The 103,075-nt window shown below is 40.2% G+C and overlaps 1 protein-coding gene across 1 annotated transcript; it reads left to right on the top strand.

Moving 5' to 3' along the window:
- The first annotated feature begins 12,782 nt into the window (after nucleotides 1–12,782).
- galnt12 (UDP-N-acetyl-alpha-D-galactosamine:polypeptide N-acetylgalactosaminyltransferase 12) lies at nucleotides 12,783–94,919 on the top strand. The gene is made up of 10 exons (XM_043689958.2): nucleotides 12,783–13,307; nucleotides 45,263–45,432; nucleotides 60,127–60,316; nucleotides 68,221–68,406; nucleotides 78,945–79,062; nucleotides 81,579–81,755; nucleotides 82,470–82,601; nucleotides 85,304–85,417; nucleotides 91,220–91,375; nucleotides 91,744–94,919. Exons 1-10 carry the CDS (start codon nucleotides 12,907–12,909, stop codon nucleotides 91,882–91,884), a joined length of 1,785 nt encoding a protein of 594 aa, XP_043545893.2. The 5' UTR covers nucleotides 12,783–12,906; the 3' UTR covers nucleotides 91,885–94,919.
- Nucleotides 94,920–103,075: the final 8,156 nt, after the last annotated feature.

The following is a 103,075-nucleotide window of genomic DNA, read 5'->3' as shown; positions in this document are numbered from 1 at the left end:
AAGGAATAATAGAAAGTACCTCATGTTGTACATGTTCAAGAGCTGAGGTTCCTGCAATGCTAAATTCAGCATCCGGCTACCTGCCTCACTTGTCACATTCTCCTGCCCCTCACCAGCAGTCAAATTTGCTACCTGTGTGTTTGAGGAAAAGGATGTGAGGGAGGATTGGCAAACTGACCATCACACTGTGATAAAGGAGGCCATTCTTGTGGGGGAAGAAGGAGAAAAACTGACTGTGGTAGAAGATTCCATGATGATGGATACAGAAAGTATCCTTTTGTAAGCATGATTAGAGAGTCCAGAATGATCTGTTGCCTGAGTGGTGTCAAGGTAAGGGACATCTCTAACTGGCATGAAAGGATATTGTTGAGGGGAGGATCAACAATATTGGACCCACAAATCTAGGAAAGAGGTCCTGTTTTAGGAATATCAAAAATTAAGAACAAAATTAAGAAATAGGACTTCAAAGGTTGTAATCTCTGGAATATTACCTGAACCATGTGCAAATAGGCGTAGAGGTAAGAAAATTAGGTAAGTGACTGCATGGCTAAAAGAAGGGTTCCAACTCGTGGGGCTGTGGTGTCGATATTAGAACAGGAAGAAACTGTACCATTGGGATGGGCTCGACCTGAACCAATCTGGGACCAATGTCCAAGTGGAAAAGCTAAATTGGGTGGTCACAGGGACTTTAAATTAGTAAATGGTGAGGAGGGCTTTGGCGAAATCAGTGTAGTTTCAAATTTAAGTAACATGACAGGGTAAAGCAGTCAGGAATCCTACTTCAAACACAGTAGGGAATGACAAAACAATAAAAAGTGTATTGATTCAACTGAAAGAAATAGTAAATCTATGAATAAAGCATCAGTGCTGAGGGCCGGGTTACAGAGTTTGGCCTGAATGTATGAATGCGTGGAATGTAAGGAGTAAATTGAGTAAGGTGCAGGCATAAATTTAAATCGGAGGCTATGATATAATAACCATAACTGAGACACAGCTGCAAAACACTTGGGAATGGGAACTAAATAAGTCAGTTCATAGATTTTACAGGATGAACCAGGAAATTGGCAAAGTGGTTTGACTAGCCTTACTGATTAGAAACAAAATTACTTCAATGGTGAGGAAGGACATAATGAGGGCAAAACATTCAGTGAAGACTGTATGGGTGGAACTGAGGAACATTAAAGATCTAAACCTGTAATCAGTGTTGTATACAGAACCCCCAATAGCAGCTCTGAAGTGCTAGATTGTATAAATACAGAAATTAAACAAGTGTATAGCAAAGCCAAAGGGGTATTAATGAGGGATTTTAACTTTAAATGATTGGGAGAGGCAGAAAAGCACCCTTTCTGAAAGATAGTAAATTTCTGGAGTGTGTCCGGGATCGTTTCCTGCAGCAGTAAATCCTGGATGTAACAAGGGACAAGCAATATTGGATTTTGTAATGAGCCAGATTCAATTAGTCACCTAATTGTGTATGAACATTTATCAAATAGTGATCATAACATGACCGAGTTCAATGTCTCGTTTGAAAGTGAAAAGTATGGATCAGTTATTAGAGATTTAGATTTGCGTAAGGTCAACTTTAATGAGATGACTGTTCACAATAAATTGGGAAAATTTGCTTATGGACAAATCAACTGAAGAGCAGTGGAGGATGTTTCAAGAAACATTTGTCACAACACAAGACCAGTTTACACCACTGAGAGAAAAAGGCACCACCTTCCAGAAAAAAAAACAAAGTGAGAGAAGTGATAGCATAAAACCAAATGAAAAGGCTTGCAAAAAACAGATCCTGCTGAATGGAAAGGGGACCAGGACCAGCAAATGGGCACAAAGCAGCTTATAAGAGTTTATGAAAGGAAAATTGCTGGAGACATCAAAATCAATAAGAAGAAACTTTTTATAGTTGCATAAAGAGAAAGCAGGTGTTCAGGAGCAATATTGACCCACTAGAGATCGAAAGTGGGGATATTGTCAATGACTCGGAGGATATAATAGATATGTTGAATAATTACTTTGCTTAAGTACTTACAGTAGAAAAGCAGAATAGCTTGCCAGAAGTTCTAAGGATATTAACAGTGGAACAGGGACTGAATAAAATTAACATAAGTAAAACACCAGTGATATGAAAATTAATCGAAATAAAAAGTGGCAAATTTCCAGAACTCGACAATTCACAACAGAGGGTGTTAAATGATGTAAAGGAGCAAATTTGTAGACTTCTTAACTATAACCTTCCAAAATTCCTCAGATACAGGAATCGTCCCTCTTGACTGTAAAATTGTACATGTCACTTAGTTTTTTTTTTAAGGGTGAAAGAGGAAAACCAGGCAATTACAGACCAGTTAGCCTAACATCTGTGGGAAATTGTCGGAGTCTATAATCAAAAATGGGATAACTGAACACCTTGAAAATTTTCAGTTAATCAGGGAGAACCAACATGTCAGGTAGGTCATGCCTGAAATTCTTTGAGGAAGTGACTAAGTAAGTGGACAGGGGAGTGTCTTATGAATGCTTACATGGACTTCCAAATGAGAAAGTCTCACATCGAAGACTGTTAACTAAGCTAGACGTCCATGCAAATGAGGGCAAACTGCTGACATGGCTGGGAAATTGGTTGAATGGCAGGTGGCAGAACATACAGATAATGGATAGGTACTCAAATTGGCAGGGTGTGATCATAATGTCCCAAAAGGATCTGTGTTCTGCCTCAATTATTCACACTCATTATTAATGAATTGGATAATGGCATAGAAAGTACAAAGTTGTTGATAACACAAAGCTAGGTACACTATAGACAATGGAGATAGTCGATCAATATCCCTTTATAATTTTATGCTAAGTGAATGCTGAAAAACTGTGGCAGGTGGAGTTTATTGTAAGCAGGTGGCTGCAAGGATGGTGTAGGAGGGAGGGCTTCAGGTATTTGGACAAATAGACTGCATTCTGGGGAAGGTGGGGTCTGTACAAGCAGGACGGGTTGCACCTGAAACAGAAGGGCACCAATATCCTGGGAGGTAGGTTTGCTAGCACTCTTCGGGTGGGTTTAAACTAATTTGGCAGGGGGATGGGATCCAGACTTGTAGTCCAGCAAGTAGGCTAGCTGTTTGTCAGGATGTCCAAGAATGTAGGGAGGCTGTGAAGAAGGTAGCACTGACAGGGAATACTTGCGGACACAGAGATGGGTTCAAGTGTGTATACTTCAACATAAGGAGTATCAGAAATAAGGTGGGTGAACTTAAGGCGTGGATCGGTACCTGGGACTGCGATGTTGTGGCCATCATGGAAACGTGGATAGAAGAGGGACAGGAATGGTTGTTGGAGGTTCCTGGTTACAGATGTTTCAGTAAGATTAGGGAGGATGGTAAAAAAGGAGGGGGGGGGGGGTGGCGTTGCTAATTAGAAATGGTATAACGGCTGCAGAAAGGCAGTTCGAGGGGATCTGCCTTTGGAGGTAGTATGAGCTGAAGTCAGAAATAGGAAAGGAGTGTTTACTCCTTAGGAAATAGGAAATTGGGTGTTTACTATAGGCCCCCCAATAGCAGCAGAGATGTGGGGAAACAGATTTTGCAAAGGTGCAGAAGCCACAGGGTAGTTGTCATGGGCGATTTCAACTTCCCAAATATGGATTGGAAGCTCTTTAGATCAAGTAGATTGGACGGGGCGGTGTTTGTGCAGTGTGTCCAGGAAGCTTTTCTAACTCAGTATGTAGATTGTCCGACCAGAGGGGAGGCCATATTGGATTTGGTACTTGGTAACGAACCGGGACAAGTGATGGGCTTGTTAGTGGGTGAACATTTTGGTGATGGTGACCACAATTCTGTGACTTTCACCTTGGTTATGGAGAGAGATAGGTGCGTGCAACTGGGCAGGTTTTACAATTGGGGGAAGGGTAAATAAGATGCTGCAAGACAGGATCTGAGGAGCATAAGTTGGGAGCACAGGCTGTCAGGGAAGGATGGCGTTGAAATGTGGAACTTTTTCAAGGAACAGATACGACGTGTCCTTGATATGTATGTACCTGTCAGGCAGGAAAGAGATGGTCATGTGAGGGAACCTTGGTTGATGAGGGAGGTTGAATGTCTTGTAAAGAGGAAGAAGGAGGCTTACATAAGGTTGAGGAAACCAGGTTCAGACAGAGCGTTGGAGGGATACAGGATATCCAGAAGGGAGCTGAAGAAAGGGATTAGGAGAGCTAAGAGAGGGCATGAAAAATCTTTGGCGGATAGGATCAAGGATAACCCCAAGGCATTTTATGCGTGTGTGAGAAACATGAGAATGACTAGAACGAGGGTAGGTCCGATCAAGGACAGTAATGGGAGTCTGTGTATTGAGTCGGAAGAGATAGGAGAGGTCTTGAATGAGTACTTTTCTTCAGTATTTACAAACGGGAGGGACCGCATTGTTGAAGAGGAGAGTGTGAAACGGACTGGTAAGCTCGAAGAGATACTTGTTAGGAAGGAAGATGTGTTGGGCATTTTGAACAACTTGAAGATAGACAAGTCCCTCGGGTCTGACGGGATATATCCTAGGATTATGTGGGAAGCAAGAGAGGAAATTGCAGAGCCGTTGGCAATGATCTTTTCGTCTTTACTGTCAACGGGGGTGGTACCAGGGGACTGGAGAGTGGCGAATGTTGTGCCCCTGTTCAAAAAAGGGAATAGGGATAACCCTGGGAATTACAGGCCAGTTAGTCTTTCTTCGGTGGTAGGCAAAGTAATGGAAAGGGTACTGAGGGATAGGATTTATGAGTATCTGGAAAGACACTGCTTGATTAGGGACAGCCAGCACGGATTTGTGAAGGGTAGGTCTTGCCTTACAAGTCTTATTGAATTCTTTGAGGAGGTGACCAAGCATGTGGATGAGGGTAGAGCAGTGGATGTAGTGTACATGGATTTTAGTAAGGCATTTGATAAGGTTCCCCATGGTAGGCTTATGCGGAAAGTCAGGAGGCATGGGATAGAGGGAAATTTGGCCAGTTGGATAGAAAACTGGCTAACCGGTCGAAGTCAGAGAGTGGTGGTCGATGACAAATATTCAGCCTGGAGCCCAGTTATAAGTGGAGTTCCGCAGGGATCAGTTCTGGGTCCTCTGCTGTTTGTAATTTTTACTGATGACTTGGAAGAGGGAATCGAAGGGTGGGTCAGTAAATTTGCAGATGATACGAAGATTGGTGGAGCTGTGGATAGTGAGGAGGGCCGTTGTCGGCTACAAAGAAACTTAGATATGATGCAGAGCTAGGCTGAGGAATGGCAGATGGAGTTCAACCCTGTCAAGTGTGAGGTTGTCCATTTTGGAAGGACAAATAAGAATGCGGAATACAGGGTTAACGGTAGGGTTCTTAGTAAGGTGGAGGAGCAGAGGAATCTTGAGGTCTATGTTCATAGCTCTTTGAAAGTTGCCACTCAGGTGGATACAGCTTGTAAGAAGGCCTATGGTGTATTAGCGTTCATTAGCAGAGGGATTGAATTCAAGTCGTGAAGTGATGTTGTAGCTGTACAAGACCTTGGTTAGGCCACATTTGGAGTACTGTGTGCAGTTCTGGTCGCCTCACTTTAGGAAAGATGTGGAAGCTTTGGAGCGGGTGTAGAGAAGATTTACCAGGATGTTGCCTGGAATGGAGAATAGGTCGTACGAGGATCGGTTGAGAGTGCTAGGCCTTTTCTCATTGGAACGGCGAAGGATGAGGGGTGACTTGATAGAGGTTTATAAGATGATCAGAGGAATGGATAGAGTAAACAGAACTTTTTCCCTGGATAAAACAGTGTGTTACAAGGGGACATAAATTTAAGGTGAAGGGTGGAAGGTATAGGGGGGATGTCAGGGGTAGGTTCTGAGAATGGTGGGGGCATGGAATACGCTGCCTGTGGGAGTGGCAGAGCCAGAATCATTGGTGACCTTTAAGCAGCAATTGGATAGGTACATGGATGGGTGCTTAAGCTAGGACAAATGTTCGGCACAACATTGTGGGCCGAAGGGCCTGTTCTGTGCTGTATTGTTCTATATTCTATGTTCAAGTGAAGTTATTAATTTTGGATCAAGAAAGGATAGATTGGAGTACTTTCTAAATGATATGAAGTTAAATACAGTGGATGTCCAAAGAGAATTGTGGGTTCAGGTGACTAGATCTTTAAAATATCACAAACAGATGCAGAAAATAATCAAGAAAGCTCATGGGATGCTGGCCTTTATATCTAGAGGACTGGAGTACAAGGATACAGAAGTTATGCTGAAGTTATACAAAACCCTGGTTAGACCCTACTTGGAGTACTGTGAGCAGATCTGGCCACTTCACCTTAGGAAGGATGTACTGGCTTTGGAGGGAGTACAGCGTAGGTTTACAAGAATGATACCTAGACCTAGTTAATTTATGAAGAGAGATTATATAAATTTGACCTGTTTTTTTCTAGAGTTCAGAAAGTTAAGGGCTAATCTGATCAACATCTTCAAGATATTAACAGGAAAAGAAGTTCATCTTTATCTACACTATTTCCACTGGTTGAGAATTAGGGCCAGACCATTTATCAGAGATGTTAGGAAGTATGTCTACACATAAAGGCTGGTAGATGTTTGGAACTCTCTTCCATTAATGGCAGTGAATGCTCAAACAGATGTTAATTTTAAATCTGCAATATATTTTTGTTCAGCAAACATATTAAGGGATAGAGTCATAGATAAGTAGGCATGGAAACAGCTTCTTTGGTCCAACTCATCCATGCTGACCAGATATCCCAGCACTTGGCCCATATCCCTTTAAACCTTTCCTATTCATGTACCCATCCAGATGCCTTTTGAATGTTGTAATTGCATGTACATCATGTCTTTAGACATAGTAGCATGCCCTAAATCACTTTCCAGGAGTGTTAGCAAACATCTCCCATAATGCAACAACGGTTCTTTGAAGAATTCACTGCTGGGTAGTTACACAACTTCAGAATGACGACTGGAGCAAGTGCCAAAGTGAGCCAAGGTGGATTCTCCACAGAGAGAGTGAAAATTTATTTTAAAAATGGAATTTAACCCTGATAAGTGTGGGGTGATGCACTTTAGACTAAGTAACGAAGGAATCGTATGGCAGAACACGAGGAAGCTCAGAGGGACCTTGTGTTGCATTTCCACAGATCCATGAAGGTGACGGAACAGGTTAATAGGGTGACTAAGAAGGCAAATCTGTTACCACTGTGGCATAGATTAGAACAGCAGGAGGTGAGACATGTACAGGACTTTGGTTAGGCCACAGCTGGAGTAGTGTGTGAAGTTCTGGTCACTGCACTACAGGAAGCAAATTATTGTACTGAAGAGAAAGCAGGGAAGATTCATCAGGATGTTGCCCGAGATGGAGCATTTTAGCTAAGGAGAGAAACAGGAAAGGCCCAAGCTGATTTCTTTAGAGCAGAAAAGGCTGAGGCAGGACCTCATTGAAGTGTAAGATCTTTAGGGACATGGACATGTAGAAAACAACTACATCTCTTAACTGCAAGGTTAATAACGGGCAAAATTTTAAAACAAGAGGCAAGAAATTTCGCGGAGATTTGAGGAAAAACATTTTCACCCAGAGGGTGTTGTGAATGTGGAGTGAACTGAGGGTAGCAAAGGCAGGAAAACTCAATAAGTTTGAAGAATATTTGGATGAATACTTGAAATTAAAAAAAAAAATTCAAGGCTTTGCCTCGTGCTGGAAAACGGGACGAGTGTAGATTTAGAGTAATTCTTGTCAGTGCAGACTTAATGCCTCTTCTGTACCATATGATTCTAAAAAAAAAATACCTTTCAGTTCCGGAAAAAGCACTTATTTTACAGATCTATGGGCCAAACGTAGGTTATATGGAATTAGGACACAAATCGGCCATGAACACATTGAATGGTGGAATAGGCTTGAGGGGCTGAATGGCTTATTCCAGTTCCTATGTCATTATACAATTTTGCTAATGTGGTCATGTTCTATTTTCACATTTTTAATATTGATGAGAACTGTGATATTTTTGGATTATAACACTCCATGATTCAGGTGAGAAGCTAGAAAATATTTGATCGTTCATTCTTACCTGCTGATTAACTGAAAAGACGATATTTAATGATAAAGGACCTGATCAGGTTACCCGAGAACTCTGTGGGAAGCTAGAGAAGTGATTGCTGGGCCTCTTGCTGACATATTTGTATAATCGATAGTCACAGGTGAGGTGCCGGAAGACTGGAGGTTGGCAAACGTGGTGCCACTGTTTAAGAAGGGCGGTAAAGACAAGCCAGTGAACTATAGACCGGTGAGCTTGACCTTGTTGGTGGGCAAGTTGTTGGAGGGAATCCTGAGGGACAGGAATGTACTTATATTTGGAAAGGCAAGGACTGATTAGGGATAGTCAACATGGCTTTGTGCGTGGGAAATCGTGTCTCACAAACTTGATTGAGTTTTTTGAAGAAGTAACAAAGAAGATTGATGAGGGCAGAGCAGTAGATGTGATCTATATGGACGTCAGTAAGGCGTTCGACAAGGTTCCCCATGGGAGACTGTTTAGCAAGGTTAGATCTCATGTAATACAGGGAGAACTAGCCATTTGGATACAGAACTGGCTCAAAGGGTGGTGGTGGAGTGTTGTTTTTCAGACTGGAGGCCTGTGACCAGTGGAGTGCCACAAGGATCGGTGCTGGGTCCTCAACTTTTTGTCATTTACATAAATGATTTGGATGCGAGCATAAGAGGTACAGTTAGTAAATTTGCATATGACACCAAAATTGGAGGTGTAGTGAACAGCGAAGTGGGTTACCTCAGATTACAACAGGATCTGGACGAGATGGGCCAATGGGCTAAGGAGTGGCAGATGGAGTTTAATTCAGATTAATGTGAAGTGCTGCATTTTGGGAAAGCAAATCTTAGCAGGACTTATACACTTAATGGTAAGGTCCTAGGGAGTGCTGCTGAACAAAGAGACCTTGGAGTGTAGGTTCATAGCTCCTTGACAGTGGAGTCGCATGTTGATAGGATAGTGAAGAAGGCGTTTGGTATGCTTTCCTTTATTGGTCAGAGTATTGAGTACAGGAGTTGGGAGGTCATGTTGCGGCTGTACAGGACATAGGTTAGGCCACTGTTGGAATATTGCGTGCAATTCTGGTCTCCTTCCTATCAGAAAGATGTTGTGAAACTTGAAAGGGTTCAGAAAAGATTTACAAGGATGTTGCCAGGGTTGGAGGATTTGAGCTATAGGGAGAGGCTGAACAGGCTGGGGCTGTTTTCCCTGGAGTGTCGGAGGCTGAGGGGTGACCTTATAGAGGTTTACAAAATTATGAGGGGCATGGATAGGATAAATAGGCAAAGTCTTTTCCCTGGGGTGGGGGAGTCCAGAACTAGAGGGCATAGGTTTAGGGTGAGAGGGGAAAGATATAAAAGAGACCTAAGGGGCAACTATTTCACGCAGAGGGTGGCACGTGTATGGAATGAGCTACCAGAGGATGTGGTGGAGGCTGGTACAATTGCAACATTTAAGAAGCGTTTGGATGGGTATATGAATTGGAAGGGTTTGGAGGGATATGGGCCGGCAGGTGGGAATGGATTGGGTTGGGATATCTGGTCGGCATGGACAGGTTGGACCGAAAGGTCTTGTTTCCATGCTGTATATCTCTATGACTCATGATGCCAAATTATTCATTTTCTGTTTATCAATGTGTTAAAATGATCCTTGCATACAATCACCTCAACTAGACAGTAAGGATCCCACCCCTCTAGTCTTGTCTGCAATGACTTACTGCCTTCAGCAAGATTGTCCCAGTTCTGATATCTTTTGTGCGGATACTTTAATTGGTTGCAGGACTGAAACAGCTGACCTTCAAGATCTCTGACATGATAAAGGGATTTTATTTGCAGTGGTTCAGTGGTAGAATTCTTGCCTGTCAGGTGGGGGGTGCTGGGTTCGATTCCTTGCCAACGTATGGCATTCCTTTTCTTCTCTGAGTCCCACCTGCTCCAGAGGTGTGTAATAACATCTCTGAACAGGTTGACTAGAAGAAAACAAAAGGGAAAAATTGTTACTTTGTTTCTGTTCAGTAATTCATTCATGGAAGGCAGGTGGACGTTGGGAGTGGACAGGATTGACCTTGGCATTTTGATGACAGTAATGGCAGTAATGTCATGGATATATTCACAAACAAGTAAACCAGAGACCTAAATAATCTGGAGATCAGAGTTCAAATCCCACCATGGTAGTTCCATGAATTTGCATCCACTTTGTGAATTTGAAAAACAAGCTAATAAAAAGCAGGTATTTTAATGGTGTTAGTGTTGTAAATGCTAATCTGATTCGCAAAATGATCTTTTTAGGATGGGAACTTGCTGAGTAGGGTTTCTGTTTGGGATATAATTAACAGTGTAAGCAAATTTTGAGCATGTTTTATCTTGAGTTCCCCTCAAATGCATATCAGAGTGAACATCTGACTACACCACAATCTGGATCTTTTTGAAACATATTTACAAATATATACAAAGTTTTTTTTTAATGAAAAGATATTCCTCTAGTTTTATGGTGTCCTATTGTTGTGGAGTCAATTACAATAGCTGAAAATTGGTTTATCATGTACAATAAGCACTTTACTCATGTGCTGCATGACACAGATTAATCAGACTTCAAATCATTTAAAGTAATTTACAGAAAACTATATAGAGAATTATTTGGTTTGTTCAAGTGTATAGAATGCTGTTTCTTTGGCTTGTTTTAACAGCTTTTGAGAATTTAAAGAAGTTTATTATCAATGATGCAATAGTGGCATATGGTCAAGAGGAGTGGTTATCTGTATTCGATGGAGTCTTATTGCATTAAGTCAAACATGGAACTCTCAGTTGATTACCACCTACCACCCTCCTATAGCTGATGAATCAGTATGATACGAAGCAGAAGTTCCAGAATTACCAAGCTAATCACACTTCTACTCAACAAATAAGAAACTGGAGATTGGGTGAGGGGGAGAGGGTTCAGTTGTGCAGTCCTATGTCGCCACCAAAAACATAGGCAAAAGTCCTGTTTGCGGAATATCAGGAATTAGGAACAAAATTAAAACAACAGGACCTCAAGAATTGTAATGTCTGGATTATTATCTGCTACACGTACAAATTGGCAAAGAGATAAGAGTAGGGAAGTCAACATGTGGGAATCTTGTGGGACCATGGCAATAGGAGTAAACTATACAATTGGGATGGGCACAATATGAACTGACCTAGGACTAAGATCCTAGCAAAAAGGCTAAATAGGTCTATTTGCAATCTGTTACCCGATTTGGCCTTGGTTGTGCTACCAAATGCAAGTGCACATTATCACTGAGACTTCCATAAACTATCTCAGACACTCTCATTTGTTATTTCTGGACACAGCCAGATCAAACCATTCTTGCCTTGTTCCCTCGCATTGTGCCTTGCATAAACTTGAAGTCTCCAAACCTCTGCTGAATGACACTGTCTCTGTCCAACTCCATGACATCTGGGATCTCTGGCATATGTCTCTGCCATCTCCACCCCAGTTCTCTGCCACCTCTACATCCCTCTCTTGGATGTCTGAACTTAAATCTAGTGGTGTAGGCACATATTTCCTTGAAAGTAGTGTCACAGGTCGTCAGGGTGGTGAAAGCGGCATTTGGCTTGCTTGACTTCATTGATGAGGCCAATTTTGGAGGACTGCATACAATTCTAATCACCCCACAATAGAAAGGATGTTACAAAACTGGAAAAGATGCAAAGAAGATTTAAAAGGATGTTACTGAGATTGCAGGGTTTGATTATAAGGAGAAGGTGGATAGGCTAGGACATTGTTCCTAGGAGCTTAGGAGGCTGAGGGGTTATAAACCTTATAGAGGTTTATAAAGCCATGAGAGGCATAGATAAGGTAAATAACCAAGATCTTTTCTCTGGGATGAGGGAGTCCAAATTAGAGGGCACAGGTTTAAGGTGAGAGGGGAAAGATTTAAAATGGACCTCAGTGGCAACTTTTTCACACAGAGGTGGTGCATATACAGAACAAGCTGCCAGAGGAAGTGATAGAGGCTGATACAATTATAACATTTAAAATATATTTGGTGTCCAGGTGGCGAGTCGTGGAGACTGCCTGTTCCTCTGCAGCGGTTATGTTTGAGTTCGCGTCTGACGGGAGAGCGAGCATACTGCCTCTGCCAGTGCTCTCGATGTCTTTAGGGAGATGTGTGCACTGGGGTTTTGGATCAAGTGCTATTTCTCTATCCAACTCTTTTGATTTAGTCCCCTCCTCCACTTTTTATTTGATGTAACCATTGCTTTTGTCAGTCTGTGCCTGTCAGTGTTTCACGAACCACATGATTGTTTTTCTGCTGGAAAATATAATATGGGAAAGGATTTGCGCAAAAGTGTCTTTTTCCTGTGCCACTAAACAAGGGGAAAAAATAAAATACATTTGGATCGCTATGTGAATAGGAAAGGTATATGGGCCAAATGGCATGAGTTTAATTTGAAAAAAAAATAGTCGGCATGGATTAGTTGGGCTGAAGGGTGTGTTTCCCCGCTGTACGAGTCTAACCCCTCGCTGTCACTTGTGTCGCCCTCCTCGGGGAACAGGGTCATCTTGGTGAACCACACCCTCTTTATGTCACCTGCAGGACCTGCGCATGCGCACTTGCTGACAGCGTGTCACGCTCTAGCGCCCGCCCCGGCTGGGTCTCCAGGGAAACGCCTCAACATTCGGCGGCTTTCCGCTCTAGGCCCCGCCTGCCGTGCGACCGACCGCGAGCCACTTCCTGGACGAGTTGTGGAAAGTTTGTGTGGGACGGCGGGGGCGGCAGCTTCGGTGTGTGAGCGCCGCACGGTCCGGAGCGGGAGGGGCCGGTAGCCCGGTGTGTGTCCGTCCCTGGGCCGCGGGAGGGGCACCCCCACCTTCTCCTGTCCTTGGAGGGTGGGGGGCGATGTTGCTGGCACGGAGGCGGCGGTGCTGTAAGCAGTTACTGCTGCTGTGCTGCGGGATGATCGCCCTGGGCTTCGTGGTGCTGAGCCGGAGCGGGCAGCAGGGCAAGCGGCAGCCGCGGGCTGAGCGCTGGGAGCCCGCGGCTGACACGGGCTCGGTGGCGGCCGCCGCCGCCGCCGCCGCCGCCGGCCACTCCGAGTACGACCGCCTCCGGAGAACCGTGTATGAGAAGCCGCGGCTGGATGAGGGTGCGCTGGGGGAACTGGGCAGAGCGGTTCACCTGAACCTGGAGGGCGAGGAGAAGCGGAAGGAGGAAGAGAGTGTGAGCAAACATCAGATCAACATCTATGTCAGCGACAGGATCTCCCTGCGGCGCCGGCTGCCCGAGAGGTGGAACCCGCTGTAAGTGAGACGGAGGGACTGAGTGCTGTTACAACTGCAATTCACTGTGTACACACACACACACACACAGCAACAACAACCTAACACTTCTATAGCAACTTTTAGCAAAGGGGTGGGGGTGGGAGGGGAATTGTCCCAAGGCTCTTCACTGGAGGGGTGACTGAGCCACTGAAGGACATCAGATGGGAAAGGATTTGCACGATAATGTATGTGTGTGCGAAGTTGTTGTGAAGGAAGTCATTCTGTGAGGACGCGCAAGGAAGGATGAATGGGACGGGAGGTTTGGGGAGAAAATTCCCGGGACGATGAGCTTCAGTGTAAGGCATAGCCAGACCGGCCAGAGTTAGTGGGTTGCGGATAAGTTGATTTGGAGGAGACGATGGCAAAAGGCAGAGTTGCAGCCATGGAAATATTTCCCAAGAATGCAAAGAATTTTAAAATCGAGCTGTTACTCAACTGGGAAGTCAACGGGTACAATGGTGACAGGTGAATGAAAGTTGGTGCACCTTTAGAATGAGAGCATGGGAGTGCTGGCTGGATGACTGTACCTTTTATGGAGTCTGAAATTGACTGCATTGGAATAATCGTGCCTGGAGATAATGAAGGCACCAACTAAGATTTCAACAACACCTAAGTTAGAGATTTGTTTAGTAAGTGTTTAGGTGTGTAGTGAGTCAAGTATAACATTTAAGTTGTGAACAATTTGGTTTACACTGGAATGCTACCAGAGAGGAATAGAGTTAGGAAGGAATTGCAATTGGTCATCAGGATGGAAGATTTTGATATTTTCAGTATATACTTCAAATAAATTACAACTTATCCTGTATTGTCAAGCAGTTTAGTGCAAATAACATGGGCAGATAGCAATGTTCGTATTGTAGAGTTCAGTTGAAAGCTTATAATGCCCTGTCTATTTCTGGTGCTGCCACTGTTTTCTGTACCAGCATGGAATGTGTGGAAATGCAGCAGTTCATAGATAAGAGAAATTAATTCATTAGGACAATACAGTAATCTACAGGTTTGTCATTTAAGACAGCTATATTGTTAAGGAAATCGTTTATGACTGGAAGCTGTCCCAATGTATTAGTCAGGGAGAAAGTGAGGACTGCAGATGCTGGAGATCAGAGCTGAAAATGTGTTTCTGGAAAAGCGTAGCAGGTCAGGCAGCATCCAAGGAACAGGAGAATCGACGTTTCGGGCATAAGCCCTTCTTCAGGAATGAGGAAAGTGTGCCCAGCAGGCTAAGATAAAAGGTAGGGAGGAGGGACTTGGGGGAGGGGCCCCTCCCCCAAAACCCTCCTCCCTACCTTTTATCTTGGCCTGCTGGGCACACTTTCCTCATTCCTGAAGAAAGGCTTATGCCCGAAACGTCGATTCTCCTGTTCCTTGGATGCTGCCTGACCTGCTGCGCTTTTCCAGCAACACATTTTCACCAATGTATTAGTCAGTTAATATCAACTGAGCTATAAAGAAAGATGTAGAGATTGATATTTTTTAAAGCTTAAGAAAACAGGTGAAAAATATTTTCCCATAATTATTTTGCATTATTTCTATTGGTAAGTGAATTTAAAAAAAAAAGTCCTTGGAAGCATGAGAGTTTTGGTAGTAAAACCAACATTTATTGCCCCGTCTCCAAATGTCATTAGAAAGGTGGTGGTAAGTGGTGTTCTTCAGCTGCTTGCAGTCCGTCTGTTTTAGATAAGCACTCAGTATTCCTGTAGGCAGTTGCCAGAATTTTGATTCACAGTGAAAAATTATAATGTTGTGATGGTGGTGAATAGCTTAGTGGGGTACTTGAAGCAGTCACGTTCCTGTGTATTTCCTGCTTTTAATCATTTTCAGTGATACAGGCTGTGGGCTGAGAAGGTACTGTCTGTGGAGAGCTTGGGAATTGCTGCCGTTTATCCTCCGTATGAGGCATTGTGCATCAATGATAGTGAATACTTGAATTCAGAAGCTATCAAGAGGGTTGTATTGTCCCGGATGTCAAATTTCCTGAATGTTCATGAATGTGACTTAGACCTTTAGAATTCATTAAACAATTTTCTACTACTTTTGCTGAAATAAAAGCCGATTCACAAGATTGATTGCTCTTTTAATTATGGATATGCAGCTGCCCCTTTTGAATCTCCCTTTAGAAAAAAGTTGTTCCATTGTGGAAAGTTAAATGGAAAGTTATTTTGTATTAATAGCAAACGATAGTAAATTTTAGATTAATTTTTATTTTTGTCTAATGTTGATAGATTTGTTAATCAAAGGCAAGTATGAGTTAATTCCTAGATTCAGCAGTGATCTTCTTGAATGACAGAAGATGCTGGAAGGGCTGTATACTTTGATCCTTTTTTGACGTTGCTATGCCCTGTGTCACATCTGACTTTGGAATTCTCAACAGTGCATTGTGAAATAGTTGTTTGATTTGTTACATTTAGGGGCCTAAAGTTTGCTTTTGGGACTGAAATTGTTTCTTTGTATCTGGCGATTTGTAAATTGGAATGTACAGCTTGACTAAGTGGAAGCAGCTTTAAAAGTAAATTTCAAAAAGGAATTGGCTGTATGCTTAAAAAGGAGAAATTTGATTTACAAGGATGTTGCCAGGGTTGGAAGGTTTGAGCTATAGGGAGAGGATGAATAGGCTGGGGCTGTTTTCCCTGGAGCGTCAGAGGCTGAGGGGTATAAAAGAATGAGGGACATGGATAGGGTAGATAGGCAAGATCTTTTATTTAGGGTAGGGGAGCCCAGAACTAGAGGACATAGGGTGAGAGGGGAAAAATTTATAAGTTACCTCAGGGGCAACATTTTCATGCAAAGGGTGGTGCGTGTATGGAATGAGCTGCTTGAGGAAGTGATGGAGACTGGTACAAATATAACATTAAAAGGCATCTGGATAGGGTATGTGAGTAGGAAGCATTTAGTGGGATATGGGCCAAGTGCTGGCAAATGAAACTGGATTACTTTAGGATATTTGGTCTGTATGGGTGAGTTGGACCAAAGAGTCTGTTTCTGTGCTGTACATCTGTGTGATTCTGACGGACAGTGCGGGATAATCCAGCATTGGGACTATTTGGATAGCTTTTACAAGGCTGGTATGACATTATATGACTGAATAACTCCTTCTGTAGTGTATGATTCTTGCCATTTTCCCATTACTTGCCATCCTACGCACATAGCAATTATTATATACTGTATCTCTGAGAATAGCAGTGAATATTGATAATGGGAACAAATGACTAACGACATTAAAGCTAATGATTGGAAGTGTAGATGTTCCTTGAAAGATTGCTCATACACCAATGAGAATCAGATTCCCTGCAATTGTCTGTCACTATGGCAGGTGAAGTGAATGGTGGTCACTTCTACATGTGCATTCCTGTATATGGGGAATGGCAATCCAGGTGAAGATATTACATGCTTGCAAGTAGGCTGTGAAGCTTTCCTAATAATTCTGTTTCACTTTAAATCAACCTTTTGGACATTTTGAGACCTGTCCTTGGCAGGAGACTTGCATCCAGACTTCAGACCCAGAGGTAAGGGCATTGCCACTTTGCCCTGGTAAGTTGTTTTTTTAGTGAGTCTGTGCAAACTTCTTTTGTTCTGACCAGGTGAGAGCTAGTGAACCAGTTCCTCTCTTTTAAAACTATTTGATTAATTGCAATAAATGTTTCAGTTTTTTTAAGCACCAAGTTAACTGGAGAGGGGTATAGCTTTTTTTTTGCAGTCATAAAGAGCCAATCGCATGGTTGTATTGAGTGAAAAAGCAATTTTATTAGTTGCTGATCCTGAGAAAAATAATAGACATATGTCAAGCATATGGCCTCTCTGCAGTTGCATCTGTGAACATGCACAGATTATGCAGGTACAAAACTAAAAGGGGATAGTGTCCATTAGAAAGGAAGAGAAAAGAATATTCAGTTTAATGAAGCCTTTTGAAGCGTAGGTTTGAACCTGAGGTCTGGGTTCAGTAGTTGAATACAGCAGGAGGGAAGGTTGCATTTACTTTCAAATTTTTATTTCCCTGACACTCATTCTCTTGCTTTTTTTGTGTTAAACAGAGCAAGTTTATTTTTGTGCGTGAATGAGAGAGAGAGAAATAGAGAAAGCAACTTTTTTGTAGTGATCTCTGGAAGCCTTCAGAATCTTGTTTCGATAAACAGGATCTCTTGTATTTCCAAAAGATTTCTTTTTGGTGGGTCTTTTGTGATTGCAATTATGATCTAGTAATTTGGCCTGAGACCGAATGGAATTATGGAACATGTGCTGGTTATATATTCATTGAGGTGTAATTGGATGAACACTAGGTGTATATATGGGGAACAAGCAGTTGATGTGTTTAGAACTTTGCCAAGTCTAAGTTGAAATAAAACTTTGGAGCATATTGCTGGACCTTTTTGAAGTTTATCAACAGCCATATTATCCATGTCCTGTACTTTACATTTGCCAATTTCTTCCTGAAACCACCATAATCTTTAATCAGTCTAAATTGTGGGTTTTCTCTCTTTCTGCACTCTTCCTGAGAGTGATTTTTTTAAAAAAAAACATTCTGCTTTGAGGTGGCTTTGCATTTTTAAGCTGTTAGCCGTGTCTCAATTCAATTTGCAACAGTTCCTCTCCAATAGAAGTTTTAAAAGATGTTGTGCACTGACATAGTGTTGTGCCTTGTTTTGATGTCCTTATCACTATTGAGATGATGTAGCAGACATTAGGATTTTATGACAACAAGTGTGCAAGTTATTCTTTTAGAGAACAGTGTAAGTGTATTGTGCAGCCTGAATAGTTGAGGAGGATTTGTTTTATCTCAAGTTTTTTTAAACTTCATTCACAGCATAAGTGTGTAACTGGCTAGTCCAGCATTTAGTACCCAAAGGACACTCAGGAACCAGATGGGTTTTTTCAACAATTGGCAATGGTTTCATGGTCATTGCTGGATTTGAAACCCAATCTCCAGAATGTTATGTGCAATGATAATACCATTAGGCTATCCCTTCCCCATGTGTGAAAGCAGCAAGTGCTACCTATCATTGTTGCCTATAGGTAGTCTTTTCATTTTTAATAAATATTTTCTGCCTATTTTAGAATATTTGTAATGTTCGTATCATACAATCATGAGCTAGGAGTTGAAGAAAGCCATTTTGGCTCCTCTGACCTGTTCTGCCATTTTAAGATCATATGGATGTGGCCTCAGGTCCACTCTCCTGCCAATCTCCATATTCTTTGATGTACCTTCTAGCTCGTAAACTATTTAATGCAGCTTTTAATAATATTCAAGGACTTGCTTCCATTACTCCTTTGGGAAAAGAGGACTGCAAATTCAAGTCTTAGACATGGAGAATTTCATCCTCCCAATCACTTAAATGGGAGATCCTTTGTTTTTAAACTGTGTCCCTTTGCTCGAGTTTCTCCCACAAGGAGAAATATCTTGTGACCATCGCACTCTCAATTCTGTCTTTCTCTCCCCACTCATCACATCTGCTCCACCCCACCACCACCACAACCTAAGATACAAAAGATTCCAATAAAATCATTAATCTTCTAAACGCGAATGGATACAACTTCCACATGTTCAACTGTTTCTCAGAAGATTACTCCTTCATCAGTTGAGTGGACCTTCTTTGAAGTGTTTCCAGTGCAGCGTGTCCTTACTTACATGAGACTAGATCTGTACCCAGCACCCAGAAGTGGTCTCACCAATGCTCTGTATAATATTTGCAAAACTTATACTTTTTATTTTCTATTCTTCATGCATTGGATGATGACATTCAGTTTTCCAGTAACACTCAGCGAGATGGCCAGCGTGCCTGGAGTGGAGCGGGGAAGGTTGTTGGACTTGGGGCAGGTGTGGGCAGTCAGCAGCTTGTGCGTCCGGTCAGACCACATGTGGAAGCCTCTTGTGTTGATCTACTGCAGGCTCTTTATAGGAAGACTGTAATGTTTGTCTTTTTAATTTTATTCCTTATTTTTCTAACGTATACTATGAATAAGGTAACATAATTCTTTTCTTTATTACGTATCTTGTACCTAAGATGGTGCTGTAAACTTTTCACTGTATTCCTGTACTGCTGTCCTTGAGTACATGTGACAATAATCCTAACTATTGCCTTTTGATACCATCTGTTCATATTTGTATTATCAGAGCACCCAAATCTTTCTGCACCACAGCATTCTAGAATCTCTTGCCATTTGACCAATGCACTGCCTTTCTAATCTTTGTGCCAAATTAGGAAAAGTCATATTTGCTTACATAACCACATCTTTTTCCCCTGCCTCCAACTCCTCACTGACCTAACAATATCCCATTGTAAACTCCATATATTGTCACAAACTACCGTTCTATCTAATTTTGTGCTTTTAGCAAATTTAGCAGCCGTGCATCTGGCCCCCTTCTCCAACTCATTGGCATATGCCAGTGTTTATTTGAGATCTGTGACATGATAATACTTTCATCATTCAAGCTTGAAAATAAAATGCCTCTTCTCTCTCCTTCCTGTTAGACAACAATTGAACATAGAACATAACAGCACAGTACAGGCCCTTTGATCCTCGATGTTGTGCTGACCTGCCCATATGCCTATCCAGTAACCACTTAAATGCCCTTTTAGTTGATGAGTCTACTACTGTTGCAGGCAGTGTGTTTCACGTCCCTACTACTGAGTAAAGAAACTACCTCTGACATCTGACCTATATATATCACCTCTCAATTTGAAGCTATGTCCCCATGTGCTAACCATTTGCCACCCGAGGAAAAAAGCTCTCACTGTTCACCCGATCAAGCCCTCTGATTATCTTGTATGTCTTAATTAAGTCTCCTCTCAACCTTCTCTCTAATGAAAACAGCCTCAAGTCCCTCAGCCTTTCCTTGTAAGATCTTCCCTTCATACCAGGCAACATCCTAGTAAATCTCCTCCGAACTCTTTCCAAAACTTCCACTTCCTTCCCATAATGTGGTGACCAGAACTGTATGCAATGTTCCAAGTGCCGCCACAGCTGAGTTTTGTGCAGCTGCAGCATGACCTCATGGTTCCGAAACTCGATTCCTCTACCAATTAAAAGCTAACGCATCGGATGCCGCCTTAACAACCCTGTCAATCTGGGTGGCGACTTCTCCTTGTATTGCTCGCAAGGCAAAGCTTTTTCACTGTGCCTCGGTACACATGACAATAACTTCAATTTAATTCAATTCAACTTTCAAGGATCAATGTTCATGGTCACCAAGATCCCTCTGCTCATCTACGCTACCAAGAATCTTACCATTTGCCCAGTACTCTGCATTCCTGTTACCCTTATTAAACTCCATTTGTCACCTCACAGCCCAGCTCTGCAGCTTATCTATGTCTCTCTGTAACTTACAATATTCTTCATCACTATCCACAACTCTACTGAGCTTAGTGTCATCCACAAATTTACTAACCGATCCTTCTACACCCTCATCCAGGTCATTTATAAAAATGGCAAACAGCAGTGGACCCAAAAACAGATCCTTGTGGTATGCCACTAGTAACTGAATTCCAGGATGAATATTTCCCATCAACCACCATCCTCTGTCGTCTTTCAGCCAGCCAATTTCTGATCTAAACCACTAAATCATCCTTAATCCCATGCCTCCATATTTTGTGCAATAGCCTACCTTATCAAACGCCTTACTGAAATCCATATACACCACATCAACTCTTTTGCCCGCATCCACCTGTTTGAGCATCTTCTCAAAAAACTCAATAAGGTTTGTGAGGCACAACCTACCCTTCAAAACAGTGTTGACTATCCCAAATCAACTTCATCCTTTCTAGATGATGATAATTCCTATCTCTTATAACTCTTTCCAACACTTTACCCACAACCGAAGTAAGGTTCACTTACCAGGGTTGTCTCTTGAACAAGGGAACAATGTTTGCTATCCTCCAGTGTTCTGACATAAAGATCAAAGCCAAAGGCTCTGCAATCTTCTGACTGGCTTTGATCCAGCCCAGGGTACTTATTTTTACACTTTTCAGAATTGCTAACACCACCTTGTGAACCTCAATCCCATCTAGTCTAGTATCCTGTATCACAGTTTTTTCCTCGACTCCATTGTCTTTTTCTAGTATGAATACTGACGGACGAAAAGTATTCATTTAATGCTTCCCCAATCTCCTCTGACTCCACACACAACTTCTCACTACTGTCTTTGGCCCTAATCTTACTGTAGTCATTCTTTTAATCCTGATAAACCAATAGAAGGCCTGACGGTTTTCTTTTGATCTTATCCGCCAACGACTTCTCATGCCCCCTTCTGGCTCTTCATAGCGCTCTCTCTTTAGGTCTTTCCTGCCTAACTCGTAACTCTCAAGCGCCCTAACTGAGCCATCACATCTAATCCTAACATAAGCCACCTTCTTCCTCTTGACAAGAGATTCAACTTACTTTGTAAACCACGGCTCCCTTGCTTGACCACTTTCTCCCTGCCTGACAGGTGTACACTTATCGAGGACCCGCAGTAGCTGTTCCCTGAATAAGCTCCACGTTTCAATTGTGCCCATCTCTGGAGTTTCCTTTTCCATCCTATGCATCCTAAATCTTGCCTAATTGCATTGTAATTGGCTTTCTCCCAGCTATAACTCTTACCTTGAGGTACACACCCTTTCCATAACTAAAGTAAACATAACTGAATTGTGGTCACTATCACCAGAGTGCTCACCTACCTCCAAACCTAACACCTGGCCATTACCCAGTACCAAATCTAATGTGGCTTCGCCCCTTTTTGGCCTGTCTGCATTCTGTGTCAGGAAACCCTCCTGCACATATTGGACAAAAACTAACCCATAACGTACTTGAGCTATAGTATTCCCAGTTGATATTTGGCAAGTTAAAGTCCCCCATAACAACTGTCACACTCACTCCTATCGAGGGTCATCTTTTGGTATCCTATCCTCTACACCTCTGGAACTATTTGGAGGCCTACAGAAAACTCCCACCAGGGTGGCCTCTCCTTTCCTGTTTCTAACCTCAGCCCATACTATCTCAGTAGACGAGTCCTCAAACATCCTTTTTGCAGCCATAATATTGTCTTTGCCTAAGACTGCCACTCCCCCTTTCCTTTTTCTCTGGTCTTACTGAAACATTAAATCCCAGAACCTGCAACAACCATTTCTGTCCCTGATCTACCCATGTTTCCGAAATGGCCACAACTTCGAAATCCTAGACACCAACCCATGTTGCAAGTTCACCCACCTTATTCCGGATGCTCCTGGCGTTGAAGAAGCCACACTTCAAACCAACTTCTTGCTTGCTTGTGCCTGCTTGTGACCTTGAAACCTTAGTTCTGATCTCACTACTCTCAACCTCCTGTGTACTCAAACTACAATTAAGCTTCCCACCCCCTTGTTGAATTAGTTTAAACCCACCCGAACAGCATTAGCAAATTCCACCCACCCCACTCCAAGATATTGCAATCTTGTTTTCATGGTAATATGTGAATGCCTGTACCAGGAGCTCTAACTCCCATGCAATAAACTTGGAATCTTGTCAAATGCTTATCTCAGCTGTCACTTCTTTGTGACCTTAGAATGAAATCTCAAGGCGATTGTAGTTGTTTTTACTTTTTTCCTCCCTTTCATCTCGTGATGTACAATTATTTTGAGATTTGGTTTGTATCTTCCACGGTGAAAGCAAACTTTTAACATCTGTTTAATTCATTCACTATTTCCTTAGTTTCCATCATTAATTCTCTAACCATCCTGAAGGATCAGTGCTCACTTCAGTTATGTTTTCTTATTCACATGCCTTCTAGAAAATCTTTCTTGTACATTTTTATTTTTCTTACTAACTTTTTATCAAACTCTAATGTTTTAGTTTACTTTGCTTTTTTTCTTTAACCACCTCTCTAGTTTTTGACATGACACTAATGTTTGCAGAATTATATTCCCTTTCCTTCAATTGGATACTGTCCTTAACTTCCTCAGTTATTCCAAGACGGTGTTTCCTTCTCTGAGAGCCTTTTAATGGACATTGCCAAGTGCTGGAAAATGAAGTCAGAATAATTAGGTGATTGTTTATGTCCTGTACAAACGTGATAGGCTGATGACCTTTTTGTGCTGTAGATCTCTGACTGTAATGATCTTTGAATGTGATGAAATATCACCTTCAATATCTTCCAGTACATCTCTACTGATGCATCCCTTAACTCAATTTCCCACCTCATTTTAGCCAGCTCTGCCTTCACATGGATGGGTTGGACCGAAAGGTCTGTTTCCATGCTGTACATCTCTATGATTCTATAGCATTATATCTGCCCATTTTTAAAGTTAAAACACTACTTAGACCCACTCGCCTTTCCTTCACGTTGAATGCAAAATTAAATTATGTTGCACTCATTCATTCCTCAAGATCCTTTGTCTCATTACATACTGACAGAAAGGGTCTTTTGGTGCAGTGATAGTATCCCTTTCTCTGGACCAGAAGGTTTGAGATCAAGTCCCACCTGCTCCAGAGATGTCATAACAAGCTGGTTGTAAAAACATTTACACATTACCAGATCTAGAACAGTTTACACTAGGTTGGCTGTAAAACTTATTGCTCGAAGAAATTGTTACAGAAGCACTCCGAAGTTATCTTCCAAAATACTTTTGCCATTCTAATTTTTCCAGTCTGTGTATAGACTAAAATTATGTATGGTTATTGATGAATATAGGTTTGGATTCCACCATGGGAAAATGTGAAATTTGAATTTAATTATTCTGCAATTAAAATAGAGCCAGCCTAAAAGTATTACCATGGTCAATTTTCATAAAACACGTGTGGTTCACAATGATCTGTACAGCGTAACATAACCACCCAACCCTTATGCTCAATGCACTGAGGAATGAAGGCAAGCATACTAAATGCCACCTTCCCCACCCTGTCTACATGCAACTTCACATTCAAGGAACTCTACACTTGTGACCCTAGATCTCTTTGTTTGACAACACTCCCCAGGACTTTACCATTAAGTATATAAGTCCTGCCCTGATTTGCCTTAATAAAATGTAACACCTCACATTTATTTAAATTAAACTCCATTTGCCACTCCTTGGCCCATTGGCCTATCTGATCAAGGTCTCTGACATAACCTTCTTCAGTGTCCATTACACATGTTCCTTAATAGCCCACTTAATTTTTGTATGTGTTAGCTGTATCATCATTTTGTCAGGCGTACAAAGTTTTAGTCAAAGCAGTAATTTAATTTTAGAACCATTCCCAGAAAACAGTTGATAATGATGAGCCTTTGGCCTAGCACTCATGAAATTGAATTAGCCCAATTAAACTGAGTTTGTACCAAAGCTGCTGAGAGTTATACAATACACTGTAAATATTCCACTCAGGTCAGTGTCATAAATGAAATTTCTTTCTCTCTTGTAAGAAGTTCTTTGTTCATAATGTACATGGCAATGATTGGGCAGCCTTAACTTTCCTAATGTTTTACAACACAGAGAAAGGTTTTGGCATATTTTCACATCAAGATGGGTGGGTATAATTTGAACTATGGTCTGCTCCCAACAACCAAGTTAGTTGAGTAATTGTGAAGGCGTTTACTGTAGTGCAACATTGTGTAACCTTGTTATTTTGTCTCCTGTAGTTTTTCTGTGTATGTGTACGATAGGCTTATGATTGTAACTGTTCTGAGAAAGAAATAATTTGATGCCATTGGAAATTATTAAAACTTTTGTAGCCATTAATGCAGCATCTTCAGTTTGCAATAGTATCCCACAATACTGCAGGCAGTTAATTAGTTTCAAACTGCAGTATGTGACTTGCATATAGAATGGTTTAAAATCTTGAGTAACTTGTGTGGCGCAAGTGTTACCTACGTTTCAGCTAAAGCCTGGAAGCGATCCAAGATGTGCTGCATTTAGACATGAGCAGCTTCAGCATCTGGGTTATCATAAGTGGTGCTGAACATTGTGTAGTCGTCAGCAAAATGACAATTTTTGACATGGTAGAGGGAAAGTCATTGAAGCAACTGAAGATAGTTGGGCCCAGGATACACTACCATGAGGAACTCCTGCAGAGTATCCTAGAGTTGAAATGAAATGACTGACCCCCAACAACCATAACCACCTTCCTATGTTTGTCTCTAACCAATGGAGACTTTTTGCTCAATATCCATTTCAGTTTGCTGGAGCTCCTTGATGCCACACTCAGTTAAATGTGGCCTTGATGTCAAAGGCAGTCACTCTGGCATTGCCTCTGGAATTCAGCTCTTTTGTCCATGTTTGAACTAAGACTGTAATGAAGTCAGAAACTGAGTGGCCCTGGCAGATCTCATATTGAGTGTCACTCAGAAGATTATTGCTAAACAAATACTACCAGATAACATTGTTGAGGACACCTTCCATCATGATTAATGGTTTGTAATTGGCCACGTTGGACTCATCATGCTTTTTGAGTGTGTGACATACCTGGGTAATTTTCCACATGGTCGCAGTGTCACTTGATAGCACTGGCAATGATATCTTCCATCACCTTCATATTAATTGAGAGTAGACTAATGAATGCTAATTTGGCATTTGCAATCTGAAGCTACCTGCAGCATGACCTGAACAGTATCAAATCTTGGTATAATGTGGGTCAAGAAACACTTGTGCCAGGCATTGACAATCTCCAACAAAAAGAATCTGACTGTGTACCTATGACATTTACCTAATTCCCCACCATCACTATCCCCAGAGCCAATATTAACCAGAAATGTACATGAACCAGCCACACACATACTGTGGTTTTATGTTCTGCCAGGAGCTCGCTATTTCGGGGTAAATCTTGCCTGCTGACAACTCAAATCTTTCCACTAGTTGTGTGATTATATTGCACTCACTTGCCTGAACTAATGCATGTCCAACAATCTGACAATCTGACAATTGACCCAATCCCCGGACCATTAACCCCCTTGATTGTTTCATTGTGAATTCCCAAGTTCCACTCAAAAGAATAATATTATGTAAAGTTATACAATGGTTCAAATTGCGATCTGGGGACAGGATGAATATATAGCCATCGTTCAAGGAAGCTTCAAATTTTTGCAAAATACTTAGTCATAAGGAACGAGGAGCAGGCCATCTGGCCCTTCGAACCTGCTCTACCATTCAATAAGATCATGGCTGACCTTTTTGTTGCCTCAGCTCCACTTATCCACTGTCTCACCAAAACCCACAATTCCTTTATTGTTAAAAAAAATCCATCTTAGCTTTAAAAATATTTACTGAAGTAGCGTCTGCTACTTCACTGGGCAGGGAATTCCATAGATTCACAACCCTCTGGGTGAAGAGGTTCTTTCTCATTTGAGTCCTAAATCTGCTCCCTCAAATCTTGAAGCTATGCCCTCTTGTCCTGGTTTCAGCTGCCAATGGTTATATCCTCTCTACATCTATCTTATCTATTCCCTTCATAATTTTCTGTTTCTATAAAATTCTGCCCCCCCACACACACACACACACACACACACACCTCAATTCTTCTAAATTCCAATGAATGTAGTCCCAGTCTATTCAGTTCGGCTTCATAAGCCAACCCCCTCAACTCTGGAATCAACCTAGTGAATCTCCTCTGTGCACCCTCTAGTGCCGGTGCATCCTTTCCCAAGTAAGGAGGCCAAAACTGTACAGAGTACTCCAGGTATGGCCTTACCAGCATCCTGTACAGCTGGATCATAACCACCTCGTTTTTAAACACAATCCCTTTAGCAGTGAAGGACAAAATTCCGTTTGCTTTCTTAATTACCTGTTGTACCTACAGACCAGCTTTCTGTGATTCATACACAAGGACACCCGGGTCCCTCTGAATAGCACACTGCCACTTCTTACCATCCAAATAATCATCCTTTTTACTGTTATTCCTACCAAAATGGATGACTTCATATTCCCCAAAATACTCCAAATAATCTATGTACACTGTGAAGTTAAAGTGTGGAAGGAAATCAGCATTGCCAAATGCTGCTTAAAAAGCTGTCATGTTGCATTTGCATTGTGAATACTGACTTTTATCATTGTTTACACAAATGGCCACGTTAATTATCTTGTTGTGTAATGTAATGTTATCTGCAATTTTTAAAGCTTGACTTGTCTTAACTGTCACAATTGAGAGATAAAATCTTAAGCTCTTCGAGATTCAACTTTAAAAGAAGCAACTAAAATTATGTCTGTGTCCTCTGGATGCTCCAAGGTGCATTTAATTGGACTCAGACAATATCTCAGCTAAGCAACAGAAGAGTTGTTTCCAAAATTAGGGTGGCACAGTGGCTAGCACTTCTGCCTCACAACACTAGGGTCCCAGGTTCGATTCCAGCTTTGGGCAATTGTCTGTGTGGAGTTTGCACATTCTCCCTGTGTCTGCGTGGGTTTCCTCCGGGTGCTCTGGTTTCCTCCCACAGTCCAAAGATGTGCAGGTCAGGTGAATTGCCCATGCTAAATTGCCCGTAGTGTTAGGTGCATTCGTCAGAGGGAAATGGGTTTGGGTGGGTTACTCTTTGGAGGGTCGGTGTGGGCTGGTTGGGCCGAAGGGCCTGTTTCCACACTGTAGGGGATCTAATCTAATCTAAAACTAGCTATGCCCTGAGCCAAGATATTTTACTGCAGCTGCAATGCTGACATCTGCACATTAAAATGTAAAATTCTCAAGTATATCCTGGCCATACAATGCAGGACAAATCTAATCGGGACAATTTCACCCCATTGGTTTAATCTTGATCATCAGCGAAGTGCTGGAAGATTTAATCAAAAGCAGTAATAGATATTAGAACATAGAACAGTACAGCACAGAACAGGCCCTTCAGTCCACGATGTTGTGCCAACCATTGATCCTCATGTATGCACCATCAAATTTCTGTGACTATATGCATGTCCAGCAGTCTCTTAAAAGTCCCTTGATCTTGTTTCCACAACTGCTGCTGGCAACGCATTCCATGCTCTCTCAACTCTCTGTGTAAAGAACCCGCCTCTGACATCCCCTCTATACTTTCCTCCAACCAGCTTAAAACCATGACCCCTCATGTTAGCCATTTCTGCTTTGGGAAATAGTCTCCGGCTATCGACACTATCTATGCCTCTCATTATCTTGTATACCTCAATTAGGTCCCCTCTCCTCCTCCTTTTCTCCAATGAAAAAAGTCCGAGCTCAGTCAACCTCTCTCCATAAGATAAGCCCTCCAGTCCAGGCAGCATCCTGGTAAACCTCCTCTGAACCCTCTCCAAAGCATCCTATAATAGGGCGACCAGAACTCGACGCAGTATTCCAAGTGCGGTCTAACCAAAGTTTTATAGAGCTGCAACAAAATTTCACGACTCTTAAACTCAATCCCCCTGTTAATGAAAGCCAAAACACTGTATGCTTTCTTAACAACCCTGGCCACTTGGGTGGCCATTTTAAGGGATCTATGCACCTGCACACCAAGATCCCTTTGTACCTCCACACTGCCAAGAATCCTATCCTTAATCCTGTACTCAGCTTTCAAATTTGACCTTCCAAAATGCATCACCTTGCATTTATCCAGGTTGAACTCCATCTGCCACCTCTCAGCCCATCTCTGCATCATGTCAATGTCTCGCTGTAGTCTGCAACAGTCCTCTATACTGTCAATGACACCTTCAACCTTCAAACTTGCTGACCCATCCTTCAATCCCCTCATCCAAGTCATTAATAAAAATTACAAACAGTAGAGGCCCAAGGACAGAACCCCGTGGAACACCACTCACCACTGATTTCCAGGCAGAATATTTTCCTTCTACTACCACTCGCTGTCTTCTGTTGGCCAGCCAATTCTGTATCCAGACAGCTAAGTTCCCCTGTATCCCATTCCTCCTGACCTTCTGAATGAGCCTACCATGGGGAACCTTATCAAATGCCTTGCTGAAGTCCATATACACCACATCCACAGTTCGACCCTCATCAACATTTCTAGTCACCTCCTCAAAGAACTCGATAAGGTTTGTGAAGCATGACCAGCCCCTCACAAAGCCGTGTTTGACTGCATTTAATCAAGCCATGCTCTTCCAGATTATCATAAATTCTATCCCTCAGAATCCTTTCTAACACCTTGCAGACGACAGACGTGAGACTGACTGGCCTCTAATTGCCGGGGATTTCCCTATTTCCTTTCTTGGAGAGGAATTACATTTGTCTCTCTCCAGTCCTCAGGTACGACTCCAGTGGAGAGCGAGGATGCAAAGATCTTCGCAAGTGGCAAAGCAATTGCATTTCTCATTTCCCAAAGCAGCCGAGGACGAATCTGGTCCGGGCCTGACGACTTGTCAATTTTAATGCTTGACAAAATTTTCAGCATATCAGCTTCCTCTATCTCTATCTATTCCAGTATGCACACCTGTTCTTCAAAGGTTTCATTCACTACAAAGTTCGTTTCTTTCGTAAAAACAGAAGCAAAAAACTCATTTAGGGCTTCCCCTACCTCCTCAGACTCCACACACAAGTTCCCTATGCTGTCCCTGATCGGCCCTACTCTTTCTTTGACCATTCTCTTATTCCTCACATAAGTGTAAAATGCCTTTGTGTTCTCCCTAATCCGTTCTGCCAAGCCTTTCTCGTGCCCCCTCCTGGCTCTCCTCAGACCATTTTTGAGCTCCTTCCTCGCCTGCCTGTAATCCTCTAGAGCTGAGCTTGACCTAGCTTCGTCCACCTTATGTAAGCTACCTTCTTCCTTTTGATGAGAAGCTCCACCGCTCTCGTCATCCAAGGTTCCTTTATCTTACCCCTTCTTGCCTGTCTCAGAGGAACATATTTATTCATCACTCATAACAACTGTTCCTTAAACAGTCTCCACATATCTATAGTGCCTTTACCATGGAACAATTGCTCCCAGTCCGTGCTTCCTAACTCGTGTCTAATCGCATCATAGTTTCCTCTTCCCCAATTAAATATCCTCTTCTTCTCCATAGCTATTAGATTGTTTACAGTGTGGAATCATACGGTATTTATCAATATCCATCATAAAAAGCATAATAACTTTGGCAAATGTTAAGCAACAGCTCTGATGAGACATTTAGACTCAAAACATTAGCTTGTTTTCTCTCCATGGATGCTGTCTGACCTGCTGCGATCTCCAGCATTTGTTGTTTTGAGTTGGAGACTGTTAGATCTTCCCCATGGCATAGTAACATCAGAACAGATAGGAATAAGAAAAGAAAATGCCTTGCTCAATCTCTTCTGATTACAAAGCTCTGTTGTCCAAGGCACAAATTGAGTGAACCTTAGTTGCAATCCCTCAAAACAAATATATACTGTAGTGTAAAGATGTCAAAGGGTTGAAAAGGTTAATACAAAAGAATGTCTTAAGCTTTAATTTCAGATGGAGACATGGGCAGAACAGATTAGAATCTCGAAGAACGAAGATCAAGCATCCTAGTCTGTGTAACATTTTTGATCAGATTAATGTAATATACAACAACCTGCTAACATGCAAGGCAATGCACTTCTTGCTTTATGCAAGAGCTTTTTCTAGTTTGACCAAGAAGTGGCTTTTCTCTATCACATTAGGCTGAGCAAGCCCTGTTTATTGCTACATGTAGGTTTACTGTTGTCATCCTCTATCATATAGTGAGTTGCAGTTTATTTGACTGTTTGTAGAATATAGTGAACAATAGTGTGGGGTCTTCAGACTCGGCTAAAGTTGATTGCTAATGCAAAGGTTAAATAATCTTAGATAAGAAACCCTCTCATTCATATAAAATGAAGAAATCTAGTCAGTAGTAAATATATTTTAGACCTTTCAAGAGACCTCCTGCAGTAGGGCAAAAGAATTCTCTGGAGAGAGAGCATTAGTTACTGCAAAGTAGGTACAGATTGCACCACGTGGCAGTGGCAGTGGTTGTGGGAGCAGTTCTTAGTTGGTTTGCAGATCATAAACAAGTATCACAGGTTGCTTGTGGAAAGTTTAAAAATCTCTCATGGACAAGGAAAAACTTTTAATGGATGGGTGCAGGCTGAGAAAATGAAAAAGAGAGAAAATATTTGTAGCTCGGATAGAACATTATCACCACAGCACGCAGCACCATGGTGCAAGGCTATTGCAAGGGAAATCAAAGCCGCAGAACCAATTTAAGCTGTTGTCTCAGATCTGGGACTTTGTAGATCCAGAATTTAAGACACAGATTAGAATCCTATACAGCTACAAATGGAAGAATAAATAAGATTTTAAGGTCACAGGAAATCCTTCGTTCAAACTTGAAAGGCAGGAAGCATTTATTTAAACCACAGGGACCAAGAACAGTCCAGGAATTTCAGAGACGCAATCTCTGAATTGTTACGTTGCAGAAGGAGTTCTTTCAGCCCATTGTGTCTACACTAGCCTTTTAACTCAGTGCTAATATCCATCTTTTCCCCCAAAACCCTGCACATTGTTTTTAATTAAATAATTATCCAATGCCATCTTGAATGCCTGATTTGAGGTAATATCAACCCCACTTCCAGGTAGTGCATTCCATACCCCAACTGCTTGTTATTCATGAAAATGTTTCCTCTCATCAAAATTACTTCTGTTGTGAACCACTTTAAAATTGTGCCCCCACCCCAGTTCTCAATCCATTATGAGCAGGAACAGTTTCACCCAATCCAATCTGTCCAGACCTCTTGTGACTTTGAAAACTTCGTTTCAAATCTCCTTTTGAAATTCTCACCAAGAAACGCAATCCCAACATCCCTCATAATGGAAGTGTTTCATTGCTGGAACAATGCTCCATGAACCCCTTCTGCACTTGGGATCTAAAGAATACACTTCACGTAATCTCATGCTCAAAATGAGGCCGTTTAGCCCATTGTGTCTGCACTGCCTGAACATTTTAGCTTGCTGCTAACTTCCTGCCTTTTTCTCAAACCCTGAACATCATGCAATACACCCCAACCTGTTTGTGCCTGGATACTCTTTTATTTTGTTTTATTTTGTTTTCTAATGTGGTTGTGTTCTTTTTACAAGCATGCATCCTCTCATGTTGGATTTCATCTGTCATCAATCTGCAAATCCAATAACTTGAATTGTCCATTTGAAATTCAACACTGTTGTCCTCCCGTTGGTGGTGCTTCAAGTTTGTATTGTTTATAAACTTTGAAATAATTATCCAATGCCGCCTTGAACACCTCAATTGAGGCAATCTCAACCCTACTTAGAGGTTGTGCTTTTGATATCTCAACTGCTTGTTGTCCCTGTGCACGCCATGATCTTTATCATTTGCATATATCAGAAAAATAAGGATTACAATTCTGTCAATTGGCAACTCCACAGCAAACGTTCCACTAGCCCCCAAAAAAATCCATCATTGTTACTCTATCTCCTATCACTTAACAAACTGTGTTGCTACTATTTCTTTTATTCCATGACCTACAACTTTCCTCAAGCCTCTTGTGTTCTATTGGATCAAACCCTTTTTGGAATTCCATATACCACAGAAACCACAGCCCTTTACGTATTTACGTTGGCTTTTCTGAATTAACCTACATTTTTCCATGTGACTATTTAATCCTATCCAGATTTTTTTCCCCAACACCAATGTTAAACTAATTGGTCTGTGCCTGGGCTTGTCTTTGCAACCTTTTCTGAACAAAGTTCAGTTCTCCACCACTCCTGAGTCTGCAGAAAATTGAAAGCCCTTGCCAGTGCTTGTACAGTTTACATACTGAATTTCTTTACTGTTCTTAGATGCATCTCATCCAGTCCTGGTGTCTTTAGGATCTCCAGGTATTGACAGCTTATACAATGCCACCATGTCATCAATTTTAAAACCTACTAGTGATTGAGTTTCTTCCTTTGTCACCATTGGCCTGGGCAACGCCTGTTGCATAGGTGAGAAAAGATTCAAATTACTCACTTAACACCTCAGCCATGGCTCCAGCCTCCATATGTAAATCATCTATTTTGTTCCTAATCAGCCTTCCTTCTCCTCAAGTCATGCTTTTACTACTGATGTGCTTACAGAAAATGTGGAGTTCCTTTTTGAAATAAGAGTCATTTCTCAAAGCTACAAAGAGTGGGGGTCATTTAATAAAACCAGTGTTAAAATAAGTTTCTTTTTTTAAAGGCACAGACAGCATGATACATTCAGTAAGGCCACTAACAAAAAAAAGAATCATTTATTAGAATGCAAGGAGAGAGTTCATGAAACTGAAAAAGGTGGGCATCTCAATTTTAGATGTGGGAAAGTTGAAATTCTACATTTGGCCACACAACGCAAAACTCTCCTCCTACGTCGCACAACAATAACCATGCATTTAATGATAAAACGGAGCCTTTTAGATAATAAAAAGGAATCAATCTCATTAAGAAGGAATAGCATCAGAAATAATATTGAGAGCTAGGCCAAATGGAGAACTGTATTGAGTGCCTTGGAGAAAACAATTCTTGGGATTTTGATTAGCTTTAAACTTTTATTGGAAAATCAGAAGCGATACAAATAAATGTGTTCCAATGTACAATTGGGAGCACTAAAAACATTTGACAATTACTTTAAGCTCAGAACAAAAATAAATTCTTGAAAGCAAGGTTTTGAAGAAAAGGTTAGCAACAGACAATAGGTAACTTCATTACTGATCTCTATATATTAGTAGAGAAAAGTGACCATGGTGATTTAAAGACAGAATTAAGGAGAGGGAGAATTGTTGAATTACTGATGAGTCTTTGTCAGACTTATTACTGTATATGAAGATCTGACTGGAGAAATCCTTTCAGAAGGTGAGGGATATGGTAGGCTGAAAGCACCGATCAATACTGAGAGGAGAGCGTAAACTTTGAGCAGGAGATCCGCTTCAGTTTAGTCTTAAGGTACCAAACTACAAATAACATATATGAGAAGCTAAAGCAGTGAGTAGTACAGGTGCTTGAGACAAAACATGCTTGTCAGCACTGTGGAGCAAAGAAACCTCAAGCCCAGGTAATGCTCAATTATTAAAAGTAACATCTTTACCTGTCTCATAATAGATGATTTTCAGGAAATGTACCAAAATTGTACTTAGTCACAGAAAAGGAAGAAGTCAAACGTGAATTTTGATGGAGTAGAAGAGGCTTCAATAGAACAAAAATCTAAATTATTTTTAGAAATTTTTGGTGATCAAGACTTAGCATTTTGACGATAGTCAGCGATGCAAATAGTCTATGTCGCACATTTCGTATTCAATACAGGGGCAAATGTCAACATATATAAAATAGTAAAAGCAATGGTTGACAATCATTGTCTACACCTGACAACAGTGCAACGAGGAAGTAAAGCACTTAAGAGTACAAGAATGCTATAAGCTATTCCATTTGAGGATGACAAGTAGCAGAAAACCTAGATGTATTTTACAATCAAGAATTCCTAATATAAATTTATGTCTCACCTCCATCTTACAATGATAGAAGGACAAGACGTAAACTAGTTAACGACAAGAAACAATTGGACTAGGAGCAGGATCATTTGTCAAGGGGCAACTTGCAGATTCATGGTAGAACCTAGACACAGGAAACTGTTGAGAAAGAAATGTTGGCTGAAGAAATTTATTTAATACTGTCATTAAGATAGACACCTGCAACTAAATTGAATCGTGGGAATGTTTTCCACTGCTATCACACTAAAATGAGTTCATCGATGTTTGTGAGCAACACTAGCAGTCCGATAACGCATTAAGTACACTACACGTGCTTTGAGAGATCTTCACTTGATGTTACTCAGTGCAGTACAGCTTGGTGAATACATTGTACTAGTGGTGACACAACAGACCAGTTCAGACAGAATTTTAGTTTCTTTATCTTCCCTGGAAGAATCCTCTGTACGAGTGATAGAAATAACACTAAGCAAGAATCACTCATCAAAAAGCAGAAATGAGGAGGTGTTCATGTTGGTTTTACCAATAATGCAGTAATTGAGAATAAATTAAAGCATCCAAACCAGTCAACAAGCTGAAGTAAAAAGATTTACATACATCAGTGCAGATTTATTGGCAACTTGCGGATATATGTCTGCCAACATAAATGGGATGCATACAGCTTATGAAAACCATCATGAGGAAGGGGTGACCACAGGTTTAGGATACTGCAATGAAAAAAATTCTCTTTTTCAACAAGTGAGATGTTCTCTACAAAGAAAATCCGAGAGATCAATGATGCTCCAGATAAAGGGACTTGCAGGCAGAGTGCTATTAGGAGAGAAAGTCAACAGTCTTCAACTTGGAAAGCTATCAATCTTCCAGGTTCAAAGAGAATATATTCAGATTAGATTTCTTACAGTATGGAAACAGACCCTTCGGCCCAACGTCCACACTGACCCTCCGAAGAATAACCCATCCAGACCCATTACCCTACCTAAATTTACCCCGACTAATGCCCCTAACACTATATGGGCAATTTAGCATGGCCAATTCACCTAACCTGCGCATCTTTGGATTGTGGGAGGAAAGCGGAGCACCCAGAGGAAACCCACGCAGGCACGGGCAACCAAACAGGCAATCGCCTGAGACAGGAATTGAACCCAGGTCCTTGGCACTGTGAGGCAGCAGTGCTAACCACTGAACCACCGTGCCGATAATAGTGAAACTTCCTAACTAGCTGAGTCCGTGCATTAGGAGACGGCAAGTGAGATGTGGAGGTAATGAATATAATATAGACAAATATTTGATATTAATAATGGAAACCAAGCATGGGGACAATGCTGCATTGTTGCCCATGTAAGAGTATAAAAGTCTGAAGAGTTACTGGCTGAAGTACCACCCATTGTGGTGATGTCATAACTTGTGGACAGTATAGTTTAAGATCTCAATGGAATAAGATCCTGCATCCAGGACTTCCTCCAAATATCTCTTAAACTGTCTATCATATTAATGTAATTTGTATCCCGATGCTGACATGCAAATAGTCACTACTACGTGATCAGAACTAGAGGTGTTTCTTGTGAAACCAGGAGCGATATTTTTCATCTACCATGTTATCTACCAGCAGGTTCTGTAGATGGAATATTTAAAAGGGAGGCTGCAGCAAACCTCACACATGGTGAAATGTAATCTCAATCTAGCTGCACAAACGATATATACCTCTTCACAGTAAGGAGAACCTAGTTGTACACAATAAGTCTAGTATGACTCCCATCAAAGCACTAAAATTTCCAGCAAGACTTATTTACTGTCACATTCAATACCCTTGCAATAAAATCTAAAGTGCTATTTGCCTTCCTAATCCCCTGTTTGTTTATTAGGTCTTAATGTCAAAAGTTAACTAGCACCTTTTTTTATTTTAAAATAGTTTTGATTTTTCCTACTAAAATGATCACTTTCCCACTTTAGCAGTTTTCTTGCCCAATCATTTCACTCATCTGTATCTTCTTGCAACGTCTGACATTGTTATGGTATATTAATCTGTCTAATTTTGCGTTGTCAGTAAACATGGACACAATACACAGAATTATTACAATACAAAGAGACTATTCACCCCATTGTATCTGTGTTGGCTCTCTTTTCAGACCAAATCAGCTAGTATCTCTTCTCCGTTATTTCTCTGTAGCCCTTTTGTTTTGCTCTTTCAGTTTCCCCCTTGAAAACCATGATTGAATTTGCTTCTGCATATACAAGGAATGAATTCCAGATTCCTCCTGTTGCCTTTTGGTTTTTTTTTGTCTTTCACCTTATACTGGCATCCTTGGATTCTTCAAACTTTTACCAATGGACATAGTTGCTCTGTCAACGCTGTCTAGACTTCTCATGATTTTGAAGACCTTGATGAAATCTCTTAGAGCTCCAGCTTCTCTATTTTCTCTGCATAAGTGAAGCCCCTTTATCTTGGAAGCAATTCTTGTAAATTCTTAATGCATCCCGTCTAATATTTCACAAGAGTGTAATGTCCAGTTAGTGTAAAATCTATTTATAATGGTGAATCACAACTTCCTCGCCACTACAAGCCTCAATTTAGAAAATTCAGGATCCCAAATGCCTTTCTGACTCTTTCCTCAAAACCTACCCTACTACCTTTAATTATTTAAAGGGGTGGCATGATAGCACAGTGGTTTGCCCTGCTGCCTCGACACGAGGGGCCAAGGTTCGATTCCAACCTTGGGTGACTACTTGTGTGGACATGATTTGGAGAAGCTGGTGTTGGACTGGGGTGTACAAAGTTAAACATCACACAACACCAGGTTATAGTCCAACAGGTTTAATTGGAAGCACTAGCTTTCGGAGCACTGCTCCTTCATCAGGTGGTTGTGGAGTACACAATTGTAGGACACAGAATTTATAACAAAAGGTTACAGTGTGATGTAACTGAAATTATACATTGAAAAATATCTTGATTATTTGTTAAATCTCTCTGTTAGAATGACCATGATTGTTTCACTTCTTTCATATGTAAATCAAAACGTTTTTAAAAGTTACATTCTCACGTTAACTGTAACAATTGGTGTCAGCCAGATAAGATGTTGAAGGTGTTAACCCCTGTGTTCTGTTGTCTGTGCCATAATATTTAGACTGATTATAATCTAATAAATGAGTTAAGAGTCTTAAATGGATTCATGCAGTTTTTAAGTAAAGTACAATGTAACTCTGCAAGTACAAATTCATCCCACAAATGTGTGTGTGTGTGTGTGTGTGTGTGGCGGGGGGGGGCGGGGGGGGGGGGGTGGGTGGGTGGTTGAGAGTTCTGTGAGAGAGAGTGTATGTGTGTGTGTGTGGCGGGGGGGGGGGGTGGGTGGGTGGGTGGTTGAGAGTTCTGTGAGAGAGAGTGTATGTATGTGTGTGTGTCAGAGTAAAGGGGTTTAAGTCTGAGAAGGTGCATGTGGGAGTGTGTATGTCTGTAGGAATGTGTGTGAATGTCTCTGCGCATGTCTGTGTATACATGTGTGTGTCTGTCTGCCTGTCTGCGTGTGTGTGTATAGTGCAATGGTGGTCACCTGTAGGGTGACATGAACCCAAGGTCCGGGTTGAGGCCCTCCCTATGAAAGCTAAGTTTGGTATCCATATCCGAATCATGACCATTGCACTATACGCACACGCACGCATATACGTTTGTGAGATGAATTTGTACTTGCAGAGTTATAGAATTATATTCACATAATAAGATTCATAACCTTCTCAAGGACAAATAGGAACAGGCAATAAATGCTGGCCAGCCAGTGGTGCCCACATTTCACAAGTGAATAAAAATAATTCTGAAGTTCAACCATGTCTCTGTGAATAGTTGGAGAAGCCTTGAAAGGCTGCAGTTGGCTATTTTTGCACCCATTTCTTAAGCTTGTTTCAGGCAGGCTAAAAGAGCCAATGTGTTTTTTGTTAACCTATCAATTTGTATTTTCTATTATTTTTGAGGTGCTTTTGCTGTTGTAAAGGCAATACAATAAATGAATTACTTAAAGCAAGGTCCTGCATTTAGTAAACCTTTTAACCAAGTCTTTTTGCTCTTCTGGCCACTTAATTTTGATGCTATTAAAGAAAAGTCACATTAACTATTTAAATTGAGTGTTTTCTTTGCCTTTTGCATTTCTTCTGTTTACATTCTTAAGTAGATTGTGTATTGATGTATTTGTTATGAGATATTTTTGAAACCTGGTCTTAGTAATTTAATTTTCAGTTGGTTCTCCTAATAAACATACAAGTTTGTCTCTGTCGTTCTTTTTACTTCGCTGTTGCGGAACGCTTGAAATTTACTCATCTTTCAAAATAACACTGGAGGGCAGCAGTGCACTTTTAACTTGCCAGCCCAGTCACTTTTAATTATTGAAAAATAACAGAGTGTAAACAAAAAAAACTCTTCACAGCAATTTACTCTAAAAGAGGGCATTTTACTCTTGCGTGAACCTGGTTTATCTGACTGTACTTGGAGTGGGTTTGATTTTTAAAAAGTAATGTTTGTGCGGACCAACCTCCCCTGGCCCTTTGCGTGGTTTCTGCTGATACCATCTCTGAATGCAGAGTTAAGCTTTTGTTCAGAGTTGGAGCAAAGCAAGTCTTCATAAAAAATGTTCAGTTTACTGAATGGAGTAATACAAGTCTGCAAGTTCAAGAAAATGAACTTTGGCAAAGGGAGATAACAACTGAAAACATGTTCATTGTAAATTTGATGTACATACTAAGTATGTCTTAAGTGTTGAACTTGCAATGCATAACTTGCTTTTGCCTTTAGTAATGGTGGTAAGCTGATTAGTTCAACCACTTCACAAAATAAGGAATCTGCTGTACAAGTTCATTGTGCGCCGTGTAGCTGTTTAAGGCGAATACTTCTATCCCTTAAAACAGAGCTTCCCAAATGTTTTCCCATTCTGATCCTATTTTGAAGTGTGAGGATTGCCATGAGCCCTCTGAGAATAGGAAGGTGGGAATGGAAGATTTGGGCGTTTGAGGTGGATGGCAGTGGTGGTGTTTTTTTTAAAAAAAAAAGGGAACACCTGTTATGGTGTCAGTCACTGCCACTTGGGGTCTGGACTAGTTCAGAATATATTACCAACTTCTAATTAACTAGAGGGCAATTACAGGTCAACCGTATTGCTGTGAGTCTCTTGTAATGATGGTAGATTTCCTTTGCTTCAGACGTTGCTTAAGTTATTTCCCACAAGAAGAAACATTGTCATTGTTTGGAATTTTATCAAAACCTTTCATGATTGTAAACACCTCTATTAAGTTATTCTTTGGTCTTTTTCTAAGTGAATAAAATCCTATCCTGTTAGTCTTTTCCTGATATGTTTACCCATGCATTTCTGCTATTGTCCTTGTAAATCTTGTCTGTACCCTTTCTGGTGTTTTTACTGATATGGGAACCAGCAACTGTACATACTCGTAAGTGCGGCTTAACCAGGGATGGAAACAGCATAATTTCCCTAATTTGCAATGCTTTCCTTTTGGAAATGAACTTTCATGTGTGGCATGCTTTATTCCAATCATCTTGGTAGTCTGTGGTGTGACCTTCCGTGATTGTTGTATTTGTACTTTGAGATCCCCTTCTTTCTTTACCCAACTACAGTTATACATTTCGAATAATAATCTCCCTACTAACATAGTAAGCTATTTTTTCCTTGTTTCACCAGTAAATTAGATCGTGCAAATTTCAGGCTTAGAATTATCAACAGCTCTAACATTAATTACTATTTGTGGAGGAAAGTTCAAAACTTTTGTCACCCTGTGTGTGTCTGGTGCTGTCTCCTAATTTTACTGTTGGAGGTTAGGCTCTTAAGGTTAAGACTGTGTCCCCTTTCCTGAAATGCTTCAAACTGGCCGAAGTAGTTAATGTATCTGTTCTGGCCCCCTTAGCATTATTAAATGCAAAAACCTACAAGAACTCTCTTAGAAGCTTAAAGCTCTTCGAAAGAACGGACTCCAATATGATGTGCTAATGGCCTCCCTTTAAATTGTGGAAGTGGAACAGTGTGGTCTCAAAATTAAACTCATGGTTTTATTTCAGTTACTTGACAACACGCTCCTCCATTTTTAAAAGTATTATTCCGGGGATGTAGGATTTGCTGCCTGGGTTGGAATGTAAATTTTTCTAAATGCCCTTGAGAAGCTGATAGTGAGGTATGTTCTTGGGCTATGCAGTCCATCTGATGTAGGTACATTCACAATGCTCTGAAGAGAGTTGCAGGATTTTGACTCCGCAACAGTGAAGGAACGGTGATAACTTTCCAAACCAGGATGATACATGACTTGGATAGGAAGTTGAAGGTAATAGTGTCCCACATATGTTGCCCTTGATTTTTTGAGATGGTGGTGGTCATGGATTTTAAAATGCTGTCTCAGGAGACTTGGTGAATTTCTGCAGTGTATCCTGTACAGAATGCACTCTGCTACTGTGTACTGGTCGTTGAGGGTGAATGTTTATAAATGTGGTGTCAAACAAGCTAGCTGCATTGCCCTGGATGGTAATAAGTCTAGTTAGTATTGGTGGAACTGCACTCCTCTAGGCGAGTGGTGGGGTATTTCATCAAACTCCTGAACTTGTGCTTTATAGATGCACAGGTAATGGGAAGTTAAAAAGTGAGTTACTTGTTGCAGGATCCCTAGCCTCTGATCTGTTTCTGTAGCCACTGTACTTACATGGTTAACTTAGTTCAGTTTTTGGCTAATGGTAGCCCGCGGGATGTGGGTAGTAGGGATTGAGTGATGGTTAGTTGAATGATACTGAATTTGCAGTTTGCAATAGAATATTGGTAGTTTAGTTCTGCTTTGACAACCAACTATGAATGAAAACAACTAAAAACTGTAAAAAGAATCAAACTTTAACTGCGAGATGCCAAGGAGAAATGACCAATAAGTTACACTTCACCTTGCAGGTTTGTTGGTGATAGAACCTGATTTTTGTTTGCAGAACAGAGAAAACCAGAAGCTCTTCAAACTTTTTCATAAGTAAATAGCTGACTGCTGCATTCAATTGCCAAAGAGGAAACCGTGACCACTGTTGGTTTGTTTAGAAGTTGAGGTTGTGCCATTGGTTTGGTTTGTGCGATATTTACCATGTAATCCTGCTCCAATTTTCATTAGTACCACTGAGTCGTCTTTCATATTAATCATTTGTAGACTAGGTATTTCATGTAACCTTATGACGATTTCATTTTTGGTAATGTTAGGACTTACAATTTTCTGCCATTAAATTTTATAAATGCAATTAAACCAAGCTTGGACTTAGTTAAAAGGCTTGGCACCATGTTGATTTGAGGTTAACGACTTGAAAGGTGAGATCTTAAAACAGCAAATTAGGTTTAGCGAAAGAACTGGTGATATTGCTGTCTGCAATCTTTATAGTAATGGCGGTGCAGAGAGATGTTTTTACTTTGAGTTGGAGCTAAATTATTAACTCTGAAGGATTGTAAAAAACCATCAACTTCTTCAGATCAAGAAGAAATCAATTATGAATAGTTAATCTTAGGTAGGTTTGAGGACAGTATTGTTGGGAGTACTGATTTAAAATGTTAGTGTCATTTTGTTTTTGGTAAATTACTGTGTGTTAAGCTTTTACAATTCAGTTTAAAAGTGCTTATTTTTGTGTACATTGATTAACCTGTTTGTGTAGAATATATTTATTTTAAAGCCCAGAATCTATATCAAGATGGTGAAAATTGTTTCAAGTGGAAGGCAGTTGAAGTATTATTTATGGAGAGATGTGAATATGGAGGGTTGTTGGGAAGAGTACTGTTAGGATATGGAAGTTTGCCATCATTTTGGGTTTGAAATTGTGAGAGAGTTTTAGTTTTGTAGCGCTGGGAGATTGGGATACATGACTGTTTTAGAGAGTTCTGACAGCACTGCCAATGACCTGGATGGACTACGTTCTCATTGAGAACGCAATTTTCTCATGTGAGAGCGCTCTGGGAATGTTCTTTTGTTCAACAGTGCATTAGTGCTAGACAATGGTAGAATTGGGAAATAGTGGTATTTCTACATTTTAATTTTCACCTGAAACTGAAATGGATTTAAGTTGATTTCTGCTTTTTAGTAAAAAAAGCCAATGTTCTTTATTTTTGAGCTTTAACTGTTATGACCCTCTTGAAGAGCCCTGAGTCAACTACAATGGATAAACCTGTGCAGTACGAGTCAGTCTGTGACTGTATTCATTGCATACCTAGTAATAGTGAGGTCCCATGTAACAAAGATCAGGTATTTCAGTCTCAAGATATTAAGGCTGAATTCTGAGAAACTGAATGGATTGGGGAGAGGAACATTGAACTTCATGAGACTGATGAGGGTGTCAGATCTAGATTTCTTCTTATTCACTTGTGGGACATGGGTGTTGTTGGCTTGCCCGTTCCTAATCTCCCTTGAAGGTGGGGGTGAGCTGCCTTCTTGAACTGCTGCAATCTACATGCTGTAGTTTGATCCACATTGCAATTAGGGAGGGAATTCCAGAATTTTCGCCAGCAACTGTGAAGGAATGGTGATATATTTCCAAATCAGGATGGTGAGTGGCTTGGAGGGGAATTTCTGGGTGGTGGTGTACCCAAGTATCTGCTGCCCTTGTCCTTCTAGCTGGAAGTAGTTATAGGTTTAGAAGGGGCTGTCTACGAGGATCAGGCACTCTGAAGGTCAGGGAAATTTTATAGGAGCACTCATGGAAATATTTTAATTAAACAAGTTTCTCAAACCAGAGATGGTAGGTACAAAATGCAGTCATGAAATCAGCGAGAAATGAATAGAAATCTGTGTCGAGTGTGTGTTGTTGGAAACGCACAGCGGGTCAGGCAACATCCGAGGAGCAGTAAAATCAAAGTTTCAGGCATAAGCCCTAGCTTTTCCAGCACAACACTCCTTGATGCTAATCTCCAGCACCTGCAGTCCTCACTTGCCCCCTGAATATAAATCTGTGTCGAACCCTCTCCATAACCACAGTAATTCCCAAGTAGGTAACGTTTTCATGTTTTAAATCCACTGTACTGTAGAGATTACTATTCTGTTAGGACCTTGTAAATGTAATTTGTGGTATGCAGTCATTTAAAATCAAATTAAAGGCTTCAGTCACTTCGAAGATAAGGGTGAAGGTTTTACCATGCAGGATTTTTTCTCATTGATAAATTTTCTCGTTACCTGGATGTTGTTGGGATAAGTAATTGGTTGAGATAATAAACTGGATTTTAATTTTGTTGCAAAACTGGATGCAATCTTCATTAATACTGTGAAACTTCAGGCTTTTGCACATATCCAGTTCAATGAAGAAAATCAAAGTCACTGTCAGTGACTTCTCACTCTCCAAGAATTTGCTGTTGAAGATAAAAATCAATTAGATATCACTGAACATAACCTTCCACTTTTTACATTATCACCCTTAGAATTCTTGGAGTTGGAGGATCTTACTAATGGTGTACTAATTCATAATCACTGTTGATTAGTTTTCTGGGCCAGAAAGGTTAATATATAGAATGCCACATTTCTGCATCCCACACTTTGTTTAAAAAAAACAAAGACCATAATTGTAAAAGCAATTTTTTTAAGATTTGATATTTCAGTTTTTACTCTATTGCCAGTTATTTTGCAATCTTTATTTAGCATTTTGTAAAATTACAAAAGTGAATGATGAGGCTTATGTGCTGCTTTATTGTACATTACCTCAAGTTTTGATCTTTGTGTGGATTATTTTAGTGTGTGACTGGCTGCTTAACCTCGTCAAAAGGTGTGGCACTGGAAAAGCATAGCAGGTCAGGCAGCATCCGTGAAGCAAGACAGTTGACGTTTGGGGCATAAACCCCCCTTCATTCCTGAAGGGCTTATGCCTGAAAAGTCGACTTTCCTGCTCCTCAGATGCTGCCTGACCTGCTGTGCTTTTCCAGCACCACACTTTTCAACTTTGATCTCCAGCATCTGCAGTCCTCACTTTCTCCCTGGCTGCTTAACCTATTCAATGACTTCAAAGTGGTATGATTGCAGAGATCCTTTTAAGCTGGCTCCAGAACTAAGGTAGACATTGGGAAATATAAGTAGCATCATATATTTCACAGATCTCTTCAGTACCAGCAGTGTGCACAAAATCCAGAGCACTAAATTAAGGCAGAACAAAATTAAATTTTTGTTCGGCTCAATTACATTTGGGATAAAATAGCTTAAGATTTAAAAAAAATTGTGCTTGAATGTATGATAGCTGAGTGGTTATATATTCTGATGCCTGGACTAATACTTGAGACAATAGGAGTTCACATCACGTCATTGCAATTTTAAGAATCATCTGAGTTCAGTTTGCACGCGATAAATTGGTACAGAAATAAGTAGAAATGACTGAATGAATGAAAACGATAATGCGCTCACAATTGTGAATTCCTTTAAATTGTCTTCAGGGTTATTAAGGTATTATTGTTTAGCGATTACACTTGAACAGATTTCTTTCAGCCAAAGATATTCAAAGAATATTGAAGTATTTCACACTCCTTTTTGGAAAAGGGTGCATGGTAACAACTTGTTTTTACTGGGAGAATGCTTGCCTTCAAAATGTTCACATTGTGTAAAGTAAATGCAATGAATGTGCCAAATGTATGCAATATGTTGTAATTCAACTGCAAATGTACATGATACTATTTTTAATGTTTACATTATAGGTGTAGAGAGAAAAAGTACGATTATCGAAACCTTCCTACCACTTCAGTGGTAATAGCGTTTTATAATGAGGCCTGGTCAACACTCCTGAGGACGGTCCACAGTGTTCTTGATACTTCACCTGATATTCTGTTAAAGGAGCTCATCCTTGTGGATGATTACAGTGACCGAGGTAGATACAATCTTGTCAATTGCATTCATTTCCTGATACAGTATTTCTTTTCCAGATACAGTAAAGTTGCACAACATTTGTATGTTGCCCATCACCAATTTGCTCATATGTGCAATTCATACTGGGAATCTTTTAATCCACTAGGACTCGTTTGCCCTTGCACAGTTTTCTGAGGGTAAATCTGCACTGTGCAAATGTAGTTGGGTAATTTTGCTCTTTGAAAATCATCAATTTTGACATTCTATGCGAATGCATCCCTTACGAAGAGATTTTAGTGTGCAAAGGTTTGAATCCTATTTGTGAAGGAATCCATTCAAGAAACTATTAGAGTTATGTGCTCAGTACTACTTGAAAGGTGGAATGAGTTCTTTTTTCTTGCCGTGTCATTTTGTCTTGTATGTAATCCAAAAATCAAGAAAGTATTTGTCCAAATGGTGATATTAGAAATAATTTGCTTCTACGTACATTTTGTTTATTCAGTTGTAAGTATTGATAAATTATATTCCGTAGTTTTTCTGGTTTTTTTGCTTCTGAAATGAATGTTATTTTTATGCATGTTTGTGCAACTCCTTCAAGCATAAGTATAAACAGAAAGCACTGGAGAAACTCAAGGTCTGGCAGCATAAGACCCTAGGGGCAGAATTAGGCCATACAGCCTGTTGAATCTGCTCCTGCGTTCAATCATGGCTGGTATATTTTTCAACTAGGAGAAAGTGAGAACTGCAGATGCTGGAGATCAGAGTCGAGAGAGTGGTGCTGGAAAAGCACAGCAGATCAGGTAGCATCCAAGGAGCAGGAGAATTGATGTTTCGGGCATGCCCGAAACGTCGATTCTTCTGCTCCTCAGATGCTGTCTGACCTGCTGTGCTTTGCTAGCACCACTCTCTTGACTCTGATGTATTTTTCAATCCCATTTTCCTGCGTTCTTTCCATAACGCTTGATTCTGTTAGAAATCAAGAACCTATCTAGCTGTCTTAAATGCCTTCAATGACTTGGCCTCCACAGCCCTCTGCGGCAGTGAGTTCAACAGATTAACCACCCTCTGGCTGAAGAAATTCCTCTTCATCGCTGTTCTAAAGGATTGTCCCTTCACTCCGAGGCTGTGCTCTTGGGTCACAATCTCCCCTACTAGTGGAAACATCTATCTAGTGTTCTGTAAGTTTCAATCAGATCCCTACTTATCCTTATAAACTTCGAGTACAGACCCAGATTCTCCAATCACTCCTCTCATGACAAGCCCTTCATTTCCGGGATCATTGTTATAAACCTCCTCTGGACGCTCTCAAACATTGGCATACTGTTCCTTAAATGCTCAAAAATGCTCTTAATATTTTATATACAATCTGACCAGAGCATTTTAGAACCTCAGCATTCTAACCCTCTTGAAATGAATGTTAATGTTGCATTTGCCTTCGTACCTGCTATCTGAACCTAAGGGAATCTGAACTAGGACTGCCTTTGTGCATCAGATTACCCAAACTTTTACCTGTTTAGTTTATGTCTCTCTTCTTCTTACCAAAACTCATACCACCATACTTCATCTGTATTCCGTTTGCCACTACTTTCCCAATCTTTTAGTTTGTCCAAGTCCTTCTGTAGTCTTCCTACGACTTCAACACTGCATGTTCCTCCACCTGTTTTTTGCCATCTGCAAACCCATCAACGATGCTGTCAGTTCCTTCATCTAGATTGTTAATGCACAACGTGAAAAGTTGTGACCCCAACACTGACCCTTACGGAACTCTACCAGTCACCTGCTATCATCTCGATAAAGACCCCTTTAACTCCACTCTCTGCCTTTTGCCAGTCAGCCAATCTTCTATCCAGTACCTTGTCCTGAACATCATGGGCTCTTATTTAGCAGCCCGTGTTACACATTATCAAACGTCTTCCGGAAATCCCAATAAATCACGTCCACTGGCTATTCTTTGACTAATTTGCTTGTTATCACCTAAAAGAATCCTAACAGATTTGTTAGGCATGACCTCCCCTTGACAAAGGCAAGGACTTAAAAGTACTCTATAATCTCATCCTTTATAATGGACTGTAAAATCTAAGCAGCAACTGAGGCCATGCTAGTTGGCCTATCATTTCATGTCTTCTGCATCTTTCCAATCTAATGCATTTTGTAGTTGCTTTTTTATCTCCTGATTTATTTTCTGCCAACATCCTGACTACTGTTATGAGGCATGGAAACAACTCCCATCAGGGTCTTTTTTTCTTATGTGGTTCTTCAACTCTACCCATACAGACTCTATATCTTCTGACTTAATATCACTTCTTGCAATTGATTTAATTTCATTTCTTACTAAGAAGGCAGTCACACCCTCTCTATCCACCTGTTTGTCCTTTTGATAGGGTGTGTACCCTTGGATATTTCGTTCCAAGCAGTGATCCTCTGGTTGTAACATAGCTGTGATATCCACATATCTGCCAATTTCAATTTGTGCTACAAGCTCACTTTATTTCACATATTGCATGCATTCAAGTAGAACACCTTCAGTCCTGCATTGACTAACCACCCCTTCTCATAGTTGATCCCTTACCTTCTGTGCCTGAAGTTAGATTCATGATATTTTCCATGCTCTCTGCCCTATTGGTTGTTTTAGAAACTTTAAAAACATTTCCTGAGCACTCCATCCCTTACCTTTTTCCTTAATTTTCCATGTAACTGAACCCACTCCCTCACTATTTGTTTTAAAGCCTTATCCACAGCTCTAGTTCTGTGATTCGCCAGGTCTCTGGTCCCAGCATGATTCCGGTGGAGCCCATCCCATTAGAAGAACTCCCTCCTTCCCCCATACTGGTGTCAATGTCCCATGAATTTGAACCCGTTTCTCCCACCTCCATATTTGAGTCGTGTATTTACCTCTATAATCTTGTTGACTCTGTGCCAGTTTGCTTGTTGCTCAGGTAGTAATCCAGAGCTTTTCATCATTTTGGTTCTGCTTTTTCACTTAGCTACTGACTGCTTTTATATTCGCTCAACAGAACTTCTTTCCTCTTTGTACTGTATCATTGGTACCTTCATGGACCATAACAACTGGATCTTTCCACTCTTACTCCATGTTCATCTGCAACACAGATGAGATGAGGTCTTACAGCATGGAAACAGACCCTTTGTTTCAACCAGTCCACGCCAACCATGTTCTCAAACTAAACTAATCCCACCTGCCTGTGTTTGGCCCAAACCTTTGCTGCTCAGGAACCTTTCAATGTTGTAACTGTACCTACAGCCACCATTTCTCTCTGGCAGTTCATTCCACATGTGAATCACTCACTCTGCAAAGAAAAAAGTTGCCCCTCACGTCCTTTTTAAATCTTTCTCCTCTCACTTTTTAAAAAAAATGCCCCGTAGTTTTAACTTCCCCCACCCTAGGGAAAAGACCCATGTCATTCACATTCTGTGCCTTTCATGGTTTTATAAACCTCGATAAGGTAACCCCTCAACCTTCTGTGTTTCAGTGAAATAAGTCCAAGCCTTTCCAGTTTATTTTTATATCTGAAATCCTCTATTCTCGGCAACATCACATCCTGAACCCGGACACCTGGCAGACAACGCAACCTTCGGGACTCTAGGTCCTGACCACAGAGAACCATGTCTATTCCCTTGACTGTACTATCCCTGATGGTAACTACATTTCTCTTTTATTGCCCCCTTTTGAATGGCTGTCTTTCCCATGATGCTATGGTTAGTTTGCTCATCTTCCCTACAGCCCCCACTCTCATTCACACGGAGCAAGAATCTCAAACGCTGAGGGCAGCACGGTGGCTCAGTGTTTAACACTGATGCATCACAACACCAGGGACCGGGGTTCGATACCTGCCTTGGGTGACTGTCTGTGTGGAGTTTGCACATTCTCCCCGTGTCTGTGTGGGTTTCCTCCAGGTGCTCTAGTTTCCTCCCACAATCCAAAAATTTGCAGGCCATGATAAATAGCCCATAGTATTAGGTGCATTAGTCAGGGGTAAATCAGGTAAGGTAGGGGAATGGGTCTGGGTGGGTTACTTTACAGAGGGTTGGTGTGGACTTGTTGGGCCGAAGGGCCTTTTCCCATAATGTAGGGAATCTAATCAAACCTGTAAGATAAGCTCAAGGACTGAGGGTCCTTCTGCACTACCTCCCAGTTCTCTCTACCTGTCCCTGACCACTGAATTTGAGGTAGTTAATCTAAGGGGTGTGATTGTCTCCTAAATCAATGTCTAGGAAACTCTTTCCCCTCCCTGATGTATGGCAGTACTCAAAACTCAGACTCTGTCACATCAATTCTAAGCTGGAATTCCTCAAGCAGCCAATAGTTGCTACAGATGTGGTCAATATGAACCACAGTGGAGTCCACCAACCCCCACATCATGCAGATACAACACACCTCCCTGGCCTGAGTTTCTTATTTTAATTACTTCTCAATTTTATTTTAAAAAATAAATCATAGTGGTGTTTTACTTGGTAGCTTGTAAATATTTACCATTTCCTGTTTTTAACATCAATGGAGAGAGAAACAGAATTAACTTTTGAGTCCAATCTGACTTGTCAGAACTGAAAACTCATGTTTAACTTTGCAATTTAGTGTCATTTTAAACGTTCCACAGGCATGGCTTCTGTATAAAAAGCAACAATGTTGCATCTTTCAAATCCTGGTAAAGGAAGTATTGTTTGTCATGAATATTATTTTTTAGTTGTTACAATATTGGTATGGTATATATTGTCAATTTTTGATTCCATCATCTGATGATAACACCTGAGACTAAAATGGTTTAAAACTGAAGAAATACAGGAATATGGCTACGGAGATCACCTGACTTGCCATTTATCCACCGAAGCCTGAATTTTACTCAGCTCTTGCTGAATATGGACTTTTCAGTATCTGAGCAGTCAGTAATGGTGCTGAACGTTGGACAATCATCAGCAAACAATCCCACTTCTGACATTTTTGATGGGGGGGGCAAGGCAATTGATGAAGCAGCTGAAGATGGTCAGACCTGATCGATTTAAAGGTGGTCATTGCTTGGCATTTGTATGACATGAATACTATAAGTCACATATTAGCCCAAGAATGGATGTTATACAGATCTTGCTGTATGTGGGCCTGGACAGCTTTCGTATCTGAAGAGTTGCAGCTGGTATTTAATATTTTGCAATCACAGCAAATCTCCCCTCTTATGAAGAAAGGAAGGTCATTTATCTAACAAACTAATGCTAATTGGGACTAGGACACTATCTCTTGAACTGCTGCAGTGATGTCCCAAGTTGAGATGACTGACCTCCAACAGTCACAACTACAGGGGAACCTCGATTTTTCCGAATGTGATGGGCGGGCATGTTTTCGTTTGGATAATCGATTAAATGCCTTTCCTCTAGGGCTCCGTGTTTTTAAAGTCTGCTCCTCGTTCAGGAGACTGCAGCAGCACACAGCGCATGAGGCCCTGCCCCAAATCCCCCACCCCCAACGCCGTCAGACACTGCCCCACCACCTCTAACACCATACAACACCTCCCCTGCCCCTAACCCCACCCCCCCACACAATGCAACACCACCCCCTGCCCCGACCCGCCCACCAACCCCATGCAACACTGCCCCTGTCCCCCAAAACCGCATCCCCAGCCCTGTGCAACACCTCCCCCCGCTCCCAACCCCGTCTAACACTGCCACCATCCCCAACACTGCACCCTGCCTCAACCCCATCTAATGTTGCCTCCTGCCCCCAACACTGCACCCCATCCTCAACCCCATCTAACACTGCCTCCCTCCGCCCCCAACCCAGTGCAACACCTCCCCCCACCCCAAACCTCATCTAACACCGCCCCCCAACCCCGTACACACCCGCCCCCTCTCCGGGGCAGCTGGACTGGACACCAACAACAGAATGCTGCAGCTCCTACCTTTGTGGGGGTAAGTCTTCAAATAGCACACGCACAAGCAGCCACAGCCCCACAACTTTGTACTGCAATGTTTTGACAGGTTCCACCTTCACTTGTACAGGGCAATATTGGAGAGACTACTTGGGGAAGGGAGGTTTAGGGTATGCCCCTGTATAGAATTCCAGGGAAAGTGTGGAGGGAGAGAGAGGGCGGGAGGTCAGTAATTTGGAGACGATGCCTGTTTAATCACTGTAAACAAAAGACGCGATCATTGTTGGAAACATGCCTTTTATGTAATGTTTCCATCGGGACCGCGAGATCTCCTTCGGATAATCCAATTTTTGGATAATTGGTATTTGGATAATCGCGATTCCTCTGTATTTACCTTTGTACTAGGCATAACTCCAGCTAGTGGGAAGTCCTGTCCCTGATTCCTATTGACTTCATTTTTGTTAAGGCTTCTTGGTGTCACACTTGATCAAATATTACCTTGATGTCAAAGATTGTTACCTCATCGCTGGATTTCATCTTTTCTGCCCATGTTTCAGCCAAGGTGGTAATGAGGCCAGGAACTGAGTAGCTGTGATAGAATGCGAATCAATGTCAGTAAGCCAGCCATTATTCAAGAAAAGCTTCCTGATGGTACTGTCAATTATTTCTTCTTGTTTATGATCTGGAGTAGACTGTTCGAGTGATAATTAGCTGGATTAATTTGGCCTGCCTTTTGTGGTCAGGACATAACTGGAAAATTTTCCATGTTTCTAGATAGATGCCATGTTGAAGCTGTTTGGCTAGGGTCATAAACTTTTAGTACTTTTGTGGGAATGTCCTGGCAACTTTCAATTGGTGGTGCACTGGAAATGTTACTGAACGAGTAATCTAATATTCTGGGGATATGCTTTGGAATCCCACGATGAAATTCAAATTCAACTGAAAAACATCAAATTTAAAAGCGAGTCTGATAATGATGTAGCGGCCATTGTCAATTATTGTAAAAATCTGTCTGGTTCACCCATGTCCTTCAGGGAAGGTTGTCAGCCAAACCTACTGGTATGGCCTGCATGTGAATCTGGACTTACAGCAACATGATTGACTTTTAACTTCCATATGAAATGGCCTAGCAAGGCTCTCATTTGAAGGCTATTTGAGTATGGCTAATAAATGCAGGTCCAGGAAGTGGTTTCCACATCCCAAGGATGAATAACAAAAAGAACGATTCACTGAAGATTGGAATCTGCCATGCTGGGGACCTCAAGAGGAGGTCTAAATTGATTGTTTTCTTGGAGATTCTGGTTACAAATGCTTTAATATGAACTTGTTTGGATGGATTTTGTAGGGCAAGTATATATTCCATTTTCTGTGATCTTCACGGTCTGTATTGTTTGAAGTTTTAGGTCGTTGCACTGAATCACCGTGAATTATATTGCATAGGAGGAATATACAAAAAATTTGGACAGGAAAACATTTTTTTAATCATGCACAAGCTACTGACACACTAATTTACAATATTGGCAGGGATTTACTTTTAGTGTCGCTGCATATTATTCCTTGATTGACCCATTTTTAAAACAAGATTATTTCTTAAGTAAATGTTATAAAGTGTTTCTGTATAAAATAAAAAGCTTAACTTTTATTGCTGGAAGTCACAGGCTGACAACTTTACAAATCATCAGATATAACTTCATATTTAGATGACTTTGTTTTGTGAAGTATGCATAGCAAAAGATAATCATGTCATTGAGCATCCAAATTTTCATTTTATTCTTATTGTTCCTCCTTGGGGTTTTTTTTAGAAGAGAAGCTTCAGTAATAATACCTTTACAAATCAATATTTAATTTATGACCATTTCCCAGTCTATATGCAACAAGCTATTTGTTATTATTGCTACTTTAGGTTCTGACTTGTTGTGAAAAGTGCTCTGATATTCAGATGTGTTTTCTTTTGGAGCTAATTGATCAGAGCACAAGGTTCAGAAATCTCAAACCACAATTCCTTAATAGATAAGCAAATGTTACTTGTGCTTTACAACAATGACAAATGCTTTTATGTTTGAGCTTTAAATGGTTGTCATTGTTATCTAAATACTTTAACATAATCCTGAAAAGCTGCTTTATTCTGTGTTTTCCATCAATTGAGTAGTAATTCTAGTGTTTGTGGTACAGTTTTCTTCTCAACATGCACCTTGAGAGAGCTGTTTGGCGAAGAAGCAGATCAATTGTTCTACGAATTGGTTGCTTAGATTGTTCATTTGGGGTATCCTCTGATGGCCGTAAAACATTTGATGGTATTGCTCAAAAAGCTTGGTTGGCATCCATACTTCAGTTTTACAGTCTGACGAAATAGGAAAGATTCTATTTTCTTTCGTGTGATGTGGACTTTCCTAGCTTGGCCAGCATTTGTTGCCCATTAGAAGGTGATAGTGAACTGTCATCTTGAAATACTGTAGTACTTGTGGTTTGCAGGTGGACACTTCAGAAAGGGAATTCTAGGATTTTGAATCCGTCTAGCACCAAATCAGGATGTGAACTTGGAGGAGTGGAGGATGGGGGTGAAGAGGAGGGAAGAGATAGGTACTGCAGAAGTGATGTTTGGGTGCATCTTTTGCCCTTCTGGGTGGTCGAGGTTGTCGGTGTGAGGGTGCTGTCCGTCGAACCTTGGAGAGTTTTGCAGTCCATCTTGTATATGTTGCTGCCAGTGTATATCAGTGGTGGAAGGAGTGCGTGTTGAAAATATAGGATAGGGTGACAGTCAAGCAAGCTACTTTACCTGATGAGCTTCTTAACTGTTGATGGAGCTGTCACCATTCAAGCAAGTGGAGTCTTGCTCCTGACTGTACCTTGCAGGAACATAGGCTTTCAGAATCAGGAAGTGAATTAATATAGTTACTGCGTTAGGTTCTTTTCCCGAGGTGTCTCACACACGAGGTGCAATTTACACACACCAACTTCTGCAAACAGTTAAAGTTTACTAAAGCCTGTACAAGCTGTGTGGCCCCCCTTTGACCCTCCTCACAGGTGGGTAAAATAGAGTCAAAAGAGTCCTTGAGGAAAGAAAACACATCCCCTTTATACAGGTCAGTTGGTAATGCTTCCAGGTACTTTGGCCGCTCCCCCATAATCACATGGTACCCCAGGTACAATGGTAGGATGAGTCGTTCTCTGAGATAATGTAAATGTAAATTCCCTCATCGTAGGGACTATGTAGGTGTGATATGCCCTAGATAGGGGGATGGCTAGGAAAACATTTCTGAATGGAAGGGATTGAATGAGAGTTTTAATTTGATATTAGCAGGGCAGTAGTAGTAAATGGCTGGCCAAATGAAGTGGGAGTCATCCACATTCCTGCGTGAATGTCACCCCCACTCAAAAACAGTACAGTTTAACCCTTTAATATTGCATTAATGTCTAGAGAAAGAGTGCAATCTAATCTTTTAACGTTACAACTGCAGAGGTCCTACTCTTTGACTTACTGTTAATGCCACAGTATTCGTTGTCCAGATCAATTTTAGGTCAGTGCTATTCAGCGATTTTGATGCTATTGAATCTCAAGGGTTGATGGTTGGAGTCTCTATTGCTATTGTTGTTGTATGTTGTAATAGTCATGATAAAGTTAAAATATGGCTATGCTGAAGCTCTGACTGTTTGGACGTGGATATCTTTAAATTAACCTTTCCAGGAATGTGATGAGATGGGACGTAAACCAATGTCTCTGGCTCCAAAAAGGGGCACTAACATGGCATCACAATCTGATATATAATTACTGCCATATGGAATCTGAGGGCAGTTCGGAGTTATTGGACACTGACACGTCTCCTGATGAAGGCACGTGTTTTCTATTTTTATTTGCGATAGTTAATTTATTTGAGTTCATGTAATCTGTCTTGTTACCTATTGTATAATATACCAAGGAGAAGAGGCAACCTCTTCTGCTGTGTCTTATTCATGGTCATTCCTCCACCAAAGATGACTGAGCAGCATAGAAAGGAAGATTGGTGTTAGCATTTAACCCAACCATGAGTCACCAGTGGCAGTTGCCCAGACTTAACACTATGATTATAGCAACTGCCAATGTTGCTTTGACAAGGCTCAGTGAGCTCCAAATTGTGTGTGCTTTTCCACTTCTCTCAAATGTTATTATATTAATGTTTAAACTCATCATGTGCAAATAAAAGTTTATGGTTGTTCAGTGTGTTGTAATTAAATCATTTAGTGTTTTCTATCTGGCATATGCAGCTTGCTGAAACCTTACTCAGAACCTTGCCAAGTCTGTGGTTGTTTAGTTAGTTTGCCATCAGTTTCAGAGCTGACAAAACCATATTCTTGTGCCATATGTGAGAATATAAGTTTGTTCAACCATAAAACACAGGAACGGGAATAGGAATAGGTTGTTTGGCTCCTTGAGCCTGCTCTGCCATTCAATAGGATGATGGCTGATCTAACATTCCTAGCGTCCACTTTCCTGCCCTTTCCCCATAACCCTTGATTCCCACACTGATAAGAATCTATTTATCTCAGCCTTAAATATACACAAGAGCTGTGCCCTCAAAGCTGTCTGTGGCAAGGAGTTCCAAGACATTCAACCTTCTGAAAGAAGAAATTCCTCATAAACTGAGTCTTAAATTGTCTCAGCATGAAGGGGCATCAATGCCCTCTGATCCTAGACTCTCCCATGAAGGAAAACATCCTCTCAGCATTTACCCTGTCAAGCCCATTAAGAATCCTATATGTTTCAATGAAAACTTTGTAAAACACCGAGTTAATCTCATTCTTCTAAACTCCAGTAAGTTGAGTTCCAAGCTTTGTTCATCACCATGAACCTTCTCTGAATTCCTGCCAATTAAATGAGGGGACCAAAACTGCTTTCAATACTCCAGAAGTGGTCTCACCAGCATAATGTATGGTTGCTGAAAGACTTCCTTACTCTTATGCTTGAACTCCCATGAAACATTCTTGAGTGCCTGCTGCAGCTGTGTGCTAGCTTTGTGTTTTGTGCAGGAGTACCCTCAAGACCCTTAGTGTTGCACGTTCCTGCAGTTTTTGTTCACAATTTAAATCATATTTTGTTCTTTTGTTCTCCCTTTCAAAGTGAACAACTTTGCATTTCCCCATGTTTTATTCTTTTTGTCCACTTACTTAACCTTTCAGTATCTCTCTGTAATATGTTTGTATCCCCCTCTTATCCTGTGTTTCCACCGAGTTTTGTGTTGTCTGCAATTTGGCCTCTAGTACATTCACCTCCTTACTCCAAGTCCTAATTATATATTGTAAACAGTTGTGGCACCAGCACTGATTCCTGTGGAACCCACTGGTCACATTGCCAACCTGAAAAAGAACCACTTCTCCCCACTTGCTGTTTGCTGCACATTAGCCAATTCTCTATCCATGCCGATGTACTATCTTCAACAGTCTGGGCTCTCATCTAATCACACTCTTTTCTGAGGTATCTTGACTGGAAGTATAAGTACAACACATCTACTGGTTCCTGTCTATCCATTCGGGTTCAGACATTCTTGGGGGGAAAAAAAATTAGTTAGACATGATTTCCCTTTCCTAAAGTCATGCTGACTCTACCTGATTAGATTATGATTTTCAAAATGCTCTGCTATTACTTGGTTTTTAGAAAATTGCAACCAATGCCTCAACTGTGTAGCAACCTCTTTTAGGATCCTAGGATATAAATCATAAAGGCAAGGGGACTCCCCTGCCTTTAGCTCCATTAGTCTGTTTAATGCTACAACTTTATTGATTGTGATGGCACTTAATTCCTCCTCTTTATTCTTTGGTGTTAATGGAATGTCTTCCACCATAAAGACTGATGTTAAGTATCAGTTCAACCTCTTATTCCACAGATTAATTTGCTAAGTGGCTTATATTCAGTCTGACCTCTCCCCTTTTCATATATTTCAAGAAGCTCGTATTATCAGTTTTAATACTCCCCATTAGTTTGCCCTCATTTATTTTCTGTCTTTACTATCTTTTTAGTCCTCATTTGTTGGATTCTGAATTTATTCTAGTGTTTGGGGCTATTACTGGGTTTGACATCCTATTTTTATTATGCTTTTCTTTTCAACTTTATACTCTCCTTAACATCCTTGATTAGCCATCGTTTGCTACCCTTCTCTCAGAATCTTTCCTCCTTATTGGGATATATTTTTGCTGAGGGTCATGAATTAACTCCTTAAATGTCTGCCACTCACTGCTTGCTTACTGTCAATGCTGCTAATCTATCCAACCAGTCATTTTCGCTATCCTCGTTTCATTGTAATTTCTTTACGTTGAACACAGTTGTTTCTGAACCAAGTTTCTCACTCTCGAACTGAGTATTAAATTCCGTCATGTTGTGGTTACTACTTCCTAGGGGATCTTTTACTCGGAGGTCCTTTTATTAAACCTGCGTCATTACCCATTAGCAGATCCTGGGTGGCCTGCTCCCTGGCTGACTCCATGATGTAATGCTTTAGAAAACTATTTCAAATGCACTCTTTGAATTCATTGTTATGGCTACCTTTTCCAATTTGATTAACCCATTAAGCATTAAGATTAAAATCACCCATCGTTTTTGCTCTATTCTTTTTACGTGCTCCGACAATCTGATTTATAGCGTGTCCTTCAGTGTTCAAGGGTTTAGACAATGCTCCTAACATAGTTGTCTGTCCCTTGCTGATTTTTACCTCTACTCCAATGGACTCCACATCATCTGGGCCTACATCACCTCTCGCAACTGTCCTCGTTTCATTTCTTAACAGCGCTATCCCAGCACCTTTTCCATCCCCAAGCCTTTCTGAAAGGTCAAATATTCCTGAATATTATGTTCCCAGTTTTGATCTCCTAGTAACTATGTTTCTGTAATAGCTATGAGATCATATTCATTTAATGTGATTTCATCTGTCAGTTATCTATCTTTTTCCAAATGCTTTGTGCACTAAATATAAAGGCTTTAAGTCTATTCTATCATCTAATCTCCCTGCACTTGCATGGTTCCTTGGTACAATCTGACATTCATACATTCTGTCACTTCCTTTTTTCGGATAGACAGACAGTAAGATATAGAAGCAGTATTAGGCCATTCAGCTTATTGAGGCTACTGTGCTATTTGTTCGTGGCTGATATGTTTCTCAAACCCATTTTTCTGCCTTCTCCCTGTAACCCTTGATCCCCTTACTCACCATGAGCCTATCTACCTCTCTCTCAAATACGCTCGATGACTTGGCCTCCACAGCCTTCTGCAGCAATGAGTTCTATAGATCAACCATCCTCTGGCAGAAGAAGTAGCTCCTCATTTCACCTCTAAAGGGTCATCTTCACTTTGAGGCTGTGCTTTTGGAAACATCTCCACATTCAGTCTATCCAGGCCACTCCGTATTCTTTAAGCTGCAATCAAAAAATCAACTTGTCACCAACCTGCAATCCTACGTTCTCCTTTACCTATGTCAGTTCTTGTTATGTGATTTGCAAAGATTCTGGTCCCAGCATGATTCAGGTGGAACATGTCCTATCAGAACAACTCCCTCCTTCTGCAATACTGGTGCCAAAGTCCCAGGAGTTTTGAACCAATTTCTATTGCACCAATCCTTGAGCCATATATTTACCTCTTTAATTTTGTTGACCCCATGCTAACTAACTTGAGTCTCTGATAGTAATCTGGAGATAATTACGTTTTTTGGTTCTGCTTTTTGATTTAGTCTCTAGCTGCTCATACTTCTTCAGCAGAACCTCCTTCCCTCTTTCTACCTATGTCATTGGTACCTACATGGACCACAACAACTGGATATTCCCTTCCCATTTAGAGTTCCTCTGCAACCCCGTGGACAAATCCTGAACCAGGGCACCAGACCGGGAAATCCAGCTTGAGGACTCTCGATCCTGACCACAGAACAGTGTCTATTCCCCTGACTGTACTATCCTGATTGCAACTACATTTCTCTTTTTGCCCTCTCTTGCATGCCTCCCTTTACCATGGTGCTGTGGTCGTTTTGCTCATCCCCTCCCTCCAGCTCTCAGCCATACAAGGTGCAAGAATCTCAAATCTTTTAGATGATCTCAAAGACTGAGGTGCTTTCAGCACCATCTCCTGGATCCCACAACCTATCTCATTGAGTCACCCCTGACTGACTTCAAGGTAGTTAATCTAAGTGGTGTGAGTGCCTCCTGCAGTGCAGCATACAGGTAACTCTTGCCTCTCCCTGATGTGTTGCAATGTTCAAAGCTCAGACTCCAGCTCATCAACTTTGAGCTGAATTTCACAAGCAGTAGACACTTGTTACAGATGTGGTCACTGTGAACCACAGTGTGGTCCACTAGACCCCGCGTGCAGGCACAATACATCATGTGGCCCTGCATCTCTATTTAATCTGTTCTTAATTTGTTTTCTAATAAAAATCCTACTGGTCTTTTAGCTTGTAATCTGTAAGTATTTCTGCCTTTATCTGCAATTGGAAAGTAATTTCTAATCTATTATCAACCCATGAACTGACACATCTCCTGTGATGTCACTCTTTGCTTTGTGCTGGGCCCCTCATCCTGAGTTTCTGTTTATTCTCAGAGTTTACAAGCTATCAACTAAAAAAACAAGCAAAAAGTACCTCTTTCCTCTCTGCACTGAATTTACATGCTGCTCTGAAATCTGACCTATTGCATCCCATACATAAATGGCCTTGTATCCGATTTAAAACTGCAATTGAAGAGTAACTTAAAAAAAAAAGTTGAGAATGATCGTGTTACTGTAGTGAGTTTGTAGTGCGATACATTTGAAAAATTTTCTGGAAAAGTTGCACCAAAACAGAAACCTTTATTGTAATATCTGGCTTTTAATTTCTTGTTATTTGCTTTCCCAGAACACCTGAAAAAGCCTTTAGAAGACTACGTGGCTACTCTTCGCAAAGTGCGGTTGATACGAGCACGAAAGAGAGAAGGTTTAGTTCGTGCACGATTGTTGGGCGCATCTATAGCGACAGGTGATGTCTTGACGTTCTTGGACTGCCATTGTGAATGCCATATAGGTTGGCTGGAACCGCTACTGGAAAGGTAGGTTGGTATCTCAATTCTGATTTATCCCATATAAAAGTGTTCACAATGTTGTCAAATGTCAGTTGGTTCATGCTGGCGTTTATACTCCTATCCAATCTCTGTTTTGTCATCTAATTTTCTTTAAGCATAACTGTGTACTTCTTTCATTATCTTTGTAATTGCATCCATAGAACATAGAAAAATACAGCGCAATACATGATATTTGAATCATCCAGTCTCACTGGAGATGAGTTCAGCATTCTTACTACACTTGGGTTGTGAAGTTACTTCTGAATCTGAATTTTTTTTTATTGCTATATTTACATTGGGTTTAGCTGGTGGACCAATTTGCAAGGATGTTGCCGGGACTGGAGGGTTTGAGTTATAGAGAGAGGTTGAATAAGCTGAGATGTTTTTCCTCTGCAGCATCGGAGGATGAGGGGTGACCTTAGAGATTTATAAAATCATGAGGGGCATGCATAGGTATAGACTTTTTCCTGGGGCGGTGGGGTGGGGTGGGGGGGGGGGGTCCAAAACTAGAGGGCATAGGTTTCAGGTGAGAGGAGAAAGATTTAAAAGGGACTTGAGAGGTAACCTTTTCACACAGAGGGTGGTGCATGTATGAAACGAGCTGCCAGAGGAAGCAGTAGAGGCAAGTATAATTTCAGTATTTAAAAGGCATCTGGATGGGTGGATGGATATATGAATAGGACAGGTTTAGAAGGATATGGGAGTAGGTTGGATTGCGATGTCTGGTTGGCATAAAAGAGTTGGACCGAAGGGTCTGTTTCTATGCTGGATGACTCTATGAAACCAGATTGGATAAGCAGGCACTTTCAGATTTCCAAGTGGCATGTCTGCTTCCCAATGCAGTTCAGCCTCCCAAAGAATTTGATGGAGTTACTGTGATCTGTTCAGCAGCAACCCACCTAAAACTGTCAGGCCATAAATTTATCATAGAAAAGAGCCAATTGAAGCACAACAACAAACTGAGAACCTGTGGTTTCAAAATTGCAGCAGCTACTTGGGAACCTCCAGGTTCCTCTGCCTTCCTGGCTTGGAAATAATCATCTTTCATTCAGTTTCACTGGGTCAGAATCCTGGACAAAGGTTTTCAGGAGTATAGCGTGGTGAAGAGGTGGACAGATGCAAGGAGGGCATTACAGAAATTGGAAAACAGGCAAGCGCTCAGCCACAAAGAGTGGAGCAAATACAATTGGGGATGTGCATGAGGTCAGAATTAGCTGAGTGCAGAGATTTTGAAGGGCTGTAGAGATGGAGGAGATTGCACTGATGAGAAAGGGCAAAGCTGAAGAGATATTTGAAATCAGGGATGATTATTTTAAAGTAAAGATGTTGCTTGAATCTGAACTTATGTAGGTGAGTGAGCACAGAGAGGTGATGGAGAGCAGGCCTTGGTGTAAGTTAAGATTTGGCAATGGAAGTTTGGCAATCCAGTACGTGAGATGGTGGCAGCTCTGTGGTGAGACATGGAAGTAGGAGTATTTGAGTTGTGTGTAATTGGGGAAGGGATCAGAGTTCTTCCTGCAATGCCACACAATGGCCATTGAGGGTATTAGGGTGAAAGTTTGATCTGTAGCTACTTGATTAGTTAGGGGAAAGTGAATCTCCAGGGGTTGGTTAGGTTGAGCACGCAGTCCAGTCAGCCATAGTGCATTTGCTGCGATAGAATGGCATTTCTGGACAAGAGACCTGAGCTTCTTCTAGTGGAGATTTGTGTCACTGTGCAGCAATACAAGTACAGCCTGTTGTTATGTGGGAGACATGTTCGCGATACCCTTTCTAAGGGGTGTATCAACAAAATAACGCTCCATAGTTGTGACAGAATACCAGTGGCTGTGCTCAGTTTGGCAACTCATAGCAGAATTATGCAACTTTCCAGAGAGACACCTCACTCCTCAATTGTTTATGGGTGTGCACTGTCTGTTCCTACTGAAGTGATGATGGTGTTGAACGTCTGTGCTTCCAGATCTTTAAAAGCATAGGCTGACTTGATTGGTATGTTGCAAGCGGGTGAGCATCATAGCATAAAACAGGTAAAACGTGCCTCCTTTGATTATTTATTGGATTAAATTGAGTTCACTGCTGATAGGTGTCAGCAACAGTGTGATTGACCTCCTTCATCGGACTCTTTCCAATGCAACGAGTTAATGACTGCATTTATGAAGCCTCCTCTGTACTGGCTGAGCGACTTTGCATTTATGAACATGAAGGGATTCCACTTCCTCCACGTTTAACTGGAGTTTTTTGCAAGTGTGTCATGGTACCCTGGCAGCTATCATGGCACCTTCACCCCTTGTCATTTCCAAGAGTGCAGGTACCTCATGATAGTTGATGGAGTATATAGATGGTTGACAGGTAGAGGGTAATCAAATGAAGGGATGGCTGATGACGCATCAATGCAGTCTGTGTGTCGTCAATGCTATAGAATTTGGGATATATTCTTGCATGACCATACACTATTGCTGCATCCAGATGCACCATACAGCTCTCCAAGGGGTCAGCTACTCTCAGATTATCTTATTCACTCAAGTACCAAAATATGGTACAATACTTCATGGATTGTGATGAAGTGTGGCAGATATTTTTAAGATTTACAGAATTTGGGCTTTTTAAAAATGGGCAGATTTTGATTTAATTTATGTGAAGCTGATTGTATTTATAAAAGGCCAAAATTATTTTGAACAAAAACCCATAGACATAATTTCCAAGAAAATTTCAATTGTATAGAAGGCTTCCATTGGATTAACTGATCAAATGTTTATGGTAAATTGAGAAAACAGTCCAGTGGCTACTTGTTTTTGTCATGCCACCTGTCACTACACTGTACTCTGATATGGCTTCCAGACTGATGTTCGGAGCTACCTAACCTTAATATCATTCAATATCAGTTCATTGTTGATTTTTACTTAACGGTCAGTAGAATATATTGAAAGTGGGCTTTGGCTAAGGATAAAGTTCCATATGCATCACTTGTATATCATAACATGTCTGAACAATCAGGTTAGAAATATGTATTTACATGGATAACAAGACACTCAGCAGCTGAAAAGATCAAGGACGGCAATAATAACAAGGTCTACATGTCCTTGATTAACAGGAGCTACTTGTCAACAAAATATTAAACAATTGAACGGAGTCCAAACCCAGCTTGTTCATCCTGCATTGAGGTTACCTCTGACTCAATGATGCATCACTGTGGCATGCTGTTTTGGCAGCACTCCTGGTCAATGTTCTGATTCTCCTCTTCGGATGATTACTGTTGATTTCCAATTCTGTCTACATCTAGGAAAGCTTCTCCCTTTGCTGGCTCCAATTATGAAGAGCTTAGCATACTGCAATGATGCAGGACATCCTTTCTGGGCTATACTGCAACACTTTTGGAGCGATCCAGCCCTCTCAACTTTACCTTGGGGAAGCATGAGCAACATGGTATCTTCACTCTGTCAGTCTGAGGGTTTTGTAAAGATGTCTTGAGCCATGCCTGTTTCCCAACAACCATCCTTATATGGCCTTAGAACCTTGCAAGTGCTCCAATATTTACAGATCATGGCAGTTCCGAAGAAAGCAGGCACTGATCTCCAAACTTTGGCATCAGTAGTCACATTTAGTTTATGCATTGAAAGAGTGGAAGACTTTGCTGTTGGTGATACAGCAACATGTGTGCAGTCAATAATATCCTGCAACTGGGGGAATGTGCATGATGGTGGAAGGTCCTACTGTCTGACTGCTTTCACTCTCCTTGTCGTGGGAAGAAAGATATAAATGCTATGATCTGGAGAAAATGGCCTCAGTTATATGTTGGGTTCATTTATAGGTAAAAAATTGAAAGATTCCACACAGAGGCTTCAGTTGCAGTGGAATTGAGGGCAGCTGTGAATTGACAGTCACCAGGTTAGGGTCAGTCCTTCTAAGGTAAAGAGCTGCTCCAGCAGATGGCATTGTTTGATGATTACCCAGGACATTGTTGTTTCACAAAGTATATGCTGTATAATAGAGTTGAAGGATATAATAACAGTCATGAAATCTTTGGTCTGTAGGCCTCATTCTCCTTCATCTCCTTTGTGGATATTTACCTGTTGCTGCTTCCTGTGGAGATTGTGCAGCAGCTACTGCTGTTCTTACTGGTGACCGAGTTGTAATTACTGTTATATTCTGCATTGTTTTTGGAGTTGAAGCAAGACCACAAGGACCACATCCATGGCATTGTCCTTGTCAAATGTGTCAGCAGGTGATCTATGAGCAACATCTGAAGGATGACGTAATTGTATTAAAGTAAGTCCTGGGTCCCCTCATCCATCACAATTAACCTTGTTATGCCTTCACAAAGTGTCATGCCTCCATAAGGTGTTCTGAGGTATGTCACCTTATCCAAATGTATGTTTCACAATCATTATTGTCATGGTACTTTGCAGGAGTATAATTCTGTAGTAAATCAGTCTGCAAGTTAATTATCACCCACACAAAAAAAAATCAAAGACCATCCCCACGCGTCATATATGGACGTAGCAACTGAAATATTGCCCAGTGCATCAATATTTGTTAAATGGAAACTTCAGATTCTATTTTTAAGTGCTTTAGTCTTAGTCATTGCAAGTCATTCACTTCTAAAAATGTGTATTACAAGTTATAGACTGAAATCTGGATCGGTGCAGGCTTGAAGGGTCTGTTCTTGTCCTGTAATTTTCTTTGGTCTTTTGATTTTTTGTTCTTTGTTGTGAGAATACCCATCCCCAGACTTCAGTTGTTTACTTTCTGCGAACTACCCACTTAAAAGCCCAGGACTATTGTTGATCAAACTGCCAGGATTGACCATGGTGCACCCCCCAACCCCACCCTTTACAGGACCACCCTGATTGACCACAGTTCAGCCCTTGGACCAATGTCCTACACAGCACCCTGACCAATATACATCTTATCCCCAGATTGGTTGCACTTGACCTGCAGGGCTGACCATGGGAAACTCCCTCGACTTGACAGGATAACCCCAACTAATTATGGATTCGGACAAGCCCCTTAGCAGACTATGATGGTACCCCCTGAAAGATTGGTCCCTCTTCACCCCACTGAGGATCACTCCTCTTTGACTTTTATATGTTGCCATTTTGAATTAAATGAAAGCCTCAGGCACAGTCATTTCACAGTGTGTTCTCCTCAGCAATACTTCCACCATTCTGAATCTGCTTGCCAACCAATCAGCATCTTCCTTCCATGCTGTAAAAATTGTTGTTCCTTTCGAAGTTTGGCGTTATGCATTTGTCCTAATGAGTGCAAGACAAAGAGTTTTGGCAGCATGGATGTTTTTTTTTTGCAAGACTCAAGTGCTGCATTACCAACCTCTCATTTTTTAAACATTGTCTAAAATTTTATACAGTTCTCCTTAATCTTGATTATTCCTATCAAGTTGCTGTTCTCTGCAAATTTAGAAATTGTGATTTTGATTATAAAATCTAAATCATTAAAATAAATATTAAACACCAGTAGTCCCTGTTCTGATCCTTGTGGGGTTCCAAATCCAATCTGCCATTCTGTATAACTACTATTTGCCATCCTAATTTCTGTTTTGTGTTCATGTATGTTCTGTTCCTATTTAATTTAATGTTTATTTGATAATTGGATTGTTCATCTTTGCCTTCCTGGTTTTTTGACGTTTATCCTTTCCTGTTGTGCTTCTTGTTCTGTCTTAGTTCACACCTCCTTTCTAATGCTTAAATTTCCTATATTGTGTCCATGTGTTTGATTAATTGTTAGTTTGTTCCCATTTTTTAATTCAATAAATTTTTGTGGGATTTGGTGAACATAATTTAAAATTCTTCCTATTGCTGTCCTTTGTTATTGTTACTTAATATTATCATACTATTTCTCCAAGTTCTATTCTCAGGCCTCTTCCAGCTTTCCTTCACTCTAAACTGTTATGTTCTTCTCTATCCTTAACTGTATAATATTATGGTTTTCATTGCCTGGATGGTCCCCTATTTTTAATCCTGTCATCTTAGTTCATTGCCCATTGCTAAATCCAGTAGCTAATCCTTTCATTTTGGGCTTCTTCCAAATTGGGTTATAGCAGTCTTGTACACTTGTAGGAATTTTATTTTCTTAACCACATATCTCCTCTGACTGTTTAGTGATTGTGGAAATTCCCAGTGATGATAATTCAATGTTTTTGCTGTCTGAATTTGTTCACACATCTCTTCCATTTGTCCCACTTCCAAAATTAGGTGGCTTGTCAACTAATCCCATGAGTATCATAATTAATTTTCACCATTTAACATTATTTACATGGATCCTTTTCCTGTTTTTCTGATAGCTTTGTCACTTTTATTTTTACTGCCATTAAGTCATTGCATATAATTATACTTCTCGACATCCTCATCCTCCCTTTCTATTTGTTATAAAAGTGTTAAACCCTTTGATATACAATTCCCATTTTGGTTTTTCCACAGCTGTACCTCTTGTTACGAAATTGAAAGAGTGTAGGCTTACTTTTAAGATAGAAAGTGTTTTCGGAATTTTAAAGAAAATTTAAAGTACAGCCACAGCTGCCAGAGTACAGAACAGCTAAGAGATGGGCTGTTCCAAAATAGATACATGTAGCAAATGGCTGTTAAATGGATACCTGAGTTTTGGTTACTATTTTGATAACAATTCAAATTTAACCAACTAATTTAAATTATGCCCAGGATACTAAAACCCAATTGAGTTTGAATTTATTGTATTAACAACATTGGACCAATGAGAGGGAACGACGTGGGGGGGTATAAAACATGCGGACATGTTGGAAACCGGTCAGAGCAACTGCAATAGAGCCGAAGAGCAAATGCCATCTGTAGAAATAAACATCGTGCTCTCATAGATCGTGGCTGCTGAAATTTCTAACTAAAGGTACCTTTTCCTCTAAAAGCAGTAAGAAGTAGAAAGGCAACCCAGGAAGAAGACAGCAGAATCGGAAGACCAGAGGAAGACAGCGTAAGAGGCTGTATGGACTTTGAGAAATTAAGTAAATGTGATGTTTAATAATTGTTATGGGAACACCATATTAATAGAATTGTGTTCAGCTAAGGATTAGTGGTTAGTTAGGAGAGAGTGTTCAGTTTGTTAATAGTTTTGGTTAGTGTTTCCTGTTAGAATTACATAAATAAATTGTCACTTTTTATTCATACAGTGGAAGTCGGTGATCTTCTTCCTTTTACACATTTATAACACATTACTAGACAATGCAAGCTTTTCTAGGTGTTTGGTTTTAATCAGCAGCGGGGTTTGTCGTCCGCGTTGTAACACACACTAATCTCTAATGTGATTGATTTGTTGCAATGCATTCATATTTGGATCCTCATTTTGTTATACATGGTATTGCTGGTTGTGGTTACATTCTAACTTTTCCTCCTCATCCATAAATCTACAATGAATAGCCACTTGCACGAAAAACTATTATACAAACTTTCATTAATTAAAGGTATACTACAAGATTGCTGCAGTAGTTGAGTACTGAGAATTCTGTGTCATTCAGTATACTGTTGCTTATTTTATGACTTTGTAGAAAACATTTTACTTCGGTGTAACAACTTCGTGAATCCTGAGTGGTTATATAATGAAAGCTTTGAGTATTCAATCCATGAAATTATGCTTGAAGCATTTTGCTGCATCTTGAATTGCTGAGTTTATTTCCAATTCACAAATGGACACTATTCACCCAATGTTGGCTATAAGATGGTGTTTGAAGGTATTGCAGTAATTTTTTTTCATAATAACGCACAACTGCTTTTAAATGAGAAATGTAGGAATAGATAATACATTATTTGGAAACATTTTAGCTCAAGACAAGAACCTTTTACAATTATTGGAATTATGCAGAACATTTCAGTGACTTGTGTTAATGCTTCATTTGTGTTTTCTTTTGACAGAATCAATGAAGAAGAAACAGCTGTGGTATGTCCTGTAATTGATGTCATTGACTGGAATACCTTTGAGTTCCTCGGACACTCTGGAGAGCCACAGATTGGTGGGTTTGACTGGAGGCTGGTCTTTACTTGGCATGTAATTCCCGAGCATGAACGGAAACGAAGGCGATCCCCAATTGATGTTATTAAGTGAGTTGCAGATCCTGATTAATGGGATTAGATATTGGATGATTCCAATAACTCCAAAAGCAGAACACTTGTTTTGAATAAAACCAAAGCATAAGAGATGATAGTGATGGATGATTCAGGGTTGACCTGCCAACCATTCAGCACCCTTTTCCCATGCAGTGTAAATTATGCTTCCTCATAGAAATTTAGCATTCTTGCATCTGCCCTGATAAATATGAGCTTCACCAGCAATTTACTTTTCATCAATACTGAAGCATTGTATGACCAAGCGACTCATCTAATACTATAACAACTGTTACAGCAGTTTACTGAACTTAAGTGTATGTCATAACTTCTCAGCTAATGTTTAGGGTCGTGATACTGGGTATATTGATAGTGACATGCTAGAAAGCTGGCAGATTTCTGGAGACTGTAAATAAGACATAAATGCAATGTGAGCTATTAGGTAGCATGACATTACCCAACTACTTAAAACTGTAATGAGAACAGATATATTTCTAGACTTATCTTCATAGATGCAGAGATGTTCCCTCAAATTTGCTTTGAATATTTACAGGATAAGGCTATAGCCTGCTGTTGTCTGTTCCATCCTTCAATAGCACCTATTTTTTAGATCTTCAATTTTATTTGAATTGCTATGCATAAGAGAACAAAGCTGTAGACTATCCAGGAATGTTTTACATCCAAGTAATAGAGTAGTTAAAGCCACGATGTTGATGATCTTATGATGCATCTGTTTTCCTGTAGAGCTGAGGTTTAGGGTGCTGGTAGGTGCAACTTTAAAGATTTGTGTTCCTGATGTAAATTGGTAAACTTCTCTCAATCATTGCTTGCAATGCTGTTCAACCCTGATTGTGGAGAGGATTGAAAACTCCATAGATCACCAACGTTGCAGAAATTGACTAACTTGCTGAATATCTTATCAAGACCAATGTGTCTTAATACATTTGGTTTGTGCTGGAGGTTCCTTTCCTTTTGTTTGAGCTGGAATCGTTTGTTTAATATATTAATGCGATGTTTAAACTCCGATTAAAATTGGTTGAAGTGTCAGTGTTCTTTAATGTTAAGTAAATTGGAGTATGTTGAGAGCCTTGCAGTGTTAACTGGAACACCATATATTTTCAATATGCTGTAAATTTATTTCAAGGCTTAACACAAGTACATCTTTAAAATAGCATTTCACTGTTTACAAAGATGAAAGTAACTATAATCTGGTCTATTTTAATGTCTGGATCCAATTTTCAAATCTGCATTTCTTTGAAGCTATCCCATGGTGAATTACATTGACAGTGTAAGTACCTCTTGTTACTGAATTTGATAGTTTTTGGTTGGGGGTGCCTACAAATTTGTATTTTTTTGGGAGACAGTTGGTGGTCACTGGTGACATTTCCATTTTGAAACATATTCTAATACTTCCATTCTTTTAATTTACTTTGTTTTTCTACTGTAGAGACTACTGAGATATAACAACTCATGCTCAATTCAATGTTTGATAAAAGGTCAAGAATTGATATGTGGATTAATTGTGCATCTTTGTATATGTTTCAAGATCAGCTCAATATTATCTTTGTTTAGAATTTTGACATGGTGTTTTCACATTATAAATCAAGTTAAAAATTCCAGTGAATATTTGAATTTTATGCTACAATGTGTCAAAATAATTGTGCCAATTCATGGAGACAATCATAGACAGCTGATTGGGAAAAAGTTGTATATTCTGTAGGATATTGCATAAGTTTTTAAAAATTTGCCCCTTCTGTCACCCTTGTAGTTCTGTCCTTTTTGTATCTGTATTAGTCAGTATTGACTTTCTAGGGATTGCAATACAAAGGCCAAAAATAGTAAGATGGTTGTTTACTTTTTAATTTCAAACAGCAAAGCGCTCATTGTTGGTGTACTTGGTTCCTACATTGTGTAATTTATTAGGTAGTGACTTTTCTTCAGAATGCCTTTAGAAAGGAAATATGGTGAAAAACTGTCTATTATAAGTAAAATTAATACCCCTCTAGCCCTAATAGATAAAGCTATTTCTGCATTGTGTTCACAAAGCAATTGCAAATGTTATAACTTAGTAAAATAGTTGAAGGGTTCAGAGATTTTATATTGCAGGAGTAAACCTTAAATGGTTATGTTTTCAGAAACAAGTTGTGGTACTGCAATTCCTTTGTTTTTTTTCTCTTAAAACTGGTACTTTGAAATCATATTACTTCACTTTAATATATGCAGTTTCTTTATGCAGCCAAAAGATAGCTCACTTCAACTTTGCTTTTGTCTTCAGTCCTTTCCCAATCTGAATATTTGATATTTGATCACGCTACCATCTGTGATCCTATGTAGAACTCCCAGAACCACCCGAACAGCCTTCAGGAAACTTGAACTTCTCTTTCACAGCAAATACCTTCCTCCTGTCTGGGACTGTTGGTTCTGTGTAAAAACCCACATTTATCTAAAATTTGAATAATGCTCTTTCAACTGTGCAGTCTTCTGCAGCATGTATGTCACATATCTCAACAGAATGAGTTTGTGTGATGAATTCTCTGCTTGCTTGCTTTCTATTCTTTTGATGTGAATATCCTTTAGGGAAAGAAATTACTATCCACATGTGACTCCAGAACAATGGCAGTGTGGTTAACTCTTAATTTCCGTCTGAAATGACATGACATAAGGCACTCAGGTATACAGAATCCTACCGAAAAACCAAAAAGGATAAAACTGGGTGGAATAGGCTTGCAGTGGTTTGGGTACCAGAAATTACAGTCTCAAATCCAGTGCTGTCAACACCGCAAAGTCTGTTTTTTGACATCTGGGGCCTGTATCAAAATAATAAGAGCAGTCCTATAGACTAATTAAGAAACAGCCTAAACTTCTCTGAATTTTTTTTGGAATATCATGTTCAAGGCCCCATCCCTTGGTATGTCCTGTTCCATCAGTAGGACAGATGCAGCAAGATGGGCAGTGCCTGGTTCAGATCAAGAGGAAGTTCTTCTGCAAGTCATCAACGTTGACTTCTGATGCAGCAAAATCTCATGATATCAAGTTAAACAACGGCAAGGAAGATTCCTTGTGATTCCCACCCACCAGCACTCAGCCGATGAGCCTGTACTGCTTCATGTTGAACACAGCTTAGACGAGGTGCTTTGGGTAGTGAGGGCACAGAATATTTTCTGGGTTGTGAAATTCCATTGTTGACCGAACTTGCTACATTCTGGAGAATGTAATTGCCAGTCTGGGCCTGTGTGTGATGGAACCAAGGAGGACCATAAACCCAGGTCCTTACCAGTCTACCTGTTGCATATACATCTGTCCATGACTGTATAAATAAAAGTGACCACTAAACAGTCCATGTGAAGACAATCCCATCTTCATTCTGTTTGTTCCCTCCACCATGTTGTGTGGGATTGAGTGAGAATAGATGAAGCCACTCAAAACTGGGCATCTGTGAGGCACTGTGCACCATGTGCAGCAGAATAATTCTATTTGACCAAAATCTTTCACCTTATGACTCAGAATATCCCTCACTCTACCTTAATGATCAAACCAGGAAATCAACTTTAGTTCAATGCACCCAGAATGCAGAATGAATTCCCAAGAGCTGCACCAGGCATTTCTCCAAATGAGATGTCATTCGGGTGAAGCTAAACCTTGGACTATTTTCATGCTAAACCATGAAAGCAGCACATAACCGATCCCACAACTAACTGATGAGATTGAATCTCTGCAGTCCTGACGCATCTGGTCAGGATTGTTGGTGACCAATTAAACTATTAATATGAAGTGGAGGAAGCTCCATTCCCAATGACTGGGGAGCCCAACACATCAGTTCAAAATATATGATGGTGCTACCCTCCATTAATTTACTTAACTCTCTCAAAACCATCCACAAAACTGCACCATGAAGCCTTTATTCAGTCTTAAATACTTTTTAAGCAAAAAGAATTTTGTATTTTGTCGTGTGATGTGCGAGTATACAGGTTCACTGCCTGGCAGCATGTAATGATCACTAGATTACCTGTGCCAGACTTAAGTGCATTTGATTTGATTTACCACACTTGATGGCAAGAAATGGTTGAAGGCTGGATACAGTAGTTCTTGGTAACAGTTTGCTAATAATACTGAAGACTTGTGCTCCAGAACTAGGTGCATCTCTAACTAAGCTGTTCCACTACAGCTACACACTGGCATCCACCTGGTAATGTGAAAATTGTCCAGATATCTCCTATTCACAAAGAGCAGGGCAAGTCCAATCTGATCAATATTTTTCTTGATATCCAATTGTATTCCCATTGCTGAGTAAGTTGCAACCATTTTGCTGGAGGCTACCATTGACCAGAAATTGAACTTGACTAGCCTTCTAAATATTATGGCTGCAAGACCAAGTCAGAGGGTCAGAATTCTGCAGCAAGTAAGTCATTACTTCACTCTCCAATGCCTATGCATCATTGATGAAGCACAACGCAGAAGTGTGATGGAATGTTCTCCAATTGTGCTGGGAGTGCGGCTCCAAAAACTTAGGGAGCTTTTTTCAGTAGTTTAGAAGCAGACTTCTGTACTTGTCTCTTCATAGGTTTTGAAGTACTGATGGAGTAATTATGCAGTCTACCCACTGGTTTCTAGCAGGAGTAGTTCCACTGTGTAATAAAATGAACTACAAAGATGGTGCTAAGTTAAATATAGTTGTAAGCAGTTCTAGAATTTTGTCATTGTTATGAGATGCAGGATTTTACTTCCCTTTTAAGATTGTAATGAGTTAGCTGGAATAAACTTTCACATTCACTTGTAATGAGTGGTCCCAGACTGTTGAACTTTGGGGAACAGCACAGTATTGTTGGATCCAGCCCACAACTAACATTGACACATTTCAACAGTTATCACTGGATTGCAGTTAATACTGAGATCAGAGCTTTGCTTTGCCTTCTCCACCTAGCTCCAAGGTATAGAAACCACTTGTGCAAAGAGGGTTGTTTTGCCTGAGGTCAGCAAACTCGACACAGACCAAAGATGGAAGCTAAACCTTCAGTATCACAGTGGAAATGTTAAGCTCCATTACCATTTCAGAGTACAATTTATTATCCCCACTACCCCAAACTTGTGATATGCCAGTTCTTAAATTAGAACTAATTTCAATTTTGTGTAAATTTAAACGGCAGCCTGCTGTGTGTGACACCATCCATGGAGGGACTTGTGAAATTTTTTTCCTAACAACATTTAAAAATACTTCAGCTTGTCAACCAATTCAGTCAGAGTTAAATATGACATTTATTTGCCACATTTAACAACTAAACTTTACTGTGGGAGATAATTGCTGACTTTCTTTGAGCACGTTCATCTCCCCTAAAATATACCCCAGAGGAAAAAAAATCTACAAAGCCCCAGGATAATAGTTCAACACGTCCTTTGAGTTGTCAATCAAACTGCAAGTCATAACGTGAAAAAATTGTCATCAGTTGAGCAAAGCCAACATATGAGGCTGTGTGAAGTGTTTAAATAATCATTCTAACAGCTCTGGATAAATTGTTTTACCTTCTGGTTATGCAGGGTAGATCTCCTGGTGTATTCTTCACATTGGTTTCTCTCCATGATCTGTGCTTTTCCACTGAGCTATTCCATTAATGGCTTTGGTAGTGGCAGCTTGTATAAATATAAATTTATTGTTTAAAAAACTGTATGTTTGTAATGTGTTCATTTTTCATACTGTCTTATACATAGATACCATAAAAACAAGCCATTCAACTTAACCAGTTCATGTTGCTTTTAGTATTCCACTCAAGCCACCACCTAGTTTTCCTCACCTGACTCTATCAGCACAGTGTTCTATTTTCTTCTGTCTCCTATATTTAGCTAGCTTTACTTCAGTGCATCTATAACCCATAGTCTTAACTGGTCTTTGTGCTTGGTGAGTTTGAATTTCTTGCCACTGCAGGTAGATGAAGTTTATTCTGAAATTTGTAACAGATTCCTTGTTTATTAGCTTAGATTGTGCCTTCCAGTTTTATTCTTGCCCAAAAGTGAAAACACCATTTGAGGCTACTCCGTCAAAATTTTTCATAATTTTGAAGATTTCCGTTAGGTCAGTCCTTAGCCTCCATTTCTCAGGAGAGAAGAGAAACATCATGTTCATTCTTTTCTGATGGGTATGACATCATGGTTCAGTTACCATTTTTGTTCAATCGTTTTTGTACTCACTCCTGTAACCAAGGTATTTTACATAAGATGGTAGCTAGTATTTTCACAGTGCTATAAGTATGATCTAACAAAGGTTTGATGCAATTTTAGCATAACTTTATTCTATCCTAGCAATCAATCTCATGCTTGGTTGGAGCATAAGAGGAGGGCATTCGGCCTTTCAAGTCTGCTCTGTTTGACCATGGCTGATCATCTGTCTCAAAGCTCTTTTCTACACTATGCCAATATTCCTTGATGCCATTAGTCTCCAGAAATCTCTTGTTTTAAACATGCTCATTGATTTAGCTTCCACTGTGTGCTGGAGCAGAGCATTCTAACAATTCATCACCCTCTGAGTGAGGAACTTCCTTCTCATTTCAGTTTAAATGGCTTAGCCCTCGTTCTGAGATTGTCTGGTCTGATTTTATTCATATTAGTCAGGGAAGCATCTTCATCCACCCTGTCACATCTTGTAAGAGTTTAAGTTTCAATGTGATCGATCATCTCTCATTCTTCAGAACTCTACAAAATATAGACCTGGTCTCAAATCACTGCTCATAAAACAATCCCACCATTCTAGGGATTAATCTCATGATCTTCACTGCTCGTCTTCTATACTGAGTATATTCCTCCTTAAATAAGGGGAACAAAACTGTACACAATACTCCAGTTGAGCAAGACATCTTTACTCCTGTACTTGGGGCAGCATGGTAGATAAGTGGTTAACACTGCTGCCTCTCCGCGCCAGGGAGCCGGGTTCAATTCTAGCCTCGGGCGACTGTCTGTGTGGAGTTTGCATGTTTTCCCTGTGCAAACCCATGTCTGCATGGGTTTCCTTCAGGTGTCTGGTTTCTTCCCAAAATTCAAAGATATGCAGGTTTGGTGAATTGGCCGTGCTAAGTTGCCCATAGGCTAGGTGCATTAGTTGGGGTAAATGTAGAGTAATAGGGGTAGGGGAATGGGTCTGGGTGGGTTACTGTTCGGAAGGTTGGTGTGAACCTCCACACTGTAGGGATTCTATGATTTTTATGATTTACTCAAATCCCCCAGTGATGAAGTCTGGCATACCATTTGCCATCTTAATTGTTTGTTGCCTTGAAAGCCAACTTGAAGTGATTTATAAACAAGGATACCCAATTCCTTTTATATACTTGCACTTCCCACCGTGTTCCCATTTTAGAAATACCCTGCCTTTGTTTTTCTACCAAAGTTAATAACTTCTCACTTATTCACATTATATTCCATGTGCTATGCTTGAACCCATTCATTTAGTCTAAGTCCTTTTCAAACCTCCTTGTAACCCCCTTACAACTTTTGTTCCACCTAATTTGATGTTGGTTCTGAGATCCAAATCATTTACTGTTTACAAATTAAGAATAATTGTGGACCCAGCATTGACTTTTGTAGTACATCATGAGCAACAGTCTGCCATCTGAAGAATGATCTATTTATTTCTACCTTTTGCTTTCCATCTACTAACCTGATTCTCAATATATGTGCTCTAATTTATTTATTAATCTTCTGGTTTTATTGCAAAGCTTCTGAAGTTCTAAATGCATCACATCCACTGGTTCTTCTTTATCAGTGCTACAAATAATATTCTCAAAAGTCCTAAATTTGTCAAGCATAATTTTCCTTTTACAAATCCATGTTTACTTTGCTCAGTTTTGCCATTCTTATCTAAATGTCCAGTCAACATATCCTTCAGAATAGATTTTCCCCATACTTGCTCTGCTACTGACATTAAAACCAACAGGCTGCATCCTTGCAGTCCTTCTCTTAAATAGCGAGGTTGGATTTGCTATTTTCCAGTCTACAGAAATCTTTCAGAAGCTATAGAATTTTGATAGGTATCTACCAGTAATCATGACGTGGAGGTGCCGGTGCTGGGTGGACAAAGTTAAAAAAATCGCACAACACCAGGCTATAGTCCAACAAATTTATTTGGAAGTACTAGTTTTCGGAAGTGTCTTGTGTGGTTTTAACTTTTAGCAATAATCAGTTCTCTCTCTAGCCATCACCTGCACTCTGGGATGAAGCTCATCTTTCCAGGGATTTTATCAACATCCAATCCAGTTAACTTTTCAAGTACTACATCTTTACCAATACTAATTCCTTTTAGTTCCTCAATTCCATAAGTCCTTATGTTGCCTAGTATGGGGGACTTTCTGTGTCTTTTGTGAAGACGAGCAGAATGTAACATTAGTTTCTCAGGCAGCGTCCATGGAGAGAGAGCAAGATAACGTTTCGATTCTAGATGACTCTTCTTCAGACCTCTTATTTGTCCTAGCTAATATTTTCTTTTTCACATTCCTAGAATGCTGAAATAATCTTTATGTTCTTCATTGGCTTATTGTCATTTTCACTTTTCCTTTTCTTAACCAATTCCTTCATCCTCCTTCGCTGGGACTTTAAATACTCCCAATTCTCACTTCAGGCATGCTACAATGATGGCAGCAGTTCACTCAAGCACCAAGCATACATTTCTGCAATTGATGAGACTTGCTTCATATGTGGTCATCTAGGTGACCTGTTGCATTCACAACTTCCCACATGCTGCAGGACACACATTCAACATGAGCAAGCTGTCTTACCATGTCTTAATGTTAAAACAAGTGAAGTCAAGATATTAATTTAGTTTTGTTATATACTTTATTTTCCTCTGCCTTAACTTAAACTATTGAGAAAACTTGAACTGATAAATGTCTCATCCTTTATGCACTTTACTATTGCAATAAACCCAATTAAACCACGTTTTCCCCCTCTTTGCACTGAATTCCCACATGAACCTTATTCAAAGATTCACTTTTTTTTTAAACCTCTTCCCTGATGATAAGCCCCTCACTGGTCATGTGGTTTAAAAAAACTGTCTCATATAAATTCCTTTTAAACAAATTTATTCGAAAATGTTAGGGACACTCCTGAAGTAGGTACAACTTGAACTTTGACTTTCTGGCCCAGAGATGGGGATTCTGCACATATACAAGGTTACACAAACATGTTCCACAAATGCCCACTAGTCTACTACACCTGATATTCCCAGGCAGATCCCCCATCAAAGTCTTAACCAGGATGTCTGCTTAGCTTCTGAGATTGGGTGTTTTCAGACCAGTATGGCTGTAGGCCCTGTCTCTCATAGTTACTTTGTTTAATAATTATGTTTGGACAGATTATGACAAAATTCCAGGTTAAATGGGACTTGAACCTGGACCATTTAGTCTAGAGGTAGGCATATTACCACTGTGCCATAAGGTCTTCCTCTCTTATATAGAATCTCTAATGAGTCACTAACTGGTTCAGGTTAACCTTTCTGAACCTGATGTGACTTAAATATGCAGCCTTCCGGTCTGGAGTCAGACACGCTATCATTATGCTACAAACTCAGCTTCACTAGTTAGATTAGCTTCTGCGAGAGAAATTAACATCAGTTGCTCCGACTACTTTCAGCTAATTGACCAATAATGGCCACTATCGGGCAATTCCTTGATTAGCTACACAATCCAAATTACTTGAAGATTATTGGTTCTATGATTTTTCTATATTTAAACTTGTAACTTTTTTAAAAAGTCTTTTTCTACGTGAAACAAATTCTCCCCTCACTATATGTATGTGTCATTTTGTTATCTTCTGGCCTTACTGGCTTTATTGAACTCTGTTGCGTCCTTCTGTGATTTGTGCCTTTGTACGTTCAGATGCTTTTGCTTCTTCAACTCAGTTAAGTTCTGATTACTCAAGTAATATGTGACTACCTATTTTTCTTAACACAATGTAATATTTTTGTTTGTCAATTCTGTGCCCATTCTGCAGGTTGTTATTAATATCTTGTAATTGATTGCAGTCCTTCTTTGTTTTGACCATGATGTTGTCCACCCATTTTGAAATTGTTTTTGATTCTAAACTCTGAAGTCATCAATTTAAACAACATTGGCCTGCAACACTAATCCTTGTGGGAACCTGTGTTTCACTGAATAGCTACTATTTACCTGTTCTCTCAATTTTCTGTCTTGCAGTTGCTATTAATTCAGTAACTCATCCCCTGACATGTGCTTAAAATGTATTCATTAGTCCATTATGTGATACCTTAATTATCTCCTACTCTATTAGCATTACATAATATGAAAGAAACTTCATAGTCATCGTATGACTGTATAGAACTTAGCTAATTGTTGAGCTGTCTAAAATGAATTGTTAATGAATTATTTATATTTTAGCTTATCAACATTGCCAGTCCTTGGACGATTGGGACAGTAGACTCTAAGCAGATAAATTGAACACACTTTAAAATTACAGATTTTGCTATTTTGATCATATGTTTTGTTCATTTAAAACCATCCAAAGGCTAATTCTAAATAACTGAAATAACTCTATTTCAACAGGTCTCCCACTATGGCTGGAGGGCTGTTTGCTGTCAGCAAGAAATATTTTGAATACCTTGGCACATATGACACAGGAATGGAGGTCTGGGGAGGAGAGAACTTGGAATTTTCTTTCAGAGTAAGAATTCTATTTGTCCTTAAATTTATAAGTCTGGAATATTAAATGCAAAGTAATTCCTTTGGTCATGCTTTGGAAGAAAAGTTGGACCATCTTGGATTCATGTTCCAGGGGAAACCTGTCCTACTAGAGTTATCAGTGATATATGGGTTACATTTAACGGTTTATACAGGCATGTATTTAATCTTGCGCTATATTACAATATAGTGGGGACTGTGGTGAGTAATGAGATGACTTTAGGTGTGAGAAGGAAATACTTATCAAGACTGCAGATAGATTTCCTGATGATCGTTTATTTTGTTATGTGACCTCCACATCCTGATTTAAAGGACGTAAAGTTGGTATAACTGAATCTGGTGTCAGTGTGCACCGTCTATTTATACTTCTATTCTGTATCTGATTAAGTCATTTTCATAAAGAAATACACTAGTTGGACCGAAGGGTCTGTTTCTGTGCTGTGCATCTCTGACACGAATAAATTTACTTCCAAATAGTATTTGGTGTTTATAGGTGTCCAAAATTATGATATACTTTATAATAAATCATAAGATGTATAATAGATTTCTGATACTGTGAATATGTCCAGCACAAAGCAAGTTGTTTAAAATTGTTACTTTCCTGAAGCCTTTCAATTCCTCAGATGAAGGTGTTTTGGCTGTACTGATGGCTAAATGTATATATTCGCCTTTGGTTTGGTAATGAATTATACAGCCTTGGCATTCATCATAGTCTGTGTGCTGACCTTTTAATGGTGACCAATGAAACCCATTGAGTGTCCTTCAGGGAGAGAAATCTGCCATCCTTATCTGTCTGGTGTGCATCTGGAGTCACATGTATAGCAGTGTGGTTGACTCTTAATTGCCCTCTGAAATGGCCTTGCAAGCCGCTCAGTTGTAACGATCACTACAAAGTCTGAAAAAAATTAAACTGGATGGACCACCTGACACCAGCCTAGGCACCGGAAATGACAACAGCAGAAACACCCTCGGAGTTCTCTTACTAACATCTGGGAATGAGTGTCAAAACTGGGAGTACTGTCTCACCATTTTACTATTGATCAGAAACTGAACTGAACAGACCATATAAAAATATGGCTACAAGGGCAGATCAGAGGTTAGGAATCCTGCTGTGAGTAATTCACCATCTGACTCTCCAAAGGTGTCCACTATCTATAAGAGACAAATCAGGAGATTGATGGAATACTCCCCACTTGTTTGGTTGAGCGCAGCTTCAGTAATTCTCAGGAAGCTTAATACTATCCCAGGACAAAACAGCCCGTTTAATTGGTATTGCATCCACATTCACTCCCTCCGGTACCAATGTTTAGCAGCAGCAGTATATACCAGCTACAGACGCACTGTAGAAATTCACCAAATCTCCTTAGACGGCCTCTTCCAAACTCATGACACCATCCACAAGGACAAGGCAAAACCGATACATGGGAACCCCTCCATCTGCAGATTTTCCACTAAGTACTCATTATCTTGACATGGAAATATATTGTTGTTCTGTGTCTTTGGATGAAAATCTTGGAACTTCCTGTCTAACAGCATCATGGGGCTGACTATAACGAATAGATATTTATTGTTCAAAGAGGCAGCTGATTGCCATCTTCGCAAGTGCATTTAGAGGTGGGCAATAAATGACAAACTAGCAAAGTCTACATGCCATTAATGAATTCTAACAATAGAAAGTCTCAGGATTGGTGGGGAAACTGCAATTAACCTCAGTATGTGGGGATGGTGGCTCAGTGGTTAGTACTGCTGCCTCACAGCACCAGAGACACAGGTTTGATTCCAGCCTCTGGCGACTATCTGTGTGGAGTTTGCACGTTCTCCCTGTGTCTGCGTGGGTTTCCTTCTGCAGTCCAAAGATGTGCAGGTTAGGTGAATTGGCTGTGCTAAATTACAAAGTGTTTAGGGATATGTAGGTTAGGTGCACTAGTCAGGGGTAAATGTAGGGTAGGGGAAATAAGTCTGGGTGGGCTACTCTTCAGAGGATGGGTGTGGACGTGTGGGGCCAAAGGGCCGGTTTCCACACTGTAGGGATTCTAGGGGAAGGAATGAGAAAAAAATGGCCAGTACAGTCAGTTCTCCTATAACATGGTAATTCCATTCTCATGCTATCTTATATGAAAATTGTGTAACAACAGCACCATTTAAACTAATGGGGCCAGAATTGTGTTATAACCAATACATGCTTTAAAAGTTTGTTTCAGAAGCAATGTCCCCAATTCGTCAATTGCGTTATAGCGAATTCACATTAACAAAATTAGCATTATAGCAGAATGACCTGTATTCTTGTCCTAATTATCACCAATTTGTCGAATATCATTCACCCTCCAAATCCATTTTTAAAATGGTCAAGTTTAAAAATCATAGTGTGGAAATTCTGTTTGAAGTAAATTTGGAAAGTAATGAAATGTACTCATTGCAATTAATGGGAGTATAAAACATTGATCAATTTAAGAAATGAAATTGCACATGCTCCATGAAAATAACTTGTTTTTTTTTCAGATATGGCAGTGTGGGGGTTCCTTAGAAATACATCCTTGTTCTCATGTGGGCCATGTTTTTCCTAAACAAGCTCCATATTCAAGGAGCAAAGCCCTGGCAAATAGTGTGCGTGCTGCACAAGTCTGGATGGACGAATATAAAGAACTGTATTTTCACAGGAATCCACATGCCCGTTTGGTGAGTTATAATCATTACTTATGTGCTCTAATATGAACAAAGTACAATAGCTAATTTTAAATTTCAATGATTTTGGATCTACTTTAAGTTGATTGTATGTAGAGTGGTCTTATTTTCATATTTTAAGTTAATTTAATCTTTCAAGTGAATAAACTCAGTGCTAGTAAAGTTCTTAAATTTTGTGCTTTAATTCAATAGAGGTGGTGGGAGCACATCATTAATATCAAAAAAGTCAAAAATGTGAACATAATTTTGAAAATTAATTTATATGCATACATTTTTTTCTTTGATTGAAGTATCAAAACTCAAAGTTGAAAGAAAAGGCTTGCATAGAAATGGTTTAAAAATCTATCACCTCTTTTCTTGTCAATATTGTTAATTTTGAGGATAATTCATAAAATATACAGACTTGTGAAAACATAAATGGGGTGAGCATTATTGAGCTGTGGTTTGTTTCAGAAGGTGAGCTCTTTCATTTAAATATTTAAAATGGGTGGTAAAATAATTCATTTTAGTTCAGTTACAATTTTAAGTTTTCAGTTGTATTGATTATTTTGAAGTGCTGTTTTATCACCATCTCAGATTTTCTTTGTCTAGGTCATGAAGATTAAGAAATCAGTAAGCTAGTTTAACATTGTTAAAAGTTGTTATTTCATAGCTATATTTGTAGCTACTGTGAGGTTAAATTATTTCCCTACATTTTCTGATTTGCAGGAGCCTTATGGTGATGTATCAGAAAGGATAAAACTGAGAGAGAAACTACAATGTAAAAGCTTCAAATGGTTACTGGAGAATGTTTATCCAGATATTCATGTACCTGAGGATCGGCCAGGCTTCTTTGGAATGGTAGTTAATCTCCATCCTGAAATATTGAGTTGTCTTCCAAAGTTGGTTGTTTTACTTGGAACGGCAAACATTAATGACTTAAACTTTCTTCCTTTAAAAGCTTATTTGATTTCATTTTGTCAGTTTTGGCCTGGATGGTATCACCCTCATTTCTGTGCCATAAGATTGAGTTTTCCCATTTCAGAAATATAAACGTGAAAATCTAAGAGTGACATTCCATTCCAGTACTGAGGGAGTGCTTGGAGGTGCCATCCTTCAGAAGAAATATTAAATTAAGACTCCGTCTACTCTCTGTATGATGTAAAACATCTCTGGGCACTTTTAACAGAAGAAGAGATGTGTTATCTCTGTCTGTGGTCAATATTTATCCCTAAATCAGTGTCTCAGTAGCACTTGACAAAAAAAACTTTTCATTGTCATGAAGAAATTTGGTGGACCTTGGTGTGAGTAAATTAGCTGACATAATTGCTACAACTGACATAATTGCTACAAGTGCAGTACTGCACTTCAAAAATACAACTGACGGTGAAACACTCTGAGGTCATATAAATGCAAATTTACCTATAAAATTCACAGAAAGCAACAACATTTTCCTGATTTTCGACTGAAAACTTTAGAAGATAGCAAATGTCACTATATATTCAAAAAGGAAGGGATCCAGTGGGTAACTACAGGCCAGTTAGCTTAACAGCTGTCATAGAGCATATACCAAAAGAAGTTATAGCAAGGGACTTGGTTACATTCAAGATAATCTAGGTTAAGTCAGTATGGTTTTGTGAAAAGGGAATCACATTTCACTGATCTGTTGGAATTCTTTGAGGAGGTAACACATGCTGTGAATAAAAGAGAACCAGTGGGTATACTATACTTGGATTTACAGAGACATTTGTTAAGGCTATGGTAGAAAATAAGCGCTCCCTATTGTCTATTGCAAAAGGAATTGAATACAAAAGTAGTGACATTATGCTTGAGTTATACTGGGCACTGGTGAGACCACATCTGGAGTAATATGTTCAGTATTATTCACCATGTTTACGAAATGATATGAATATATATTGGAGACAGTTCAGAGATTTACTGGAATAATAACTGGAAAGAAAAGCTTGATTTGGGAAAAACTGAACAGGGTAGGGTTGGACTACCAGAATTCAGAAGAGTAAGAGGTGACCTGATTCAAACTTAAGACCCTGAGGGGCACTGTCTGGTATATATGGAGAAAATGTTTCCTCTTATGGCAGTATCTTATGGGGTGATTGTTGAATCGTGCTCATCCACTTGAAACAATCTTGAGAGGAAATTTTCTGTGGGAGGTATTTAGATTGATGGTTTGAAATTGTTTCTTGAGGATATTTGTTAAAATGTCTTTTCACTCTGATCACAAGTAGTACAGTACACTTACTAAAGAATACTCATCATTATGACACTTATTATTATTTGGATGGTGAAAAGCACAATGTCCTGCCCTCAAGAGTGTTTTCATTCTGCAGTCCAAACAAAGGGAAATTTTGATTGCTGCATTGATTTTGACCAAGAGTATTATAGATTCACTATACTTGACCTTCACCTATTCGCCTGCCACCCCAATCCCAGTGCTGCATCCCTACCCCTCCCCTTCTCTCCCCCTTATTGTCTATTCTTAGATATTTTTATGAAGGTGTAGAGGTGGACTGTACCTTTAAGAGAGTTGAAAAGCTAACAAGGACTGACAAAGTAAGAATGTAACTCTTGGGGAAACAAATAGCTGCAGCTGAGTTGCCATGAAACAAAAAAACAAATTCAAATTTGACCAATCAGTTTAAATTATGCTCAAGATACCAAAGTCCAATCAAATTTGAATTTAGTATTTTGATGATATTAAAACCAAAGAAACAATGTGATGTTTTAGGGGTATGAAACTGGATAGTTTGAATAGTTAGGAGGAGAACTGCCAAAGCACCAACAAATACAAACTGCCAGCAGAACAACTCTCTGAAAGATACCTGTCTGTAAGAAGTTTGTGCAGCAGAACATCGACGCCGACCTAGAGAAAAATCTGCAGGGGAAGATCTACAAAGGAGAATCAACAAAGCTGACTGGTTTTGAAATGTGATTTCTTTCTTGTAAATCTTAATCAGGATTTTTTATTGGATCAATATTGTAGAGTTGGGGTAGAAGTTAGTTTTAAGAGAAAGGAGTTGTAAATAGTTGTTGTTTTTAATATTCTCTGTTGGACTTAAAGAATAAAATTGTTAATTTTTACTTTTAAATAGTGACTTCTGGGATAGTTCTTTGCCTCTTGAATTTTAACAGATTATGACGTGAGGTGAACTTTATCTGTGTGACTGGTTTAAATTAGCAGAGGGGTTTACCCTGTGTTGTAACAATATTTATCTCCTCTCTGCAGTCAGTGTTACTTATTGGAATCTGGCAGTTATTGCTGTGAAAGAGGGTGTGTCTTGACGTGCTGCCCTGAGTGGATTCCCACCTAATTTCCAAAAGTAGAGTCAGCTGGGGAAGGTCAGACTCAGAAGTCTGGCAGTTCGTCTTGTTGCCAAGAAATTGGACAATCTCCAACAGGATTCATGTCAGCCTGATCTGTTCTGATGCTAATCGGAAGTTGTGATCCATAATATTTCCAATTGCAGAATTGGTAAGAGAGCTGCTTGGTTTTATTGGTCCATTGCAATATAACTACATATCCATACTACTTCTCTATTCTCTAGCTAAAGAACAAAGGGATGGTGAACTACTGCTTTGATTACAATCCACCTAATGAACACAACGTTGCAGGAGAAAAAGTCATTCTGTATCAGTGTCATGGCATGGGACAAAATCAGGTGAGTGACAGCTCAATTTGTTTACTTTCCACTGTTTGAATCATATTGCCATGTTGGCTGTCGTTTGATGGGAAATTAACATGTACTCAAGATGGCTTGCTGTGTCCCTGGGGAGTTACTTACTGTCACATCCCAACATCAAATATGTCTCCTTTATTTTGACTATGCCTCCTAGCTCCCAACCAGGTGCGTGCTATATCTAATAATCTCTTATGCAGCATCTTACCATATGTCTTTCAGGACATCCAAATAGACAAACATTCTTAGACAAAAAATTCAGCTGGATTAATTGAATATGACCTACTTCTCACACACCCATATTGAATCTCTTTAATCAGCAAATATTTTCCACACGTTCAGACACTCAGTCTCTTACAGATTCCATTAACTTCTCCACAATTGACATTAAACTGGTCTTCCTCTGCAACAATCTTAAATAATGTAGCATTTTCAATTTTTCAATACAATCCAAAGGCACATAAAGTTTGGACTGCTCTGTGTGCTAGATCATTGGATGATGATTAGTATGGACGCTGTCCTTGTATGTCAAATTCTATTTTATTTTAGGAAATACCCAAATTCCCTACTGGTAAATCATGGCCCATTATCTGTGACCAACCCTTCTGTGACTCACTGTATTGTGAAAGATGTGCGCAGTTTTCTATCAGCATCCCCTTGCCCGTGTGAAATGCATGGAGGCTATGCAAGTCCAACTACTTTGAGTGGGCGTCCACATTGACTAAGAACATAGAATTCATGAAAAGACATGCATGGTTGATGTGCAGCTGAGTCCAAGACTTACCTGGCCATTTCCACAAATGTGGGGGAGCTGCTGGCAATAGTTTTTGTCCTTGTTGGCACGCTGTGTCTGCATCCAGGCCTGGCGACCAGACATAACTTCTCACCAGCATCTTCATTTTGGAGGCCCCTGGTGGAATAGTCAATGGTTGGCAGTGTGCTTTGCTCCATACAATCACTCTTGCTCCACATAACATGTCATCTACTGTGAACTGGTCCAAAAAGGTTTCACTTCTAATTGTAATAGCCCTTTGGTTTCCCCCATCACCACCAGTTTTTTTTTCAGTTTTGAAAGGACACAATCTTTCTGCATCCAAAGTCTGATATTGTCAGCTGTGATTTGGAGCGTGTCCAGAAAATTGAATATCAACACAGACTCTTTCACTGATGTATCTGCTAATGGGAGCCTGCTCAATGCATCAGTGTTCGCTACTCAGCCTCCTGGATGGTGTTCTAACTTGTAATTATAAGCACTTGGTAAGTTTTAGAGCCCACCGCTGAATATGGCCCAGCGCTATTGCCAGCACTGCTTTTTCCTCTTTAAGCACACTAAAAAGGGGCTTGTAATCTATGACTATCACAAATTTTTGGATTGCAAAAAGATATTGGTGGGACTTCCCTGACTTCCAATATTACCACTAATCTTTCTTTCTCTATCTGGGTATATTTATGCTCTGCATTCGCTAAAGTCCTGGATGCATATGCTATTGGGTGTTCCTCTCTATTGGGCCATCAAGAAGGTGGTGACACACTGGGAGACATCTCCTGTCAACACCAGATCTTTCTTGGGATCGTAGTGTGCCAACATTTTAAAGGATGATAGAGATTCATTGCTTCACTGAAAGCTAAGGCTTGTTTCTGCAACTGTTTCCCTTTTTTAGGAGATGATGCAAAAATGCAAGGATGGAGGCCAAGTTTTGTATGAACTTCCAGTAGTAATTTACCAGTTCAAGAAATAACAAGATCCTGGACAGACTTGGGAGCTGGGGCACCTTTGGTCATCCTCACTTTGTTTGCCAACGGGTGTAACCCAGTCTTGTCAATTCTATAACCCAAGTAGGTCATTTGCCTGGAGCACATCTGTCCCGGCTTAGGCACACCACCACCTTGGGAAAATGCCTTAGGACTATGTCTAAATTCTAGTGCTCCTTATTGGTTTTCCATGTTATTAAAAAATCATCTAGGTAAATGGCGACCTGAGGTAGACCTTGCAAGATATTCTCCATTGTCAGCTGAAAAATTGAACAGGCAGATGATAGCCCAAATGGTAGTCTTATACATTAATACAAGCCCTTATGGGTATTAATTGTAGAATACCCCTCTGGTAATCCTGATCCAAATGCAATTGCAAGAAAGCATGGCTCATGTCCAGCTTCATGAAGTTCAAGCCTCACCCCCACCCCCCGCCAGCCTTGCTTATCTGAGGGATTGAGTACTTATCCAGCTGTGAAAAGCTGGTTGTTGTTTGTTTAACATCTCCATGAACCAAGCTGTAGGGCTTCAAAATCGGTATGATCGGTGCTGCCCATTCCACAAATTGGACTGGTTTGCTAATTCTTTCACTTCCCAGCCTTCAGATCTCTGCCTCAAGGCAAATGGCAGGCCTTGCAGAATTGTGGAATTGTTCCCTGGTCAACATGCGAGGTGGCCTTGGCTCTTCCGAGAGTGCCAAGACCTTCCTGGAAAGCATCTGGGTATTTAATTAGGACTTCACTTGGGTAGTCTTTTTCTATTTGCTCAATATTTTTCAATCTCCGTGAATCTCTCTCAACCAATTTCACCCCATCAAACGTGGGCACAAGCCTTTTACTACAATTAGTGTTAAGTGAAGCAGTTGTATTTCAAAAGAGACTGGAACCAAAGTTATACCCTTAATCTGGAAAGGTTCACCAGTATAGGTCCTCAGCCTAGCCTAGATCTTGTGGAAACTTACAGTGGGAGTCCAGAACAAATTTTGTTAAAGACTAGTTCTGCGCTTACTGATACAGCTGAGCTGATTAGTCTTTCTTCTGTACTGAGAATCATTGACCAGGATTTCAACTGCATTGTAGTGTTCTCCAATGTGCATTAGAACCAGATTACCATTTAACCAGATGTTTATTTTGATTGCCTAGCAACATCAAAATCAGAACCAGTGTAACCGTTCGAAACCAAATGTAGGTAGACATTCCAGAGTGTGAATTTGCCTGTATACCAGTCTATAAGTTATCTTACTCAATTGTCTTGAGTCCGCATACTGGCAGCAACTACATTGGCTTGCTGGCCTGGATAATGAAGAAATTTTAACCTTTTGGCCAAGGCGAGGCTGTCTTTTTTGGGGCTGTGGGTTGACCTAGAATCCCTCTGATCAGGATATGTCCTGAGTGAGGCTATGCAATTGTCAGTACTTCCAGTCAGAGAGATGTATAGCATGGAAACAGACCCTTCAGTCTAACTTGTCCATGCCAACCAAATGTCCTAACCTAATCTAGTCCCATTTGCCAGCACTTGGCCCATACCCCTCTGAAACCTTCCTATTCATATACCCATCCAGATGCCTTTTAAATGCTGTAATTGTTCTAGCCTCCACCACTTCCTCTGGCAGCTCATTCCACACAAGCACCACCCTCTGCGTGAAAAAAGTTGCCCCTTAGGTCCTTTTATATCTTTCCCCTCTCACCATAAACCTATGCCTTCTAGTTCTGGACTCCCCCACCTCAGGGAAGAGACTGTCTATTTATCCTATTCATGACCCTCTTGATATAATAAACCTCTATAAGGTGACCCCTCAGCCTCTGACGCTCCAGGGAAAACAACCCCAATCTGTTCAGCCACTCCCTATAGCTCAAATCCTTCAACCCTGGTAACATCCTTGTAAATCTTTTCTGAACCCTTTCAAGTTTCACAACATCCTTCCGATAGGAAGGAGACCAGAATTGCACGTAGTATTCTAAAAGTAACCTAACCAACGTCCTGAATAGGTGCAACATGACCTCCCAACTCCTGTACTCAATACTCTGATCAGTAAAGCATACAAAATGCTGCCTTAACTATCCTGTCTACCTGTGACTCCACTTTCAAGGAGCTATGAACCTGCACTCCAAGGTCTCCTTGTTCAGCAATACTCCCTAGGACTTTACCATTAACGGTATAAGTCCTGCTATGATTTGCTTTCCCAAAATGCAGCACCTTGCATTTATCTATATTAAACTCCATCTGCCAATTCTCAACCCATTGACCAATCTGGTCAAGATCCTGTCGTAATCTGAGGTAACCTTCATTGTCCACTACACCTCCAATTTTGGTGTCATTTGCAAACTTACTAACTATACCTGTTATGTTCACATCCAAATCACTTATATAAATGACGAAAAGTAGTGGACACAGCACAGATCCTTGTGGCACTCCACTGGTCACAGGTCTCCAGTCTGAAACACAACCTTTCACCACCACCTTCTGTCTTCTACCTTCGAGCCAGTTCTCCTCGCATTCCATGAGATCTGACTTTGCTAACAATTCTCCTATGGGAAACCTTGTCGCACGCCTTACTGAAGTCCATATAGATCACATCCATCGCGCTGCCCTCATTAATCCTCTTTGTTACTTCTTCAGAAAACTCAATCAAGTTCGTGAGACATGATTTCCCACGCACAAAGCTGTGCTGACTATCCCTAATCAGTCCTTGCCTTTCCAAATACATGTAAATGCTGTCCCTCAGGATTCCCTCCAACAACTTGCCCACCACCGATGTTAGGCTCATCGGTCTAAAGTTCCATGGCTTTTCATTACCGCCTTTCTTAAATTATGTGGTGTTCTTCAAGCTCAGTCGGATTGATGAGGGTGTCCACTTGCATCGGAATATCCTGCAACTTGTATGCTCCACTTTTGCATTTTCCAGTGATAAAGCCATTTGTAGTACCTTTTTGAAGTCCAATTGGGCTTCAGCAAGTGAGCATTTTTGCATAGTGACAGCATTAATCCCACATACCAATGGGGTCTCAGCATCTCATTAAGGGTTAAACCAAAGTCTTAGACTCCTACCAGTTATCCCAACAGAGTCAAAAATTCTGATTGCAGATAACCCTGGTTCTCAATTTATTGGGTAAAAGTGATAGCGTCTCAGAATTAGAGGCTGGGGGTTCCAATATTCCTTAATTAAATCTGTCAATTCTTGAAAGTTTTTAGTATCTAATGCCTCAGAGAAAGTTAGGTTCCTAATAGTGCAAAAGGTTGCAGCTCCATAGGTTTTCAGGAGAATTATTTGTTGGTCTTCATCACCCACAAATTTGTTTGCTCGGAAAAAAATAACGCATTCTTTCCAGAACTGGGCCCAGTCCTTGATGGCAGGATCGAATGAGTCAAGCTTCCTAAATAAAGGCATGATACAAGAAATCCTTACTCCAACTCAATGATGACCGTTTCAAGCTTTCGTCATCACTGGAATAACTCTACAGCAGCTAGTACCTTGTATCCAAGTCACCCTTTATTTACACATGAATAGTCCTTGACATTCGTACTGCCTCTTCAGAGTCAGCTCTGAGTGGCAGTATCTCTGAAAGCCATCTTTCCATCTGTCAACCAGAGATCCCTGATTGGGGCTGTCATTCTGGTCCAATCAGGGAACTCCTATGAGTTCCTAGCTGACCTCGTCAAAATCACTACAGAGACCAAAACAAAGAGTATTTCAGGTGTGGTCCCACCAAGGCCTTGTACAAGTGCAGTAAGATAGCCTTTCTTCTGTACTGAGAGTTATAATACTGTCCGATGTGCTGGCTGGTTATTGCCGTCAATGTCCTTGTAAGTGCACAGCCTTTCTGGAGATCTGCAAATGGTGAATGGCATGCTGACACTGTTCACAGTACTGACTTTTGGTTCTGGGAGTTGCTGCCATGATGCACAGACTTGGACATCCTTATGGACGTAAAATTAGTGGGAATGCTGATTGCAATAGGCTGCTGAAGTATCAGAAATGATGCTCTACATTATTGGTGTTCTTTAAGCAGCAAATTGTTTTTGTGCTTCTAGTTTTTTGAATTCTCTTCTCACAATGAAATCCGCTATAATACTCGCCAACCTGAGGCGTGCGCTGCAGCAGATCCGGGGACTGACCATTTAACAATGCATCTTTGCCAAGAGAATAACAAGCCTGTGCCTGAAAATCAGAAATTCATTTTTAAGGAGGTAAAAGATGTTAGGTTTATTTTAAAATTTACATTTAGAACTACTCTTGTTATTCATTATGTACTTTCAAAGGAAATCATAGTATATATAATTTATTATTTTCAAGTCTTTCTGTATTTTTACTAAATGTTATGTAATGTGTTAAATATAATTAACTGCTGTCAGTAATAAATTCAGAAAGACTCAAACGATGACGCCACATGTAACAGCTCATCAATGAAAGACAAACTGTTGAACTTCTTAAGTGGCAAATTACAGATATGCAGGTTAAAACATGGTCACAGCACAGTATTTTGTCAGATATCTTATTTTAATTAGTTTGTAGTCTCGATTATTTTTGTTGTAAACCTTTTCTTCTGTCTTCGAAGGATGGCTCAATCTACCACATCCAAACGGAAAGGTGCCTCCAGGCTGTACACAATGCATTCAGTAATGGTCGTCCAGGACCATTACTACGGCCTTGCACAGATATCGACCACCAGAAATGGTTCTTTCAAGAAAGAAAATGATTTATAGATATTCAGGTTCATTAACAACTTCATAAAGCTACCATTACCAAAATGCTACTGAATTTTCCTATGAACGATAGGATCATTTCAAATCTATAAACTGTCTCCTTAGAATACTTCAGGATGGGATGTTCAGATCTGCATCATATACTGAGATCTTCATACAGATTTTATCACTGAGAACAGTTTATTTTTAATAATGCCTTGAAATTATGAAAAGCTCTCAATTTCCAAAGGACAATGCGGTTCTTTCGTGCAATTGGTAGATAACTTGATTGCATCCCATTTGAACATATGTGGTGAAGAATCAGTTGATTTCAACAAGATTTGTGAAAGGCTTTGAAACAATTATTTGCAACAGTGAGCTTATGTTAATCTTCTTTTGGATGTCTTGAAGTCCGCTATCTATCATGTCACAGCCATGTGAGAGAGATGGCACTTTGATTCCTCATTCATTTATAACAATTGGAGCAATGACCTTTTTTTGCTCAAACTAGAGTCAAAAAGAGTGAAAATGTTCATATTGTTCTATAAAACATTTCAGTTTTGACTATCATCTGGTTTTAGTGCACTTAGGATGTGTTATGTCTTTGAATCATGGTTTTTTGAGTCCCATAATCTTGCTGCATTCAGTCTGTTGTGAAATTGAAAGTGTGTTCACCACTTGAAACTAAAGAGGACACTTTTTGGAATTTATTCTCATGATATTTAAGCATATGATGTTCAGTGGTAGAAATTTCATGGAAATATTTGTGGACTTTAAAAAGGATAGGGTAATATCTTAAGTTTACAGCTGATAATGATATTCTTATTTCTGGCATTGATCTGCATGAGGTGGTGTGAATTTTTGCACCATTATTGGAGAACGCTAAGGTCTAACACCAAATCTGCAGTCACACAGAGTTTCTGAAAACACTTAACCTGACTTTGTGGGACACAGTAAGAAACGTTTTATTATGAGTTCCAGCTAATGAAATATTTTTGAAGGACAGCCCCTGCTGTTTTGCAGTCAGTGAGAGTAATGTCTTGTTAATTTATTTTGGCAGTATTTGTTGAGAGCTAAAGAATGACCTGGAATGACAGGTGGAAAAAAAAACTCTTGCTCTTGTTCAAGTGGTGTCTTTGGGATCTTTGATATCCACCTCAATAGGGAGTTGGGGTTGGGTTTAATATCTGAGGGCTAGCATCTCATACATATAGCACATGCTAAACATTGTATTGAACTCTGTTTAGATTGTGCTGAAGTCTGAGGATTGGGCTTGAGACCATGACATCAAAAAGTGAGAGACACCAATTGGCGCAATTGCCATTGTGCACCTTAGCCAATCTTTTTTAACCCTTTGAAACATGGGACTCAATCTAAATGAGATGTGAAATGGGGCATAAGAAGGAATTTTCATAAACATACCTTGTGCACTTGAACATATTGATATATTCCATTGTGTCACCATATCTTTTCATTTACAGTTAAATATTTAGATGGGCACTTGTTAAAACAATTATTAATCATGAGTTTGAGATTAGGATCTGGAAGTGCTCGACCTTTACATTTTAAAATGATTCTGTGCCTGGTTATGGAATGTTAAACGTGCTTCAACTTGTCCAGAATTTGAAAAAAAGTATAAGACGACTGTCCATAATTTAATGTTGATTTGTAACCACATCAGGGTAGTTTGTATAAAAAAAATCACACTTTAGATTAATGTTCATTGGCTCACTCCTGCCTTTGTGGCTGTAATATCATATCACAAGTGAAAAGTAAATGTGCAATGATTTGTTTGAATACAGTAGATGCATTTTATTTTGATTAAACATTTGAAGGACTTCTATTTTTGCACTCTAAATGCAAAGTGTAGTTCTGAGAATTAATATTATAGTACTAAATATAGAAAATATTTTCTTCCCTCAATGTATAAAATGAAGTAAATAGCCAAAAATGTTTATAGAATTTTCAAATGCTGTATATGTGTATGAAAAGACTTGCTTACCAAACAGTAGCAGTATGTCTATGGAAGGATGAGTTGAATGGCTTTGCACTTCTATACTTAACTTTGATATAGTGATACCTGAATGCTGGAGAATGTACTGATCTATTTCAAATAATTGCTTTTGATAGATATTCATTGACCCAAACAGCAAATCACTGTGTTCATGGGCTTATTGACTTCTAAAAATTATGTCCTGGGCTTCCATAACATGTAATATTCTGACTCGTTTTGTCTTATTGAAAGAACTTTGTTTTTATTTAAATCTGTCCATTGTACATATATTGACGTACATTTCTACAGCAGTTTATGGGGCTTAAATTAAGGTGAAAGATTGTACAATGTTCCAGTTATTACCACCAAACAGACATGCTGAGGCTAGAACCTGGTCTTGAGGGTAGTTGAGTTGGACTGCAAATGTTTATAAAATTTACTACTTTTGGATAAATTATAAATGTCAAAGGATTTGTATTTGAGTTTCTTTGGTGGATATCTTCCTAATGGACACATTTTAAAAAATCAACCTATTTTATAAATTGTCGCTGTTTTGCTACTATGCAATATCAGATACCTACATCTATCTGAGTTTCAATAAAAGGACTGCACAATTTCTTGTGAATTGTATGTTGCCCAGAATATCTGAGCATTAATGTAATGAAATTGGAGTGTATATATTTTTATTCTCCAGTTGTTTGCTTGCTGAAGAGCTGACAACACTTTTTAAAAATACAGTTGAGACCGAAATCGTAGATCGATTGCCATTTTTAAAAATGAAATATCTGGTGCATTTTTAAATAACATTTTTGAGCGAACAATCACAATGCTTTCATGTGCTCCACATATGTTGGTGAGATTTAACACAATGCTTCTTATCTGAGAATTCTCCATGCAACTGATTTAAATTTTGAACATGCTTTAAATTTTTAAATAAAATAAAATATTTCTTGTGAATTACAAAATGTATATCTTATAAATCAAGTCTTTGTGATACTTTTTAGGAATGTCTTAAGACTTTTACTGGGAATTATGGGAATAAATTTGCAAAATGTACGCAACTGTGTCCAACTATTTTCTTCAATAAATCTATTGCAGGGAGTTGCCAATACTGCATTTAATATTTGTGAGCTGGTGGATTTGCTTGAATGTTTTTGTGACCATTGAAATGTGATGGTAGACCTATATAGAATCTTGAAGCCATACTGCATGAAGTTTTGGATTGAGTGGGAGTGCATCTGATAGAGTGCAGAGTTGTTTTCTCGTAGGAATTTCCTGTTATAGATGGGACACTGGTGGTGAGATATCTTTTACTCCTTTTTCTTCACCTTTTGCTCACCTGTAACAAGATGTAGTTTTGAAACGTAAACAAAATGAAAACATTCGCTCCCTCAAGTGTAGACAAACAGGAAAAATGACGACTGGAGATGAAGCATACACCTGGGCTGTTAACAAAATAACAAGGCAAAAATCATGTTTGAATTAATCCCTTAAAATGAGGAACATTCCAGACCTGACAAGTTCCTCCTTTTGGTTCTCTAGAGATAAATGGAGGTTGAAATTCTTTGTATTTTCTAATGGAGATTTGGCTAAGTTTCTGTGGAGATGGCTTTAGAGGTGAAGTCAAATTAGCTGTGCTCAGTATCTGGGGTATTGCTTGCATCAGGGAGGGTAACTTCTTTCTGGACGATTGTGCCTCTTCTGTTGATCTCCTGCCTGTCATGCTGCAACTATCTCAAGTCTAAAATCTATTATCTCGCGTTAGAGCTTGAGAGATCATTGCGTTTCAGTTTCTATGAATACTCGGACAACAGGACCGGCATCTTCCACAAGTAGTAATTGTCTATTTTGAGCATCTTTTCGAAGGAGGGTCTGTTGCCAGAAATTTGCTTTGGTTGTCTGAGCTGGATGGTGCCTGAAGAACAGTTGTCTGGCACTGGTGGTGATGAGGCAGTGGAGGAAGGTTGCCACAGATGGTGCTGGTGAGCCAGCTCAGGACACATGCAGTGGCTGTGGAGCAAGGAGACTCTCTTTCAGTCATATCTTTTTGTTCTCAGAGTAATGTCCTAGGGCCAACCTTTTTAACTACTTCTTCAATGACCTTCCTCCATCATAAGGTTATAGATGATTGTTCAACTCTAGTCTCATGTCTTCAGACACTGAAGCAGACCATGTCCAAATCCAACAAGAGCTGTACAATATCAAGGCCTGGACAAACATTGCCCCATGTCATTTAATGGCATTACCTTCCCTAAATTCCCCTACTATCAACATCCTGGCACGGTGGCACAGTGGTTAGCACTGCTGCCTCACAGCGCCAGAGACCCGGGTTCAATTCCCGCCTCAGGCAGCTGTCTGTGTGGAGTTTGCACGTTCTCCCCATGTCTGAGTGGGTTTCCTCCGGGTGCTCCGGTTTCCTCCCACAGTCCAAAGATGTGCAGGTCAGGTGAATTGGCCATGCTAAATTGCCCGTAGTGTTAGGTAAGGGGTAAATGTAGGGGTATGGGTGGGTTGCGCTTCGGCGGGTCAGTGTGGAATTGTTGGGCCGAAGGGCCTGTTTCCACACTGTAATGTAATGTAATCTAATCTAATATACGTAATCTAATCCTTGACGAGAAACTAAATTGGATGATACATATAAATACTGTGGCTACAATAGCAGAGTGCGATGGAATACTCTCCACTTGCCTGGATGGGTGCTGCTTCCACAACACTCAAGAAGCTTGACACCATCCAAGACAAAGCAGCCTGTTTGATTGGCACTACATCCACAAACATTCACTCGTTCCACCATCAGCACATAGTAGCTGCAGTGTGTACCATCCCTGAGATACTGCAGGAATTCACCAAGGCCCTTTAGGCAGCAACTTCCATACCCACAAACATTTTCAACTTAGAGGCACAAGGACAGAAGACAATTGCCGCACCATCATCTCCAAACCCCCTCAGAAGCCACCCATCAAACAACTAGGAAAGATATCACCATTCCCTCTGCTACTAGGTTAGCGGTCTCAGATCCCTTCTTACTGGCATTGTGAGTATGCTAGACTGCAGTGGTTCAAGAATGCAGCTCATCATCATCTTCGCCAGGACAGTTTGGTAGAGGTCCATATCCTCAATTTAATTTTGAAGAACTTTCCTTTTTGAAACAGTGAAACTATATTAGTTTGTGGCATATCACGCAAGTGTCTTGCTGCACCCAAACTATCTCCCCTTTTAAGCATTGCTCAATTCTGCATCCCCAAGCCTTCAGGAAGAGGAGTTATTGGCTGAATCAGGAAAACAAACAAGGTGAAAGAAAGTAATGATCCAAAATGGGCTGTTGGTCTCAAAGGGGGAGGTGTGCGTATGGTTGAATGGGTTGGCAACATGCCTGCAAAAGTATGGTTGAGTGGCGGACCCAGTAAGGCTTGGACAGTTGGAATTTGGGAGTGTAGATGAAAAAAGAGCTTTTTTCCCATTTGGGTTTCGTGGGTATTGTGGGTGGAGAGTGATGCAAGAAAGTGAACAGAAATGGCCTTATGTGTGATTAATGGTATGAAAATGGTGAGGCTACACGTTGGTAAGGCCAAATGGCTTTTATTCTTTATTGGCATGTGGACATCATTAGCAAGGTCAGCATTTGAGAATATCCGTTCCTAATTACCTTTTGAGAAGATTATTGTTAACCATCTTCTCAAACTGCTGCGGTCCATTTCATGCAGTGGCACAATTCCAGGTCAAGATGGTGTGCCCCTTGAAGGGGCAGTTCGGATATAGTAGCATTTGCCTGCATTTGCTGCCCCATCCTATGTGGTAGAGGTCACAAGTTTGAATGGTGCTGTTAAAGCAGCCTTGGTGATCTGCTGCAAGGGATGTAGTAGATGCTTCTGCCTTGGTGTCAGAGATGAAGAGTGGCTGTTGAAGGTGAAGAATGGGTTACTTGTGGCGTCGGCTGCTCCTTTCTGGATCGTGTCAAGCTTGAGTGTTGTTGGAGCTGCTCTCATCCAGACAAATAAGGAAAATCCATCAGTTTCCTGAATTGTGCCTTGCAAATGGTTGTCAGGCTGAGGGAGTCAGGTGTTTGGCAGATGGAAGCAACGTGGAGGTTGAGATAGAGGAGGACAGAGAATTCAAAGGAGAGAGAACACATTACTTGATAAAGAATTTGAAATCATTGATTCTGAAAAGTGACTCAGTGCAGAGACTGACAGAAGAAGTCACCAAAGGTATCTTAGTGAGAAATGTCCACATTTGTGGATGGGCAGTGTATAGAAAGGGGAGAGATTTGGAACAGAGATGTTCAAAGGAAGAGATATTGGCAGAGGAGGAGTGGGAGCAGCTCAAGGTGTGATTTGGCAAAATAACCCTAAAGAAATCAGGATCCATGTGATTCTTTCCTTCAACATCTTCAGCCTGACTTAATAACGCAGCTGAAGGTGATCATGATCTGTCTTGTTCTTCCGACTCAGATTTATGATCATGGCCTTGCTCTTATCTGATGGGCAAGTAGACTGTGTCTGGGTATATATGCTCTGCACCAATCTTGCCCATCATTTGTGGTGTGGTTCAGGAGGAAAGAAGAGCCTGCTTTTATCCCCCTGCCCCTCTCCCCACCCCCCCCACCCCCAACCTTTCAGGATATATTATACAATAGATGGCGAAAGTCATACAGATCCCTTTTTTTTTTGTGTGAATTCTCTCTGCTGCTATTTGCTATAATGGTGCAGTGAATTTGAATCACTGGCTATGAAGCCAGTCTCAGGGCTTGGTATTGTTCTGGTAGGTTATGCTACGAAATAATCTCAGGAGCCTCAAGGTACAAGCCAACGGATCATTTTATTGAGCCAACACTGGGAGAGACTAACCCAGAAAAGTTTCCAAGGGTACACTCTAACAACTCTATTCATCAGATATTTCCACATTGTAAGTCATGCTGACAGCACATTACTCAAATTCCCAAATGTTCGTTTTAGACAAATGATTTATGTAATTATTGCTTAGGAAGTTAACGAAAGCTCTCCACCTTATTCTGATCCCAGTTTGAGAATGATGTGGGATTTGCCTTTGCTAAATCATTTCATATCAAATTTCCCCCTAACAGTATTGAGAGACTCATCACGGTATTGAGGATACCTGAACTTTTTTTTTAAACACACAGGAATGCGGCTTCAAAAGCAAAGAAGTTGAGAACTTTTGTCTTATCATTTTCAGCCTTTAATGCAGTTTCCCGTAATGTTCTCCTGCAACACATCTCCGCAGTCCAGTTTCTGCTCTGATGAAAGCTAATTTTGCTAACTCCAAACCGTTCGCTCCCTCAGGATTAGGCACATGAATTTGCTTCTGGTTGTGAGGAGACCAACATGAGGGATTGTTAATACAAGATAGTCACTACTCAAGCCCAACAGGAACTCAGGAGAAATTTGGTTACTCAGAGAGCAGTGAGAATCCTGTTGAGTACCTAGGAACATTTTATTCTATCAAAGACACTATATATATGAGATATTAAGTCTCACTTCTCACTAAGTAATTGTGATGCTGTGATATTAAACTAAAAATAAATTTTACTAAATGTTTTGGCCTCTACATCACTTTGCTCTCTATTCCTATGGCTTCACAATGTACAGTTTGTGCCATTAACAACAATGTTGTTCTGCAGTTCACTGACATCCAGTTACAGACTATTGTCGTTGATATCTGCATTAGAAGAAAGATCAAACTCCGATGTGGTGAAGCATTCAAAATCGCAAGATGCATGCAGTGTAAGCATTTCCTACAAGTGAAACATGTGATGTGGTTACTGGACTTCATACCTTGCAGTGCTGAAATTGAGGATTTTCTAAAATTTCCTTTGTACACCTCAGGAAAATAAAACATGATTTTGAGGCTTGGGAACTGGCCATAACTATGTGATTATCATCTGTCGACATATGACCTTGTGAAGTGAGGTTAGATTTTCCATCATACTTAGAACAGAGTTGAGGAGAAACGTCTTCACCCATAGAGTGGTGGGTGTATGGAATGCTCTGCCCCTGAAGGCTGTGGAGGCCAAGTCTCTAGATACTGTCAAGAAAGAGTTGGATAGAGCTCTTAAGGATCGTGGAATCAAGGGTTATGGGGATAAGGCAGGAACAGGATAGTGATTGAGGATGATCAGCCATGATCATAATGAATGATGGTGCTGGCTTAAAGGGCAGAATGGCCTACTCCTGCATCTATTGTCAATACTTCTGACTAAGTAGGTGTCCTTAATGTGATGCTGTCTTGAGTTGCTTGGGATATACAAAGTTAAAAATCACACAGCACCAGGTTATAGTCCAACAGGTTTAATTGGAAGCACTAACTTTCGGAGCGCTGCTCCTTCATCAGGTGATTGTGTGTTAGATTGGGAAGCTGCCCTGTGGAGCACTAAATCAACATTACATCAAAGTATTTATTTTCTGTTGATTTAACTTTTTGGATATTTAACTCTGGATAGTATTAAATTTAAAGCTACTCATTTATAGCTAAACAACATGAACAAATTGCATCTGTACTTTGTGATGCAATTCTTTGATAATCTGCATTTCCAGTAAACTTATTACAATAGTCTTGTTAATATCTTCAAATATTTGAGCTACGTTTTCTATTGGAGTCTAATGGCAAAGTGTCCACTGGCCACTTGACCAAAGAGTGCATTCCAGTTGGCTGCAGAATGTTAAGAATATCATGGACAGAAATAAACAGTTTGACAACTTAATAACCATGAAGGAGTGGAGAGAGGTGGTGGCGAGATAAAGCTGGGTTTTGTTAATGCACATGTAACACTGCTTTTCTATGATGTGGCGAGATAAAGCTGGGTTTTGTTAATGCACATGTAACACTGCTTTTCTATGATGTTGCCAACAAGCAACATATGGCTGACATATAGGAGGAATGGTACTGAAGCACAATGGATGCAATAAGCAGTAGAAGCAGAAGTAAACCATTTGGCCTATCAAGTCTGCTTTGCAATTCAATGAGATCATGACTGATTTGATGATCCTCAAATCCACTTTCCTGCCATTTCCCCATAACCCTTGTTTCCCTTACTGATTAAAAATCCATCCATCTCAGCCTTCAATATCCTTAATGACAGCCTCAACAGCCCCCTATGATACAGAATTCCTCTGACTCACTAACCTCCATCAGAAATAATTCCTCCTCATTTCCTCCTTAAATGTGCGATCCCGTGTTGTGAGATTGTACCCTGTGGCCCGAGACACCCTCACAAAGGGAAGCAACATCTCCGCATTGACACAAAGAAGCCTTCGAAGAATCTTATGTTTTAATAAGGCATCCTCTCATTCCTCTAAACTCCAGACGGCATTGGCCTCAACCTATTCAACCTTTCCCTATAATACTTCTCTACCTGAAATTAACCTCTGAGTATCTTCTGGACTGCTTCCAATGTTTGTACAGTATACTGTTCCTTAGATAAGGTATTAAATTTGTCAGTACTACGTGACCTATGTCTCATCCTTAAATTATGGGGGATAACATTATTATCACAGCATAATGAATCATCAGTATTCCACAATAAATCATGATATGGTGTCATATCATATTATAGTGGCACCTTATGTCAAGACCAAGGAGGGAAAGTTCAGTTTTGTCACATTCCCATAAGGACGTCATTTGTGACTTTGCTAGGCCTAGTTTCAATACTGTGGCAGGGACAGCACTCTATTTGGAAGGAATTCCAGGAAAGATAGAAATGGACTTGGGAGGTGGCAGAATATCCAAGGGTTTTGTTGAAGAAAGAAAATGCTAGTATCTCTCTAGTTGAGGAATACCAAGAGCAGTTGTTGCCAACCAATTTGTCAAGTCTTCATTGACAAAGTATAGACCTGACTCTGCCTTCTTCCTTTCCTTTATATGACACTTAAAATGTACCTGATAAGTAGTACAGCCATAACATCCCATTATAACCTGATGAGATATCTAGCCTGGATTGTTATCTCTCAAAGAAACGGGGATTGCAATCGGATCTCAGTAGATCTGGGTTAATGATGTGATAAAAGTCAATCAGGGCTCCTGTTCCTAGGTTCTGTTCAGTGACCCCCAATGGGAACTGCGAATGTCAACAATAGGTAAAGGATGCCTGGCTTTGGCTGTGATGCCCATAGAAAGCAAGAAACCTTGTGCTGCTCTCTGGCTAAGGTAGCATGGGGTAATCAGAAGCTGTGGAATTTAATCATGGGAAGGAACTATAGTTTCAGGGAAGGAAGAAGAGAAAGAATAGTTAGATCGAAGAATTTTAAGGTACACTGACTATCTTAAGTTAATGTCAAAGTTCAATTGCATAATTGTCACTAATTATCTTCATTCTAAGTTGATCAACGTACATGTCAGATAGCGGCCATTTGTCATAAAACCCAAATGAGCAAAGATTTCGTTCCCAGTTTAAAAACCACTTTAATTTTCAAAGGAAAGACTCTTTCAAGTGAGATGGTAATATGTAAATATAGTCGTGTTTTGTTGATCTATAACAATAAGGATTTAGTTCCATGAATTACATCAAAGTAAGAGATTGAAAATGCTAATATATATCAGGTGTCTAAAATTTGCGCTGGCTTCGTTTATTAAGATTTTGAAAATCTAGTCTTGATGTGAATATTCATGAACCATTCATCTTTCCTTCTTTGATGTGGTGAGTCTTAGATTGCAATGGAAAGGAGTGTTGTTATGGAAATACTATCTGCTAGTTTCTTTGCACAAATGGCTTTTTAATCTTCAAATAAACAATAATGCCACATTATAGTGCATTTTTGTTTCTTAGTAATAAGGCAATTATTACCTTGTAATGCACTTTGTACTCTCATCATATTGCAAGTAGCTTCCTGAATCAAACAGCTGTCAAGGTGCAGGAAAGGAAGGGGAACTAGGTTGTTTACAGGTTCACTGTTGATTGATTTCTGCAGGCTATACGTTACTGATGCAATCTATACATTACTGGTTAGTTTAAATGTTCCAAAACTACTTTGAAAAGCTGCAGAAAGGTGGTGAGACAGTTGGAGGTGTCTGGGGGATAAAATGGTTCATGTGAGTAAGGCAGTGAGGTGGGTGGAGGTAAGTGGATAACACGATAGGCTGGGTAAGATGGTAGAGTGGGTAAGGAGGTAAGGGAATAGAGTGATGAAGGGCAGGATGCAGCTGGGTGATAAGAGCAGTTCAGGGGCAGTGAGATTGGGTTTGTCTGGAATCGGGATCAG

Source organism: Chiloscyllium plagiosum, unplaced genomic scaffold (genome assembly GCF_037043375.1).
Source record: "Chiloscyllium plagiosum isolate Xiang-an unplaced genomic scaffold, Cpla_swu_hap1 HiC_scaffold_5, whole genome shotgun sequence".
Classification (NCBI taxonomy): Eukaryota; Metazoa; Chordata; class Chondrichthyes; order Orectolobiformes; family Hemiscylliidae; genus Chiloscyllium; species Chiloscyllium plagiosum.
The sequence above is the reverse complement of the archived record's forward strand: the minus strand, read 5'-3'. Positions and strand labels throughout refer to the sequence as shown.

Coding starts and splice junctions, on each gene's coding strand:
- galnt12 (XM_043689958.2), top strand. CDS start 12,907: ATGTTGCTGGCACGGAGGCGGCGGTGCTGTAAGCAGTTACTGCTGCTG. Junction 82,602..85,303: donor GGCCAGGCTTCTTTGGAATG/GTAGTTAATCTC, acceptor TCTATTCTCTAG/CTAAAGAACAAAGGGATGGT. Junction 91,376..91,743: donor AGAAATTCATTTTTAAGGAG/GTAAAAGATGTT, acceptor CTGTCTTCGAAG/GATGGCTCAATCTACCACAT.